Source organism: Sinohyriopsis cumingii, chromosome 17 (assembly GCF_028554795.1).
Source record: "Sinohyriopsis cumingii isolate HCF-2022 chromosome 17, ASM2855479v2, whole genome shotgun sequence".
Classification (NCBI taxonomy): domain Eukaryota; kingdom Metazoa; phylum Mollusca; class Bivalvia; order Unionida; family Unionidae; genus Sinohyriopsis; species Sinohyriopsis cumingii.
The window spans coordinates 120,310,260-120,431,259 of record NC_142977.1 but is presented as its reverse complement, the minus strand read 5'-3'; the positions used below and the strand labels follow the sequence as shown (position 1 = coordinate 120,431,259).

The window sequence follows — 121,000 nt, the reverse complement described above, 5'->3', positions numbered from 1 at the left end:
ACAGTAAATATGACACATTCACATTGCCCTTGCTGTTGGAGTAAACCGACACTTCACCTGTGATGTTTGCAGATATTTTACAATAATGAAATGCTAATGTCTGAAAAAAGTAGAGCCAGCAGCGACATCGATACCGACATATTTCACATTGCAGTAACAGCAGGTGTATAACGTCTAATTGAAACAAGAGGAGAGCGAGCACTTGGTAAAGCAATTGGAAAATAAAGGAAGTGTTTGAAGTTTACTGCAGACACACACACACACACACACACACACACACACACACACACATATATATATATATATATATATATATATATATATATATATATATATATATATATATATATATATATATATATATATATATATATATATATATATATATATATACACACATCCATTCAGTTAAACCTGTATTTAGAAGTTGGTCATGGGATGACTTGCTGTGTCCGTTTTATAAAGGTGTTCATTATATTTAAAATTAAATGGTAAATCATATTAACAAACGGAACTATAAAACTTGTCTGTGGTGAATCGTCTTCCATCACAGACGGGTCAGTTACTACAAATTTTACTGTACAGATGTGAGTTCCACTGGAGGGGAGGTAGACCAGGACACAGACAGAACTCTAACCCCAGTCCGGGCGTGTGTGTAGTCTATACGTTTTTATCATTAAGTGTGTCATAAACAAGCATTCCATTCCAGGAAACGGGTATGCATAAATTAGGACTGTACTCGGACTAGTTAAGAGTTCATAATACATACAAGTACGTTTCCTAGGATAATACATTTCAAAGCTTACTTCCACCAACTCTAATAAGATAAAAAGATCTTTTTCAACCCAGTTGTTCTGTAAGATACATTCTTTCTCAACGTTTTCCCTGCAAGCGTATGGAAGCTTAATGATACGTACAAATAAAGACTAATTAGTTTACCAAAGGATTTAATGATGATAGTATCAGTCTCAAATTAAGGGATGCTAATTATGGGATGCCATGAGTATCAAAGCTGTCCAATCTCGTCGATTTTGTAAGAGATAGAGTGATGGAAGAAGAAAAGATTCAAAAAATGGTGTGGGAATGTTGGTGGGGGGGGGGGTAAAATATTTTCTGCATAATGTCTGTAACGTGTCTAGGAAATGCTGCACGTTTCACAGGATAAATTGGAAGTTTGCCATAGGTGTAATATGTTCCGTACGACCAAAAAGAAAGCACATAGACAAGCAGATTAATATGAAGAGTCACAGATTGCAAATTAATTGCTTTGTGGAGGAAACAACGTTTTGCATGCACCATACTTAATTTAATACTCGCAGGAAAAGTGTATCTGCAAACGACGTGCAGCACATCGAATGATTATGAACACGTCAGTAACAGAGAAGAGAATTAATGCATCTTTATTTATTGCACTAGAAATAACACGATGATACAGTCATCATTGTCAGATGATTACTAGTTTGTTCTACTATAATTATTACATGATATTGATTCATTATTTAAAATTCTCCGTATTCATCGTGTTGAAAAATCTAATATACAGTGCAGATATGAGAGAAAGACACACTATATAAGAGAATAAACACTGGGCATGTGTGAAACCTTTTGAATCCTTTTTACTAATGAAGACCTCAAAAGTTGGAGAGAGAGAGAGAGAGAGAGAGAGAGAGCTTGTGATACGTTTTAATTACGTTATTTGCTCACATTCCATGATGAAAGCATTCTCTTTCTGGCGTAAACAATGCAGTTGTTTATCACATAGTGCTGGAGAAAGAAATATGTTAATCAAATTAATATTGTCATTAAATTACATCCTCGTTATTTTCATTTCATACTCCTGTAAGAACAGGTAAATCAAGAAGTAATTTGGTGAAGTGTGTTTATGCGCAGTTAGCTGCCAACGCTGCATCCTGATGATTGCAGATTAGACTGTAGACTGGTTACTTTACTTGCATATCCAAGGTGATATACATTAATTAGAAACTCAAAGAAGTGCAACTAAGCACCGAGGAGATGAAATGAGTAAGATAATCATCAATGTCAGCCTTCGATGGCGATGAATTCACGATATAAAGAAGAAAAATATATAATATAATGGAACAAATGTATCAGCATCTTAATGATTGTCATTGTCATCGGCATAGTGATCGTCTTTTTTATCGTCATCAATAAAAACATTCTTTCATCAAAATTCTTATCGTCATTATTATCATAGATTGTAGTATCATGGTGATAGTAGTATCATGGTCATCGTGATCATCATTATTGTTACAGTTGTTTCGTTTATTGCTCTTAACATCTATGTTTTCTACATTGTCTTCACAATGCCACTTCCATCACCATCAGCAACAAAATAGTTTGTGATTTATTTTCGAGACTTATCGTTGATATATGTGAGTACAAAAAACATCAATGTTGATAATGTTGCTGCTGGTGATGATAGTGGTAGTATTGATTTCATTACGACGGTGAGAAATATTATTATTTTAAAGTAAATAAAATTTTCAGCCTCTTTGATGCTGCTGTCATGTAATACTATGTTGGCACAAACTTCATATTGGTGATGCCATTTCCTTCACAACATAGCGAAATGAAGACAGACGCACATTTAATTCTGTCTGTCTGTCTGTCTGTCTCTCTCTCTCTCTCTCTTACTAAACTATCTCTTCTCTTTCTCTCTTACTAAACTTTATTGTTACATAGCGCATTCAAATTGCCAGGTTTACCTCCAGTGGAGGAATGTCTTAGTTTTAGACGGTGACAAACCAAATATTAATAAATTTCCTGTTTTACTTCATAATTGCTATTCTTGCGTCATTTACTTTTGTCTAATCCGCAAACAGTGGATCTTTTCCTCTAATTCAGTTCAGTATTTACTGTTCTAAGTCTTTATTTAACGTACTGAAACAATTATTCGCAAAAAAGGCGTATTTCAAGAAATAATTATTTCCAGGTTTTCACATTGTTTAACAGTATCTTACACGTTCAGTAACCTTAAACTGAATTTGCCCTATGAACCACGATGCCTTTCTGTGTAGATAAATAATATGCCTGACATTTGCTATCAGAGGAAAGGCTATAAGCACAAGACGTGCCATTTCGCTGCTGTTTAACACTGGTCCAGGCAAGATACGCGGGTTATTTCTGGACAAGGAACTTTTATTTCATATCAGTCAGTTCATCTGGATAACCCTGTTCAATAATGAGACCCAATTAACGCAGCACATTTTTACTATACTGCATTTAACAATTGAAATTTAATTCGAAATTAACGGCTGTGTGCGTTTGAACCAATGAATAACATCGTGAGATGGATAGTATTGTCAATGGGATAACTTGGAGAGAAGAGCCCGGATGGAGGTGATTGTAACTTGCGAACGAGGTGTGCATTTACAGAGTGGTTACGGTAAAAGGATAGGCGGAATGGTTTATGCCAAATTATATTCCTATCTTTTGTAAGCATCCATTCAGTAAAATAAACAAGGCATCTTGTAACTAAAGGTCATGTAAATGCCTTTAGCAAGCATTGTTCGTCCATTTCAATGTCATGGAATGTCAGCAATATATATATATATATATATATATATATATATATATATATATATATATATATATATATATATATATATATATATATATATATATATATATATTAGTGATTGCTGATACAGATGGAAATTCTTTTTTTAAACTGAAGAACAACTTTATCATTTCGTTAAACATACATGTTTAATATTACGTCGTTACGACTTTAAGTATAAATATATCCCACTGTGGAACGCAAGAACATGTTATTAACCCTACAACGTTTCTGCAAAGATCTCAAGCAAATTGCAATCTTTAATTAAGAGAGAGAGAGAGAGAGAGAGAGAGAGAGAGAGAGAGAAGTTATAAAAATTTCGAACACCAATAAATTAGACCCTTCTTATGAATGTTGCGTAAGTTCAAACACCTATGAAATTAAGTCTTTCTTGCGAGTGTGACACAATATCAAACACCATTAAATTAGGCCTTTCTTATAAATGTTTCATACGTTGAAGTTCAAACACCAAAACATTAGTCTACGACGGCAATAAAGACTAGAAGTACTAGCGCTCGCCTCTGTATTCATTTGTGTGTCATCTATAATTATATTATCTGCAATATACAAGGATAAGGAATAAATATTGAGCGAAAAAACAAACACATACCGAACAGCACATGCTGAATAGAAGATGTGATTCATATTATCACATGCACAATATGCAATTATCAGTATGTCACATAAACTGAATATTCTTTAAACTAATTAATCTCGACAGAGCTGGAAAGGAGTTACATGGAAGAACACTTCACATTATCTGGTCATACCTTCAGCAGCATCATTTTAACTGGACTAGTCAACGACCTCAAATGGAGCACATACAGTATGAAGGAAAATAAACATATTAGCAGTTACAGAAGACATTTGCGATTCATATGGACATCCCGTTTTAAAAATGGTCAAAAATGTATAGGATCCCGGGGGAGATTCACATGGAGGAAATGTATACATTGTAAGAGGTCGCTGACCTACATTGGGCACATGTTTATTGGTCCAAACGGGAAATTAACACTGGGAGGATTTATTAGTCCAAACGGGTCATTTAATGTGAGGTCCGTTTATACACAAATAGGAATTTAAGTTGTTCTTACTCTGGACATCTTGACAATGACGGTAATTTGGTGTTTTTTCCTTCTCTTATGGTTTGTGACTGCGGTTATTGTTCTGGATAGAAGCCATCAGCTTGACTTACTTCCATACATTCCAGCTCTTTTTCTTGCAATAATCTAGGATCACTTTTCTGAATTCTGTTCATTTCCATAGTATGATCAGCTCCTACATCTGTATCCACTCGCTTTATGTTTAAATTTGTAAGCTACTTAAACACCTAAATTTATTTACCTGATTTTAAATAATTCCTCAGTAAATTAGAAAAGTAGCATTTTAAAACTTTTGCATTCTATTTCAAAATTATATTTCATCGCTATATGTTGTCATTGCGCAGGATAGACTGAAGCATTCATTTCATTGTTTGTTTCATTTTTTTTTTAACTCTTGCTTGTTTCAACCAGAGTTTTGTCTATTGTTTTGTGGTGAGTGTTACTCATAAAATGTTCATTTTCTATTGATTGTACTGTTCGAATATTTGTTACAGTTCTCAAATTATACAGTATATGACATGCATGTAATGTATTGTTCACAGCCTCCTTCACCGACATCTGCGACCCAAGGGCACATGTTATAAAGTCGAATAACAATGTAATTAAACCATTTATCTATGGACATGAAGCTGAATGCTTTTTCGATCTTTGCAAAGTCACAAACGTAAACGTGATAATGATAAGGCTTTCAAACTCTATGTTACTTCCAAATCATACTGTAATTGGCCGTGTTTTTACCAAATTTCAGTGCAAACCTAGTCTTCCGCACCATACTAAAATCCTTAGAGCAGGTTTATATGGTTGCTTCTTTTTGTTGATTCAGCTTTTTTATTTTATTTTGGGACACTTAGTAATTTAATTAACACCTATCATGTATGTTAAAACGCCATTCTTTTGGTGCCAAAGCTTTAAGGTAGAGGGCAAAGGGGATGAAATAAATAGGCCAACGCAAAGGGATATTATTATAGGGATAGACCTACAGTTAGCCTGGAGTGTGTGTGTGTATTATTTGGAATTTTAAAGTAGCTTCAACAATTTTCCAGTCATATTACTAACATGTCTGCAGTTTATAGTGATGTCTAGCACTGGGACATAATGCTGCAGACATGTATCATCATTTACCGCCAAGTAACATTATCCTAGCACCAGGCCGATCAGTCCAAACACTAACCTCTTAATGCTGAGCGCCAAACAAGGCAGCTGCTACTACCATTTTTGTACGTCTTTGGTTTCATTCGGCTGGGGTTCGAACCCGCGACATTCCGCATCCGAGATGGACGCTTTAACCAATTAGGCCAAGGAGCGGTCGTTAGCAGTGGGAAGAGTAGATGTGAAGAAAGCAATGGAGACCATTCAAAGCTGCACTACTCCAGAATATTTTCAATTTGATTGATACAACATGTCCAAAACTCGATTATTACACTGACTTTATTATTATTATTATTACTGAGTGTATCTTACACCAAGCTAACAACCCACCGCTCCATCCCTAAAAACTAACAAAAACAAACATCACATAAACAATAATAAGCAAGTAGAAAAGAAGGTCAAAGAGAAAAAGAACAATACAAAGATAAATGAATATTCCACATATGACTCTTTTCTTTTTAGGTGCAAACACGGGTTTAGGCAAGGCAACTGCCATGGAGTTGGCCAAAAGAGGGGCAAAGGTCATCCTAGCATGCAGGGATCGCAAGAAAGGAGACGTAGTGGCACGCCAGATACGAATTAAAACGAACAATGAAGAAGTCTATTCATATCACCTTGACCTGTCCAGCCTCGTAGCCATTAAGGAGTTTGTTGACGATTTCACTTCACGTGAACCTTTTCTCCACATTCTTATAAACAATGCAGGTTATATAAATTCATAAATTAATTTTCCCCTCTTTCCATCTGTCTTTATTTTCTTTTGCTTTTCTTATTTATGTATTCACATGTGCTGTTGATTTGTATAATATAGTTATTTATTGCATCGCACATTTTTTAATAACTATGACGCGTAATTTCTTTTGAAATTGTATTCATGCTGTCTTTCAAAAATAATTTTTTGTTACTGTGATATGTTCATCTTTGCCATCAAAGCGTTAAAATAAAGTGTTTTTAAATAAAGCATATACAGTTTAGACAAGGAAACAAAGCAAAGCTTGACCCAAAGCAAAGTTAAGAATAGAAAAAAATAAGGTCATCAAAACCAAAATGTTAAAATAAACAGAGATTATTTTCGTTCCGCTTGTTATAATTTGATGTGTATTACATATACCCTTAGTGTACAACTCATAATAAAAGATGTATCTCCGAGGCTGACCTGAAACAACGTAACTGATTCGTATCTAATACATATTTAGAATCGTCATTGTCAAGGTTGAAACCACCAAAATATGGTGGCATAAAGCCGTAGATGGATGGGATCAAAGTTAAAAATAATGACGGCTTGGCATGTTTATTGTTATTAAGAAGTAATTGTTGAGGGCAAATAATAAATACATCGTCCTTATAGTAACTTGGTGGGGATAGTTGTATCACGATCATGTCTCGATATATATATATATATATATATATATATATATATATATATATATATATATATATATATATATATATATATATATATATATATTCAATACAATAATCTCGAATACTTGAGTGGTAATATGACTTCTGTTGAACCACAAGATGAAATATATTAAAAGCTAACACGATGAAAGAAAAATAGCTTATTTGCTAGTTGCTATTTTGGTATTCGATCGAAATGATGAAAATCTCTCTCTCTCTCTCAATTGATTAGTTCACCTCACCTATTGGTGTGCAAAATTTGGGGAAAATAATATCAGCCATGTTTGGGGAACCGTAAGTTTAAAATGATGTAATTTGTTGCAATAAGCGACTGTTCTCAATATATTAGAAATAATTGACCGTATCCAGGTAAGGCAGATCAAACGAGAAGGTACCCAAGATCATCCCATTGCCAAAACTGAACCGCGAGACAAATATGTAGAGCAAAAACAACTGTTGCCAGTTAAATATCATTAGCAATAACAACTGACTTTCCTATAAGGGAACACAATAACAACTGACTTTCCTATAAGGGAACACAATAACAACTGACTTTCCTATAAGGGAACACAATAACGACTGACTTTCCTATAAGGGAACACAATAACGACTGACTTTCCTATAAGGGAACACAATAACAACTGACTTTCCTATAAGGGAACACAATAACAACTGACTTTCCTATAAGGGAACACAATAACAACTGACTTTCCTATAAGGGAACACAATAACGACTGACTTTCCTATAAGGGAACACAATAACGACTGACTTTCCTATAAGGGAACACAATAACAACTGACTTTCCTATAAGGGAACACAATAACGACTGACTTTCCTATAAGGGAACACAATAACAACTGACTTTCCTATAAGGGAACACAATAACAACTGACTTTCCTATAAGGGAACACAATAACAACTGACTTTCCTATAAGGGAACACAATAACGACTGACTTTCCTATAAGGGAACGCAATAAAAACTGGCTTGCATATAAGGGAACACAATAACAACCGACTTTCCTGTACGGAACGCGATTTCGATTTATTACTGTAAAGTACAAAACAGGATGAGGTACTTTATAATTTCATATGTGCAAATATAATAGTATAGATTTTAGCACACGCGAATGGATAAATATGACAAATATTCCATTATTAAATTTCTTTTTAAAACTGTTTTATAACGAAATCTTTTGTTTTGGATGTTCAATGTACAAAGAAACATTACATACATAGATCAGTTAATCTTGCCTGTAGGCAATATTTGTGACACCTCTCTGTTTACCTGCCTAACGTAAATATTAATACGATTTATTTCCGATTGATTATAACAACAAACATAGCGTTTGAATTAGGCAGACCCGATTTCAGAGAAATGATTATGCAACAATGATTACCACATTTTTCAAAACGAATACAAATTGAAATTGAAGGTGAAGGCTATCCAGGGAAAAACTTATTATGTGCATGCACATATTTAATATCAGTTGTTTCTTTCTGTTATATTGTCACAGAGGCGTGCAGTTAGCTACATCATAATAAAATCACTTGTGTGTGTGTGTGTGTGTGTGTGTGTGTGTGTGTGTGTGTGTGATAAATGGGTCGGGCTTGTATGCAGCAGGTTTTGAAGCCACGGGTCTCTTGGGTAGATCGGGGTTGTTTCATGATTTATTGCACAACAATAACAATGCAAAGGTCGTTAGTGACAAAGATATGTAAGTAAAGTTATCTACTGTGGGACACATCCCGGCAGTCGACCCGGCGTAATCAGATGGTACGATCTGAACCCACACCCTTTCCGTCGCCAGTCCGGCACACTACCCACCGAGTCACTGCGGTATACTTCTTTTCCAAACTGATTTGGCTGAGGTGCCTAATCTTTTTGCGAGTATTTTACATGCTAATGATGTTTCCCATAACTCAAATGAGCGAAAGTAATATAATTAAAATGTACTGCGCAACATGCTCTTGACTGCACTACAATATATACACCACTTCATCACACCATACTACATGTTACTACAGTATATCACTTTACATTTCATTACTATACAATATTACATTACGCAGCACATTAATATAGGACATCGTGTTATGATGCACTGTATTACAGCAAACCACACCATACTGCAATATATCACATCAAACTACACTGCAGTGAACAGTACCACACTGTACACTACATTTAAGCATGCCTCGAAGAAAAGCAATTCACCGCACTACATTTTTTATATGAACGAGATACCAAGTCCTCTCTGGTACGCATTACGTATTCTAGAAATACGTACCGTTAGAATATTTAAGGGCGTAATACAATGACATGTTGGAAAATCTTTTCTTCCTTCCGTCCATGCATATTTATATTCATTGCACAGTTGCAAATGAAATATGAGATTGAGTAAGATAGCAAATATAAATCAAGAAACTAACCATGTCTGAACAACTGGATGACTCCTGCTGAATCACTGACTATATCTGGCATGTCCATTTACAGCTTACATGGGTCCCAAGGCGACAACCGAGGACGGCTATGAACGAACGTTTGGCGTTAACTACCTGGGCCACTTCTACCTGACGTATCTCCTTCAGGACCGACTGAAAAGATGTGCTTCCAGTCGTGTCATCAACGTCATCTCAGACTCCTACACGAAAGCCACTTTGGATTTTGAAGACCTGGCCATGACAAAATACGATATCTATAAAGCCTACGCCAGATCTAAGCTCGCAATGATTTTATTTACAGGAGAGGCCGCCAGGCGATGGATGTCATCACATGTTTTGCTATATGGTGTACATCCTGGTAAGTTAACCTGACATTGTTAGTCCGATTTTGACATGGTAACCATCTTACATTCTAGAAATGGAAGTGACGGGGTCATATTGAACATATGGATTCTTAGTTAAGCTTCCGAAAAGAAAACCTTGATAAAAAATTTTTTTTTTTAAGACTCAGTATCTAGACTGGCAGGCAGGATTGCAAGTCTCATAAAGATCTGACAATTATTACAGCCTTTCTAATTCTGATTCGGTATGATTCGAGATCTTCTTAGAATAACTACCTGAAGACAATTTTTTGTCAAGAACAAATTGTAAGCAACCCGTGCAATGAAGTCACGGTTGTTGTGTTGTAGATCATACGACGTCAGCCTTATGTTAAACGACTAAGCCAACACAAAAAAAAAAAAAAAAATCTGAGTGAAGTCACGCTCCTCAAATCTGAGTTCAGGGTTTTTGTATAATTCTGTAACGAATTGTATTCCTTATGTGAAGTATTCAAGAATGTTTCCTGTGTAGTTGAAAGTTCATCGCATATTTAAATAAAGCAAAAGGCAATATTGTTGTGTACAGCTTTACGATTGTCTCTCTATCTCTTTGATATACATGCATAGCATCTATAAATATTCTAGTCTGCGGACCTTCAAGGACGGCCTTGGAAATGTAACACCACAAGATGTAGGCATACGACAGCATTACGATACCAATCTGTCCTTACACATGCTAGTTTTGACAACATAGTTTCATTAGATATTATTCTATTCAAGTAATTTAATAATGCGCGGCTTCACCTTCATTAGTTTTCATGCGGGTAAAACCGGCAGTATCCCCCCCCCCCCATTCATAAGTTGCCGGAACGATGATCACTGATTCTAACCTTTTTTTTTTACTTGCTTCTCTAAGTACATCAGAATAGTCCTCGTTGGGCAATTTCTGGTATTTTGGTTGCGGGGTTCACGATCTGTTTTATGGCACCTGCAAATTACATGTATCGTTCGTCCTTTCTAAAGAACGATGCATTCTATTGTTTTCTGTTTTTTACTGTTACCATATATTTTAGGTTGTTTTCTATTGACAAAACTCTTACAAAGTTTGTCTGCATTTTAGATCATCATATAATGGCGATATTACTCCTAGTTTCCGTACATACCTTAGTTTTTGTTTTACAAATTTACTATACATTCTGGTCCTGACTGCCAAAAATTAAAGTGTAGGGTCTTTTCCCGATGATATCAATCGATAGCATCTAGTTTCTGAACAAAACGCCTTGTGGGAAATTGAGAGCCTTTTCTGAGGTTGGTGCATTCGTTTGTATCGCTAGTTAGACTTGATAGCATTTTAAGCTTTATAGCTTTTGTGGATATTCTGATCTACCAAGTTTATGACAAATTTCTTTGGTCGATAATTTGTGTAAAACTGAAACTTTTATCGCAACTGGCAAAATATATAAGATGAGAATAATGAGCTTTAAAAAGGCAGAAATCCCGTCAATTTATAAATTATATTTAAAACTTTAATTTTATCTAGGTTTTCGGGCAAGAAAGAAACAAAACTAAATATCGGAACTCGGATGTTTAGCTATATATTTGTTCAGGAAATCAGGAATGTTTTGCACAACCTGTGCATGAGAGGTCACGTCTCCAGCTGTTCTTATTGGTCTGTCCTGTATGTATGTATGCCTTGGTATGCCTGAATGAAACATCAACGTATTAACCGATAACTGGACCGTTAAATGGAATGATGGATTCGTGGATAAATTGTGTTGAGAATAAACAATGCGAAATATTTATTGTGTCTTTCAGGGATGGTTTGTACCGACTTACTTCGAAACTGGCCTGGATTAACGGGTAATATCCTACGAACAACTGGTAGGATTTTATTTAAATCGCCGGAAGATGGATGCCAAACGATTGTGTACTGCGCGGTCGCTAATGAAATAAAAGCACAGACCGGAAAATATCTGGAAAATTGCCAACTTATTAAAGTTAAAAAGACCGCACTTGACAAAGATGTGGCACAGAAGCTTTGGGAGTTGAGCCTGCATCTTTGTAAACTCCCACCAGAGCCGAAAACTGACAGCGAGGTCAGAAGTACTGGTAAACATGAGGTCGAAGCTGATGGTAAAGAAGAGGATAGGAAATTAAAGTAGATTGCCTCCCTTTTTGTATGGCAATCTGTGAGCAGACAAAGGAATATATGGAGCAGTGGTTTTGTTGTTACGCTTAATTTAAATATATGTTTAATACATGACTAATGAAGAACTGTAATATATATTTACTCCGAGAATGATATACATAAGTTCCGCTATATCTAACTGAAAACTGTTTTATGTGTTAGGCAGATACATGTTTTCAGCAACATTAGTATATGTGTGGTATGCAAGATTGCATTGGAACTAGCATGGTTTGTTGCGATTCTTTATAATATAATTAGTGTTTTATGCCAGGATTTTAAAATACGTGTGTGTGTTGGTTTATGCGTGTGTGGTGTGAAACCTTAAAGTCAAACTATTCATTCGATTTTCTGGAAGTAGCTCAGCTTTATCTGCGGTCAAGAACATGTATGTGACCTGGGCTACTGCTTCATCCTGCAGCGAATTGTCAAAAATCCCTTATATTATTTGTTCTGCTTTAGCTTTGCATTTGGACAAACGTGAGGAATCTTAGCATAGATGCAAATGCAATTCGTCTGTTGACCCAATGGATTCGAGCCACATACTCAACGAGGTAAGGAATCTTAGCATAGAGGCAAGTGCAATCCGTCTGTTGACCCAGTGGATTCGAGCCACAGACTCAACGAGGTAAGGAATATTAACATAGAGGCAAATGCAATTCGTCTGTTGACCCAGTGGATTCGAGCCATAGACTCAGCGAGGTAAGGAATCTTAGCATAGAGGCAAATGCAATTCGTCTGTTGACCCAATGGATTCGAGCAATAGACTCAACGAGGTTCTTGTTTTGTTTTACTTACATTATAAGCTTTAAGAAAACTGATAATATTTAGGATTCATTTTTACCGCCCTGTCGTGACCGCAGGCGAGCGCACAAAGTGTTTTTATTGACACTCTCGTTTGCTAGAATATTGTTTAAGTAGCAGTGTCGAATTCTACCCACATAACACGAGACGTTTAGTCAGTAACTTATCCTGTTCACAGGTGTACTTGTATAACAAGTTTAGGCTTCTTGTTGATATTGAACAAAATATTTGTTTGAAGCTGCTTTTGTCTATTACGTTTGAACGGTTGTAATGTTTAAGAAATTAACTTTGTTGTAGTTTGTCATAGTATAATTTTTCAATAAAAAATTAAAATAATTGATGTTCATATAATCAATTGTTGCTTGAAGTAGCTTAATTGGAGGATGACTTTCCACGAAAAAATTGGTGATATGTTCAGTGTTATCATATCTTTAATAGTACTTTCTACGCAATTTCGTATGAGTGGAGATCGTGTCAACAGAGGCAAATGTACTGGATATAGCATTTTCCTCTACCTTACAATGGTGGGGCCTTACCTCTACAAGACGCCATAGCTCCACAGTAGACTATAGTCGCTTTCCTCTATATAGCTGAGATGGTCTTTGTTTTGTTCCTTTTCATTTCTATTGAAGGATTCTACAAGAAAAACAACACACAAAACAACATAAAAGAAAAACATAGAACGAAAGAACCCCCCCCAAAAAAAAAAACACAAGAGAAAAACAAAACGAAAACAAAAACGTCATGTCCGAAAGAGCCGCGATAAGAGATATTTACATACCCATTGTTCAATAATTGTTTCTTTCCTTATGAATGCTAAACGTGCAGAAAGGCGTAGTCGATCATAAACTTTGAAAATCGCACTCTTTGAAAAACTTTGTACATTAATAGCAATATGTTGCTTTGTCATGTGTCATTTTAGCTGTGTCAGTGAAGCTATGTCTATGTTCTTGGCCACTTCACTCGATTTACATAATACCTCAGTCCTTTTTCATGTATTTTAGTGAAGACCATTTTCACAGAAGCTGGAAGCTCTAGACTCCACGAAGTCTATTTTACCTACTGTTCACATGTATCATTAATGTTTGCTATTCCCATCTCTATTAATGTTATTTGTCCTATTATACAAGAATGGGTTGTGCCTCTTTCGTTGGAGTTGTCCAGTCTCCAAAGTTGTATCATTACTGCACGTGTACTTTCCGCAATATTCCGTGGTTTTGCCTTTGAACTTTGTTCCAGTATTTGACACTTTTCTTTTCTTGCTGCAGCTGTTGAATCAATATGAATTTGGTCATTATTTTTTATGGCAGAACTCGTCATGTAAATTCCTCTTGTAAATTCCTCTGAATAGAATTGTTTTGATAACACTGTTTAGGTTCGGTTGCTTTCCCTTTCAACCAGATGATAAATGTGAAAAATCACTCCTGCCATTTCCGTATCCATTTGAAGCAAAATCCTAACTACTTTTAAGCAATAATTTAAAAATGTGCGTTTTGTTTACATATGTGTCTTGTATGTATAGTAAAGAAACGTCCTTTAATTTGACGCATCAATAATATAAGTAATATTTACAGTATCATACATTCTAATTTCATTATCTACTCTATGAATGTAATCATGACTTTCATTTAAACACTATTAAAATTCTTTAACTTCAAAACATCTATAAGCATCAACTATTTGTTTTGGCAAGGAGTGTGCATAAAAAACTGTTCTTTAGCTCACCGTTGGCATCGATCATGGACACAATTGCAACGTCCGAATGAAACAAAACATGACAAGACTGTGTCAACATGTTATCCAACACAAGATACTTTGTAAAAGTCAGGACATATATAGCATATATGCCACACGCAGACGAGATTCAAACAAAACATACATCACATTAAACTGCTCTTACAGTTTCTTGCAACAGTACAAGAAATGCTGTTTAAGATGCCGTTAGGTTCTTCATCAAACATAAACATCGAAGAGATTGCAAAGTTAATAATTCCACTTCCACTTAGTTACTTGAACACATATTAGTAGATGGCGTTTTATCGGACAGAATCCTTAAATTGTACAGGCAATGGTAAAATCAAATGTATATCACTAAATGTTTTAATTTGTGTTTAAAAAAGAGAAAGAAACTATTAAATAGCATTGATTTTACAAGTGTGAACCTAAAAGGAAATGTCATTCACACCATTTGCCTACATTATGGTATACTAATATTTATAACTAACCCCTTAATTATGCATTCATGTGGAAGAAACTGTTACGAAAACCAGTCCATAAAGTTCTTTCACACATTTCTAGACCAGATGATAGTTACACTTGTGCACTAAAAGTTAAACAAAGAAATCGTTAACATTTCATTATGCGGAATACAAATTAGCCATAGGAATACAGACACGAAACATCCGATGCAAACATACACTTGGCTTCTCAACTAACACAGCTGACATAATGTGCATTCTTGGCTTTTATTTCACTGGTCGACATACTGAAAGGAAAACACATGAAGGGTATATTTCCATGCAACTACTCAACAATTCGCTGAACGACAAATGTATGTGTTTGTTCACGGGGGCTACTAAAGCATCGGCACCTGTACTGGCGTTTGCTACTTTGAAAACGTTGACTTTCAAGTACAGATGACTGGTTTGTTTTAGATCAATATAATATTATTTATATCCTTAGGTTTCAAGTTCCATTGGGACTGAGGTAGCAACAATAAAGGCTGTAGGGTGAAATTCTACCAGTTGAGATTCTCGTATAGTCATAATCGCGTATGTCCTGCAAAACCTATCGAATTATGACTTGGAACATTGACAAGAATCTTAGTGCATTAGTTTCATTTTTTCAATTAGAAAACAGACACGTTATATTCTCTAACAGCTCTGCTTTTTCTTTTTAAAATAATATTTCTAAACTTGTTCATGAGATCTTAGTTTCAACGTGTCTTTCTGCCTTGTTCTTGTTGAGGAGTAGAAGGAGAATTCATGCCTTAGCCATACTTGTGAAGTAAATATTTGTCTTTTCCAGTTTGAAGCTAAATATTTTTTCTTGTTTTGAGGAAATTCTTGTCACTGCGGCCAAGCGGCATTTTTAATTCAGAAAATTGTCGTCACCATCGGTTTTAAAAAAATTCTACGAATAGATTATTTTAACATATCTCCTAAACCACATCCTCCTCGTTGAGAATACACTATATGGTCCAGTAGTAAAATTGGCACCGTCAAAATGAGATTAATTGAGAGGAAATTAATTATGATAAGCAAATTCAGGGTGCAAGTGCTGTTGAGGCTTGAAGATTTGTTGCAGTGAATGGCCTTGGTCGCAAGGCTGCCGTCGTCGTTGTTACTGGCGGTAATAAATTGCAAAAACCAGTTTTAAAACTCGCACTAACTTTAAACTTGTTCCAGAAATCAAGTAACTGCACAACTTTTTCGGTAGACAGAAGAAGAAAAATACTTTAAAGTGTCGAATTTTCAATAGTATTGAACCTTAAAGTTGAATGCATTGAGCATTACAATCGTATCACATTTAAGCCAGAAAAGTCTTTGTGAAAGACAATTTCGACCTATCTTCTTTTCTCTCCCCTATGTCAGTGTTAAGCTTGAAAGACCAACATCTACGACTCATTGAGTTTTGGCCAGGGCATTGTAACGCTGTCCTGAGAAAGTAAACATTTGAGCTACCAAACACAAACGCTTGATAGGAACCCATGTCAGATAATCATTTTCAAAGGGAAGTTGATTTCACTGTAGTTCAAAGAGTCTAAGTTGTCCAAAATCTGCCGAAAGAAATGATTATCTTGGGTAAATGTTAGAGTGCGCTGCGTACGATTGGTCAGATTAAATTAAGGCGTATACTTTGAAAGTAATGTGAATTTAAAGTGACGACCTGGGTCAAAGTTCTTTAGTCCGAAATTTCCAGAGAGAGAAGAAGTTTGGTACTGAGGACGCCTAAAAAGAATAGCGCTTTCCTCGTTAAACAAGAAAAGGGAACCAGGTGGCTTTCTTGTAAGAAAAGTCAGGCTTTAGTGCTAGGGCGCACACTTTTTGGAAGACAATAGTATTAAGGTATGCAATTTTAATTTTTCACGTATTTTTGTATTTGTGATTGTTTATTTTTTTGTGTTGCAATTGTGTTGATGTGATTAGATCATACTATGTATCGTTTATTCAATTTCGTGTAAATCTGTTGATGCTAGAGCTGTTATGCAATTTGTCTCTTTAATTTTACAGTTACTAGGTCATTGATAGAATTGACGGATCGCATGCGATCCAAATTTTCATATGTGTAGGATTTCATAGGGTTAAATTAAATAATTTTCTTTGTCTGTTAGGACGATACTGATTATCGTGAGTTAACGATAATCGTATGTTATATCCGATTTTGTAATGTTTGAATAATCTTGTAGGTTAGGGATTGTTGTGAGCTAGAATTTTGAATTTTATGCAAAAGTAATCGAGATTATGGCAGTGTAGGTAAGGAGATACAGCAATCTTTGGTAGGGTGTAAGGGTGCACATTTCTGTCGATCTATAAAGAGCACATTAATTTGGGCCAGAGAACAATTAATTATATCTAAGAATTCATGCATTACTTTAGTTGATAAGAGCTACGAGAATTCGCGTGAGTTCCTTGATCTTAGATAATTTCGCGTATGATAAAGACTTGAATTATGTATTCACTGAAATAACTTAGTTAAGTCATGTAATGAATTTCATTCAATCATTTGTGTAATTGAGACGAGAACGGACCTGTTATGTCTCGTTTGGTGTTAATATGAGTCTGGATGAAATACTCATTAGGACATTCATTAATCTTATGAAACTAGGTTTGTTTATGGTCTGCTATGTTTAGCTTGACCAGATAGCCTTTGGTATATGTTTAATTCCGACAGAACGCTATCTGACATAACGAAAGGGGAGTAATGATCTATTCCCAGTAGGAAAACTGACATAAGATTAGGTTGCTTCTCTGTTTGTTTTTTAAAGGGAAAATAGCCCCACTAACGTATCCACTGAAGTATCCACTGACGTATCCACGAACCTACTGATCCAAGTATCTACGTATCTACGTACTTACGTATCCACCTACCAACAGAAAGTTTGAGGGCCGAAAGAGGCGAGGCAGTAGGGAGGGTGGAGAAGGAAAAAGCGAAAGGACCAAGAGGAACAAACACAGTTAAGTTGGAATGGACTGGAAATAAACAGGTTATGAAGTTGTACAAGGCAATGACTTCGATTGTTCACTCAATTCTATGATGAACAATTTCTATCATTTAAAGTAATCTCTCGTAACAAAGTGTTTCAAAAATATTTTTAACAAACGCCAACGGACTTGTTCATATTTTTCGACTGATGCCAAGCAGTGGATGATGATAACTTTTTGAAAGAAAAAAGTACAGCATGCTGTTACACTTTTATTCTTCAGACACTCTTTAAAGATGATGTGTAAATAATAGGTCTTGGAGAAAAAATCTCAAATAATCAAATTTTCGTTAATCACTTTGAATCAAATTTTCGTTAATCACTTTGAATCAAATTTTTGTTAATCACTTTGAATCAAATTTTCGCTAATCACTTTGAATCAAATTTTCGCTAATCACTTTGAGAACAGACAAGGAGAAGGATGCAGCCATAACCACAACCTTGGGGTTGAGATTCGGGAATGGTATGACACGAAACATTTGATATATTTTATACACGTTTAATGTTTTTCAAAAGGTATAACAACAAAAATATTTACATTTCAAGAATCAAAACACGAAAACACATAAGGTATACACGACTCCGTACATCAGTAACAATTTAAAATGTCCAACGCTGCAGATAAGCAAGTAAGTTTACAATGTTCTCGATAAATTTGTGTCCCTTGAAATGCATGTACACGATCTTATTTATGTTCTTCTAGTCTGTGAAGTTCATTGTCTCTAATTTCTCGGGATATCTTCCTTATTTTTGTTCTATTACTACTATTCTAATGCTCTGGTAATATTTCTTCTTCTGTTTCAGGTCCTTTCGCTGTGTCTGTAATTTTTCTAATTTCATTTTCACATCTTGCATTGGTTTTACGTTAGCTGCTTCCAGGATTAGTAACGAACAATATCCTTGCCATAATGAACCACCTCTTGTAACCAAGCACGGAAGAAAATACTTTTCTGGTCGCGTACATCTTTTCAGTCGTAAATTTATTGATGTAACTGTTTAAGGTACTAAACTAAGTAACAGAACATAGTAAAACCAACAGGTTTAGTTAAATCAACAAACACATTTCTCTTAGTTACAATGGGAAAATGTAAGAAGCATTTACTATATTGTGAATTGACTCACAAGTAATATTAAATGTTCTATCACAAGTCAAAAAGTATAGACTGTTCCAAACGAATTCCAATAGTTTGGAATGTCATGGTGTATCGCAATGATCTAATTCTAAAAAGTCAATGAGAACTTTGTAATTTCAGTGAATAATTTAAATAAATAGTTCCTTTCAAATGATGTCTGAACACAACTATATGAGACTGATTCCACATACTGACCTTAAAACAGTAATGAATAATGTCTATATCAACCCACACACATTCAAATTTTATTTGACTTTATGTAGCAGTAGTGTGTTCTGAAAATACACAAAGACGGTTCAATGACCAATTTACATCGAACAAGGTCACCAGTGTTACACTAGCAAATTAGAATTTAGGCCAGCCTAGCATTCAGAAAAAACCCACGATGTATATTCACATCACGTGATGTTTATCTAAATTTAACCTTAGAACCTATGGATGGATCTACGCAGTATCCTTCTAAAAATGGCTTCTTCTAAAAGTGCAAACGTACGATCAATAAGAAAATTAGCAAAAGAAAAGATTGAGAATCAACAAGCTTTGTGAAGTTCCCCCGAAAATTGTTTCCTTACAATACTAAGTGAAAATGTAAAAAGAACTTAAGGTTTTGAAAATCGAATCCCAAAGAGTCTTAGAATTACTAACGCAAGTCCTAATGAATAAAGTTTTGAATAAAACTTTAGTCGTATTGCAAATAAATTCCAACGCTGAAGATGTTGATTTGCCTACAGTGGCAGGTAGTCTCTAATGTAAGAATGTACCAATGACCTTAATTGTAATTATGTGCGAACATTCTTTTGTTAGCTATATAATAATTGATAATATAACTCAAGGTTTCCTTATTTAAATTCACTATAAATCCCAATTAATGTCTCTTTCCAAGACTATTACATAACACTTTGTATTTCCAGAGAATAATAAATAATTTTACCCAAATCAAAATCTGAATACAACAATATAAACGATTTCTGCACATACGTTATTGCAGGAATACTATAATTTTTTAGTAAACAAGATTATATAAAACATTAAGACGCAAAATAATAACCCGGATAAATGCGAAAAGTTCATTTTGTGAAAATTCTTAGTTATAATTAGAAGCTCTTTTACTGAAATTGCAATAAAGAACATGTTAAATACGATGTCCTTGACTCAGACCAAAATAAATAGTTGTACTTCTATTGATAATGATCCTAATATCAAACCCTCGCTCATAGAGAAAATATTGACAGATTTAAAAAAAAAATCAATGATTAGAGTCAGGTGGACAATGAACTTGATTTTGGACAATGTCAACTACGAAATGCAATTTTACATAACCCACATTATATAACAAATAAAAAACTAACAAACAATGCAAATTAAATATATGTAACAATTTAATATTTCGATACACAAGCCAGGATTGGTTGGCAGGCATTACCTATATTTATCCGTTCCTAGGTGCCTAATACAGATAATCGCATTTAAAACTTAATATAAATTTGCATCGTAATAAGTGAGCATAGCATTGGAAATTGCACGCTATAAATCCAACATCACGATTACTTTAAGTATGATTTTGCTTGAATGTAACGATGAAAGAAAAAAAAGAACAGTATAAAAAGGTATCGATACTTAAGTCGTACTGAGTGGTTAGAGCGTCCGCTTCAGATGCGGGAGGTCGCGGGTTTGAACCTCGGCCTACTCAAACGAACGACTTGGAGCTCAACTTTAAGAGGTTAGTGGTTGGACTGATCGGACTGGTGCCAGGATAATGTGACTGGGTGGGACATCAGTGCTAGACATCACTATAAACTGCCACACTGCAGACATCGTAGCGGTATTACTGGATTATGATTAAAGCTACGTTAAAAACCTAAATTTCACTCACACACACACACACACACACACACACATGCGCGCGCACGCACACACACAAGTCGTACTGAGTCTTAAGTTAGTCTGGAATACCTGTTTGTTAGCCTTGTATAGCCATGTTGAGAAAGTGTACAGTTACTTTTTCAGTTTTGGATAAGGGTGGAAGTGAGTACACTGAGTGTATAATGATCGTACACTAATCGTACACTGACATACTACACTAATCGTACACTGACATGCTACACTAATCGTACAGTGACATGCTACACTAATCGTACAGTGGCATGCTACACTAATCGTACAGTGACATGCTACACTAATCGTACAGTGGCATGCTACACTAATCGTACAGTGACATGCTACACTAATCGTACAGTGGCATGCTACACTAATCGTACAGTGACATGCTACACTAATCGCACAGTGGCATGCTACACTAATCGTACAGTGACATGCTACACTAATCGCACAGTGACATCCTACACTAATCGCACAGTGACATGCTACACTAATCGTACAGTGACATGCTACACTAATCGCACAGTGACATGCTACACTAATCGTACAGTGAGATGCTACACTAATCGCACAGTGACATGCTACACTAATCGCACAGTGACATCCTACACTAATCGCACAGTGACATGCTACACTAATCGCACAGTGACATCCTACACTAATCGCACAGTGACATCCTACACTAATCGCACAGTGACATGCTACACTAATCGCACAGTGACATCCTACACTAATCGCACAGTGACATCCTACACTAATCGCACAGTGACATGCTACACTAATCGCACAGTAACATACTACACTAATCGCACAGTGACATGCTACACTAATCGCACAGTGACATGCTACACTAATCGTACATGACATACTACACTAATCGTACACTGACATACTACACTAATCGTACACTGACATACTACACTAATCGTACACTGACATACTACACTAATCGTACACTGACATACTACACTAATCGTACACTGACATACTACACCAGAACATGACCCTTAGCGGTCGCTGTCAGATATTCACGTACGACAGAGGAGATCTGATTTTAATCAGACTGTTTTAATCCCTAGATTCTACTATTATTAGCAGCACACGCAGGTGCAAAGAAGTGTCCGTAATGAATGAATGGTTGTGTGTGTGTGTGTGGGGGGGTACAAGAAGATATATTCATTAAAGTAAAATATAGTGTTTATATGTGCTGAGACAAAATTAGTATTCGACTGTGATGAAGCGACTGCTTTCAGATTACGAAATAATGTTAATAGCGATTCGTCTGGTCAAATCGCTCATCTTCCTTTGCGATGCTATTTGAGACTACGTAGCCTGTTCATCACCGTTAATATGTGATCTAATGAAACCTTTAGGGATAACTAGGGCATTGTACTCATGCCTTCAGTACCATAAGATTGGGTTTTTTTTGTGCAGAAGAATCAATCTGATTAAAATCAGATTTCCACCTGTAGATCTGACACACACCGAGAAAAGTTCATGTTTTGGTGACATTTGATTTTTCCAGTCCATATATTGTTAGTATCCTATCAGATAAAGTACTGCGAATTGTTTTAGGGAGAGTTATGGATAACAATGATATGTTCCGAATGACTCGCGTCACTTTCAGAAATTTTTGAAAGATGTGATTTGATTGGTGAACCACAAGATCAACAGAACCTGACTTTTATTGGTACCCATCAGATTTACACACTGGAATGTGAAGATCTATTTTACTCAGATTGCAGAAGATTCAACATTTTACAGTCAACCAGTCTTGTCAGGTAGATTTTACAGGCAGTTAATATGTATAGGAATTTAAAAATTGATACAGTATATGATTGAATATGAGTTTAAATATTAATTGAAAAATAAATAGAATTTAAAACTGATTTTGTACATGAATGGGTATTGGGGTGGGGGTGGGGGGCTTGGTAGCCCATTTCTTATAAGTACCCCTGATCCCCTTTCCTCATCTATCCTGTGGCAGGACTGAATACATGGCGATACGATATGTAATTAAGGATGTAATACGTAATTTAATATTTAATAAAGGATATAATTCCCACTTTCGACATATAATAAGTAATTAAGAATAATTTGTTCTGTCATCATATAAACTTTATTTCCAGTATTTCTTTTTTAAACGTTTATGCTCCTGTGGAAAAATAGATAGTTTTACCACTTACTAGAGAAGGAGTCACAATCTAAAACGTTGCTTTAAACTACCTGAAAAGTCTGTGAAGATTTCCAGAAAAGGGCGACTTGATGCAAGGTTGACATATATTATTAAACATATATTTTGTAGAATGTACTCTATATAAAAAGATCACTTTCTGCAAAACACCTCCTTGAAACATAGTGGTACATTGAATTTCCATAACAACAGAAGAATGCCGACCCAACAGAGGACTGATTGCTTGCTTTCTTACATAGTTCAAGGTCGGAAAACATGGTGCAAAAATAAGACGTTTTATCTTAGACTTGATGACCCTGACATTAATTATCCATTATCACATTGCTACAGTCAAATATATATTTATGGTTGTTACAGCTGACGCCATCTGCTTTCTCACTTCAGCAATCGGTTTCGCTTGAAACCCGACTGGTTCCACGTTCTTGGATGTATATCATATTTTTATGTGAAGTGAAACTCCAGCCAGTATCAACTAGGCGATTAACCTGTAAAGACTATTTTTAGATGTACCTACTGCTTTGATTTGGCGTTAATTTTCAATGTCTTCCATGGAGCTTTTGAGTACATACACCCTGAACAAATGAAAGTCCGATTGTATTCTCATCTTTCAAGGAACTGGCCAACACACAATTGTATTCTTATTATGCGCTCTTTTATATATATTTTCTTATTAATTTGATAAATTTCCTATCTTGTAACCCCCCCCCACACACACACCATGTGTGTGTGTGTGTGTGTGTGTGAAATGGGTACAGTTACGTAAACCAATCATAAATGTAACCAGATCTCAATAAGAACAATATTAATAAATAATGAGTTAAAAACAGATAATTGAAACGCATACATACATACATACATAGAGACAGACAGACATGCATACATACATACATTACAAGAACATGTCGAGTAGACAAATACGATAAGAGGACGGAGCGTCAACAAATAATATTTTGTCATTGTAGATTATTTATGCTCATATAAAAATATCTTGAATGATGGATATAGATAGGAATTTTAGACTACAAATTCCGTGGTTCACCGTTCAGGCACCTTCTTAGTCATTTTCGCCATTACCTTATACAGCCCCACGTGTATTATGTTTATTAGAACCTATCTCTCCTTGTTTCAGAGTGCCTGCACGCGCTTCTGCCTCGTTTTCGTTCCAATGCGTATTGCTGGTTGGGTATGTACTTGAACTAGTTGAGGTAATTCGTAGCCGACCAGTTTCCCGTCTATTTTTCAATACTTCATATTCATCGCCAAGCGGAGTTTTGAATCTACATACGGTCACATAAGCAAGAATTTAGAAACAAAGCTGACGGTTTCAAGAACAGGTTCAAAAATGGACAAAGGCAGGGAGAAAACGAAAATTTGGCAGGCTGACCAGGATGTGGATATCGAGGATTTGACCTTCATCATTCCAATTATCATTTCTGTGGTACTGCTTTCTGTCTTCCTTTTGCGAAAGTACATCCGGTGGACAGTGCAGTGCCCTAGTAATAACCGGTTAGATGGGAAAACTGTGATCATCACAGGTAAGACCCTTTTCAATGTTACTGGCGAACGACATCGATAGCATATCAATGACTTATGTTCTTTTCACATAAATAAATCAACCAATAAGAATGGTCACAGGTTAGTGACTTCTATTTGATATGTGTCATACGATATTATCAACAAATTACGAGCACACTCCCAGAATTTAAAAAAAAAAAACAAATATAAACGAAAACAGTTAAATCTCAAAGCACGTCATCGATTGTTTGTAGCTGATTGCAGTTAAAATATTGACTTATTTTATTTTCAATTTGTGCACAAAGATTTTGACATAGAACACACATCATAGCTATATTCTCTCTGAAAATATGGATCCTTTGCAATACAGCCACTAGTGGGTGATTTTAAATCCAGGGACATCCAAATTGAGCGGGCAAGCTTGTGACCCCTGTGGGGAAGAGCATGCTGGCAACTGGTCCTATATAAATCAAACTTTGCTATGCTTTAGCACCATGTTAACACAAAAGATCAGGATTTTTAAAAATTATTTTGCAATGTCAGAAGGACAGTTTTCTGTTCTTTCTATTCCTGCACGTTTTGTACGGGAGCTCTGAAAGGACAAACTTTATCTTCTTTTCTTTTTCTAATCGGAGATCTCTGTTTATTTGAAATCTAAACTAGTCCACTGAGACTTAGGATTAGTAAATAAAGATCTCCAATTAGTAAACTTGCATTTCTTTTGTACAAATTATTTAGTGGTTTTGTTTATCAGATTAGCAAGATATAGGCAGACATATAATTATCAAAGGATCACGCTATGTTGAATTAAACCTGGTACTCCTTACCGATTCAGATTAAGCTCCAGCATAACTTGGTGATACACGCCATTTTATGTGTCTGCATTCCTCAGGTTGCATAGTGTTTCGTATCAACAAAATCGCTACAAGCTTTTATTTATTAAAACATGTACACATTGCAACCAACGGGCTTCAGTATTAAAATCGTTTCGCCTTAGCAGATAATTAATATAAAATAATATAAAATACGAAGTCAACGCTACAAGTTGATGTGCTAAATATATTCGGATAGTATTCTGTGGCGTGTTTCCGTGTAAATTTTATTTTTATTATCGTGAGCAAGCTTACGGGATATCATGTTCATGTGATTTGTTAGGTTCTGCTTATTCGCCTTTTAAAACGAGTGGTGGACTTTATTTATTAATGTTTAAAAATTATCGTCAGTCTTTGGAATTATATTAGAAGTAATTGTGGAGAAACAATTACCATTCTTTACCCATCTGATACCAGCGAAGATCGCTTAACTAATAAATTAAATCTGCTATGCAGCATGTTCCTTTATCCCCCCCCCCACCTCTCTCTCTCTCTCTCACACACACACACACACACACACGCACATTAGGCTGAGTTCAATACTACGAACATAGTAATAACCGGATGTATCTGATTTATGTCACAACCACAACCCAGTTTTTAAAACAATGGCGAACCTTCTACGTCGGTAATACTGACAAAGGAAAAAGAATAATATAGCCGGTTTCTTCTTAACTGGTGGACTGGTGTAGAGATGTAAGCCGGAGTAAGTCGAACATGTAATTAAAAGCGTAATTAAAACTCTACAACTATAATACCTAAAATGAACTTCATCGATTTATGACATATAGAGCATCAGCTCAGATTTTAAGAGAGAGAGAGAGAGAGAATTGTTTTGTTAAGTGCGTTGAAATTTGTTTATATAAACTGTATGCTCAGCAGGTGACTTATGTTTATTGTTTTATCTTTAGATCTATTAGCTATAAAAGTTTTTGTCAGTGTGCCAGCCGGTCCGTACATTACACACTCTGGGGATCACTGATCTCTTATAGGCCATATGAGCCCTATTGCATGTCGCAAGGGGAAATTAATAGAGCCAGGACAAACGGTGGATAAGTGATTAGTGTGTTGGACTCACAACCCAAAATGGGTGCGGGTTCAAATCCTACTATTTGACAGTAGCGTCACTGGGGGGTGAGGGTGGGGGTGCGAACTGCACTGAGTGACACCATCCGAGGGGATGACAACAAAATCATTGTCGATAAAAATTTTGCATTTTTGTACAGGTAGGAGGTCCATGGGGGTGACACCAAAATGACTGTCTATACAATTTTTGAATTTTTGTACAGGAAGGATGTCCATGGGGGTGACAGCATGAGTCACCGCACTGGGCGACACCAACCCTAGTAAAGCCACTGCTATTTGATCAACCCAGGCCGGTTATCACGTGTTGTGACTTTTCAGCAAGGCATTTTACTTAAATTACTTTGGAACTAAATAACAGGCCTGCAGTGCTGTCCCGTAAAACTTCAAACGAACTCAAAGGCAAACTTTCACATTTGTTCAGTTTCACTTAGTAAGCATCAGTCATCAGTTACTTTGGAGCTTTATTTGCAGAAGTAGCTCGAGCATGTAGAGATGTTAGCAGGGGTAGGTCGAGCATGTAAAGATGTTAAAAGGGGTAGGTCGAGCATGTAGAGATGTTAGCATAGGTAGGTCGAGCATGTAAAGATGTTAACAGGGGTAGTCGAGCATGTAGAGATGTTAGCAGGGGTAGGTCGAGCATGTAGATATGTTAGCAGGGGTAGGTCGAGCATGTAGAGATGTTAGCAGGGGTAGGTCGAGCATGTAGAGATGTTAGCAGGGGTAGGTCGAGCATGTAGAGATGTAAGCCGGAGTAGGTCGAGCATGTAGAGATGTTAGAAGGGGTAGGTAGAAAATAAAGAGATCTGCTAGGTAATAGACTTGCTTGCTTAATTTACCCCTTCGATAAACCTCGATAAACATGAGCGTCCGCAGAAATTGTTCCAAGGAGGTGGAAGGGGAGTGGGTAAATCAAAATCTACAAATTCCACTATATATTCTTGCAAAATCTGGCTGGGTGGACTGCCTACCCTTCAATTAATAGATAAGCAATGTTTACAAGACGATTTCATGAAAAGTCTTTAAAATGTTATTTGCACACAGCCTTCCAATTTCTAAATGATTTTTTGGGTGTTAGTATAATGCATGATGGGTAGAATACCCATCACTGATGCAATGACATTCAGGTGTGGAAACATTGTTAAACATACACTGAATGCAAATTCAATTTTGTAACAATACTCATTTTGATCTAATGGCTTTAAAAACTCCCATGTTCAGTTGGGATCATGGTTAATTTATCCTTGTAATGCCATGTTTACCTAGAATGAAGATCCACTTATCTGGTTTATGCGATTTCATTTCTTAAACAAATATAAATATATCAATTCAAGCATCATAAAAAGAAACTACAGTGGCGTCGCAAGAACCATCTTGAGGATGAGTGGCGGCAATTTTTCAACATGTACACACACACACACACACACACATAATGAACCGTTTTATCGATGTGTTAAAGATTGATATCGCCATAAAGGCAATAAAATTGGTATTAACAAACTGATGTTAACACCTCTGGAACTCTGAAACTACATTCATTTCCCATTTAGGAAATGCACCAGTCCAATACTCGGATATTATCTCCGTATTGTTCATCCCTCTGCCCCCCGTTCTCTCCACAGTATAAAGACAAAATAAATACAATTCCTATATTCATGCAGGTACAGTAAAGCAACGATAAATGTCGGTCAACGATACGTCCACTCAAGCTTCAAAGGTCAACAGGCGAATTTCAAGTATTAACTTCATTAAAAATGAATTGTGCTGTTTGTAATTAACGGACCTTCCTATGATACTTCTATATTCAATATTCAGTGTCACATATTGTCAGAATGGTACACTCACCCTACTAAAAATGAAAAAGTTTAACGGACAAAACATCTCTGTTAAATATAATAATACAAATTTGAACATTTAAATATTTAAATCTAATCACACTCATGTATGTATATAATGGAAACATCGAGAATGAATACACTTTGATTGTAAACAGAAACAAATACATGTATTAGTTTCTTAAACAGCCTGTGTTTTAGCTGAAAAATAAGAAAAGATATGTTGTTGTTGTTGTGATTTGGATTTTTAACGTAGCAATGTGGCAGTTTATAGTGATGTCTAGCACTGGGGCATCATGCCGCAGACATGTAGCATGATGTCCCACCCAGTCACATTATCCTGACACCAGCTCGACCACTAACCTCTTGATGCTGAGCGCCAAGCGAGGCAGCTGTTAGTACCATTTTTGTAAGTGTTTGGTATGACTCGGCCGGGGATCGAACCCACAACCTCCCGCATCCGAGGCGGACGCTCTAACCACTAGGCCACTGGAGCGGTCAGAAAAGATATGAGTTGTTGATCGTAACAAATGGATATGAGTAGTAATAACTGGAGTGATAATAAAGCTGGTTTGTTGACAGTCTGATTACTTTTTAAAGCTAAGTTCTAAAAGATGTTTTCGGGACGGCTTCATTTTGCATTATGAAACCTATATTTAATGAAACCGATTTTTTGATGGAGCGCAGTGAAATTAACGGGAATATATTTGGTTTTAATTTTAATGAAACATTTTAAGAATACGTTACATATTTACTTAGAACAAAGCATATACATTCATAAACAAATTGGGAGCAGTGCCGTGTGTCACGTACATACTCAAACGTTATGCAATATCAATCTGGACTAGTTCTATGGGATTCAGCTATTTCTATGACAACCATCCTTGCATCACGTGCGGTAAATAATTGGTAAACTTAGTAAAACTCAAAACACGAGAGGTATTTGAAAAGCTATCTTCTGATAACCTTAATGTTTCTTTGAACCTGTAAACAAAATTTGATGTGCGAAATGGTAGACAAAATAACGTTCTGTATATTATCTGGAGCTACTCGTGCAGTACGCTGTAAAACTGCGGAGATATAACATGAAGTTGGAAATACAGTTTTCTAGTGTTTGTACGGCATACAGGATGTTTTGAAGAAGAAAAAAAATAAAACATGACATTGAATAATTGGATAATCGGGGAAGTGTATGGAGATGCATGTCGGTACTTTGAGTAGACGTACCATTCACTACTGAAGAACCTTGCTTAAAGCGCACCAATATTTCAGAACTTCTGAATGCCGTTAGCAGGCCTGTTAGTAAGTGGATATACCATAACATTCCGCTGGTGTAGCTGCTTGACATAAGATTGTCTTAGAGAATGAAAATAGTGCTTGTAAATCCTTCCAAGTCTGGCCCAACACATCTGGGACAAGATTAAAAATCGGCATTGATAACAGTGAGCTTAAAGATGGAAAATAATCGGCCGATGTTCAGACGGAAACACACCAGAATCGACAGTTTGCGAGCAAAAAGTGACATAAAGCTTTCTCACCAACCGGCAGTCCTTGACTGCACTGCTGGAGAAACATGCCGATTTATCCTTGTGTTAATTATGATTATCTAAAGGCTGGTTTGCAATCGCTGTGTCTTTATATTATCCTGCTTGATTGATGATCGTAAATACCTTCTTCCTGGAATAAGGGGAATTCAGTGACTATGGAAATTTGGATGACACCTCTCACCGAAAAAGACTGCAAGCTTATTAAGGCCACGCAATACACATTTGAAAGCAAAAATAACAAGATAAATATGAAAACCACTTACATATAAACTTAAAGACATTAACACCTTTACGTAAATAATGCTATGCATAGTAGGCTGTTGGAATAGACTGTGTTCTGATGGTATCCACTCCCCCAACAATGTTGGCGATATCAATGTAACAATTGGCATCATTTTAATCTTATAAAACGGCCATTAATTGGACAAATGACACTAATTAATCAATCAGTTCTAGGAGAAAACTGTTAATTTAATGTTCGAAATTAATGTTAATATTAAAAAACCTTTCATCGATTACTCCACCAGATTGATAGCCGTAGATATATTTGTCCATATGGACAGCCTTTCATTAGATGGAGGGCCATTATGTACAGAAACTGGAAAAGGCTATCAAATGTTGTCTTTTAAGCGTAATTGACCTTTCTAAGGAGATATCCGATTAGACTGGTTTAGCTATAGTATTTGTTTAGGGCAAGAAACGGTTCTCTTTTGGAAATTGCAATTACCACCATTCAGCACCAAGAGCTATCCAAATCAGATAAAGTTGTACATTCTCCAGCCAGAAGTACGGTGATAAGATGCATCATACATGAATTTAAGACGCAGATACGTTAGTGTTAATGTATACTTGTAGACAAGCCAAGCATCCAAATACCTGGAACATTAATTTACGCTAAATATACAGTTTTGTTGTTTTATTTCTTCACAGCAACACATGTATACGTGACAGTTAACATACATTTTTGTTTGTGTTATCTTCGATACAAACTTAAAGCAATTTGGCACAGCGCGAAGTCTGCGTCATTTCATGAACGAGAAACATACAAAAACCAGTAACAAAAAGCGTAGCAGATTAATTATCGTCCTAACTTCTCTTTAAAGGACACTCACAGGACAAATATCCTTTACAAAAAAAATATATACAAGCAGACGTAAGTGAATTATTTAAGAGACAATGTATGTTTACTAACATATGTACTATATGGAGAGTAAGATATGGTTAGACATAGCAAAAGTAAGTCAGGCACACAGTGTACAATGAATAGAGGTTTTGTTTTTATTTATACAGGCGTCTACTACTGACATTTTAATTCTAAACCTTTTTCTTATGCTTCAAGCAATTCTTGTAGGATTGCATTTCATAAAATGTTACGCTGCTTGGCCCTTAGGGTAATTAAGTAGAAAACAATTCCTAGAATCAATTCCTATTGTTAATTGATTGGTTAATTGATTAAATAAATTTTTTTCTTTTTCTTTTTAAAGCACATTCGCTTACCGCTTGCAATTCTGTTTTACCGAATCCAAATTTTGTTATCTGCTATTTCTTTCTCTTTATTTGTCAGTCTTGCCTACAATTAATTCATGGATGATTATTATTATTATTATTATTATTATTATTATTATTATTATCATCCTTTGGGAATTAATTCTACATTAGTAAGCATGTTAATTTTTTTCTCTGATAAGCATCATTATATATAGTTGGATCGGACCTTGTAACTTTTTATTATTATCGTGCGATTGTTTTCCAATATTTGCAGGATGCTAGTTAATGTGTTTTTGGTGCCGGCTGTAGAGCAGGATTTCCCCAACCAATCTCGAATTGAATTTATTTATTTGCTCATTTTTAGGGAAATTCTTTGTGATACCTGTCATCAAAGATAGCGCAAATAGTTTTTATTCAGTGTCCAATTTGTAGAGAAGAACCAGATATTTTCGCGACTTTTGTATTTATGTCTAAAAAATTGATGACTTGGCACAAATCTCATGCTGGATCTAACAAAGTATTTTAGCAAACTAAAAGAATACATCCAAATTTCTTTCATGCATGCTTCACTGTTTGCAATTTATCATGGGTATTTTTTGGGGTGGGGGATCCATGAAAACAGTATCAAGTTCGAGTAAAAATAAAACTGCACTTGTAATGTTAAATATTGTCACAAATATAACAGTAGCTGGAACCCTTTTGAGAGAGAGAGAGAGAGAGAGAGAGAGAGAGAGAGAGAGAGATAACACCATTGACAAGGTCATTTGTAAAGAAAGTCATCTGTGCCAGCGTTTCCTAAAATATGAATAATAATCATATGGTATAAATAAGATATTGACAAACCGAAACTTGATGTTACAGAATTTTTACTAAGTCATAGGCCTACACTTATACCGCATATGAGCAGAAGCGAATCCAGATGCTATAACCTGTACAGTATCTGAAAATAAACACACGTGGATTATGTATATTTATTCTGTTGGCTTCATTTATGTGAGTGATCAAAGGGAGTGGAATTGATGACTTCCTGATTTTTTTTTTCTTCTCATGATTATAAGAAGTAAACAAGATGTTTAATTGAATCTGAGTTCAAGACCTAACCTTGTTTTTGAGTTAGTGTGTTTTGTCCCCGCAGAAAATAGCATTACGTCGCAGGTCAAGTGAAATATATAATTTGCAGACTGTAAACATGTATGCATTCCTGTTTTACGAAAGGTCTGTGGAATCACTTATAGCTGTGTTCAGATATAATTTGAGAAGAATTATTTATTTAAAATACTCATTGTAATTACAAAGTGTTAGTTGACCTTTTGACTGAAACATTGCATTGGAAATATAGAGGGCTCATTCAAAGACATTCTGGATTATATCATTGCGATTCATCAGGACCTTTTGGAATTCACTAGGAATATTCTATACTTTGGACTTGTGATATAAGATTTAGGATTATTTGGTTATAGTTCAATATACTGTAAACGTCTTTTGAATTTTCACCTTGTATTCAGGGGACATAAATTGCTTGTTGAATTTTTCTCATATTGATAGTTTCACATCTTTTTGTTGCAGAGTTTAAGACCTCGAGTTCTAACATGTGACATTGACCAGCATCCTTGACCTTTAAGAGACTACGCGATTTCGTGGTATTTGCATGAATAAAAAGACAATTACTGGAAATAAATTAATTTTAAAATAAACGATAACCATAGTTAGCCATGTTTTTAAGATTGCTTTAAACAAATAAGCTAGCGACATCGAACGCACAGTACGATATATGAAAATATGACAATTTTCTGTATAAAAGTAATGACTTTATGTTGTGGGAAGGAGTTGGAAAGAAAGATACTTTTAAGACAAATTAATGCTCGATTATTAAATATTTTCGTTATAAATCTGAAGACCTATAGAATGACGGGATTTAAAAGCACCGTTGATCTAATTTGGGTATGAAAATGACCTTGGAACATGGCTGGGGAAAAAAAGAAGAACACATGGGTTTCTCAAATAAAATCCCCCGTGGAGTACCTCCTTTCAGTGCGATAATATCAGTGTAAGAACCGCTGTTTTGTTTTCTTTTTCTGTTGATGATGAGTAAAACAGACTCCTTAACAAATTTTTGAGCTGCAGGAATTATCAGTAGTGACAAGAAGTCTGCAAGAATATCTATGTACACGAAAAATCATCCTGCTTTAGGATTCCCGTCATGCCTCGTAATGTTTAATTGACTGTGGCATCTGTCTGTAATTCTTAATCAAGGATTTTGTTTTAATAAGCAGGCAAATCATTTCAAAACTTGCCCTTAACTTGAGAATTAATTTACACTGTGTAGTTAGCATCATAACTTTGACTGACTTTAAGTCTATAGACTTAAACGTCACTATAGACATCACTATAGACTTTATTTAGACATCACTATAGACTTTATTTAGATTCTTGGCATATTAGTTATTTTATCTAATTATGTCTATTTATGTCTAATTATGTCTAATTATATGCATAAGTACATGATATTTTTAGAATTTTGAGACATGTAGTTATTTTTTTCAGTTATTTTCGCAAATTACTGAACTCAATTTCTTCATTTTCTTTTATGTGTTCTACAGAAACTGCTTAGGCCTGTTGTCGTGCATAAATATGTATCATTATAAGTACGTATCATTGTTAGAGTTTTGTTCCACTGAAAACAATTTTGAAAGTATTATTATTTGTTTTTGTTTTCCTTCTCATTTTTGGGAATGGGTAGATATTTAGACTTGGAAGATTTTGTAAGAATATGAATTTTATTTTCATAACTGGCGATTGACTGAATTATATTTTTGTTTTAGACTGACATCGTCCAGTCCTAGAGGCACTCAAAGGAAATCTTAGAAAGTTTTAATGTAGTTATTATATCACACCAAATTGAAAATCGTTCCCTTAATGCTGTATTGAATTATCTCAGAGCTTTCTTTTAAAGGATCGCTGAGATTTTATTATACATTTCATTTGTCCGTATATAACACGTCTAATGCCCTTCAAATCCTCTTATATTTTTCAAACTCGACACGTGCAATTTGGATGAGTGAGAGTCCTACGAGTGAACATTATGCCACCATTTTGGGAATTTTGGTTTTTCTTTCGGAGGAGAGGGTGGGTGGGTATAGGAACAGGATGCCTTTACGTACATTTAAAATATCTCTAGAGTTGTTTTTCTCACGTGTCTGAGAATTTGCATGTGTGAGATCAAAACCCAAATGTCAGCATGTTATACTGAGACTCACGATATTTTTTCCCTACCTCGCTTGGCCGGAACATGGGCCCTAGATAGTAGCATAGCCCCCCCCCCCCCCGAAAAAAAACTCTACAAAAAAAAAAACCCAAAAATAAATAACACAGCAAAAACGTATCGAGATTCCAACCCTATAATCACACATATACTCTTACTGGGAACGAGGCACATATTTATGCATACAGCTAACATTTACCCAGTCTACCTGTAATCCCGAAACTTTAGGTTATGAGTTGTACACTGGGGAATCACTGCCGAAAACCATGCGTATATTTACTGATTTACTGGCCATAAAGAAAAAGATGTGTATAAAAATGATCTTTATTATCAGTTTTTAGTTTTGCTTCTGATTCTCATTTTCATATTATTATTATTATTATTATTATTTATCCAATTTATGATGAATTAAATGTGTAAAATGAGAATGCTTCTTGCCGCGATATTGTCAGTGTTTTTCCTGTTCATCTACTTAATTTAACCCCAGTGGGATACTATTTTCGAACCCTTTGCAGAATTTATGACGCAGATACCAAATATACAATGGTGTTACCACTAAGCGGGGAGGATTTTTGAGAGCGTTTACACGGACTAAAAATGTTGAATACCAATTTTACCAGTTTCTTTGGGAGAAATGCAATAATTTTATTTGATTTTTCCCTAAACTTCTGTCAGCACTTACCTTAATAAAGTAATAACCAGATTTTAGGCACTTGGTAAAACTTAACAGCTGACCACTGCATGTTTGCTACCTCTCCACCCCCTTACCCGGAAAAAAGTTCTTTGGGTGCCCCGGCTAAAATTCACCATTAAGGGTGCAATGGACCGTTTGATGCACAAATCTGATGTTGCATACACCTGCCAAATATAAAAATACATAAAATAAATAAAATACGCGAGTGAACCAAAGAGGTCCATAATTTTGGATAGGTATAATAAAGAAAGACATAAGAATATCATTCACTTAACCTGACAAGTCAGTGGAAATTCACAGAATAAAATGTCGATCACCCTATCCCCGAATTTATACATGCATTTTTCATGTCCGAAGGCCATTTTTTTAGTGTGCAAACACAAGCCATTTCACTAGGCGATACTTTTTAAAACATTGTGTACTTAACAGCTGGATGTATTTCAAAATGGTTGTCATCCAGGCAGTTTTTGAGATATTCTGCTTGCCTTATGACCAAATTCACAAATATATCAGCGACCGCTCTGGTGGCCTAGTGGTTAGAGCGGGGGTTCGTGGGTTCGATCCTCGACCGTGTCATACCAAAGGCTTACAAAAATGGTACTAACAGCTGCCTCGCTTGGCGCTCAGCATTAAGATGTTAGTGTTAGGACTGGTCGGCCTGGTGTCAGGATAATGTGACTGGGTGGGACATCATGCTACATGTCTGAAACATGATGCCTCAGTGCTAGACATCACTATAAACTGTCACACATAGTAGCGATATGATTGAAAACTTGTTAAAGCTACGTTAAAACACACACACACACACACACACACACACACACACACACACCCATGTCTATAATTATTACACAACAGTAGCTCAAAAAGTCACACCATAGCCTTAAGTTACGAAATTTGACTGGGGCCAGTTTGTGAAACTGTCCCATCCTTGAGTGATACGACTAAATTATGGTACCATAGTTTATCACCAAACAGTCACAGCATGCAACGCCTAAACTGAATTTGTTTGCAAGCATGATTTTGCGACAACGTATTTCTATTGAATGACTGTCTTGTCTGACACGCCTGACATCATACGGGCCCGTGTGACTGTCTTGTCTGACACGCCTGACATCATACGGGCCCGTGTGACTGTCTTGTCTGACACGCCTGACATCTTGCGGGCCCGTGTGGTTCCCATCCTATCAGTGCATTATATGCTTGCTTCGACAACATGAGCTCCACCCCCTGTGTATGAAGCGCGTCATCTTCCTCACGTTCTGAATACAGTAGCATCTCTCCTGTCATCAGTCTTCTTTCTCGGGATTGAGTCCATCTTGTTTCGCTAATGCCCAGTAAGGATAGGTTGTAGTTGCTCATCTCTTCTGCTACCTGTGCTGTTTTTCCTGCCTCGTACATTGTCCTCACATTCCATGTTGCGATAATAATTCTCTTGTTTGATAGAATGCTGGTCTGCTTTATGGCTTCCGCGGGCTCGCGGCTTTCACATCATAAGTCTTCCAGAAGAAGACTCTTCCTCCCTCAGGCTTTCAGTTTCTGGATTTTATTCTGTTGGCGTTTTTGTAGCAAGTTGGGTTTTACAGCATCGGGGTGCTAGCCCCACGCCCAACCCTCCTCATTTTACATCAGGACTTGGGACCGGCAATGGCGGAGTTAAAAGTGAGATAGGGAAACTAATATTTTCTTAAATAGAATTCAGTAGTTGGAAAATTCTTTAAATAATGTACTAATACAAGTCAAGATTATTAAGAATATTTGTAACGTCCTCGGTAGGGTAGGTCGCGCTTAACTAGAAAACAAACTTTAATCAGATTCGATTTTGACGTTTTAGTTTGCTATGCGAGTGTTACGTAGATTCGGAATATTAGTCTCTAAGTCTTTTCTTTAACCGTATTATCTTACAGAAGTGTGGATTGGATTTCTTTCTTTCTAAGTTTAAACTTTTCTCGCAAAAGTGTACATAACTTCTATATTTTTGTCCAGTGTTTTAAACACTCATTTTGCATTATTTTGGAAATGCAAATACATTGACACGGTTTTAGCTGTATGTATATTACGTTTAATTAGGGGTGTGGACGTTGGGTTGTATGTAAGAATACAGGTATGTAAGGTTTGCTAAATACAAACTTTCGCATATATGTCTTTTATACCTTACAGTAGAAAGTCTGCGTGTGATGTACTGTGAAAATACACAAACGTCATGGAGAACAATTTACATGTTGACCTTAATGGTACTTTCAACACATTTTTGGCTGTATCATGCCGACGACTGGAGCTAAGCACCTTTCCCATGATCACAATGAGACAGCCAACCCAGGATGGTCTGAGTGGGTATAGAACCGGCAACTTTAGGATTAAGAGCCGGACGCTATGCGACTGAGCTACCATTGTTGGATAAGAGTTACCCAGCCCGAAGTGGTTGATTAAACATAGATGTTTAAGTATGGTTTTACTACAGTGAGACGTTTCTTGTTGAAATACACAGTGCTTACACTGACAGTATATGTACAACATGAATACGAAACGAAAATTTAACAAAATTTACTGCGAAAGACGCTTTTTTCATGTAAATGTACTTCTACGAAATTGAATTAACATAAACAAGCATTCCATTACAAGCAAATGATTGATGTTCGTTCATTAAGGTTGTGCTCTATCTTATTTAGAATTGATGACTGATAGAAGCAAGTGTACAAACTTAAAATAATTCCTTAAGTTAGTTTGCACTCCTGTTAGATAAAACGAGTCTAGCGAAACCCTATATATAATTGATCAGTCAGAAGCATGTCTAGCTACACCCTATAGATAATTGCTCAGTCTAAAGCAAGTCTAGCTAAACCTTGTAGGTAATTGCTAAGTCGGAGGATTATTATTATCAACGATTCCCCGACAGAATTATGTAAGGCTTAAAACTTGATGAATGGAGAGATAACGAAAGAACTAAGGACTTTATCAAAGGCTTTTAGTGATAGCAGTATCAGCAACAAATTTGTGGTATGATAATCACAGAATAAATCAGGACATTAATTGGAATAAGTATTATGGGATTCTTGTAGAATATTAAGGATGTTTAATCTCATCGACTTTGTATGTTATGTGAAAGACCAGAGAGTTTGTGGGAAATAGGGGTGAGTGGTAGAAAAAAGAAAAAATTATCTGGAGGGGGATATAACATTTTCTGCTGACATAGAATTCTTTGGAAACTTATCAAAAAAGTACTGCTACATTTCCTAGATAACCTGGCAGGTACAGGTGAAAATCAGCCACACTACAACTTGGAGGAAAAGATACAGACAACTAGACTAATTTGAGGAACCAAAGCTTGTAAACTGCTTTGTGTAGGAAACTACCTTTTAACCAGCAATGTTTATAATTGGAGGCGCAGGAAAAGAAAAATCATATTTGTCAATATGCAAGCAGTATGTAACAATGTGTATGTCTTAAACATATCACTGATACGAAATATATTTAGTGCGTTCATAACAATTATCTTCATTTACTATTATTATTATTATTATTATTATTATTATTATTAGTAGTAGTAGTAGTAGTAGTAGTAGTAGTGGTAGTAGTAGTAGCATTAGTAGTAGTACTAGTAGTAGTAGTAGTTGTAGTAGTAGTAGTAGTGGTAAATTAATGGTAATTTTTGTTCGAACCAATAAAAATATCTCGACATTTAGCATGCGAAAACAGCAGGATGGAAATAACTGGAACAGAGTTTGGAGAATTATACTCAGTAGAATGGTTACAGTTAGAAGAGAAGCATATACGGCTATGCGCCAAATGATGCCCCTTATCTTTCACAAGCCTCCAGCTGGCAAAATAAATGAGGTTCTATTTAATTACCCAAGGTTCATGAAGTTGTACGTCTTTAGCAAACATTATCCATTCTTCTCAATGACATAGATTCCAGGAATTATTGTGGTTCGTATATTCTATTTCATTTAAATTCAGCTGCGATCTCTTCTTGTTAATTGTCAGTTACATCAGATATCTCCCACCATTCTGTGAAAATCTTGCAAATTGCAATTATTTATCATAAAATAAAGACGGTCTCAAACAACAGTAAATTAACTTGTTTTTAAAATGGGTATTTCAAGCATGACCTTATTATTGTATAACATATAGTATAGTAGTAGTTTTGTTTTTCATGTGTTTGTTTTAGCTTTAAGTTGCGTAATAATGAAAGCAAATGAAAATAGTTTGGAACTATTATTAATGTCAGATCTTAAATGGGTGATCAGTCATGTGAATGATAATTATGCGTGCTAAAATCAAAAGAGAAAAGCATGAAAGTTTACCTTTAATTTAGACACAAAGAGGGATAAACAGGGAGGCACAATGTTTATGTCATCAGGTGAAAAAGCTGTAGCTGGTGATATTCTAGGCGAAGAGTTTCAAAGTGTTCCAAAGAATCTACAACCCCGATAAACATGCGATCGTCATATGAACGTTCATCACTGTGTTCAGATAATTAGGGCCATAATGTGCGTTTTGCCCCCTTTTCCCCCTTTGGATGCTGACTAGTCACCACATCCTCTCTCCCTCATGACTGGGCAAGCAAGCGACATACAATGCACAACTCGTGGATGATTAATCAACTAAAGTAGTCAGAACACATACACGTTCTTGAGGCTGAACACGGTATCATTCTGCATCATTGGTAAACAGCCAGTACGATCAATACTTTCCAGGGTATGTAAGCAAGCTGTATGATTATATCATCCGTTACTGACGCAGATTTTATCAAAACGGCGTTGTTACGTGTGTTTAATTCAGGTAGAGATAATCTATTTTGATTTAATCTACATAGAGTTAGAACAGCTCTGCTAATATCGAAACGTAACTGAATATTTCTAGTGAAAGAGCTGGAAATATCACTGGTCAACAGTGAAATCATTACTGACTTGAAAAGGCCCTAATCTGTAGTATTTTGGTGTGCCGAACACGAATATAACCGTGAAAAATTTGTATTGGCTCTCGTTTTGAAGATATTCATATACCTCATTTTCTATGTTTCACTGTGTAAATTTCTCCAGTAGGACTGCAGCAACATCCGGAATAATGATGTAACATTGCATAATACCATCATGCTCACATCATCCACAGTTGATTGCATCATTTTCTGATGCAATGCAATACTAATGCCATGAGGCTGCTGAAGTAAGTTGGCGTCAGCAGTGTACTATACATGTGTAGGCCTATTATACTAATGCCAGGCGGCTGCTGAAGCTGACGTAAGCAGTGTACTATATAAAGCCCAATCAGATAGGTTCAGCATTTAAAATATTTTAGACGTTGTGCGAGACAGTTCAAGCTACTGTTACATAAAACTTATTATTTTATCCATTTACGTACAATAAAGAACAGTAATGCCTCGAAAGTGTGTTAATACCGCGGACAATTTTTGCTATATTTGTGGGGAAGTGACATTTGCCAACCAGAAGAAAAGTATCAATTCTCAAGTGAAGAAGGCATATCATCTTTACTTCGGATGCAAGGTTGGTGACCAAGACAAGCCTTGGGCTCCGCATATATGCTGTGCTACATGTACAACACAGCTTTCACAGTGGTTGAATTGCAAAAGGTCATCAATGCCGTTTGCAGTCCCAATGGTGTGGAGAGAGCCAAGCAACCACCTAAATGACTGTTACTTCTGCTTGGTTCCTCCTCTTTCCGGCGGAATAACGAAGCGAAAGAAGTCGAGAATAGTCTACCCAAACATTCCGTCTGCATTGAGACCAGTTCCACATGGTGAGGGACTTCCTATTCCAGAACCTCCAGCAGAATATTCTCTTGATTCATCTGACGAAGACAAAGGTGAGTCGACCTGTTCTTCTCCTGGTCCATCAGCATGCAGTGATCCAGATTTTCACTGTGGTGCATCATCAACCCCACACAGAATAACACAGGAAGAACTAAATGACCTGATTCGTGATTTGGACTTATCAAAGAACAAGGCAGAATTGCTAGGATCAAGACTCCAACAATGGAATCTTCTAGAAGAAGATGTCACAATTACTGCATATCGAAAGCGCCACCAGCAATTGGAGCCTTTCTTCAGAAAGGAAAGTAATCTGATATTCTGTTCCGATATTGAGGGCCTCATGAATGCTTTAAAAATCACTCATGACCCACAAGAATGGAGACTATTTGTGGACTCTTCGAAACTGAGTCTCAAGGCTGTGCTTTTGCACAATGGAAACATTCTTCCATCTATTCCAGTAGCGTATGCTGTCCACATGAAAGAGACATACGATAACTTAAGGCAGCTACTGAATTCCATTGAGTATAACAAGTACAGCTGGCACCTCTGTGGTGATTTGAAGGTAGTTGCCCTTTTAATGGGACTGCAGCAAGGATATACAAAATACATGTGTTTCTTATGCGAGTGGGATAGGCGAGCAAGGAAAATGCACTACATGAGGAAGGAATGGACTCACAGGCAGAATGTAGCCATTGGAGAGAAGAATATCCAACACCCAGCTCTGGTTGAGGCTCAGAAAATCTTGCTACCACCCCTTCACATCAAACTAGGTTTGATGAAGAACTTCGTGAAAGCCATTGACCGGACTTTGCCAGCATTCCGATACCTGCATGAAAAATTCCCTCGACTCAGCGAAGCAAAGATTAAAGAGGGAGTTTTTGTGGGTCCTCAGATTCGAGAGCTTTTCAAAGATGACCGGTTCAACAACTTGCTGGAAGGTGACGCGAAACAAGCATGGAATGCTTTTCGCCTAGTTTCTACAAACTTCCTCGGAAATGTTAGGGCAGAAAACTATAAGGAACTAGTAGAAGACATGTTGATGAAGTATAAGAAACTTGGCTGCAATATGTCTCTAAAGATTCACTTCCTTCATTCCCATTTGGATTTCTTTCCTAGCAACTGTGGTATTGTTAGTGATGAACACGGCGAACGTTTTCATCAAGATATCGCAACAATGGAACAAAGATACCAGGGAAAATGGTCCACTACAATGCTGGCTGACTACTGCTGGACACTCCTCAGAGATGCTCCCGAACAGCTGTACAAGAGACAGGCGAAGAAATCTAAGATGTAGTCAATGACTTGATTTTTTATAGGTAGGCTATTACAGTTGACCTTTTACTATTGGAATGCATTTCGTTATGTAAACATTAATTTCTTGCAGATTACAAAAAAAACTAGAGCCAATTTTGCAATTTGACTGTCATATTCGTGTTCAGCACATAAAAATTGATAAGAATTGACTAATTTTATTTCAGTAACATGACTTTTGTAAAAATTTGTTGTCCAGTGTATTCGGTCGACCTACATTTACTATATATGCTTACCATTACAAGAGGTATAAATAGTTACGGCGTAATTTTCGATATTAGCTCATAAAGGGAGGGGACCATAACGTGTTTTTCAAGCGAATCTAAACTCTTAATAGGTCGTTTTCATGTACACTATTAACACAAGCCATAGAGTTGAATAACTAACGCGCCGTATTGTCATATACAAGATCGCCGGTACGATATCAAGTTTTGGACGAGAATCTACTTATTAAGTAGGGAGAGAACCAAGTCTAGCTGGTAAATGTGAAGAAGAGAAAGTCAGATTTGATGATTCTAAGGTCGATTTCACTATAGAATACTTGGTACTCATAATCTCTGAATTTTATCTGAAATTGATTCGGACTGCGCACATTAGTTCACTGTAACGCCTCACATGTTTACAATTAGTCGCCCCCAAGATTTCAAAGAACTAATTCAAAAGAATCACTGTGATATATAGTGACAACAAGTCACATTTATGCTAAAAATATTTTTAGGGAGTGTATGGAGGTCTCTAGAAATGATATTAAACTACCAAGTGACTGGAAGATGTCAGCGGCTGATCACCAACTATATGATGGTCATAAATACGTATCGCGTGCTGATGCATCAGCTTGTTGAAGATATGAATCATGTATATGTGACAGGTTGTTGTAAATCAACCCAGAGATTATCTTAATGACTACAATCTCATCAGGGAAACCAGAATTCAGGTTGTCCTTTTCTGCACTTTTACCGCTGGTGCATCATGCGCACTTGAGATCGCATATGGCCTAATATCCGATCATAACTGTTTGTAGTCTGTCCGCGAATAACTCGCTTATGTTTTCAGAGGACACTTTTGCCAACTGGAAAGGTATTGGATTTTCTGCAGGCACCTACGACGTAAAATCAACCAATGAAGATTGTTGTTGTTGTTGTTGTTGTGGGGTTTAACGCCATTTTTCAGCACGATAGGCTATACATGGCGGCCAGTATTAATGGTGGAAGAAGAACCCGGAAAACCCCGGAAAGAACCACCGACCCACAACCAATGAAGAAACTGAACGAAGAATCACATTAACAATCGGGAAAGACCCTAAAATTTCCATACATGTCAGTTTTGTTAAATAACTGGATTCTAAAACGTACGCGGTTGAGAATGCACGGCCGTCAATATGATAAATGTCAGGATGGGCAGACAACATTTCAGATGTCAACGATTTTTATGTGTGGGATATCACATCGTTCCGGACATTTTAAAATTATCTCAACAACGCTGGTCAATTTAATTTGTGACGAACGACATCGGTGGTAATTACAAAAGCGGGCCTGAATACATAGTTGGTCAGGGTTGTATTCTCTTTGGGGTTTCCATAGGCGAGTTGATATCAATTACACCCCCATCCCCGTTGTCTATTCCTTGTCATAATAACCAGTTGACACATATATCTTTTATCAAGACGGACACGTTGTTGTCTGCGCGGTGAAACAATTGATAATATAACTAGACATTAGACATTGACCTGACATATAATTACACTTTCCGACTAGACCCTGTGATTGGAGGGTGCTGGTGGTCGAATGAGGGTCGTCAATATACCTGTAGAAAATACATAAAATTCATAATTGAAAACGTTACCTATTTTTTTAATATCCTATCACTAAGTGAAGGTGGACCTAAGTGAAAATCTGTTTGGGAAAATAAAAAACGCAATAAAAAACAATTGTGGGCTCACATTAAAACTTTCTTCAACAAAAATGACCGAATATTTTCCCATGTGGTTGACCCAAACACATATCTCTCAGCTTAATGCGGCCAAACAAAACAATACCTCAGTAACGTTAAAATTGTCCAAAATTAGAGGTAAACAGGTGCAAAAGACCGCTGGAATAAGTTCATTCATCGCAGCGATTCCAGCATTGTTGGCAGGAGCGGCTACAGCGGATGCAAAAACTTCAGCGTTAGGAGCTGTCGGAACACCATCGCGGATAGCGTTGCAAAATAGCAGTCGGTAGTGGAGCCTCAAGTCGCCGAAAACCATGGGTCAATTGTGATTTGCTCGCGATGGTAAATTCAAACATTTTCTTGATGTCATTGCGCGATATTAACTTGAATCAACCGTGCCACAAGCACGTGGACCATAATATTCAACGCGTAGTAACTGTTTGGAGCAAAATTACTGGATTATTAATCGAATAAGAGAACGACAATTTTACAGGCCACCCTCAGCAAATGGATGACTTGTTTTAGGTTTTTGTTGATGATAAGGTTGTCTCAATCGAAACGAATAAATCTCTACTGTTATTCAACAATGATGAACTTGTCAGTTTAACAGTTAGTGGTCAAAGACGAACGTCATATGCAAAAGTTATTGGCGTAATCGGTGTATTTTTATATGAAAGGGGTGCCAGACCACCAGAATGCACAATCGTCGGAGATTTAAATGTCCTCAATAAGAAGTTTCCCATAATATAATGACAACTATGTCAGTGTAAAAGGGTACATAGAAGTGCTTGTGACTAGAATCACAACTAATGCAGCTATCGTAGGTGCACCAATCAGAATTATTGTCCGAGCTACATCCATAGTAACCGGCATCTCTGGAAGTGCTAGGAAATTAATTTCAGTACGAATTGAATTCACGATTACGTGTCTATGATAAACTGCTTGCATAGAGCAGTCCCAACATAATCAGTAAACTATTCGGTAGCCATCGAGGATAAAACAAAATGCTCACTGATGTTTTGGACTCAAACACTACTCTGGGACTTTTGTGATTATGTCATTGTGATATATCAAAATATTTGGTACATCAACACACTAAAGTCTATTATAATTAATTTGGGACATCTATACTTTTCGGACTTGTCATAGAAACTTTATGAACAAAGACGGTACGCGTAGTGCCGAATTGTACTCGGTAAGGGAACCATCGTCGGTGGAACGCAGTACAGCGCGTACGTTCTTCGTGATGTTTCTGTCTCAACCGAATTCGAAAATTGCACACTTTGTATTTACCACGCGGTTCTATGTTCTAACACTGGAGTAGCTTAGATGACTCGTATTTGAAAATCCTGAGCTTGTTCTTACTCATTGCTTAAGTATTATCAATGTAATGGCCCCATCCAACCTAGCCCTCCTGTGGCCTAGTGGTTAGAGCGTCCGCCTCGGAAGCGGGAGGTCGTGGGTTTGAACCCCGGCTGAGTCATACCAAAGACTTACAAAAATGGTACTAACAGCTGCCTCGCTAGGCGCTCAGCATTAAGACGTTAGTGTTAGGACTGGTCGGCCTGCAGGATAATGTGACTGGGTGGGACATCATGCTATATGCCCAAGTGCAAGACATCACTATAAACTGCCACACTGCAGACATCGTAGCGATATGACTGAAAAATTGTTAGCTACGTTGAAAATCCTAATCACACACACACACACACACACACACGCCAATCTAGCCCCTACACTACGCACCCCCCCCCACCACCACCACGATGCTGACCTAAGGGGTCGTAAACTAAATTTCTTTACATTTATCATGACTATTCTTGTTACTTCTGCCCTTTAAAAAATATGTCAAAAATATTTGTAAATGTCAGCATAGTTGAATGTTTTGTACATTTGATTTTTGAACTCCTCACAAGGATCCCAGAGGAGACGGCAATTGAATTTATCCTCTGATATAGATTTATCACATGAAAAAACTAATTACCAAGTCCGATTATTTTTCCACCCAGTGATTTAGGAGGAGATAAAGTCACAGATGAATGGACGGAATGATTAGCTTACAGAGGAAATCAGAATACTACCTCACCCCACCCCAAAAATAAAGAACCGTAAGGAGACTGAAACGGAAGTTAGCTCACCTATAAGGTCAGAGGCATTCTGGTTGGAATCCCATGACGAAAGTGTATTTGCAATATCATCCCAAATTTGAATCTACCTTTCTTTCCCGTTTCATGTATGTAATCATGATGCTTGAGCATCAGAGTACTACGGATTTCTGAACTCGTCTATGTCATACAATTAAATTGAGACCAAAACCAGCATGATTTTTTTACCTCCGTAAGCAAAAAGTATCTTTTTGTGTGTGGAGAAGCCTGAATAACAGTAAGTCTCTAGTCCGCAACAAATAACAAGCAAACAAACAAACGAAATAAAAAAAACAACAAAGAAAAGTAATTGATTTGTAAAAAATACAAAAGTAGTTTCCATTCTGAAAATAGAGTTCTCAATCAGCTGTATATCTAAATTCTTAAACATATTAAAAGTACATTTTACAATTGAAAGGCCGTTTTGTTGAACATATTTATTCCATCTTGTATTGTTTTTATGAGATAAAACAAACTTATTACAAAACATATATTTAATTATCGATATTAAACAATTTAAAACATCAACAACACATTGCAATAACACACGTATTTAACACATTGTAATAACACACGTATTTCCAGAATATATAATGTACAGAATATGTTCCATTTACAGTTTCTTAACTTACATTGCGTATATGAGATTTACTGTCCCTTTTCATTAACATTACAAAGCTGGATGGTAGGGACCCGAGTGGCCTATTAGTCTAAAGAGTTCACCGTTCCGGATCACTGCCATCTCACCTCTGTTTGGTTGGGTTCGAGTCTCAGGCTCGGCTAACGTTGGTATGTGAGAAAGTCTGCCAGTAGCTTCTCGTGTGTCAGTGATTCTTCCCAGAGTTTGCCAGGGTTCTTCCTCCACCAGTTATACTGGCCGCCATGTATATCTCTATTGTGCTGAAAATTAACGTTAAACCCAACAACAATAACAACAGCAACAAAGCTGGATTGATTGCCAGTCAAACTGTTCATACTTTTATCCATTAGTTATTGTGATGATGATGATTATTATTATTCTGTCTGCTACTCTCAGCTTAGAAAATCAACAACAACAACAACAACAACAACAACAACAACAACAAAAATAGAGCAACAAAAGTAAAAACAAAGAAAAGGCCATAAAAAATCAAACAACCAACAATAATGATCAAATAATGATAGACGAAAGGAATGAGGAAAGAACAATTTTTGAGACGAACAATATACATTGAACTTTTTTTAATTTCAGGAGCAAACACTGGGATTGGCAAAGCAACTGCCACTGAGTTGGCTAAGAGAGGGGCAAAGGTCATTCTAGCATGCCGGGATCGCAAAAAGGGAGACGCTGTGGCCCGCTTGATCAAAATAAAAACAAAGAACGATGAAGTCTATTCGTATCATCTCGATCTTTCCAGCCTCGTTACCATTAAAGAGTTTGTTGACGATTTTATTGCACGGGAACCTTTTCTGCACATTCTTATCAACAATGCAGGTCAGAAAAATTGCATTAATTAATTAATGCAGTCATGCATGGTGTGAAATGTTCACAAGAACAGTACGTTTATCACAGTATTTTCACGTAACCTAAACGTATAATTCCGATCTAAATTGCATTCATCCATCCATCCTCTTTTGTAAAAATGATCACTTGTTTTGTTCGTATGGCATTTGGTTTTGCCGCTCAAAGATTGCAATAAAAATAATGTCATGAGAACCATTTACATTTAAGAGAAGGATATACACAAAAAAGCAAAATAGTTAGTTGGTACCAGGATAGGAAATCATGCCACATGTAAGGATAGTTTATATATTAAGAAAGCTAGGCCAAATTGAAATCTGAAATAGTGCAATGTTATTTCCTAGATACATTATTAATGAGCATTGAGGAATTTCCAGGAATTCAGCTTCCAGCTATTTCAATATATAAGCTGTTCTTCAAATAACTGGTCAAATCATATTTAAGAGAAAAAATGAACAAATAAAAACCAAAGAACAAAAAGAAAATATGAACCGTTTAGACCGAAGACTTAATCTACGACAATTTTCGAATACAAGATAATACATAGTATTTGAACGTCACCATACACATCGATAATGAGGTAAGGGAGGTAAATAAATAAATACTTTTGATATACTTTTACAAGTTACTTCCCATATTAGCAGTATAGGTAATGCCAAACGAATCCGAAAATATAACATGTTGAAATCCGGTTGCAGTAAAATACTTAACTGTGCTTCATTTGATTAAAATAATCTCAAAACGGCATGCTTGCTTTTTAAGATATTTGACAGCAGCGAAATTCCGGGAATTAATATCGCCCTTTTACTTTCTTTCTTCTTTTGTTAGATGTTGTAGGGTGTAACTTTCTAAAGAAAAGGGCTGGTGAGAATGGTGTTAAACGAATGAGTTAGGGCACATTTGCAAAGGAAAACACCTTTGATGACGCAGAATATTGAAGTCTGGCCGATATAAATCTGCATGCGAAATATGCGTGTACCATTAAGCGGCAATGACTCCATTAAGCCATGATAGAAGAAGATGATAATCAGATTTTGTGGAAGTTATATCAAAATAGCTGTTGGTGCAAACATTTTATGGATATTAAATAATAATAATAATAATAATAAAAATAATAATAATAATACTGATAATAATAATAATAATGGGAATCAATACGTGGGAGTAAAAGTGAGGGTCAAGCAATCAGGAACACGATGTTGCTGACGAGTCTGACGACGCGTGTTCTTGACAACGCTAAAGGAGGATGTCGCATACTAAAACTGTACATAAGCAACAGTGACAATCACCCTCAGCAGATATTTCATTAACATCAAGCTGACTACTAAATTTACATTGAATTCTAATAAGAAAGTCATTCATGTGCAGAAATATCAAGATGGCGAATCAGACAAACAAGGGCCACTTACAATAAAATCAGGAAAAAGCGTCATGCACATCAAGATGCAGACTAAACTAGGTTTAAATGCTACAATAATAACAAGAGTTGCTCACAAGAAAGGAAATTGGGCCGGTCTCACAATCAGGGGCTATAACGCGATAATAAAGGTCTCGGCTGAGCTAAGCAGCACGCCAAGTGTGGCTGAATTCCTATCATTAACATGGGATTTATTTATTAACAAGGGAAATGCATTAGGTTGGCCTAAATTATTAGGGGCTAAAACAGTCGGTTGACGATTGAGCTGGTCAAAAATCTCATTAATATCCAGCAGCAGACCAAATTTGGGTGAAATCATAAAATAATCAAGGGACCTGTTACAAAGAAATATAAGAAGTTTGATCTGATAATTGAGGGATACAAGTCTTCTAAACGATGACGTAGACCATTAACAGTTAACTCGGCCAAGGTCTCGTCGATATTTAACTGCATACGCAATTTGAAATCAAATAAGTAAGAGGAATGTTTTGTGAAAACGGAGGTGACACGCGACACGAACAGACATACATGCAACATTCGTTTGTGAGTGTGTGCTTGCATGCATGCGTGTATGCGTGATTTAGATTTTTTATCGTAGCTTTAACAATTTTGGTAATATTGCTACTATGTCTGGAATGTGGCAGTTGATAGTGATGTCTAGCAGTGGTTCATTATTCCGAAGATATGTAGCATCATGTACCACCCAGTCACATTATCTTGACACCAGGTCAACCAATCCTAACATTAACATCTTGATGCTGAGCGCCAAGCAAGGCAACTGCTAGTACCATTTTTATACGTCTATGGTATAACTCGACTAGGGTTTGAAAGTGCGACCTCCCGCATCCGAGGCGGATGCTAGAACCAATTAGGCCACCAGAGCAGTCACAGGCCAAATTTAATATCCACCGTTTTATGCAAGAATTGAAATAAAAATAAACACGTATTTAAATGTGCCATATACCAGTGGAAGAGATGGTGACAAAAACACATAAGAAAATGGTAATAACCGATAACAACTGTATTTCTTTTCCTTGATTCATTAAATCAAATATGACAATGTCTTTATCAATGATATAAAGTTGCAAACCACGTCGACATTATACAGCAAATTCCTCGGTTACGCGGTGCACAAACTGTGATGTATTTAATGTTTTGTTTTTGTTGTTGTTTCTTAAACATACTATAATGTTCTAAAAATAGATTATTATTAACTAAATATGAAAATGTCCAAAGCCCCCCCCCCCCTCTCTCTCTACCATTGTAGCAAGATACGGGCTAAAGTCTATAAATTCACGAACGTATGGAATTTTAGTTTGATTAATACCACGATATCTCTGGACTTATGAATGATGGTACAAGTTAAGTCGAACCGAACAAAGGATGAGAGAGAGAGAGAGAGAGAGAGAGAGAGAGAGTCAAACCTAGAAGTTTACGGCAGGTGGTGCTGTTAGTAAAACAGAATAATGACTTAGATCAACTTGTAAATACATTCAAATATATTTATTACCTGGTTCGTCATTTCGCTTAGTTTCTATTCCTTCTATTCAACATTAATTTCCAAGAGCCGGTAGGTGAACTGATTAGCGTTCATGTGAATGGCCTAGCTAACCAGGTATTTGTAATGCTCTACTTTTATTATTAAAACCATCTTTCATGTTTAAATCATAAGTTGTGTATCATATTGATTTAATCAATGTGAAGAAAAACAGAAACTAAAAAAGAAAACAATCAACTTATCAAAATGCAAAAGTGATTCTGAACGACCGCAAAAGGCATCTAACTACATCTTGTAGCCGACACACTCGGGGATATAAGGAGTTCAGTCACTAGGTCCATGCCTGTAATAAATCTTAACTCCGTTCAGAAGGCAAATATAAGTAGTTGTATGTGATATAAATTAAATATATGTACATTGTGTATGTTGTATTAATAATACACCACACGTTGTACAATTTTTTCATTCAAAGGAAACTCTGCATGCGTCGTTTCCTTTTAATGAAAAATTATTACATCTCGTGGTACATCATTGATAGAGTGTAAATTATATATATATATATATATATATATATATATATATATATATATATATATATATATATATATATATATATATATATATTTATTTATTTTTGACTTTTTCATATTCCAGTGGGTGTGAACAAAATTGTTTCAAACCTTATCTTCATGCAGAGATATGCTGATCGTTTCTATCACACAGAGTATCAAATTGTTGTCGACCATATTATTTGGTAGTTTTACTCCATATTTCAAAGGACACGAGGAAAACGTGAGAGAAACGTCACAAAGAATGTATATTTCGATATATTAAAGATTCATATAAAACACAAATAATAAACTTGTCCAGATGTATTATTATTTCCTTACAGTAGGACAATCACTACAATATAAATCATATAGAAAGAAAATAACCTTTTCGGGCTTGGAGAAGGTGTATATATACATGTTGTTTTCATAAATTTGTATATAGGTTAACTCACATTTACTTTATTTTATATTTTTTTATACGAAAGCATGCATTATTATTTGAAGAATTTTCAGATGAATCATAACATATGTGAATCCTATTGCAGTCGTTAATTATTTAGGATGCAATGGTCGACTGTGTTATGTATTAACTACTTTGAATGTTCTTTCATTACGTAAACCTTTCTGAGAAATTGTACTTTGTTAAGGTTTCATGCTTTTCTCAAATATCCGTCATGCATACTACCCATGACATAATGCTTGATATCTATCTATCTATTTATCTATCTATCTATCTATCTATTTATATATATATATATATATATATATATATATATATATATATATATATATATATATATATATATATATATATATATATATATATATCCATGATTCAATCATTTTTGTTTCGACACGTTCGATGTTTGCCTTCCAATTCATTATATATCTAGTTTTAAACTGTATCCAAGAACGAGAGGATGCAAATTCAGTAAATCATATGTACGTTGAGTGGACAATATGAGAAAGTATTAATGAGACAGGTACGAAAAACACACAAACACTCTGATTATATCTGATCACATGGGCACTCGTTTGAAATAACTGAAGGCATTTCGATTATCCACTTACAGCTTGCATGGGTCCCAAGGCGACAACTGAGGACGGATACGAACGTACGTTTGGTGTCAACTACCTGGGCCACTTCTACTTGACATATCTCCTTCAGGACCGACTAAAGAGGTGCGCACCTAGCCGTGTCATCAACGTCATTTCGGATTCGTACGAGAAAGCCACGCTGAATTTTGAAGACATGGCCATGATGAAATATGACATTTACAAAGCATACACGAGATCCAAGCTAGCTATGGCTCTGTTTACCGTAGAGTCCGCAAGGAGATGGATGTCATCACAAGTTTTGTTTTATGGCGTACACCCTGGTAAGTTTCTCTGACGTTTCTCATTAGTCTTTGGCAGGATAAGCATGTCACATTCCTAGAGTGGTTGTGACGGTGGCGTCTAATATGAATGTTTGAGCTCTTTGTTAATGTTCTGAGAGGACAAGCTTTATCTAAAGAAGGAACGTCACTCAAATCTGACAGTTGAGCTGTGTTACGAGCCTTACATCTGATTAAAAGAGTCGAAAGGCGGCATAAGTTATTTGAACTATTTTGTAATTCTAATTTAGCTCATTTTCGAGATTACTTTCGTGGACTTCTGAATTAAACTTTGGGTCAAGAGAACAAATTTACAAAGATATGGTAAAGTGTGATTGCTTTTGTTGTACATGGTTCGACAGTGGTCTTATGATAAATTACTAAGTGTGCAGAAAATGAAAAGTTTTTGACCATTCACATCCCGTCAATATGATACGACGAGAGTTTTTAATACTTTATTTAAGTAATGGTATTCCTCATGTGATTTATTCAGGAAATGTTCTAGTGTAGATGAACATTGTTCATTTTAACTATAAATATACTATGTGCACTCGCTTTATAAGTCGTCATTTCTATCTCCGCTTTCCTTTTGCTTCAGTATGCACGCGTAGCATATGGATCAGTTTGTTTACTTTCTAGGCTTCCATTTTACCAGCCCCCTCGACGATATGGATACAGTACTTCAGAATTTCCATCTGATTTGGTATTCTTCCTCGGAAACGAGAGTGAAAACTTTTATTTGGCAGCATCGCTAAACCTGCTAATCCACTCTCGTTTCCGCTCAGTTACACTCTTGATTGATTGTTTTCAAATTTGAAACGACCTTGTTTAATAAAAGTCACATTGTCTATATCTTACGTCATCACCTGACCGTATTGTGATCCCTGATTGTCTTACTTATCCAAAATTTATTTCGCAAAGTTACAATATAATTTGTCTCCGCCAGTCAGAATAGATGGAACATGTTATTTAGTCAAGATATCCATGGTTAACCGCTCTAGATTCTCAGTGAAACACGTTATGGGAACTTGCATCTTTCTCTAAATGACCTCATTTGTCATGGTCTCTATTTAGATTTTGATTGGATCTTAAAATTTATTGTTGATAGGTATAATGTTAAATATCGGATATACTGATCGGCGGAGTTTGCAAATAAATATTTGACTGATCCATGATAGGTGTGAAAACCCAACTTTTACACAGATTTTGATATTAATTGGCTAAATCTAGTGTAGAATTGTATACCCAATTAATATGCTGACAAAATACAAATTACATTCCATTCAACTTATACGCCTCCAAATTAAAGTAAACGTATGCATATAGACGATCACCAGAGTGAAATATTTTCATGTCATTTAGGGATGGTTTGTACCGACCTGCTTCGAAACTGGCCTGGAGTAACCGGTAATATCCTACAGGCTATTAGTAGGATTCTATTTAAGTCGCCCGAGGACGGATGCCAAACAATTGTGTACTGTGCAGTCGCTAACGAAATTAGAGCCCAGGCAGGAAAATTTTTGGAAAATTGCCAACTTATGAAAGTCAAAAAGATTGCTAGAGACAAAGATATGGCAAACAAGTTATGGGAGGTGAGTCTTCATCTGTGCAAACTTCCGCCGGAAACGGAAACTGAGAGTGAGGTCATAATCAATGGTAAACCTGAAGCTGAAACCATTGGCCAAGAAGACGACAAGAAAGAAAAATAATAAGTAGTTCCTTTTGATGGCAATTTTCATTAAAGTAAGGATCACTAGTATCCGTAGTTTTGGTATTATGACTAAGTGTAATATAGTGAAATTATTTTATATGTTTTGCAGATATATGTTTATAGCAGTATTATTTCGCGTGTAGCACGCGAATTTACGATTGAACTAGCAAGGTTTGTTGAACTATCGGTTTGTTTGAATGGAAACAAATTGTATGTTCAATACATTTTGACAGTATTGTATAGTGTGTGGCCAATTCATTGAATGTGCATAAAACTGGAAATTTAAGACGTAATTGTACATTTCAATGACAATATTGCAGGTTAATTTACATGTGGCCAAGCATGTCAGCGAGAAATCGTTTTTCTCGACTTCCTGCTGCGACTGCAATTATTTCGGTTTTAAGTCGATCATAATTTACACAGCTTTAAGCTGTACACTTCTACAGATATAATAAGCATAGTTTAACGGCAAGGGTGTTAGTCCGTTGACATCGGCATATCTCTGTTAAAACCACAGTATATGAAGGTGCAGATCATGCTAGTGAATATATCTTTTTCTCTGTCGATCAACGTTTAATTTATTTAGAGGTCCAAAGTAACGTTATAGTAAAACATTCATAACTTTTCAATACACCATGTACAGATATTATTTTACTTCGAATTGTAAAATTTGATTACTGATGTATGTTGATGAATACTACCATCTTATCGGATTACACGTCACAATGACCTATATTTCTCGCGTAACTGTCGTGGGTTTATTACGTGTTTTAAAATTATTTATTATTTCTCAAGCTCCGTACATGCTATATTTATTAAACTAGATTGATGCTTGCATTTCTATTAGAAGCACAGCCTTACATAAAAAAGAAAGCCATTGTAATTCACATTTTTCTGGCATAGGTGAAGGATTTAAATCTGGCTCTTGATCACATCCTACACTGTGATCCATATTTCATTGTTCACATCCATGAGTTCAAATTCTTATTTTAAATTTATTTCTTAATCACCTTTTATAGAAAAATCACTAAGCTGATGTATGGTCTGCATCATTGTTAGTACCACGCAATTACACCAAAAGAAGGTGAGCATTACCTTCTCTTCGCGTTTTACATTCTTGCATGCAGCTCATGGATGCATTCGGAATTATACATGCCTTTGTTCATAGAAGCTCGCATCTTAGAAATAATGAGTACTACAACATCACTCTAAATGGCTTAAATTTTGTTTCAACTGTTGATTGTATTATCCCCATTAATGCCACACATTTTACGCTTCCTTGATTTGGGTTATATTTTGTTTTTGATGTTCTTATCTCAGGCGAGAATCGTATTTGTTTCTTATGATATCCTTCTTTTGTTGTACCACATCATTGCAACTAAAGATGTTCACGAAGACCTATATTGCATCTTTTATTATCCATGGTTAAACTGTTGCTTATGATGTTTTGGTACGATCTATGCGTACTATGTTTTTCAGAATCACGAAAATTAGTGAGAAGATGAGTGTGTGTGTATGATTTTGATTTTTAACGTAGCTTTTAAATTTTTTCAGTCACATCGCTACGACGTCTGCAGTGTGGCAGTTTATAGTTATGTCTATAGTGGGGCATCATGCCGCAGACATGAAGCATGATGTCCCACCCAGTCACATTATCCTGACACCAGGCCGACCAGTCCTAACACTAACCTGAAGATGCAGATACCTTATTACAGACTCGGATGCGGGAGGTCGTGGGTTCGATCCCCGGCCGAGTCATACCAAAGATTTATAAATATGATATTCACATCTGCCTGGCTGGGCGCTCAGCATTAAGAGGTTAGTGTTAGGACTGGTAGGCCTGGTAGGCCTGGTATCAGGATAATGTGACTGGGTGGGACATCATGCTACATGTCTGTGGCATGATGCCCCAGTGCTCGACGACACTATAAACTGCCACACTGCAGACATCGTATTGATATAACTTAAACATTGTTAAAGGTACGTTAAAAATCCAAATAACACACACACACACACACACACACTATTATTTTTAGTATGAAGTTATTTTCGGGATGATAATTGATTTTACGTTTGCTGCTTGAAACAGCTAAAAACATCGCAGGGGCAAGTTATGCGATTAGCGATCAAATGTGTGCTTTCAGAGGTCATCAAAAAGATATATAAATACATGTCAATGCGAGTCTATGGCATAGATGCCTGCACTATTTCCACCCATATACCTTTCTAGAGGTAGATGTGACAAAAAAGGCCGGTAACACAATTCGAAACATCAGCTGTGTGTTTGTGTTTCTTTGTGCAAGTTTGTATAATAAATTTTGTATAATAAATGCGTTTACTTTCATTGAGTGTTTTTTTTTTGTACGACATTTTGTATTTGTCTGGTGTGGTTTTGATTTTATAACGAAAATAGTTTGTGTAGTTTTGAAAAAAAACAAGACAAAATCTGTTTTACTTTCAAAAAGTGAGGTATCACTTTAGCGATTGCAATTACTATATTTTCTAATAAACAGCTGGAATTGTGGTCGCCAAACGAGAGGTAAATACTCTACATCAGCAATATAAAACCTATTCATTTAAGAAACAACTTCATGGGGGAGGGGGAATCGAATATTTATTTGTTAAGTATAACTATGCCTTCATCAACATGGAAAAACAAAATTAGAGACATAATTTAAACCTTCAAGAGAAAAAATACCTTTGTAAGAAAATAGAAAACAACAATAACCAGCAGAAGAGAACTACAGTACTCTTGGCAACTGTCCGTGGACTTGGAGTAACTGTTTAGTAATTCACGAGCTGGTTGGTTTAAGCTAATGAGTGACCATTTACTTAACAAATGCCAGCCATCTTGTTCCTTACATACAGGATACAGCTCTCACTTTTCACCCTCTATCTGTGCATATATGAGAAGTACTTGGCCAGAGACTTTTCTATAACGTTCTCAGGATACGATTGGGTAGCTAATGGTATACATAACAGTGGTTCCTTACAAACAGACAGAAATTCCTGGCAATTACATCTGAAAAATTATTTCAACCGCAGAGAAATTCTGCCTAACGAAAGCAAACTTACGTAAAAAAAATCTTTAATTATAAACAAACACATTGATATGTGACAAATCAAATAGCACTGAATTATAAATCATGTACAGGCAGAACGAGAAGATCAAATTTAAGATAGACTAAAATGACAGAAATAGTAACTGGCTTCAATAACGGAAAACATTTGATTTCTACATCAATTTTTGATTGACCGAGATTCACGTTGGCTAAAATAATTTCCGTATTAAAATATGGTATAACCTCTATACGAAAAAACAAACAAAACAGCAATCCGTTTCAAAACAAACACTGTTGACACTTTAGTACTAAATTAAAAAGAAAGGAGGAGCTGCTTTTGCACACGTTACATGCATTAGTAGCATCCTGACACAATGATAAATAAGCGAACGGACCAATGAATGAGCAACCACGTGTAAGAATGAAGTTTCCCTGATCTGCCAGAATGGCCCTGGGAAGAAGTTGGTCTTATGTATATATTGCATAGAGGGCAGCGTGAAATTATCAATACTAGAAGTCCGAATTCAGGACGTATTAATATAGTGCAGGATAAAAGTCCTCAATGGGTGGCAAGTGGTTTCTTTCATATGTGCTAACCACAGGAGAATGGCTTTTCCTGCTGATATGGGCTTCTGTTAAATATATGACAATACCTTACATTTCCCATATATTGGAAGTTTTATCAGTAGTACAATGTATTGAAATATTGCTACATAATCAGACAAGTCGAACATAGCTGACAGTATGAATAAACAAACATAAACATGATCATCACTTAAAGTTTCTTACATATAATATTATGAGAAATGTAAACGAGTTTAGAATGTATGATGTACCATTCAAAATTTGCATTTATTTTTGAATGACATCAATATTGAACAACGCATGTGGAAGTTATAATTCTGAAAATTTGTAATTTTGAATTTTGTAAGTGTTCAGGTTGATTTAATTTTAGAGCGTATAAATAGATCAACGTACGATGTAAAACATGTGAATCCAGAGCATTTTACAAAGGAACAAGCCTACGAACGTAATGTAGATGGTGAAATGGTTGATGTACTTGAATGTATCTTGCCATTTACATACCTCATTTGGCCAGGTAAAACAAAAAAGTAGAATACGGATGTTTAATAGGTTTGAATATTTCAGATAGCATTTAATCAAATAAAGGGACCCCTTTATATGAGTCTGAATGGATGCAAACAAAGGCATGCATTAACGTCAAACATACGACCGACAGATGTTTTCTCTGTACATTTGATTATGTACTACATACACCGAGTGCTCATGTATTTAGACCATTAAAGTATAATTGATTAGAGTCGATGGTTTGCCCCATTACAGTGTGTAAAAGGTAAGGGTGAATATGACACTTCGGTAAATTAATATCAAGACAAACACATTAAGACAGAAATATGCATGCTGAAATGTTGGTTATATTTGATGGAATGGAGAAAATAATGTCATCATATTGGCATCACCGTTTGTCAAAATTAGTATTATCATGAGCAAGCAAACATCATTGAAAACCATGTCAAATGCTCCATTGTGTAATGCATGATGAATATTATCAGATCACAAATCGATCTGCTACCGTAAAGACAATCGAATATATATCATTAATGAGAAAGGTCTAAAATTAAAACTCATCTCATCAACTGAAATCATAAATGTTGAATATTGCAATTTTAAAATGAAACACGATCACGTGGACGATGTGTACTAGCTGGTCACATAATTGCAATGATTCTACAAGTCAAACTAATTACATAATAGACAATATCAACAGATACGCTTACCCCATCAGCTGTCTGTGTGTACGTTAAGGTAATTCACAAATTTTACAGACCGAGCGTGTACAGAGATAATGACTGCACGAAGCTGTTTCATAACGTTTTGGAAAGATTAGAAAGACTAGTCTATAAACAATCAACACGGCAAAACTAATGGGTATTCACAAGGGTGAAGATAAGAAGAAGAACAACAAAAGTAACACCCAAGAAATAAACAAAAAACCTATGCTACATTTGTGATAGCAGACTATTAAAAGTAAAGGTTACAGGCAACGATCAATCACAAAATGCTTGTTACATTGGTCCAGATGATGACAATCTTTGTTGTCTCAAAATGCTTGTTACACTGGTCCAGATGATGAGAATTTTTGTTGTCACAAAATGCTTGTTACATTGGTCCAGATGATGACACTCATCTGTTGTAAAATAGCGCTTGTTAAAATGGTCAAGACGAGGACAATCTTTTGCTGTAAAAAAGCGTTGTTAAACTTCAAGATGAGGACAAGCATTTGTTGTAAAAAAAGCGCTTGTTAAAACGGTCAAGATGAGAACAATCATTTGTTGCATATATATATATATATATATATATATATATATATATATATATATATATATATATATATATAACGCTTGTTAAAACGGTCAAGATGAGAACACTCATTTGTTGCATATATATATATATATATATATATATATATATATATATATATATATATATATATATATATAACGCTTGTTAAAGTGGTCAAGATGAGGACAATCATTTATTGTAAAAAAACGCTTGTTAAAATGGTCAAGATGAGTACAATATTTTGCTGTAAGAAAGCGTTCTTAAAATTCAAGATGAGGACAAACATTTGTTGTAAAAAACCGCTTGTTAAAATGGTCAAGATATTGACAAACATTTGTTGTAAAAAAGCACTTGTTAAAATGGTAAAGATATTGACAAACATTTGTTGTAAAAAAGCGCTTGTTAAAATGGTAAAGTTATTGACAAACATTTGTTGTAAAAAAACCGCTTGTTAAAACGGTCAAGATGAGAACAATCGCTTGTTGTTAAGAAAAAACTCTTGTTAAAAAAGTCAAGATGGGGACAATCATTTTGTCGGCCCAAAACGCTTGTTAGCATGGTCCAGATAATGGATTAATACCAATAACCCATTAATGAAGGAAACACCAATTCATTCATTTAGGATTCCAAAGTCGACAGCAAAATAACGAAAAATCATTAACTTATATTACTACACAGCGAACCTTCCAGACATCTGTACCTTATGAAAACGTTGTCCGGTCTTCGTGATTCTAACATATAAAAGGAAAATGACTAGTTATTACAATATATGATGTCACACTTCAAACTTAACACTCTAGTTAAATTTCACGACTACGACGCGAAAAAAGATACCTTGCTGTTTTGGGCTTTTTTCGAGAAGTTAGAAATGTATATATAGCAAACTTCAATCTTGACCGAACGCACGATTCTAGTGTACCAGGTTTAGCTCATATATGCATGCTTAAAACATTAAGTATATAACTTGAACGTTTTGACAGATTATAATGGATTTGACGACTAAAAGTGGTAATAAGGTGAATTCGCATAGAAACGCAAAATCGACTGATGAAGTACTATGTTCTTTTATACCCCTCCCCACCAAACATACGATTGTGACTACGAAAGGTCAAGGTCAGGGTCATAACATAACACAAGAATGTGTATGTCTGAGAAATGTGTCAGTAAATGCAGGCTGAAAACGTTATGAGCGAGCGAAAAAGACATTATATAGATATAAAAAGTAAACTACTCCCCCCCCCTCAAAAAAAGTGTTAACTTCACGGATGATGGTTATACAAGCTGAATTTTAAATGTAAGTTTGGAAATACCAACATATTTACATGACCACTGCAAGGAAAACCCCACTCCTCCAGATCAACTTGTACGAGATGACAATGAATTATCTGTTTTATAAAAGAAGGTGATCAATGACTGCGAGGGTACTAGACCAACTGTACCAAACTATTATATACATTACAAAAGAGAAAGGAATATGTCCCATAAATAAATATTTATGCAAGTTTGCGGTACCAAAAGCTTAGAGAAAGACTGTGTTCGGAAAGCAATTGGAAAAATCTCGAAAACAAGACCTGTGGCGTTCTATGACGTTCTGCTATGAGTTGGGGTGGGGTGCTTCCAATATTTTATTTAAATTACTATGGAACTCCCACCCTGGCTCGTTTTTGTAGGAAGTGAAATTAGTGACAGAGAGAGGTAATGCTCCGAACCCACAGTCAGCAATGCCGGCAGTTAAATTATTAAGAGCACAAAGGTGAAATTCAAAAGAATAACAATAAAATACAATTTAAACGATATTAATTTCTCAACCAATCCCATTCCTCTCAACCATGTAACAACCTATTTCATCTTGTGATTATAGTGTGAGATGGCTTTCCCCTGTACTCGGTTTCTACTTTCCCTATTCGTTTCCTACTTCCGGCGTTCTTCGTACTACTTTTTTTCCTATACTCATCCCCTACTTGTCTCCTTTTCTCCTCCTCCTCCTTCTCTCTCACTTTCTCTAGCGACTAGGCTTGTTCTCTGCCTACTGCCTTGTTCTATCATGTCTTCCATCTCTGAGACTCGGGACTTAACTACCCGGTAGTCCTGACCCCAAACGCTTCCTGCGAAAAACACAAGAACGTTAGCATGTTTCTTAGCATGTTTCGTTAGCCATCTCGCCTCACACTAAATCAACAATCAATCATCAGATAAAGGCTATCTACATCTTTGGTCACGCATTCGTGCACATCGAAAAACCCATACGTTCTTATAGAAAACAACGTTGCAGTAAAGAGCGATATTCTATTTAGCATACAGGCATCACTAATTGCTACACATCAATATATATATATATATATATATATATATATATATATATATATATATATATATATATATATGTATGTATATATATATATTTTTTTCTTCTTCTTAATCTCATTATTCTGAACAATATCCCAACAATCAGACGCATTTCTGTACATTACACTCCCACAAGTGTACACAAATATTCAAATATCCATATTATTTAATTTTACACACTGCAACCATTTCCAAAGTTATAATTCAATTCAGCAGTTGCAAAATCTAGAATATCACATGAATAAATAAACAAGTTTACTACGAAGTAACCAAATAACGAATTACAATATTAATTCCGACTATGACCTAGCAATCTACATAATCTAAGCTCTTTTATCAAGTACGCATGTAAATTAAACAATACAAAGGTAATTCTACGTACTAACAATTCTATTAAGTAAATATACATACTGCACATAATTACAATTACAATCCCGTAACATTCTGCAACAATCGAGCAAATAACTCACTGACCTTTACGAAGCTTTTTGTTCTTAGAATGTACTAAGGGGTTTCCCGCCAGTTCACGACTGGCTTCATCGGAGTAGATTGCTGCTTGACCAGTACGAAGGCTTACAATCACTAATTAGTTCCCAGCCCAAATGACTTAAATTCTGCTTCGAATTGATGGTCCCACCCGTCCCCTATTCCGATTGGATATAAATTCTACCCCAGTCGGTGCAGTTTAACAGAGAGCATCAGGCCATCTGTCAACGTGGGGAGATTTACAACAGCTACAAGTGTCCTTTGTTCTAGAACAGAGCTTCCAACGTCTACATGTGAGTTTTGACACCCAAAGAAGCGAGGCTCTTGTACAAACACGAATCGCTACGATACCGCAGGGTCTACATATACACATGGCTGCCTACCCATTCCTTTGTTCCTGACTTACGTAATCGCTGGCAAACGTAACAAGACACACGCATGGTTTCTTTATTTAATTTTGGTAGTGTCTAAATAAAATATTTTATTTTTAAATTTTAATTTGAACGAGAGCAATGTCTATCTGTAACATTTGCGAACATAAACTAAAAGTTCATTAAGATAGTCTTTCAGTAGAACTAGGTGGATGTTTTCTATTGTCCTATGCTCTAATTTCACATTTCATGACTATATATGGCCATTTTTTACATCTCACTGCGTCACCACTTCATGGCATTGTGTTTTCTTTTGATTTAATGATATTTTCCACGTCACCTGGATTTATTTGCAGATCTCTTGCTTCCACTTTTGTTTCGTCTTCAAATAGTTGATATAATAATGTAATTGTTTTAGACTCATCTCGAATAATATGTTGAAAACGTTAACATTTGGGATGCAGTCGTAGACAAATGAGTTTTTTTTTTACGCGCGCATGTTATAAGCATATGAGGAAACGGTGAATAATTTTACTTAACTCTAGTCACTACTGCTGGCTATTGACCGATATCAACAATGTTAAACTAATGGGATTACTTATGAAGTATATAATAAAGTTTGATACTGCCTTCAGCTCTTCACTGTAGCTTTTGCTATATCTCCAGTCTTTATTTTGAATCCCATGGGTTAATTATTGTTCTCAGGTAGGAAATATGTATGTATTTATTTAAAAATATAAAGGCTATCTACCAGATGATTTAGCTCTAATGAGAGATGCTGCAAATTTAACTCTATAAGCAAATATGAAAACACGACTTTCTCTTCAAAACACATGTGATACTCAATGATCACGTTGAAAGAACGTTTATATAATGCTGGTGTTTTAATTTTATTTACTCACTTAAGTCTTAGTATTTGCTTTTGTGCGTAAAGTTTACTCAGGTATACATTAAGGACCATTTGTTAAATCCATAAATACCAGCTAATGTCTGATGTTACGTGTTTAGGCTCGAATAAACATTAACTCAAGAAGGAGCCAAAACAACAAGCTTTAAAATTGTAACAAATAATTCATTTCCAGGGAAAATACTGTAAAAATGAAAACAAATATGAACTTACGGTTTTAAGAATCAAATCTAGAAATAATCCAAGAATAATCCACGAATACACAAGATGGAAGGCGATGACGTATGCTGTGTCCTGTTCAATGTTGATGTCTACAGTTCCTTGTAGAAACACAAGAAATAATCCTGTGCTTGAATTGATTAAATTTCTATGTTCAAGAATTCTGTATGAGCACTCAAAATATTTCCAGAGAAAATAATTAATCCTTTTTAGAATCCAAATATTTTGAATAAACATTAAATTGTAATTCCCAAAATGACACAACAAAAAAAAAAAACACCTTTACGTCTCAGCCCGACTGAGATTATTTCTCTAAACAATGGTTTAAAACTTGAAAATCGCGCAAAACAGATGCCCGGATAAAGAGCACGTGATGATGTTTACATCACATACTCTTAGCATGGCCCTGACAAGAACCAATAATTTTACTCAAAGAATAAAAAGTTTTTTAGTTCAATAAAACTATTTACAAGCCTAGGGTCACGTATTCAATACAGCCTCGATCTCAGTCTTATTATTTCCACAATTAAAATATATTAAAAAATCTTGTTGACGTGACTGTTACTAATATTGAATTATGGTCGGGAACTAGGGCAGCCTTATGTGTTTCCAAAAATCAACAGTCAAGGTCAAACTATTTTCTGGAAAAAGTATCGAGGTCCTAGTAAACAGAACTACATTATTTTGACCTATAATGGAATTAAAAACTAAAATGATTTTAAAACTTACTAACAATTATATCAGATATAAATTAAATCAAATATACGTAACACTAAGTTGTAGTTTCAGGCGTATAGCATTTTAACAACTATTTCAAAAGTTTTCCAAAGTAAATCAGTTCACTAATAATTGTACCGTTTTGATCTAAAACGTAGTTTAGTACCATCACGATGGACAGAGTTATGTTTCTATACAGCACAAAATTAGTAGATTAGTAATATCCTGGTATAATTTTTGTCATTGAACTGATTTCTTTTTGGGATCTATCTCTTCATCCAATTGATCTATTTTAGCTCCTGATGCAATAATTTATAGGACAGTTTAAGTCTTCGATTTGATCTCATTAGCTGCGTGAATTTATGTGGTGCAACTTAACGCGAGTGTCTTTCACAATCATCATGTCAATGTCCAATGTATCAGTAGAAACACTTATCGAAAGTGAATGATCTATTTCTGTTTTTAATGCATCTGTAGTTATTTTTTAACTTTTGCCACAAATGAGTTAAATCTGTTCTCATTCATTTGATAACCTGCTCTTATTTGCCAATACTACTCTATACCAATATTATTGACCATTTTTTGATAGACATTCTCTTTTATATCTATTTTCTATTGTTCAATCCTAGATAATTTACTGTAATATTGGGCGAATGAGACGTCTTTTAGCATTTAAATCTTGAGCGTACGGGTGTAATTTTAGTACAAAGTATTAGAATGATATTAAACAAGTTATTGATTATTTATCTAGTTTTGAGTCAGCAAATTGCAATAATATCTAATAAAGATGAAATAATGAATAAAAAAAACAACATTTCGTTTAGAGTGATAGAATGATCTTGTAGCACATTGATTTAAAATAAAAATCGTCGTTCTATTGTTGTTGGTGTAAGGGTCACCCCGTAAAGAATCTTGCAAACTGTCTAAACTATGGAAAATTAAATTTTGGTAACATCAGCCAAAATATTTGAGAAAGGACATATATCCATAAGACCACATCGATGACCTTTTAACGGTTAAAGAAATTTAATTACCATTTATTGAATTTGCCTTTATTCCAAATTCCGAAAATCATGGGTAACAAGTGAAGATTTCTGCACGTACATGATGTCATATACAATTTTATGACAAATATGTATAATGCATGAAGAACGATACTGTAAGAGTGTGTGTTATTTTGAAGAGTTAAAAGTTGATGAATGAATAATTACAAACTTACAATATTATTACTTTTGGGCCTTTAAACATTCTGATGATGAAACAATATAAAAATTAAAATTGTATTATTTTTTTTTTATCATTCAAGGTTATAATTATCCCTGATGAGCAATTTAGAAAGTAGAGGAATAATTAGCAAGATATATGTACTAATTTTTTTCGTGAAGTATGGTGCAAAATAAAAAATAGGTATATGATGAGACAAAATGCTAACTGACATTGGAAATATTTGTGTTGAAGCTGATGAATAATGGTGTATTTGGTACTCAGATGGAGCATTTGAGGAATATTTAATGTAAAAATATATACCATTGCAAATAAACATTCTCACCTTTACAGTACAAATCGTTTACGAGGAGAACAGTCATAGAAATATGTAGTATTACATGAATAAAGACACAAATCAAATTAGTCAAACAAATGTACGTTGGATTTAAACTGCTCGAAGAAAATAAGGTACTTATGTATGACTTCTATGGCATGTTCAAAAACTAACATCGCGATACAAACAAAAGTTAAATGACATGCAGATTTGTTGTGTCTAATTGTATGAATGTAGAGACAGATAAAGTTTACATTGATTGCAAGCAGAATATTTAGTTTCTACGTCACAGTGGGTTAAAACAATACATTTTCTACGCCACAGTGGGTTAAAACAATACATTTGGTAAACTAACATCGCGATAAAACTACATGTTAAATGACAGACACGAATTTGCTGTGTTTAAATGTACTAATGTAGAAAGAATTTTCTGTGTGTTTTAGTCATATCTCTTGCATTGAAAAATACTGTGAGGCAGACTAGGGTTTTCTGTGTGTTTTAATCGTATCTCTTGCATTGAAAAGTACTGGGACGCAGATTGGGGTTTTCTGTGTTTTGTGGTCAGAAATCTTTCAGTAATGCAGGTGTTGCCATTTATTTCAGAAATAACTATTGAATTTTCTGTTCAAGTAATAAAATGTGACAACGCTGTAATTTCATTGTGTTAGATAATTGACTATTGGTTATATTGATGCTGATCTCTTCTTCAAGAATGTTGGACAAAACAATGTTAGTTTTGATAGTTAATCGATTATCATTTGTGGTGACTGGTTTGTTCTTCAGGACATGGAATTCAAATAGATAAGAGTATTGATGATAAAAATAACTTGACTCGAATAGCAGTCCAGGATATTAGAACTAAAAAAATTACTTCTATCAGTGTTGTCAATCAGATTCTAGAGTATGTACATGGAAACAGCCTAGTCTATAACAAAACAAAGAGATTAGACTTATGTCATGATTTCGGAAGACACGTTTTCATATTTCATATTGTTACATAGTATGAAAAAGACCTCATTGCTTCAAATCTAACCTTATCATTATGTTCCCTTCCGATTGGTCATAGTTATTGGAAATATGATGCAAGAGTTCTAAGACAAAAGAGCCCACTAACAGAGTTAAAATCATAATGTAAATACTACTGAAGAATATCATTGTTAAAATGATTTGCTACAAGTAAAGCTAATATGAAAAAATCAGTTATTTTCTAGAATTCTGAAATAGAAAATTAGAGCTGACAGGATTGAATATTCACAGTCAAAGGCAAATAATAAAAATCACACACTAAAGGAATTGAAGCTGACGTTTAATTTCATACAAATCACCTAATCATACAAAAGAAATACAGATATTATAGTACAAATCAATAACAAACAAAACCAAATTAGAAACATAAGGAAAAACATATAGAAGGAGTAATTTTAAGATTAAAAGTAAGATGGTATCAAGTTGAGGAAAAGGATTCAAAATACTTTCTTAAACGTGAAAAGAGAACCTACGTTAGCAGAATGTTGGATGAATTAATTCAAGATGATGTGAAGAAGTTAACAGATCAAAGTGAAATATTGAATCAACAAAGACATTTGTGACATACTTTATAAATAAAAACCGAGTAATACTCTTACAACTAACGAAAACTCTTGGATGAAAGTTAAACATCTTACGGCTGAATAAATAAACTCTTATGATAGAAAGCGACCTATCATGAGTGCAGTTTAGCATTACATAATCATAAAAAATGAAACCATTACTGAGTCTTATAGATTTACAGCCGAAATGTATTAAAATGGTTAGGAAAAAACTTGGATGTATTTCTATATAGATCTCTGAATTTTGGATATAAAAGTTCACTCCTAGGGAACTTCCACATGCATTACAAAAGCGTATAAAGATAGATCTGTAACTTTTTGCAGACATATTTCATTGCTTAACGTGGACTATAAAATAGTAGCGGCTTCAGTAGATCATAAGTGCAAGAAAGTACCCATTTTAAACGATTTTATGAACTACCTTTATGAAACAGGTCAGAATGGCCATTTTTGTATAAAATGATTTCGAAATATTTAGAGTGTGTCGAATGAGACCTTTTGGAAAATGCTCTGAAATCTTTTTAAATTTGGCGATTATATTTGTCAGTGGTTCAAATTATTTTGCAACAAGTCCAAATGCAGTGTCATTAACAGTTATTTTGTTTAGAGAGAGGGTGCGGTCAGTGATGTAATTTCATTGTTTTTTAAACTGATTCCTGGAAATGGAGTTGAAACTGGGTCAGTATGCAGATGATTCTCTTTTACTGTAGGAAGGCTCTCCACAGTCATTTAAGGAGTTTCCATTAGTCTCTAGTTTACATTTAAATGTATGAAAATCAAATTCCATTTGGAAGGGAAGTATCAAATTCTCAGAAGAAAAATAATATGCCCATATATTGAATCTTCCTTTCTTCTTTTAGAAACATAATTCTCCTTAAACCATGGCAATTTGCTAGAGTTACATTATGCAAAGAAACAAAAAAGTTAAAAACATCTGTTAGGTTAATAGATGAGGAGAAATCTGTCCATTATCAGGAAAATAACTGATGAAATCAATGAATTTGGCTAATTGCATTCAGTTATTCTTGGCTAGCCCAATTCGCATAAAATATAATGAACTGCATACAATATTTTTACAATTTATTTTGAGTGGTAAAACGGTTATTACCCCAGCAAGAAACAGTTGCTTAGGTAAGATTCATGTTTTATCTTAAATTCAATATATAAAGATCACTTGGATTAAACTTCTTGTTGCAAATGAAGAAGGGCTCTATGGTTACAGAACAAGTTCTCTAAAAATTTGGAAAAATCTTATAGAAAATAGGAGAGACAGCATAGACATAGTTTAGTGAATGCATTAGTAGTAGTTGGGCAATTGTTATCATTGCTATATCAAGATACAAAAGGAGCCCTCGTCTTTGAAAGAATAGTTTGTGGAGAATATACTAATTTTTTAAAGATATTAATACTGACCATGTATATAATCGAAATAGCTATCAAAAGGATTAACGTGTCAGAATCTTTTTGATACTCAATGACCATTATTAAATTAAGAAGCATTTAGTCAAAATAATTTCATTGAATATTTCCTAATTATATAAATAAAATAACTGCCGCTTGAAAATACAAAAATAATTACATGAACAAGGGGAACACGCTTATAAATGTAATTCCAGAACGAAAAGTTTGTTCTTCACAAATAATATACAATCTGTGTATAAAGATTTGGTAAAGAGTATACAAATATACCTTATGAAACAGCGAGGCGTGCCCAAGACAATTAAGGTGTCAAGTAGGTGACCATCACTGGAAAGAAATCTAATGTTAGTAAAGTAGTTGGCCAAAAATTAAAACTAAATTGACTTTCAGTTTAAATTCATACATAGATATAATGTTTTAAGGAAACAAGAACTATTTTGTTATTGAAAACACAAAATTTCATTGATGACAATACATAACTGTTTCTAAACAAAATACTGAAAATATTGAACACATATTTTATGATTGTCTATTGATTGAACAGTGTCGGAAATCCCTTGCTGTGGATTACGAATTATATACCAATTATTATGATTTCAAATAGAGCTGTTTTATTTTGGAAATGACAAGCGCAATTTGTTTATTTCGATTGGAAAATAATTAATTTTTATGTCCCGCTGTACTTGAAGAAAAGCAAAGTTTAAACAATTACGTACGTCCAGATTTAAGATTTAAAATGGATTTGTAGCTGTGACGGATACAAAAGCGTACACGTTGAGAAGAAGTGGAACTTTTGTGATTTTCAACAGCTTGAAGAGTACTACAGCCGAATATTGTATTTAATATGAACCACTGTATTTTCACGTACTGTTTGCAAGTGTGCTTAACATCATATTTTTTAATGAGCGTAATGTATGTTTAATTGTGCGTCTGACAGTTTGTGTTTATATATATATATATATATATATATATATATATATATATATATATATATATATATATATATATATATAATACATAGACTGTGTAAACGAAGACTTTCAAAAATTATGTATAATAACCAGAATCGCTGTGCTAGGTGCTAAAGAAAATCTAAAATTCTGTCATTTGAAATGTTTAAATCTCAATAAATATTCAATTATGTTAAGAGTAGATGAAAGTGTCAGATCGTATGTAATGTATGTTTTAGATGGCCAGATACACATCCAATCTATCTATTATACAGTATGTATTGCCAGTAGTTACCCATTGGTTGGTGTTTCTTACCGGGATTTTTCAGGGTTCTTGTTCTGCTAATTTTCCTGGTTGCCATGTATAACCTATTTTGCGCTGAGAAAAGTGGCGATAAACTCCAGAACGAAGACAACAATAAAAGCAGTATGTTTCAAGTATACAAGAGAGTGTAATGTTGAAAAGGATATGACTTAAGTGTAAAAGACAGTGTAATGTTGAAAAGGATATGACTTAAGTGTAAAAGAAAGTAATGTTGAAAAGTATATAACTTAAGTGAAATATTTAAGTCAGACTTTATGATGTTTCACAGAATTGAATGTTAAACTAAATTATATTCTGGTAGTAACGTCATATATTTATTGCTTGCTATTTTCACCTACGATGCTCCGTATGAAAATAAGGAGTATATTACGTCAAAATAGCAAGTTATAAAAGTCATAAAATACAAACTAAACAACAGCGATTATTTATGATAATGGTTTCAGGTCCAGTTGTATATTAGTTTCCAAAGCATAATATCAAAATTGCAATTTTGGATTTGTTTTGCTTCGTAGGAGTCGTGTAGAAATTCCTTTTGTTGCTACATCTGCGCCTTCGATCAAAACTGCAAAAAAACTTTCTAATGTTACAACAAGCCGGATAATATGATCAGGTAATATACAATCAACACGTTCACCAGATTGAAAGAAAATAGCTTATTACACATCCAGGCATGCAAATTATTGGCAATATATTTAAGTCTTTGTTTAACTTTCTCTTACACTTATGCTTCCTATATCACCATGAACAGTACTGGTGTATCTGCCTGCTCCTGTCAAAACGTTTGAAAACTTTGCTACGTTTACACCAAGAGTTTCTACTGCAATATCCATAGCTATGAAATCCTACGACTCTTTAAGCAGTTAAGTTGGCTAATCAACTAATGATAACCTTTCTCTTACATTGAGAGTTATTTAGATGATTTTTCTCTGTAGATATTTCTCTAAACCTGTTCAATTTCGAAATATTTCTTTCACTTCAGTATGATATAACAGTTCTTGCAATTTATTTTGTTTATTTGCATCTGTTGTTTTTTTTTCTTCTTGAATTTTATTGTATATTTTCTATCTGTTTGTCATATGGTTCAATGTCGGATTTCATAGATATTATTTTGATCCAGTTACTTTCGCTGCATCTGCATAACTTCAAAATTATCTTTCTCCTTTGAGCCTATATAATGTAGAAAGCTGTCCACTGCCAGTTTTTTCGTGGTATTCATCTATTATTATCTAATCTTTGTTACCTGTTGCTCATAAGCTTTATTTGCATTAATTGAATTGGCTGCCTATGCTGAATAATAGACCCAAAAGATTGTTATAAAGGCTCCATAAATCATTCAGACATATAACTTAAAAAATACAAAACAAAACCAAAGAAAACAAAACACAAAACACAAAACAAAACAAAAACGTAACGCAGCTATAAATTATAGAGAGACCGAAATAACTTCGTGAAAACAAAGACATTGCAAATGATTCTTAATAAATATCCACTGGATGTTTTTAATATATGCATTAGTTCAGTTTAAAGTTAATAAAATAATTGTCGCAACAACTATTATATGTATTAATCATATACATATCATGTAAGAATGGAGGAGATTAAATATTTATTGATGAAATAGATAATATTCATAGACGTCCCCTTGTATCTGCATCCATGATTATGTCAACATACTTTCGATTCACTCTGAATGATGTGATTCATTCACTGGAATACTTGTATAGATTAAAATAAATTAGTTCTTATCCATCAGAAAAACTAAAACAGGCAGCAATGCATATACTTATTACAGACTTCTAGATGTTACTGTCAGATAACGTTAGGCCAGCCAATATATTGAAAGCTCATTCGTCTCAAAAGGGTAATGACTATATTGGATTCACTCAACACTAAAAGTAATTCAAACACAGCACAAAAACAATAAAATGAAAAGAACGCCAAAGCAAAATCTTGAGTAGCTGACATAGGAAACTTAATACATTCACTAGAATAGAACACTATTCAAATACTTCATAACCGTACCCAAATTATAATGAAAACTATATCTATACAAAGCAGTGATGTTTGATTATATCTGACTGAGCTAAGTACTGTGCAGAACGGTAGCTATTTAATTCTATCTGTGGTGACTTAAACTTTCGTCGAACACAATCAACGAGAAAAGAATACACATTATTCTTCATGACCGCTGTTTTATTCATATTCTTCTGCTGGCGTGTTATTGATTTTGGTCGCCTTTTTTAACGTCTTTGATCCAATCGTTGATTACGTTTTCCAGTACTCCCCAGGGCATGCTGCCATTGCTAAGAATGATGTAATGGAATTCACGCAGATCGAAAAGTGAACCTGAAGTACAAAATTTAAATTCTATAGGGAATGGGGAAAAATGAAATTAACGAGGTTTTGCTTTATAATTTGAGAGTGGTGACTTGAACGAGATAATAGTGCTATCTAAAACAAGGAATGCTTTTTGAGAAACATGAAAACAAATAATAGCGATCAACAAACCAGAAACCATAGGGTTTATTGAAGTGCGAAGACATTATTCAGCAGCGAGTTCATTCATGAACATAACTTGTTATTACGGGGTCAAAAAATTGCAAAATAATAGCATTCTTAAATCTTACCACAAGTTGTGGAGCCAGACGTCTGCCCATTACACCTTCACATGACAAATTTGTCTTTTCACATTGAAAAACTACAGAATAAAGACAAAGTCATGGTTCATGAACGATACAACTCCTGCTATTTACAATGATGACAGAACACAGATTCAATTTCCAAGGGCCAGATTTTAATTAGAAAAAGATACATCTATAACTTGTTTGTAACATTACCATATGTGATCGCTTAAAGTATTTAAACTGACATTACCATATACACTCGTACCTCTTGCTCTTGTTGGTTTGGGTTTAACACAATTTTTCAGCACACGATAGGCCATACATGTCGGCCAGTATAACTGTGGAGGAAACACCCGGGAAAATCTCAGAAAGAACCACCGACCCACACGAAGGAACTGACAGGCAGGTTTCTCACATACCCAAATTGGCCGAGCCCTATAAGCGAACTCACGTGGACGGAGGTGATACGACAATGATCGGTAAAAGCGAGAACGTTAGACCGCTCAGCCATTCAAGGCCCCCATGCCTCTCGTCTTAAATGTAATAAATATTTATGTAAAAACAAAAAGGGAAATTGTTAGGCATTAATATTGCGGCAACATTTGCAAACAAGTAATGGTGAATGTGTTCTAAGCAAAATGCTTTGAGCTCCTTCCGAAATTGCAGGCTTTCGAAATTGTCTATATAATTGCAATTTCGCCTGGTTAATTTATTGGCATTATAACTTTCAAATATTTTACATTTTCCCGGGAACTGACGGGTCTGTGAAATGTCGGATGTTCCTCTGCTGAACATATGGAAATTGAAAGTACTCGATGTCTCCATATAATGCTTAATAGGCAGACGCCGAAAGACAATCCTTTATGGAATCATAGTAGTTTTCTAATAGAGATTTTGCATTACTTGCTTATAGAACTAGGTCCCAACCTATGCTGCAACATGAGGTTGCTGTCTTTGACTAAGATATGTGACACTGAAGTACGTTCTTGTTGAATATCAGTCGGCATCTTTGTTTACTCAGTTCAGTTAATGCTGACTTAACAAATTCCTTCGGAAAAATAACCGGGATGGATTTATCTGTAGAAACGATCCCTGAGTGTTGTCACACCTTTTAACATATCGATATTTTAACTTCAAGTCAGCTTCGAGTTGGTGTTTGTATATCGGGGTAGTCCCAACTATCTGCAATTCGTCTTTAACGAGATTATATGTCAGTGTGTGCGCGGGTATGTTAATACAAATCTGACAGATGAAATTGTTATCGACGTATGTATCAATGAACAACGAATCAAACAACGGGTCTTCACATTCATCAACGTGGTCAGAATCAATTAGTTGCATTTGATGATAAATCTAATCTTAAACAGAAACGCAACAACGGTTAAATAACCCTCGAGATCGATGTGCAATGCTTCAAACTGAAATTCGTCTTTAGTGGTCAATGATACTGAGGTCTTATATTGAGGATTTCGGAAGACAGATGTAGGCTTATTAGGTAGTATTGATAGAGTAATCGGCTGCTTATTTACCAATGTTATTAATTGACTCCATCAACTATAATAACCAGATACAATAAATGAATAAGATTCTTACTAGCCCTTTCGTTCAAAATATGAGTTTTAGGTTTATCAAAACCATTTATGTCAGTAAAATAATTCGACCATTTGTTATTTTATATTCAGAAATCTCCTTTTCTTTACTGGTCAGCAGTTTTTGGCGTAATGTAAATGAAGTTACTACAGAGATAAGTTGTGAAAACACCTGAGTGACCTTTGTATTCACATAGTCTTTGATGCAGCAAATTATATACCAGAGTCTCTGATTGCCCCAATTTAGCTGATTCCGCCAGGTTATTTGTAACATCGCCTCCTAGCCTCAGTACATTATCTTCATTCCTCTAGTTAGACATTTTAAGTTTGCCATTTTGATCTTAAAAACTCACAAGCCTGCCTGTGTAAAAGCCAGCAAGAGGTCGGCTGGTAAACGCATTTAAATCCGCTTTTGTGACAAACCTACATGTTTCCTTCTCAACAGGTCGTTTTGCTCGGGTAAGCTTTGTCGGTAGACATACAGGTAAATATTTAATTATGGGCGCAGATGTTTCCTTTTCAGCAAGTGTGTAAAATTCAAATTTGTATGATGGGCCAGGTTCGTGTACGCACTGACGTGCTTCTTCAATGCCAATATCGTAATTACGAAATGCTTAAAGAATTTTAATATAACGATCAAACAGCAGACGAGAGGCTTGTTTAATCCCATTAATTTCCCTCTATACCTTTATACCATTAGGTCCATGCATCATTCATATTTGCTGGTGGCTTTTTTGCTCAAGTACTCGTTCCATTCAGTGAGTACTATGAAAGCGACATTTAAACAATTTTCAAAGTTCGCTTCATTACAGTTTTGCGGAAATCTTACTATCATTGACCGATACACTGGTGGTGGTGGCCATGGAAGATTTGCAAATGATGCTATGATATTTTTGTCATGTCCTTGGTGCCGTGATGAAATGTCTGCGCCGGTAAAGGCACATTGGCTTAGGCTGGTAACGGGACCCACCGTCTCCGTGGCGGTTTTCGCAACTTCTTTACCTGTTAATCTCGACTGTAACATCTCTTTTACACTTTGCGGCTGGCTATATCATTAGAAGTTTGTTCATGTTGTTTGCAGGGAGCTTTACGACGTAGCTTTCCATACTCTGATATGGTATCGCTGGTGGAAAGTGGAGGTTTCTTCGATTTTGACACTTTCAATGGTTGTCGTTGCTGATAAATTGTTTTTTTTCCGGAAGTTCTGGTTAACTCCATGGTCAGGAAATATACTGCTCCTGTATAGCCACCGCAAATAATTTTCGAAACTCATCCAACGAAACGTCTGCCACGCAAGGAGTCCAATGAATGTTTGATAGACCATTTTTATCAATACGATGAAATATCATCACAAGTGTCTCGGATTACTTTAGACACGTATGCGCTTCATTGAATCGCTTATACCACGTCTGTGGTTTTATGTCTGCCGCTTGGTGTTCAACCTTCAGATTGTCGTACCTAATAAGGTTATCCTTATTTGAATCAAGCTCGTCAATGATAGGAGTTTCATCGACTGTGGAAACGAAATCATCGGTGGGCAATTTACGTCCCAAAGAAGACTGAAGAGCTGACATAAAATGTTTCAGGACATCAAAACATGATAGGTCGTCAGTCGACGTCGCAATTATGCAAAAGCAATCATACATTAACCATCTCAAAATAATATGAAAACTCGTAATGAAAGCCAGCTCGGATTCAAACAAGTTATCAAGTTGCGATCACTCGACCTTGTGTTCGATGTTGATCGAAGAATTTCAGGTTTGTCTGACCTTCTATGTACGCCAGTGCAGGAATGTGTCTCGCGCGCAGATTCCGTATCTAAACAAGAGTCGGCTGTGATGCTGCTGCTGTGTCAGCGAAGCTTCTGACGTAAAAATATTAAGCAGGTGTCGCAGGCCGTTAACATTACCACGGCTACTGAAAGTCGATCCAGGTAAAAAAAATCTTGGAGCTGTTAACAAAACAAAAAGCGCGTTCCATTGCACATGCTAAAATACGTCTTGACCAAGTTATTTTGGAAGATTTAATACTTGGGGTAGGATTAGTTGGACAACATTACAAGCAAGAACTGTTTGTGACATCTCGCGAAGTGCTTGCACTCCAGAGCGATATCTTGTCTGGGTGAACAAAGTTTTGTTCATTTATACAAGTGTTTGGTGATGAATCACACTCGCGATTGGATTGAAATCTGCCGAGATGACTCCTCAAAAAACTGCCATCGTTAATTATAAAACTATTTCATAACCACTTCTAAAAAAACTGAAGAACTATCTAAACATTTAATTTACCGAGGCTACGACAAAGACCTGATTACGGAGGCAACCCAAAAGGCTAAACAAACAACCCGCGATGACCTACTAAAATATGGAAAGAAGAAAAAGTCTGATAGGATACCATTTATCCTGATCTACCACCCAGCCAAACCCAAAGTAGATAAAATCATCGGGAAACACTTGCCTATCGTGGAATCGTCAGAATCACTAAAGTTTATTGTACTTGCTTTTAAAAAAAAACTCATTAAAGAGCCGAAAGTGCTCGGCTAGTGAGACACTAGCTTCGCACTTTTCGTTGTCAGTGCATATATATATATATATATATATATATATATATATATATATATATATATATATATATATATATATGAAGAAGTTCTTCATTTATTGTAATCTTAAATACTGTACGGTGGTTGTTTAAATATTAGTATCAAATAAATCCATAAACGTATGCCGCACTAACCTGTTTTTCGCAGATCGACGCATGAAATCCAACGATTCTACACGTTTAGGAACGCTTGTGTTTTTTAAATATAAATATTTTGCTTTCTCGAATTGGAAAGGATTTGGCACAATTTCTTCCATCGGTTTGTGAGTGCCATTGCTATATTTATGCTAAAAGTAACTCTTAAATTGATTTATTGTTGGTTATTTTCACCACTTTTACTATATTTGTTTGTTGTTTCAAAGCAATCAGTAAAGTATTCATTCGCGTTATTATTTGCACTAGTTTGTGTAGTAAATGTCAGCCATTTTAACATTTCTTGCATATTTTCATATAATGACATTACAGTGTATACATGTATTGTTCTCCAAGCCGTTGTTGTTATGATTCTAAGTCGAGTTCTAACTTCATGCTTTTGTTTAGGTCCCTTTGCCAAATCTGCACGATGCATTCAAACGCAACAGCGATATAATCTTTTCTGTACTCCATTGTTATTCATACTACATTGGTCTCTTCTAAAAATGCCACAATTGGATATAGCCATGAATCCTTTCAAAAGCTATGCGTATCAACCTAAGTACTTTGTGCCATTATTGTTTAATCCAAAAATAAATATCTCCGTTCGGATTGTGCTTGGATTTAGTATCATTGAGGTTATACTCACGCTACCAATTTTAAACTATTACACGTGATGTTCTTACGTTCAAGCTAATATGCGTCGACCATGTTAATTACAGCGATTTGAAAACAACCTCAGATGAGTCCTAACATATCAAACAACTAATACATTTCATTCAAGAGCTAACCTGACTGACAAAATTATATCAGATACAATATTCATATGCATCGGTTTTATCTGTATAGACTATACACATAGATTTGACCTGTAGAGAATATACACATATGCATAGGTTGGATATGTAGAGACTATATTCATATGCATAGGTTGGATATGTAGAGACTATATTCATATGCATAGGTTGGATATGTAGAGACTATATTCATATGCATAGGTTGGATATGTAGAGACTATATTCATATGCATAGGTTGGATATGTAGAGACTATATTCATATGCATTGGTTGGATCTGCAGAGATTATACTCATATGTTGAATCAGTAATACACTCACGAACAAATGCTAGGTCCGTAATATATTTTCAATAATACCAACGAACGTTGATATAAATCGCGATCGCAACCAACAAACGTGTATGTTGTATAGTTTTGTCAGTTACTGATCTAGGTCAAAGCCTTTTATACCACATGACTGTTTCTTGCATGAGCTGATATGATGACAATGTCACGGAGGGTGGGCGGAAGGTAAAAGGCGGCGATACAGATCAGTAAAAAAAGATACAAAACCGCTATTGTAACACTACTTCAAATGATAAAACTTTGTTCAAAATAGAACACAAAATTAATGATGGATAAAGGACTTTGAGCATTTTTGTTGCAACTCCTAACCCTTCTAATAATTTGTAGCTACGAGGCGAGGTTAATGTAGCTCCAAATACGGATGATTCCATTTACTCATCTGTGCATTTATAATCCCTCCCTTATCGTCAGTGATGAGATTAGGAAAAGATGCTAGAATGTTTTTACAGAAAAGGGTTATTATTAAGATTATAATTGTTTTTCTTTTACTTCTGTCTTTCTTAGTGTTATGTAAATCGTAAACGAAGGTTTAAATGAAAATTCTCCCTCATACTTTAGACGTGGAAATATTACAATACAAGGCTAACATTGCCATTTTGCTTGAGAGAAGTGTAAAAAAAACTCCAATAACCACAGCGAGGGTAATATTGACATAAGCTCCACTTCTACGTTCGCATTTAAACCTCGAAAGAGAATATACGGATGTCCTTGACAGTAATTAGCAATTATAGGAACATACTGTTGTTTTGAAGAAAAGAAGTTTTCTCAACGTTTTTGTCGGGAAAGATTCACACTTCAATGATGACATAACAGTCCTATTTACTTTCATGTCTAATTTCACCACTAAGGTATGGACAACAAATAGATAACCATACCCAATTCTTCCACTGCTTTCTGCCTCAATTCTTTTATCTTCATTTCCCCCATTTTATATGCACATGCCTGCCCTGGCGAGGTTATATAGCGGTCGATCTCTATCACAGCAGCTTCCCTCGTCCAACCGGTGATGTCGAGAAAGTATTCTAATGCTCGGTCTCGGTCCCAGCTTTAAGAAAAAAATGCTGCGATAAGAACACTTGTGTAAGGGTATATTTCCTAATCGCATATATACACACTGCATAAATACAATGAATAACAGCCAATGTCGCTGCAAAATGCCTATCTATCTATCTATATCTATCTATCTATATATATATATATATATATATATATATATATATATATATATATAACTTCCACCACGGACTCCATCTTTCATATAAACATCATATATTATTGAAAGTAAACGCGTGATTCCTTGAGAAAAATACGCGTGGTTTCAAACGGGTAATTTAACATATGACCAGCATTTGCAACATACCAAAGGTAGTGTAAACCTGTATCAACAACAAGTCTGCATGCTCGCACAATTTCACAGCTGTATCGCCCCATTCTGAAACATGGAATTATAAACATATATAACATGATTCATACATTGACGGATACTCTGATTTAACTAGTACTTTAATTATTATTATCTTCTCTGACAGATATTCTTAAACGCGCCACGAAATATGGCAAATGTAAATATTTATCATAGAAAATAATTCATTCAGTTTTAAACAGGTAATTCCAAACGAAATCTCTCTCTCTCTCTCTCTCTCTCTCTCTCTCTCTCTCTCTCTATATATATATATATATATATATATACCATGCACATATCACCAAAACCTGATGGTACAAAGTCGCTGGTATAGGCTTTGGTACGTAGGAGACATGCCCGCATATCAACCGAAAGATAAATCAAAGCAGGTAGAGGATATTATAGAGAAATACAAATATACCCCCAAGCAGACCGGAACGTTATGTCCCTCTACCCTACAGTTTATTGCTTGAAAGCATTACAAAACAAGAGAAAACAATAATATAATACAGGTTAGAGAGAGCAATTAAAGATTAAACATATATAAATACCAAACGCAACAATTAAACACGGCCACGCTTATTAAAGAAAACCTCAAGCGACATAAGGACAGACAAATGATATCGATTGTAAATATATCTTCAAAACGAAATGATATGAGGAAGCAAACTAATAAAGCAGATAATTAATTTTAGATCCTAAAGTAAGGCAGCTGACTGAAATTTGCATTATTATTACACAGAATGTCCAATTTGCATTATTATTACACAGAATTTCAAATGTGCATTATTATTACACAGAATATCCTATTTGCATTATTATTACACAGAATGTCCAATTTGTATTATTATTACACAAAATTTTCAATTAGCATTATTATTACACAGAATTTCAAATGTGCATTATTATTACACAGAATATCCTATTTGCATTATTATTACACAGAATGTCCAATTTGTATTATTATTACACAAAATTTTCAATTAGCATTATTATTACACAGAATATCCAATTTGCCTTATTATTACACAGAATGTCAAATTTGCATTATTATTACACAGAATGTCCAATTTGTATTATTATTACACAAAATGTTCAATTTGCGTTATTATTACACAGAATGTCCAAGCAAGAAGAAGCGGCTCTAAATGCAGCTCATTTATTGTATCTTTTTTTGAAAGCAAACGGTAACCTATAAACTAATTTTCACTGGTGTTGTACTGCGGTTTCTTTACGAATTCTATTGATCAGGTACAGTTCGTAGAATTCTAACGACAGTGATACATGCAGATTTGATGCTTGTGATGGAATACAATCCACCAATAACGTTTGATGAAACACAGCACCAGAATGTTTTGATAGCTTACAATTCATAGTCATCCTTGTACATGCCCATCTCTTCTCCTAGATATTCGGCGTACAAACCCCAACCCTGCAAATAAAACAAATATTATGAAATTTACATTTCAAAAGACTTTTTGGGGGAATATAATAATAATATTGTAATCAACCTAGGTAGTGGTGTAACTCTTGCAAAACGGGCCCTACAATACACTTTCTGTAACGCACCACCTTACTGTCACTTTATGCCCCAAGACGGCCGAGTCCCACAACAATGATATACCTGCTATATCGAACCCACGACCTCCCACATCCGAGGCGGACGCTCTAACCAGAGAGAGAGAGAGAGAGAGAGAGGTGTATACCTAGATGCACATCGATAGCTCACGCACAATGCTGTTCTTAGATAAGGCGGGAAAAATTAATGTGTTCACACTGATTGTAGCTTTGGTGTTAACAACCTTCGTTGAATTACAAGAATGACTATCTTTCGTCCTACACAAATATTCGTGTACTTGATTTAAGTTTGAATGCATAATTAAAGAATGAATTTTTCCACTTCAAAATTGAACTACGTATATCTATCGAAATGAAAGTAAAAATGAAGTATATAGACTATAAACGCATAAAATGCTGGGGAAAAATACATCAACGTGGTTGCATTTACTAAATCGTCAAGATAGACATTTTAAAGGTCACTACGCTTTTGTTGATAGCATATTAGATGATTGAATTAAAATCAATGCCAATCGTACTAATACAAAACAGTCATTGCACGTCCCAGTATACAACATCTGAATTATAAAAAGTAATTGAAAATAGGAACCGAAAAGACAGACCAATCCAAAATCCTTACGCTGAATTAGAACTTGCAAGTTCTTTTCGAATGTCTTACTGCACATTTTGAAGAAACATCCACGGGTTAACCAAAGGCATAAACTCAGGATTTGTCTGCGATATGTGATTTTACCAAGAAATATTTCTGATCGACACCTTACTGTTACCGCTATGTCGACACATTATCAATTCGTGATATGGCAGTATACAACTAATTGTTATTAGTTTTTGTAATCGTGGCAAAGAACCATTGAGTTTCTTAATGTCTGTCAAAATAAACGCTTATGGGCATCGACACGATAATCAGCTGAGTCTTCAGAACAGGTGCAGGCATGGCACTGTATGTTTTCTTCAAAGACAAAATTAAAACACGAATTTCATTTAACGAACCACTTTAAATGGCATTCACTTCATACGATGTTGTTTCCCGTGAGCAATAACAAATATTTTTATTGATCGATATTTCATTGAATATTATATTATTTATAGAGAACTTGTTTTACTTAAAGAAAAGTTTTGCTAAAATAGAGTAAATATTGGAATAAAATACGCTGTGCCTGAAGAAGCATACAGTGAATCTTAAACTAGTCCCCCAGATACACTGGCGTTTGAGCTATTTCATAATTGTGGCATCTCTTAAAGTACATATTATAAAATAATATGATTATTGGGATCTCTGGTAGTTCCTAGTGTGCATTGTTTGATGTAGATTTGCTATTTTATGTAGGTGATATTATGTAATAATACATTTTTATTTACCTCCACACACGAATTATAAAATGGAAAGTAAAATGGAGCACGGACATCGTCCTCTTTCATGTCCTTCCTAAATGGTGGCAAATCAGATACCATGCTGTAGCCGTCCTGTTCGCAAATAGAAAAATAGGATCTATCAATTGTCCAATAAAATCATCAAACAGTATAATATATTTACAATTTTTCCGATTAGCTTTAAAATTCGAATGTATGAACGCAATGTTAGATTATTTCTGGGAGACTGCTTTATCATTCTGCAAAGTTTATGAATAATACCATATCAGCTGTTTTCTTGGATCTAAAGACATATTAAATAAGTTTAGTAACTTAACTTTCCTTAAAAAGATTCCTTTTTTGTAATACTATAGTCCTCTCATAAACTTATAAAAAGGGATGTTAATATAATGCAAAACCTCAATTAAGATAAATATAGAGCTAAGGATTGTTTTCATTCAGTGACAACCTATATTAATAATCTTGCTTTTGTATAATAGTAAAGAAACACAGCGCAAATATTTAAGAATTAAGTGAAATAAAAACTCTAGTCTTGTAACTTATTATTCGTGGATCATTGAATCCCTGGCCCATAAAGTAAACAGAAATGAAGATTAAATTTCATGTAAACTTCGTGTTCTGGCCCATAAACTAAACATAAATGAATATTAAATTTCCTGTAAACTTCGTGTTGTATAATAGTAAAGAAACACGGCGCAAATATTTATCAAATTTAGCAAAATAGTAACTTAATCATTTTGGATCCTTGAAAGAGAAATGAAGATCAAATTACCTGTACACTTTGTGTTCACAGCATTGTGATAATCAAATCAGATATACCGACTCCAGATAGGTAACACGATGCTGTTTTCAGAAAAATGACGACTAATTCGTGATGTATACAAGACCATACCATTCAGAAGAATGACGATTGATTTGTGATGGATACTAGGTCATACCATTAGCTCATAATGGCAAACTAAACTTAAAATACATTGACCACATACCTAGTGACTGATCAGATATTAACCACAAATCAGAAAATCATACTTATTCCACCCAGCTGAGAGAAATGCATCACATTTCAAAATCAATAACTTTTGTACCATAATACCTGTGCAAAATGTATATTATATACAACGTACAATTTAACGTTTCCAATATCGTCCATAAATATTTCACCTAGACAACAAAGCATTAATAAGGAATCCATTTATCTGTTATGTTACAATGTATTTTGGTGTGATGAGTCAACCATTAAGATATTGATTGCAAATATTGATTGCAAATAAAATTGCTATCATTATCGTTAGCAGCAGCAGCATTACGACCAGCTGTACTTCAAAGAATATTATTCAAAGCGCGATTTAGGACATAAGAGCAGTTGTATGAGACTTCCTCGTTCTAATATCATAATAGTTATCGTCGTAGTAGTTATAATAGTCAAAGTAGTGCTACTACTTGTCTTTTAGAACAGCAACATTAACAACAAGTACGAAGAAACAAGAGCAACAAAATACAACAATAGCAGCAACAACAAAAAATACCCCAACAAAAACAAATACTACTACTTTCTAAAGTAGATGCTTTAATTAAACATTAGCTTAATCCTACCCAATAAGCATGATTAAGTTGGTTTTAACGGCCGAGATGGATCTACTAGATACAGGTCTGTTCAGAAAGAAAACGGTGTATTATTGGTAGTATAGGAAATTCCCTATATAAATTCTGCTTACAAATGTTTTTGTTACCTACTGATGCTTTTACACTTATCGAACAATAGTGTTACCAGTTATCAAGCATTGTGAACCAAACATTTACAAGTGGCATAGAGCATTGCGGTATAAAACGTTATAATTGACCCAGGGACTTTGAGGGCCTTTACAAATTATCTTTGATTGTTGAATGGCTGTAAGCACGATAATGGCTTTAACCACAATAATGGTTATAACCATTATCAAAGGTTGATGCCGTACCATCTAATGAAGAGAGAAAAGTTTCATATTGTCGTATGTTGCGATACTTTAGTGATGCATTCACGGTACTTGTGTTACACTTAACGGACCAGGATCCGTATATGCGACAAGTTAAAGGTAGTTAAAGCTATGGAAATACATACCGCCAAATGGTGGCCAGGAACAGTTTCATGTAATGTCAGGGAAACCATCATGTACGTCGGACTTCAATTAAAAAGTGCACATTAAGTCCACAATACACAGTATATAGGAAACTTACTACTTCTTTCAAATTTCGCGATGGTTGATTCGAGTTTAAAACCTGGTAATTAAACCTTGAATAACTTAAAGAAGCTAAGCAATTTATGTCACAAATTGAAAAAAAATATGTCTCATAATTGTAAATTTTCAAATATTTAATACGGCGTAAATTTAGCAAAGATAATAAGAGTACTGTGACTGACACATTATATGCTCTCCCTAAATCTTATAGTTCTCTTTGCATGCACTAGAATAGTATGATTAATTCTGGAGATCGCTGACCAACGGTTTTCAATGACAACGACCTTTTTGGCCAGGATGTGCGATCTTGAAGTAAAGTTAACACGTAGGAAACCTTATTGTTTTATTAGTCTTACCATGTCCATGATCTGTGACGTTTATATTATCGAATCTACAGTTTTCTATATTATTCCAACTATAGGCCATCTGTGTATGTGTGTGATTAGGATTTTTAACGTAGCTTTAACAATTGGTCAGTCATGTCGCTACGATGTCTGCAGTGTGGCAGTTTATAGTGATGTCTAGCACTTGGGCATCATGCCGCAGACATGTAGCATGATGTCCCACCCAGTCATATTATCATGAAACCAGGTCGACTAGTCCTAACACTAACCTCTTAATGCTGAGCGACTAGCGAGGCATCTGTTTGTACCATTTTTGTAAGTCTTTGGTATGACTCGGCCGGGGTTCAAACCCACTATCTCCAGTTCCGAGGCGGACGCTCTAACCACTAGGCCACCGGAACGATATAAGCCATCTGTAACGTCTGGTCCAATAACTTGCCATATAACTAAAGTTATTTTGCAAATCTCATTCCATTTTTTAGCTATGATGACCTTAATCTTTAGCCTTCCCACCCTAAAAGCAACATGCCTCTTCCATATTGTACGTGCAAGCCGTCCACAAGTTAGGGTCAAGATAGATGGAGTATTAGTAAAGATAATATGCAAAATTCTGTTGTTTTCTTTGAGTCATAGCAGCATTGACTTTTGTCATTTTCACTCCTAAATTAATACTCGTCTTTCTTAGCTGCTAGATTAGTCATCCACTAACTTTGCTGAAGGGACATGGTTGATAACTGACATTTCTTGTTTCTATTTTCTGGAGTCTCAGTGCCCTTTCAACTTTGGATCGTAATTCAATAGGCTTTTTGCAAACCCAAGTCAAAAATGCTTGCTTAGATCTAGATCTTGTGCTATTGTACGGAAAGCATTTGTGTTCTTTCAGCCATAATGAATTTAATCTTGAACATTTTAACTCTGAAATCGATCCCCTTCTTCCATAGTGCAGCCCAAAGGGAAAGTTTGCTAAATGTGGAAACCATTTTTATTCTTTCAGTTACAGTGACCTTGAATTTTGCCGCCCCTCCCCCCATCGGCAGCCATCTTTATTAAACCTTGTGTAAGCCATGGACACACTTTAGTGTATGTCTGAAGTGTAGAACTAATGTTATTGTGCAGAAACCATATTTCTTCTTTTAGTCAAAGTGATATAGATTGTTGATCCATGAGCAAGAAATCTGCTAAGTTTGCTATAATTATTAGCTTTCGAACGGAGGTTATTTTATTGAATCGGAAGCGTTAACGGACACACATAGTTATGCCATTGATTCGCATTGCTTAAAACATGTCTGATTTTTAGATATTTTGGGAACGTTAGCAATCTGTATTCACTGTATTCATCAATATGTGTTTATAACAAAGTAAACCTTTCCTAACGTGATATGCATGGTTTCCACAATGAACCAATAAAGAGACTTGCTCCAATAAGAATAAATGCAAAGTAATATTTTTGTAACCCGTTGTATACGCTGCATGGAACTGCTTAGCAATCAATCTTCTGACTAAACCAGCTAAAATAATAAATAATGTACGGCGCATGCATTATTGAAACAGGTCTTGCCAATGAAAGTACAGAAATGATCCATATCTTAAATATTTACGAAAATAAAAATATACAATGCTCCTTTTTGGATCAAAGTGGCTACCAAATATCCACTAAAACTGGAAAAGCAATATATATGTGATTTAATCTATTGCTGATCAGAATAAGACCTTTATCAAGTTCATATTTCAAGTTCATCTCAGTGATATTAATGCTGCAGCGATGAGTCTTCACTATTTTATGAGAAACAATAGAAATGGGCGGTCAAAGTCAATACACAGACTGTGCCACTTTACAAATAGAACATAACTGTCATGTGAAAATAAACGAATTGCATTGCAATCACACTAATATTTTATATATAATGTTTATTTATAAAAATAAAGCAAATATATAGATATTAATTTGAACTACCCATTTTTAGAAACATTTGACATCATGATGACAATGAGAAATAATACTTCCCTTAGTATTTAGTGTAATATACATGGTTTGAGTCTATTAAGTATTCTCAAAGCTTATGAGAGGATCATATGCATTAATGAGACTGCGATTACATGGTTTTATTAAGTAAATGAACAGTGAGCAATGAATAAAAAATGTTTGATGCGAAAGTGTTGTGCAAAATTTAGTAACCACAAAAATGTTAGGCAAACATTTCTTTGCCTAAAGATTATTATTTAAAGATAGAAAATACAACTTACACGTCTTCTAGCCTTCTAACATTGACATAGAAAATCCCTGGTCTTGTTCCATCTTTAGATCCCTTTATGTATGCACCAATTATATCGTCCTGCGGTGAATTCTCGACACTTCAATCAGATATTTTAATGTCACTTTATACAAAGTTCATTTGTACCCGAATGACTATAGATATTTTCTGGCCTTATATAGTTTATCTCGTTTAGCCCACAAAAGTAGATTAGTTGATAAATTGGGTAAAGAAGTATAAATTTTAAACATATTCCTTGCCGTTACTTCTGAAAGCGCTAATGAAAAAGGTAACAGGTTCATAAAATTAACAAAATGCATACTAAGTGATTAATTCATCTTGTGGAGGTGTAAAATCGTAATAATCCCCTACATTGCAATATGTATCATATTATTACTAGTGCATAAGGTCAATATCCCGTGATAGCAAAGTAAATACAAAGAGAGAAATGAACTGTATATGGTTGTCTGAAATATAGGATTCTTATTGCTAATACTTATTGGCTGTGACGGAATACTTTACACTCCTAGCACCCACTCTAAACTGTGAAAAAACAATAACGATTGAAAAGATATATAAATTTAAAGCTGATTATACGAGCACAAAATAAGACAGGTTATAATACGAAATTACTGCTGAAAACTTAAGCTGAATCTCTACGATAACAGAACAATGCATTCAATTCTTTGCAAGAGACTTTTACCAATAGAAAGTATATTGAAGCAGAAACTCGTGCTGCATAAAAGTCACTAACAGCAAATTACAGGAAGAAGTAACACTTGAATACCTCACAAAACATTAAATAGCTAAATAAACAACAAGTATATAATTTTAAAAAATTCTTGATCAAATAACGCAGACATTATTTTCTAGTAATACTTACACTATTGGAAAGTTTGGAAGATTTTTGAAGTATTTTGGAAGTTCTGGCATAATGCGTTTAAATATGATGTCCCGATATCTTTGGAGGGCAGCTTCCTGAAATTTATTTATATTCTCCGATAAATGCATCATGTCGGAAAGATAACATCAATAGTAAGAGTAACTGTTGCAGATGTGCATTATTATCCCTGTGTATGTATAGGTAGATCAATTTTATGTATATACATATATTTTGGAAAATTATTACTATTATCAATTCACTATATCTAACGATGGAAGAACCATCAATGAATAAGAAAACTGTAACAAACTGCACAACATGTGTCTATCTCTCTCTCTACACATACACACACACGCGCGCGCGCGCGCACGCGTACTTCTTTTGGTTGGTTTGACTTCACTTTTACCATCATTCATAGGTTTAGAGGCATCGTCGTATGACACAAGGCGAAAATCCTGAAGTTTCGCTAATATTTTGCTGCGACTGTCAATCAAGAGAGAGAGAGAGAGCGAGAGGCGGCCTCTAGACATTTACATATTTATTTAACAATAATCTAATTTCGTTTTTAGAGCATACTTATAGGTTTAAGAAACAACAAACACAACATCAACAACAACACCAACAGCAAAGCATTAAATTACAGTGTATGTACCATGGAATAATTTTTTTTTATTATAGTGTGTCCAGGTTCATGCAACTTTGTATCATTAATTTATAAATTTTTGTAAACATACCGTTACGACAAACTCTATTCTTACGGTTACTTGGTGTAAGTTTGTTCCTAATGCATGAGAGGGGAGGCGGCAATGGAAAGCCGAAAGGATTGTGATGAAATTGTGTACCATATTAAATTCATTTAGAAAACGGGGATTATTAATTCTTTTTATCCTTTTTTCATACCTTGCTAGTAATTAATGAGTGGAAATTCATCATTGATCTTTTGGCCTAGATTCCACAGCACACGGTTGCAAGAATATTTATATATGCGTTTCATGGTGCCATTTGATATTCCAATAGTATATATATATATATATATATATATATACAATTATTCCATGGAATTCTTCATGTGAGAACGGAAGTTTAATGTTCCATTAGATTTGAAGTGTTACATACCGAATCACTCATCAAAAATCTTTGGTCTTTCTTAAGAGCAGTGAAGAAATCCCGTATACTCCCCTGGAATCGAAGTCTACTCATAACCTTGAATAATACATAATTATTTAGAGTGAGCCAAAGCTAGCCCATATAATCAAAGGTTTGGTCAATGACTAATTGATAAACATAAAGGTAAAAGCTTGTGATATCTAGAAACAGAGGAATATGAAAGTTCCAAACGATCAGATTTATTGATTTATTTATGTTATCTATTATATATCATGCTTAAAAAACAGTTGATATCATAACAGCAATTAATTCAAGGAAATGAAGCACTTATTTTCCAAAGGTCATACTGATCAACGCAAACACGCCAGAATATGAATCAATGAGCAGCTTTACAAGTTTTAAAATAGCGCCATATTCTCCAAGTAATGTCTTTGAGATACTTAATGAAATAAAACAATGCTACGTTTGCTTATTGTTTCAAAACAACCATATACAATATTATTCACTCAAAATATATTGAAGAAATTCTTTTATGCATACTAAAAAATGTCTACAATATTGATATCTACCTTTAACATTTCTTGGTTGATGCGATCAACTTCCTCCAAACCTTTAAAGTGAACGTCTTCTGGCGTGATATTAAGAGACGTATGCCATCGAAGTGTATCTTTGTAATTTTCCTTCCCATCACTCCATCCATGTATTCCCCAGACCTTCCGTGACTTAGGCATATATTCCTTAAAATGGAAACTGAAATTTCTAAATATATGATTGTTTTATGAAATTTCTCCAGGTCTTATTGTTCTACTGCATTTGATTAAAGAAAATACTAATTAGTATAGAAATTTCAGTAAATGCTTCTAAATAACAAGAGCTGAAGTAAGGCATGTTCAGTTCGTGTTGATTTCGTGAAGGTGACGCTTTACTTATTTCTGACGGATTCCAATAATCAGCAAATCTCATAGCTGTGCAAAATACTGAGTAATATTCTGCTTGGCAGCCATACTTAAGACATTTGTAAAACCCCGTTGATGAAAATGACGGCCTCTGTTTTGGATGAATTAAAACTCACAAGTAAATGAATTGCCAATACAATACGTTTTTAAAGATCATCGTTTAATACGCTTTGAATGGAACGTGGAGTAGGTGATATGTATCCTCTGCAAATAATCTAATCAGAGATTTTAAACTTTCACATATGTCATTACTGTATAAAGGAATAAGGACCCTAATACTCATCCTTTAAGTACCCCTGCGAGGAGTTGTCCAAGATTTTAGAAAGCATTTCCAATAATGTCGAACTGAGTAATGTTAACTAAGTAATTGTCCATCATGTCAAATGATTTCTATTAATTACATAGTGTTTTTGTTTATTTATTAATCGCTCTGCTACACTCTATATTACGCGTTGAATAGGTCACATTTCCGGATTTAAAGTCTTTTCGATCAATTGCATTGCAGATGTTATGATAGATATCCACAAGCTAATATGTGCTTGAATGATCGGGTATCAAACTAGACTGATATTGTAAAAGCAAGCACTTTTCATACAAAAAATTAGCAACCATTTTCTCCTTTTGCAGAAATGGGTTATGGGTCGGAAATTTCACGAAATCGATTTGTCATCTCTTTTTAATATTGATACCACATTGGGCATATTTCACTGAGATGGAATTTGGCACAAATTTAATTACTTATTAAAAGGTAGTAATAGCATGGTAGTAATAATGACTTATAAATTGAAAAAATTCCTTTTCATACGTAAGAAGCTGCCAATATAATTAGGACCAGATGCTTTGCTCTTTTTGTGTTGTCTCACTTATGTCGTCATTTACCTGAATCTAATTCATTGTGTTTCAGCTTTTTTTTTGTCTTCAAGAAAGGCAAGTCACTTTAGTAATAGACAGTAGAGGAGATCAAGCAAAAATAATTAAGTATTTTTTCTTTGTGAAACTTTACCCGATTAGTTCTGAATCATCAAAATCTAGTGATCGATTGTCGACGATTCAATACATTAGTGCGTAATAAATTTAATTCCGACAATATTTTGGAAAAGCTTTATTGTTTACGGATAGACGGACGTCCAAAGGTTGAAAAAGAATTTACTTGCTTCTTTTTCAAGTTGGTTACTTAATATCGTTAAATTTCATATATATTTTATAATGTTATATGATGGTGGCTTTTAATTGTAATGCGTTTTCCCTCAGTTATCTTATCCTGATTTCTCATCCTAAATTTGAATTAAACCATGTACTGACCCCCAGTATACTAATGTAACCAACTGAGCGATAATGGACTGCTGTGAAAACAGATTTTTAACATTGTTAAATAATTGGTACATTTGTTCCACAATAGATTAAGAATTAATCTATTGAATAGTTCATGCCTGCCGTTTTATAGAGTCTTGTGGTTTAGAATCAATTACGTTTGTGATAATCTTGTTTTATGTCGACAAGTGTGGCCTTGTGATGACTGATATGTTTTTCTACATGTCGTAGTCTATCGATAAATAGCAAATTACCTGATTTGGATAAATTCAGCATACACTTTACGTTATAAACAAAACTTAGAAGTGCTGCGAGTGTTCATGTGTTGTCTTCTACGTTTATTATTGAACAGAAAAAGATATAAATCTACTCGAATTATTTATTTTCACTCTGTCATTCCGGAAGTCGTAGACACAAGTTTGGTGGGTATCTGTAAGTGTATTTCGTGAAGCCAAGTGTGATCCTAAATACAATGTAGCCACAACGTCCTTCAATGGCAATACATATAGGTTATCACATTTTCATTGTACTTAGCAAACAAAACAATAATGTTGCTAAAAATTACTTACATTGGCTAGATCTATTTTAATAGCGGAAAATGCAAACCATAAAAGCCTATATAAAATTCAGATCAAACGAAGTTTTAAACAGATCGTTTCAAATTTGACATCATACTTTAGGATTATATTTCTCTACCTCGGATTATTAAGACTAATGCCATTAAAAAACTAGGCACTTTACCATATCTCGATACTTACATATTGTATGAAGGACTTCACCTCTTTCAATTTCAGAACCAAGTTCTTAATCGCTGTCTTCATGCGGTCTGTCATATTTGGCCTAAAATGAAGGTAATGGTTCATTCAAGCTGAATGGTAAATAGTATCCAATTTTTTCGGAAGAATTTCACTATTTAAATTTTCTTTTCTTTAAATTCATATTGAAACAATGCCATGATAATGAAAAATGAAAGTTATCACAAACGTCCAACAATAATTTCACTGCTGCCCGGACATAATTATGTCATTACAATTATGTCACTAAGTAATATCCATAATGGTGAAACTTGATGGCTTTGAAAGGAATAATGGTACTAGATTTATCATAACCAAAGTTTCTTACAGAGCGTCGCCCAGCACAATAGCTGCGTTGTCCTGCAAAAATGGTTCCATAAAAGGAAATGAAGATTCGTTTGCCGTGAGTGCATCTATTATATCTGGAATCCGATTCTGAAATTAATAAATGTTATTTATGTATTATTCCTAAGATAATAATTATCAATTTATAGCACGATACGTGTGGTATAAATACGCATCATTGAAATGTAACATGTTCACATAAAGAAGAGTATTTTTCTTAACAAAGCACCATGTGTGTGACAAGAAATGCTTTCATTTACCACAGTACTATCAAAAGTCTGCTTTGATGTATCGTAACAAAGGGCAAATTGATCTACCACCGCCTAAATAAATTCAGCATACACATTTTGATGTCAGCACTCCTAATGAAGTTCATCAAGCAGATATTTTAGTTTTACCACACGATACTATTAAACATGGTGGACGTCAATCAAGTACATACATGTGCGCGTTAACCGTCGTTGACGTTTCAAGGAGGTATAAAGAATCAGAACCACTATCAACTAAAACAGCAGCTGAAGTTTCATCTGCGTTTGAATGAATTTATCAACGAGGATGCGGACCAAAAGGTGGTCTACGATGGCCACAGTTGGTACAGGTTGATCCTGACATGAAATGTCTTGGTGCTGTATCATCTCTAATGGAAAAGCATAACGTCAAAATCAGACGAGGACATCATCAGTTCATCGTGATCAGGCAATTGTTGAAAAATTTAACAGAACACTTGCTGAGCGGTTATTAGGATATTAGTATGCGAAGGAAATAATTCAGAAAAATATGAAATCTCATGAATGGGTTGCAAGACTACCAACTGTGATAGCTGCGTTAAATAATGAAATTACTCGTGCAATTTCCACGAAACCCATAAATGGAATTACAGTAAAAACATACACCAATACAACGACATGACTCCTTTTCAAAACAACCAGTTCTAGGTAATGTGACTGTAAGATATTTATATGAACCTGGTGAACAAGATGGTAAATAAAGATCGACTGATTCTATTTGGAGTATTACGACACATAAACTTTCCAGCGTGGTAAGATCCACAGGTACTACGACGCATACAATTTCCAGCGCGGTTAGATCCACAGGTACTACGACGCATACAATTTCCAGCGTGGTAAGATCCACAGGTAGACCTGTAATCTACAAATTAGATTCATCTACTACTCATCGTGGATTCGTACGCGAGCAATTACAAGTAATTCCTGAAGACACACAATTATCACCGGGTTCCTTTTTGTAAACTAGCGCTTCGACGTCGATTACATTCAAGACAGGTCAGCATCATATTTTTGCTTTTGTGATCAAAATTACTATTAATTATGTCTACGGTATATTGTCTTGGATTATTATTTGAATACTGACACAACATTACTGTGTTACAGCTTGCACAATGATTATTTTGTTGTTGTTTCAATGTCATAATATATTCAACATTGAGATTAAAGTCACGTTATTGTTTTGTCACATTGTTTATAACCAACTAATTTTGTCTTGCTACATCATTATCAATAACATTATCGCTATTGCCATCAGTTTTTTTTAAAAAGTCTATAATAACTCTCCACATCTGAGATATTATTCTGACTATGCGAGATACGGTCATAAACAATCCAAATGATAATATCGAAAATAGTTAATCCTTGAGTTGAATGAATCATTATAGCATATCCATGAGTCAACGGAGTTTAGTCCATCGTTAACGCGCTCTCAACAACACTGACATGAACTAAAACAATATCATTTAACAAAAGATTATGTTTCTATGATGATGCTGGTATATCAACTTCAATATTTTGTCGTCGCGTATCTGCTGTTAAATAACACATTGGTACAGGTAGATTTGAACATTTTTCTTTATGTAACATAATTAATTGTTGAAGTGTATCACAAACTACCTTTCTACTTGCAGCTAGCAAATCAGCGGGTATCCATAAATTCCAAACATTGTTAATAGGAGTTTCTGAAATTATTTCACGCATTTTTTTCACACTGAATTTTATTTGGTTGTAGACTGATCAATTTCTTAAACTCTCTTAATTCTGGATCAAGTGCTTTATGATAATCGTTTATTTCCTAATAAAATTCTCCAAAATTCCTCCGCCATTTATGTGGAGACAATACAACAAAAGGTGGCGTTGACCATGATCGCCGTACATTATTACAAGAGTACTTTATGTCAACAACCAATCACGAAATATTTTTAAAGTTTCTAATGAAACGATACATATTTCATCCCAGATAATAATGTTTGAAATATATTTTTCACCCATTCGTTCAGGAGTCCATTTATCACTTTCCACCGAAAGAAGATGTGATAAGAATGAGATTTAACTCCTCTTTCGTTCATTTCTATGGCGAGTCTATGTGTTGGTGATAAAACAACTATATCGACAGAGTTTGAAGAACTCTAACGAAATGACTCAATCACACGTGTTGTATTATCAGAACCGTTCGGTCGATTAAAATAAACAGTCGTATGTCTGGCTACAAGACCATATACCAATGATGCTGATGATAATTTTGGTATCTTATTATTTTTGTAATATATGTATTTGATTTCAATGTCAGCAGATTCAGAATAGCTATGTATCTTTTCGTGTTTTATTCTCCACTCGCCCCATGATGCAGAAGCGCCTATATGTAATTGTTCTAACAATCCTACATGATTTTACTGACATAAAATGAATTTGTAGCTGCTCTAACCGCGGTATCAGAAAATCTGTTTTTCATCGATAATAAATCTGTCGAAACATACGCAAGCACTGAAGATCTCAAATGAGTAACGTGCTGTGACTCACCATCAATATAACTCACAATTTTACCTAATCTAGTTCCATTTGGCAAGAAAACTGATTATCGACCTATAAACATATTTCTGTTCATTTTATCAGCAATTATAAAATCTAGTTCAGCTTCATCTATAATTAATCTTGTACAATGTCGTTTATGACCATATGATCCTCCTTGGGTAAATTTACCAATTATTTTTCTGCCTAGATCTTCTGCGATTTTTTTTCTCAAAATCGGTTATATCAAGATTTTTATCATCAGAAGATTTTTTCTTCTGTTTTAACTAAACTTGTTTTTGCGGACTATATGATATGAATGCTTCACATAGTATTGACACTAATATTATTTTTACATTGAGCAAATACCGTAATAATACTGTTGGTGCCCACATTTTTTCTGAAAAGCGTTTGCCAAATCAGACATAATAAATTGGATGAAGATTTTCAGCAAACTTAAATGACTCGGTACAAAACAATCCAGTCAGATCAAAGTCTGATAATGGTCCGTTTATCGATACTCTAGTCATCTCGTGTGTTGGATGTCCGAATCGCTCAAAATATTAAAAACACTCTCCTATTCCAAGAAAACTTCCGGGATAACATGCAACGATATCAATCGAGATACCATCTTTATTATCTTATCTGGCATTCCATAATCCACCGTGTCCGTATTCGACACAACTCGATATTATATCATCGAGAAAATCAAACCTCGTAGGCTTCCGCGAATTTTTCTCTCTAGCAAAATGAGCCGCGATTGACGGAATCGTAAAACAATTACTGAGCAACTTTTCATGATCGTTGGTATATTTTAGCGCATGATTTTTCATTTCTTCGTGGAGAGATTCTGTTCGATAAATCTCACCATTAGGTCTTACAAACTGATCAAACGTATTTTCTCCGATATAGATACTTCCATCAGGTTTTATTAATTTGTCGTGATTTTCTTCAGAACTCTGATATAACCATACTGATACAGGATCACTTTTGCTTATTTCTTTAATAAAATTAAATATATTTCCTTGGTAAAATTTAACAGTTCGATCTCATGGAAATATTGTTACTGCAGATGTCCACGCATGCTCATTATGATCAATAATATTTATCGGAGGTCCTTTCGATTTATATTTCGATTCGTACAAACTCTCTCCTGTTAATTTTTTTATGTTATTGGGAATTTTAATTTCTTTCCTAATTCAGCAGCATCATTTATTGTGGCTCTTTACCCTTGACTGATTCAGTCCATTTGTTTATTTGTTTACGTCTTGGATCCACTAAACCGTTCCACCTATCGCGTTTGTAAAATGTTCCATTATTTGTTCGGTTATACAATTTATTTTCCAACATTTCATTGCTTTGGGATCATGAAGGCTGTGTTTATCATTCAGCGGATATATTGCATAAATAACTGCGCTCACAGTCAATATTTCTGGTTTGGAATTTTTATTCAACGTAACCATTTGTCCAGTGTGAAGACGGACAGGGTCATGTTTGACACGGATAACCCAAGTATCGTCTAATCCCACAATAAAATTTACTCTGAAAAAATATCTTTGATTATCGTTGGTCGTTCATTGTAGCATCAATATCACCTTTTATTGTCAATGATTCTAAATGTTGACGTGCTATTTTCACTAAATTCTTTCTTGGCGTCATGAATACTTTAATCAGAGTTTCCGTCGGATCAACCAGACCTCGTCTTCGTGGTTCAGGGGTTTTTCTATCAAGATCGAATCTAGATTTAGAAGGTCCATTTACAGATAATCTCTCAAATTCTTCCATATTATAATTAAGGCAAATATATATTCAAATTAAAATATAATTATATATACATAATGACTCAAACAAAGAATAAATGCAAATGGCTTATAATAGGTTCTACAACTCTTTGTTACAAAGCTTGCGTAAATGAATTCTTTGGACTTTCCTTGGAAAGAATACAAAGAGGGAGTTATGGAACAAAACCGTGTTTGAAATGTGGTGTTGCGGTTTAAGATGAAACACATTTGTGTGAGCAATATGGTGGTAAAAAATATAGAGAGCTGAAAAGATATTATGATATAGAATAACGCTGACAATAATGTCAAGATCATAAATAATGCTAAAGATTATCTCGCTAGATTTTTAAAATAACTATTTAGGCAAATAAAATTGTTATACAAAATGGAGCAAAATGAATCTGTAAAACATCCTATCATGAAGAATTACGAGGCATCTCGTGATGGTATCATCAGGAACTGTCGACTAAAATGACCAGTATGTGCTGTTAATAATACTGGTTATCTCAAATTGGGATTGATCATATTCATTCAAATCTAAAAAAAGTAATTCTTTGTGTAATTTACGAGTGGTAAAACATATAATTGAAAATTTGGAATACTGGAAATGATAATAAATTTCCTAGTGTCGTTAAATTGGTAAATACAGAATCTAGTGAAGAAATAATATTTTGATCAATGAACGCATCTGGCAAATATGTTGATGTTTACCCGTGTTCGTTACAACACGTCGCAGATGAAATATGCAATTCATCTTTTTCGAAGAAATATAAACAAAAATAACATTTCAGTATTGTGAAGGGAGATAACTGTTAAGCTAAGATCTATCCGGTAGAGTAATTACGTTATTACTTCGTTTGTTCCTGCGTAGTATTTATATGATTAATTAAGATTAATTTGTTTTGTCATTGTAACTATTATATACATTGATTTAAATATATATGTGGCAGAATACCTCCTTGCGTAATACAATTATTTTTAGATGTCTCTGTTATACAGGCCTACATGTATTTCAACCGACAAAGTCATAGGCAGAAATATACGTGCCGATTATTTTAATACAGTATGTTCTGGAAAATGAAAATAAGTCCACGCTGTAGCTTATTTACTCTGTATAATAATAATCATTTGTAGGAAATCCAGCATAGGTAACATCATAAAAATTTCTGTAACTTATATCATATCAGCAAGGTTGGTACGTAGCGCAGTGGTAACGTAGCTGATTCTCATAATCGAGATTTGTCGCTGACTGGCAAGCTGTCGACCCAGGCGATATTTAGCACTTTTCATTAAAACAAAGTGTGGGCTCCGAGCCCCAAGGATTTCATGTACACCGCCTCACTACCTTGAACAACGTATTGAGTGCGTTTTGCACTCTCCAGGGGGTGGTATGGGGGTGCATGCATGAAAATGAAAATCCTAGACAACCCTCTGAATCTCTAAAGTTTCATTTCGTTTAGGGATTCGCTGGGGTGGGGGGTGTCTATACATGAAATTGTGGAGCCTCCAAAAATAAATCGTAGCTTGATGTGAGGCCTCAATCTCAATGAAAGGTACCCCCACACATAAACATTCAGAAAGAATGTCAACTAAAAAGAAAATCCTCGTGAGGTGCCAAAAACACCATCAAAGGACCTAATAAAAGACACAAAGGCAAATATGAATTGCGCATGAAAATATTCTACGATCATATTTCAGCATTAATCAACGTGCTGCGAATCCTAACTTGAATTCTGGATTAACGTTAATAATCATATTTTCCATATCAGCGTCAGCAGCGCCGGCGATGTTTCTTGGTCGTCCTATATTATATTATCTTTCGTCAGGTTGATCAGAATTATCATCGACAGACATCATTGACGGACAGCTGATCTTGAATAATCATCTGAATATCTTGCTAAACCCAATATTTGCGTGGCAACGTCGACGCCGTTCAGACATTTTTCAATAATTCTTCCGTCAATCAGGCATAACGTCAGTTCTGGATAAGTTTAATGGCTGAGGTTTTCGCCGTATTAATCAAGCTAGTCTGTCCATGATTGCCGAGAATGTTTTACTGTCAACATCACCAACAGCACTAATACCTTTATCACGAACAACGTTAAGACTTTTTATTAATAATTGTTTTGCAATCGCTATTGCTTTTTGGGGCTATCCTTCTAAACAGACCCTTAAGAACATCACCGAGTCCATCTCCGTAGGGAACTTCGTATATTGGTAATCGCGAATTTATCACCCTGACATTACAGGTCTATGGTGAGCATTATGTATAATCATCTGATTTTCTTTTCACTGATCTAATTGTATACCCTAAATCGCTGTGATAATCATTAACAATTTTATTAATAAGAGACCGATAAACATTAATATCCATGATACGGCCTGTAAATAATCTTTGACAAATATCAGCTGCTTCAATAATGATTTCTGTGGAATTATTACCGGATCGTTTTCCGCCAATCAGAATTTCTAGTCGTTCAGCATCTGCAAGGACAATATTGGGACATGGAGTAATAAGATCACTTCCTTGCGTAACTAGACCACTTCCGGTTGTTTCTTCTGCTTCTTTCTTACTTGGTGAAGAACATAATTTCTTCCGACGTTTAATTGTTTCAAATTCCAAATCTTCATCTTTTTGCTTTTTTTTTGTTGATTTACTCGTTCAATATGCTCATGTACTTTCAGGTTTAAGATGCCACAATTATAAATATCTTCCTTAGATCGGATTTGCGGTTTATTAGCAGCGATGCGACATACATCCTTAATCCAATCAGCAGCTTTTAAAGTTTTAACATATTCGGGTTTTACATATTTATCTATATCATGATATCCAAACGCAGTAATATCAATTATTTGGTCTGGGTCTTTGATAGCGTCAATACCTGCGGGCGTGAACTTATCTGTAATGTTAGTTTTAGCTCTTGGTAGAGGTTGTGCTTGAACTTCATGTTGTTGTTGAGGAGGTGTTGGTTGAACTGGTTGAAGACGGCCATCAATATCAACAGGTAATGTCTCAAGAGCTTTTTGAGCCGCCCCAGTAGCTATAACAATTTGATTGGTTGGTTCGACAATTGGTTTAATAACTGTTCTGAACCCACCGCAAATTCCACCTGAGACTCCTGACGCGCTTGTAATTTGTGTCTGACATAATCGAGGACGGGGATATATTTCTTAATCGTCTCTAATCGTTCTCGAGCTAATCTAGCTGTGCAAGATTAATAATGATTTAATTACTCACACATTAAAAGCAGCACGGAGGGTACGAACAAAAATGAGTGTCCGACTGGTAAACAAAACACGCATACAAATTTAGAGAAACATGAACGACAAAGATGGAGTAACAAAATGAGCTAAACCAATTAGAGAAACTCTCAGTTTTAGTTAGAGGTTTCGGTTTTGTGTTATTGACTTCATTATTTTCATTTTTTCCTTCACAAATGGACTTTCAAGCAATTGGTCTGTTCACCCTTCCTGCTACTGAACACAAATGCAAACTCTGATGACAAATGGAAACCAGGGGACATACCTAAATCAGGAATGCTGGATAATGCTTTTACACAATATTTTACCACTGAAACTTGCTTCAGAATACAAGTCTTTTCGAGGGCATATTCTAAAGGTTCTGCAACTGACCTTATGCTTGGGCCACAAATATGTTTATCAAAGCAAGATAATCAATTAGAACACGCTTCAGTAATTCTGCCATTGACTGAACAAGCGCCTCATAAATACATGTGTACCAGCCGTTGCATATACATGTATGTTCTTTACCAAATCGGGTCATGTGCACGTCACCAAACATCGTAATGTTCATTGCAACGACTTTGACTGAGATAAGGTATTATTGTCTAAACTATTTCAGGCTATCTGTTTAAAAGAAAGAGCCTACTAGGGAACATTCTTTGAGTGAACTTGTACTTATAATACCTAAATTGTAGTTTAAAATTCTTGATGGGGTTATATATTGACTAATTATCTTCATCGTGTTACTAAGTTATTCGCCACATTCATGTGGTTGTTACCTTTTTACCTCCGGCCACTCTCTCAAATTCATTCGGAAGTGATTTGATAAGATGCGTCTACGAAGCAGTACCACACTTTTGTGCATGTGAAGTTGGATAAATCTCAATGCAAAGCAAAATTAATTTTGCTAGACCGAAATACATGGATTCCGTTTAATGGCCAATTTATATTCTTATACCTTGTCCATTTTATCCTACACCTAGCAGAGTTTATTCAAAGATTAAGACCGAAAAAACAAGGTTTTTATCAGCAAAATGAGGTCATGATGTGTGTAGTGGTCTTGGGTAGGGTGTGAGAATATGAATAAATCGGGCACTCTTCTTTGAAAAACGAGAATAACCAAATAATTAACAACTTCGTTAAAAAGTTTCATACAACAAAAGTCTTTTGAGATCATAAATGTACAGGATAGTAGTAAGAAGCAAATGCTGTATTTTACTAGGTAGAAGTTTGCCCTCGAGCAATTTTAAATTAACTTATTTTCCTTTTCCCGTTCCTATGAATATTTGATCTATTTCAAAGAATCCTGCATTTACAAGATGAAAAATAATTTTACAACGTTTTCATTTAAAACGCTATACTCAGTGAGAAAGATACATATATAATAAATCCGTAACAAATACATACCACAGATGCAACGTTGAGGGTATGGTTATACTGTATGGCCAGTCTTGCATCTTCCATCATTTCATTGTACTGTATATATATATATATATATATATATATATATATATATATATATATATATATATATATATATATATATATATATATATATATATAGTACAGTACCAAATATTAAGTTTATTAAGCTTTTCTTTATAAATGATTCCATAATGTATTGTTATTATTATCATTATTATTGTATTATTATCATCATTATTATTATTATTTTCATTCTCTTTATTATTGATGTGCAAGCTTTGACAAAATAATGTTTAATTATGCCTGCTGCATTAGGAAATAAAACAAGTGCTTAAATTGTAATATTTGCGCTTTTTCTCGTTGTTCTTTTACTGTTTATGTATTGGGTTTTTGTACAGTATTCATAAACTCCTAGTTTCATTTGAAATGAGGCGGTATATATTGATCTAACCTTTTACCAAAATACCAACTTTGATGAAGTTGGAAATGTACATAAATCAAACTGTTCCTTAATTTTGTATGAAAAAGATTGATCATACCTGATGTGGCATTTTCTCAATGCGAACGATGAAATTCAGAAAATCCCCCATGGTGTCAAACGGCGTTTCACGAACGAAAGTTTTTGGATCAGTATAAACTCCTTGAAGGAAGTTGAAAGGATTCAATGGCTGGAAACTTAGCAAAACAGGAACAATACATTATAATGTAATAATTGTAAGCATCTTTACTTTCAACACACTGAAAATTCACTGAAGATACAAATGCCATTTTTAAGATGGTAATACTTCGTTACAACATAATGATACATATTGCTAACAGTATTGCGGAAATCCCCCTAGAAAGTGTTACCTTGAAAATTTGCCGTAAAGCTCGGAAACAAATACATTCTATGATTTATAAATACAACTTTCAGAAACATAGCATATGACATGCATGTTTTTAAAAATTAATTCGCTTTTGTTTTAATTATTTTTCTGCTTTCTTCCCCTGATATATTCATTGGACAATATTACTTCCTTTCACGTGATATTTGGTTCCATCTCCCATATAATTTCTTATAGACACTGAATTTGTAGGGGCACCAGGGGCCATGAGATTAACCAGTCTCACCACTATCCGCATGGGTTCGAGTCTCGGCTCGGGCAAACGGTGATATGCGAGAGAGCTTGCCAGTAGCTTCCTGTGGGTCTGTGGTTTTTACCGTGGTGTTCCCAGATTTTTCCTTCACTAAATATACTGGCTGCCATATATAGCCTGTTATAGCCTGTTATGTGTGAGAAATGACATTAAACCCATAAAAGAGAAAAAAAATTAATTTGTAAATTGAAATCATGTGGGATTGTGTTTGTAGAAAAGTTGTAAAATTCACGCTTGTTTAGAGAGTAACCCTTATTGTTCTGTTCTTTTGGATATGATGCATTATAGGCACTACATGGCGATTAGTATAGTTGGTAAGATCGCCAGTAAGGACCACCGAGCCACGAGAAGCTACCATCAAGCTTTCTCACATGCCCACATTGGCCGAGACTGAGATCCACACGGATGGAGGTGAGACGAAATATATCGGTAAAGGCGAGCAACGTAGACCACTCAGACAAACGGGCCCCAGCTTAATAACCTCTTCTGCACTTTGTGTTATTTCCTTGAACCTTTTTCATCATTTTGTGCAGATGAGTGCATAACAGTGTGGGTTATGGCAAGTGTGCTCTGCGCAAGTTCGAGTCCTGCTTAAAAGGGAAACATAACTCTGATAGGTTTGGTCATATTCGCGCCCTTCTGTATAATTTGTTTACTATGATCATGTATCCTTATATAACGTACAGGGTTATGACTAATAGATGTCTAATCGTATTATATGTTTATCTTCTCCACGACGTCCATTTGTCCCACTGAACTAAGGACTCTGTTTTCTTCTACTGTTACTCCAAATTTTGTAAACCATTGTTCCCACTGTTTTAAAATAGAACTGAACTGTGCCACCTGAGACAGTTAATTATGCTTCTTATCTTATATACAATTCGCAATAAAGAAAACAAGGCCATTGCACGTGTCCCGTACAGCCTGGTCACAATTACAGTGCTGACATTGGTAAATGAGTAACTAAATCTAAACTGTTGGTTACACATTTAATCCTATCTTATATTTGCAAATGATTCGTAGAAATGATGTTATATTCCCAGTCAGACAATATAATGCTATCACCTTTTAAAACGATCACTGCCAGCCTTTTGTTGAAATTTTATGTGTACTGAATGAATCTCAGAACTCAAAACACATTTTGGCTAATATTTAGCTCTACAGCTAAATTTAGACACCAATTCACACACTAACTTCGTGGTAGACCTGAAAGGGTCAATACCTCGGTCTCATTAAGTCGTCATAAGACTGGTACTATAGAGACTATCGAATACCATAATACCATGAAAGACAGACTGACCAATCAACCAATATTTTAGGCAAGAAGTAGAACTTGACTGTTCAGGACTATTTAGGTCAAAGTGAGAAAAGTTGATGTTTACTGAAACTTATGATGCATACATTATACAGATCTTGTAACACTGAACCGTAACTATCGTATTCATAATAATGATGTATGTAACAAAAAAAATCTATACACATATACTGATACAGATGCAATCGCTCACCGGAATGTCCTGTTTATTGAAACTTCAAATAAATAACCCTAGATACATACAACGGTTTGACGCATTTATATCTAGGACATAAATTTCATTATCTGGGGTAGGGGCATAACACATTTTTTAAACTTTTCATCTGTCAATAGCTGGAAAAATATTTTACTTTGATTAATAGCAAAATAACACAGTACTATTTGTATTATAGTATCTTAAAAAAACAACAACATGATTATCTTGAAATAATAGGAAAAATATATCCGATCAGCTCAAAAGAAACTCAAAGTAACTCCATTAAATGGACATAGGTTCCTTATAGAGATGAATTTGCTACGTGTGTGTTAGTTGTTGTACAAGTTGAAGTCTGAAAACTGTAACTAACGTAGGGTGTTTAATTTTACACAATACACTCTGCTGATTTGATAGCTTGTTGATAAAAATAAGAAGTGTTGACACTATTGATATAATAGGCAAGGAAACATTGATTGGAATAGTAAAGTATATACCATAGAGAGTGCCAGTAAACAGCAAATACATGTAATTAACAAACGAGAAAATATTTAGCAACCTTGAGAAATTGTTTACAGTGTAAACAAAAACATATTTGCTCTGATGAAAATCATAGGAAAATTCCCTGTCTTAGAAAGGATTACACGTATTTAAGACATTAGCATACGCTAGCAAATAACTAAACGTGTGACATTTATATTTAATCACAAATTTATTGAAAAGAGTCAGGATAATGTGAATGATTGTGACATTATGCTACATGTCTGCGGCATGATGCCCTAGTGCTAGACATCACTATAAACTGCCACACTGCAAATGTAGTAGCGATATGACTGAAATTGTAAAGCTGCGAATATATTTCATTATATCCCAAATGACCACTATGATGGAACAAGTGACGCATGCTTTGATTAAAGAATCATCATTATAATATAATTTGTAATATTCGAATTAATTATGTCAAATACATCACTTTTGAAAAGAATTAATATTAACTTTTTTAATTATTTATCATGAAAAATGAAAACATGATGTTAATATCATTAAATTCGCGGCAACATTGCTCTGGAATTTTTATCCAGTTCCTTGCTAACAGAAGCTAACGAAGTACCGGTACGGTAAACAATCCCGAAGTAGGTACCACCGAAAGAAATACCACGGTAAACCGGTATATAGGTATATAGGTATATAGGTAATGTCAAAACAGCATAGAGACGAATACATTTATTAACGCAAGGAAGAGTATCAAATTAAGCATACAGAATCCAAACATAGCATGCCAAACAAAGAATGTAATTTGTCACTCAACATGTAAGATTTTGGGGCGTTCAATATATTGTAGAAACCAAAGATCTGCACAAAAGGACCGGTTTTTACAGGTCTAATAGATGATTTAGCAGCAGACCGGCGACAGAACTATTCTCTTAGCTGGCCATACTTGCAACGATATTTTATTGTACTAAAATGGAATTTTGAAAACAGGAAATAGGAAAGCAATTTTGCCAAATCAGCCACATAAGATTACTGAAACCAGATGGCCTACACCAAAAAGAATCCAAACAGACACATACAATAAATAGTTGTACATAGTCTTCTACATCTAATATCTTCAAAGAATACTTAAATAGACACACATCCATGTACATTTTTGCAGATTTAACACACTTTTTTTGTGTTTTTCTAAAATCAGTCTTTTCACTGTTAAGAAGGTGTGATGAAATGATCAATGAATGTATTGTGATAGCGAAGACTTGTTTTGCACTGTTGACGGCTCTTTCTGTCCTTCTTGCGTTGATTTGAATATATATATATATATATATATATATATATATATATATATATATATATATATATATATATATATATATATATATATATATATGAGAATATGTGTATCAGTACGCATGTGGTAATAGTATATCTTTTAAACACGTTATTCATTCATGTGCATTATAATTAGAGGGAGAAGGTATGAAAAACTCACTTCCTCCATTTATATCCGTGTATGTAAGTTGTTAGAATGTCCTCCAGAATGTCATAGCTGACCATATGTGTCTTGTCTAGATCAGACCTCTGAATTGATGTCAAACGTTCCAAAAATGTCTTAGCCTTGTTCTGCATATTTGACATGAAAGCATAAAATAATGTTGGTTTCAAGAAATAAATGGCAACACTTATTAATCACCTATTTGTTGTTACAACAATTTAATCCATCTTAAAAAACAAATCGAAAATATACATAAACACACAATAACGGTATATGTTGTGCTGTTTTTGTCCACTTTCGCTCAGTTCATTTATAAAACTAAGGTTCTCATCTCCGTATTGTTCTTTTGGGATTAATTCCTCGGCAACAAGAAGACAAGAAAAGTATCCTCTATACATTGGAAAACGTTTGCGTCCAGGAACACTCTTTAACCAGTAGGACAATTTTGACCTCTAGGCCTTGTGTAAAGCTGCCTTAAAGTGAATAAGAAATTCATGCTTCTGCATTTTCATTAAACGATAATCGCTATGCTTTCAGAACATCATATTTTACATTATTCAGGGTCAAAACGCATATAAACTGATAAGTTGGTGTACATTTTATCGTAATAACATCAAGAAAATGTATGATCTAAAATAGGGATTAATGTACTAAACTATACCCTGTCATCGTAAATAGTTTTAATACGCTTACTAGGTGTTTGAATTTGTAATATTTTCCCTCATTTTCCTCATACCTGAATCAAGGTACATATACCCATGTCTTTGTTTTAAGACTGAAACTGTATATATTCATTATAATGAGGGTGGAGTCGCTTTATTGCAAGATGAAAGAATATAAACAAGTCTGTCTCATTTTTAATTGTGTCATTAGTTACTGTCTGATTTTTTTATTTCGCAAAATTGTCTGCAATTAGATATTTCTTTGTCACGATTTATGAGATCAATGATGAAATTAACTCATAATAATGTTCATTCACCATTAATTACTAAAGCGGAGTTTCGATAATGTAATGAGTGACATAATTGCTAGTCATCTATAAACGGATTCTTTGAGCAGGAAACTTGAAACTGTCACCGGGAGTCATTTTTAATTTAACTTTATGACAGGTAAGCTTACTGAGATTGCAGTCATTTAAATGAGAATAATACGATTATTAGCTGTGTTTTTTATGTAATACGCAAGATACAACAAAAGTTACTTTGAAAATTACATTAGAGATTTTATTATGAAGAAACGTATCTAATTAAATAATGTACCTTATAACTCTCGAAAACTCTGTGGTCCCAGGAGTCTAGTTTATCGTTATGTTTGTAGACACCAAGCGATGTAGACCATTCCGGGTCAGTTTCTAATCTCCAGTTGAAATAATCGTTGCTAAGCTTATCTAGCTGCCTGTTTGCACCTAAAATACTCGACCGAAAAATATCTATATACATAAGCTAACACATAATTTGACCTTAAATGTTGACATGCAGACGCTAACCAGTAAAGTTGAGTTTAAATATCGATATACACATGTTAACACATAAGTTGTTATATTTAGGGTGAAATATTATACATGTTATGATCCGCTACATTTAATACCTTTCAAATACCAATGTTGTTCATAAAATTTCAAATATATCTGATATGTCACTCGTTCTAAAACAGTTCCGTTCTGTTTTTGGATAAAGCACAAACGGCATATACCATTAACAACTTACAAGACGATGAAAAAATATCACAAGGAACATCATCTTATTTTGGTTAATTCTTTAGTTTCATCTGAGAGATATAGAGTTCTGTCCACTGCAGTTATTTTAACAAATGCCACTGTTCTCAATTTTTGAACATCTTTAATTTACATTCTCAAAACTTGTAATTTCATATTTTATATTCAAAATATTTTTATTATGCACGTGTCAAGTGAGAGGAGACGTGTACCTTTTTGAACTTCTTCGTTCACTTCAAAACCTTTTTCTGTAACGTCCATTAAATTCATGGCTCAGTTAGTGGATAAAACACCTCGGAAATCCAGAATATGAAACTTCCCTGGAGAAAAAGTAATACATCAATAAACCGATTTGAATACTTCAGCTATTGCAATACCTACTTGTTAAATGTATTTATGAGATATTTCATTGTAGGAAATTGATTTTATAGCCACAGAGGAAATATCACTTTTGGAACTACTTTATCTCTATTTCGGGAAACACGTCTGCCTTTCTGTATGTTATTCAAATCTGTATTTCTATATTTAGACCTATTTCCGTTTTCCCTCTTCTTATATTCCTTCTCTGTCTCTATCTCTCTATCTGTGTTTGTCTGTCTCTCTCCACATCATGATGTACAGATCTTAAAATGTACAGTCTATTAAACCTCTAGTGTACATTTATATAGTTCATGAAGTGCCATCCAAAAAAAAAAAAGATTGGCTTAACGCCATTGAGACTGAACCGCTAAGACGTTGACAAAATAGCGCAGTTCCCTGCGCTTGTTCCTAGGTTCCTGCATCAGAGTTGGTAGCGCAGGCAAATAAAGGTTTGAGGTCCACTTGCCGTACACGTGTTTAGAACGCTGAAGAAGGCGACCCATGAATAATCGGAGACCATAATACCATGCTAGGGCACATAATGCGAAGCCTCATTGTAAGAAATTACATCAGGGACATGCACACGTTCGCCATTTCCCCCTTGGTAGCTTCCTAGCAATGCAATGTTGCGTCCATACTTTAAACGGTTAGGCTATCCATGTTAATGAATGGACCAGGTGGCAGTCAATGGGCCTTTTCCTTAGGACGGACAGCTGAGAGCAAACAGTGTAGAGTCCAGGACGATAGTCAGAAACGTGGCTGCAGCTTTGGTTGTGGCGTGCCAAAGGTTAAAAGATCCGGAATCCAACTGACAGTGCCGCCTACAGTCCCAATACCACCTACCCGATGGTGACGGACCACCGTTCTTACCTCAAAGGCGGAGCAGACTCTAGTTAAAATCGTGGACTTCCGCAACCTCCAAGCTCCTGTCCCTACCCAGAACAACCTATTCGGGAGTAAAAGATAAATACATGGGACGTCCACAGGCAAAAGTTTCACAGCCTTCTCCGCATGAACGATTAAAAAGGGAGTCCCAGAATGCACGGAGCAGTAACCTGTCCCGTGTATCATCATTCGGGAAGATAACTACACAGTCCATTGTTTATTCTATAGACTGTTATCTGCTAAGTGGAACCATGCGGCCTGCAAGTTGTTTGCTATGGTGAGCAGAGCCAACACAGATCATCTTCTGTACAACCCTCACGGATAGCTGGCGGAAGAACATCCATTTTCCATTCCATGGATAGAGAAGCTTGCTCTAAACGACATAAAAGTCCCAGATTCCAATCCTGTTATGAAAGCCCCAGACTGGGCTTTCTACACTGTGCACAAGTAACAGGAACTTAACGTCGAAAGCCTGCGAAAGGTATGGATTATTGACAACCATTTCCATTGTGTGGCCTTGTCCCTTTTGGAATATCTATCTCAACTCGAGCCCGAGGGGGCCAACATTAGGTATCCGCCGATCTAGCAGAAGTTTCCAGGTTAATCAAAATCAATTTATTTCGTATATAATCAGCAGGGAAAGGCTAGTATCTACTTTGCCACCCGTGCAGACCTGCTCAATATGGATAACGTATCCACCGGAAGCAATAGCAAAATAACCACTGTGCCGGCTACAACACTGAGATGCTTTTGGTAAAAAGGAGTCAAAAGACACGTAGCATTTCAGTGTTCATGTGCTGGATATTGTCCAGATGCATTAGAAAGACAATGTAGGATGGACCAGTACGCTCTAATGTGTAGTCCGCTGTCGTCTTTCAACTCTCCTGACGCATATATTTACTGCTGCAAGGTGTTTTGAGGGCAATGTTTGTGTGGCTGAGATCTCTGTATCCTTGTAACTACTGGCAACTGGCGACATTTACCATTGTAAGAAAATTCTTGTATGTGTATTATTTAGCCTTATCATGATCTTTGAGCCATTCAGGGTCATCTTGTGAAAATTATGGCGGCTTCTGTCAGTTTCTTTCTTTTGTCTTCGTAATAGATACTAATCCGGTTGTCTGCAAAAAGTGTGTAATCTCTTGTCAGGTTATACATATATCTATAGGTCATGAGGACAGCGGGGAGAAAGAGGGAGGTTCCCATGAACTAACAATCAGCTTGAACTTTTGCAGATAAAAGAAGGGTATGTATAAGCTAAACGATTGGGTCCATCGTCTTCCTTTTCACCATCCAGAAGATAGAACACGCGTCCTGCTAAGTCTCATCGGCTAGGTGATCATTTAGATAATCGCTCGTAGCTTTTATATTGGTATTGAGCGTGCGCAGATTGGAATTTTTCCTGAATATTAGAGTGAGGGACGCACTCTTCTTTGGTCTATTTACATCTTAAATTATGGAACAGATGCATTCAATCAGTGAATGCAAGGGTCAATTTAATTAACATATCCTGCATCAAAGGGTGTTGTGCTGCAAGCGGCATTTGTTGTGTCTTCAATGTCTAGGCCACCCAAGTCTGTCGGTTTCAGTTTTGACAAACGTTTGGCAATGATCGTGTATCCATCCTCAAGGTCGTTGAGTTTTGTATCATAAATTGGAAGGTTTCCGAGCTCTTTTTCGTACGGTGGTATATACATCATTGCGCCTGCGTTTCGCATATTACTATCTCATGTGTCTAATAGCAACTGTTGGCGCCTTTCGCATTTGCATTGCTGGCGCGCCCGGTCCTTTTTGCTACTGTTCTTGGGACTGCTGAGAGATAAGCCTACACGAGGCAAGGGGTTGAATTTTGGTTGGTCCTGGGAACATAAGATGGCATCTCATGCTCTCATATGTGTGCAGCTGGTACTGCATAGACATGAGTGTCAGATTGTTTCCTGGCTTGGCGTTGTTTAATCACCACAGCAAGTATTGTATCGAAGCATCCCTACCTCGGCGTCTCCAGTAGCGCTGATGGTTCTGCTGTTATGTATGATATTATGCAGTCTGTACCTGATTCTCGTACGGTGCTGTACCTGTAATGGCTTCTGATTCTGATACTTTTCAAACTGTTCAGGATAAGCTGGTCATTTTTAAATCTCTCGGAAGAGCAGGAAATAGCTCGCAACTGTTGTGTATAAACAAGCCAGAGACTACCCATCGGAGATGTCATCCTGGTAGCTCCTCATTATCAAAGTCACTTAATGATTCTACAATGCCTCTTATGAAATTCTGGGTAGAGTTCATCGACCTTCAGATGTTTTTGTACGTAGCGGTGGAGATAAACTCATAGGGATGGGTTACCACAACGATCTTGCAAGCACCGACACGTATATTGGCAGTTTTGATGTTTGTCTACCTCTCGTAGACAGCGTTAGTCCGCTTGTTCAAATCAGCTAGAGATCTTTGTAGGCACCCAATATATCGGCATCGACAATCGTTTTCATTGAGCTTATATTGACTTTTCAAATATTTTGCGGCCTATGCTTTTTTGCAATCGTATTGTTGGTATCATTATGTGCTGTTGTTCCGCTTGTCAAAACAATTGTGAAAGTAAGTATCGAGTATTGTGGTACATCGTTGATACGGTGTTTGGTAAATGTGACAATAAACAGGTTGTCTCGGTCTATGGTATTTGTGTTATTAAGCACGACTATGTGCCTGTCTCCCTTTACATCAAGAGGGCAAACGGATCGTAATGGATCGAATACTGGGACATACTAGTGGTGATATTGGAGTCCACGTGCCCTCTCTTCAACAAGCGAGCATAGCCACATCACCTGCTACATGTTTGAAGGCAACGAGGAGAATGAGATAAATATAACTGATGTATCAAACTTATTCGGGCTAGATAATCCACCCGAAAGGGAAAAACTTCATTCATCGGGATGAAGTAGAAGATCTTTGGTCAAACGATGCTTCAATAGGGGCTTTGAGAAGCGAAGTGATGTAAGGGTGGTCGCAGGAAGATATATCACACAAACGTGTGCTAAACTGGTGTTTGAATGAGTTTGAAGCCTACTTTGGATGGACTAGTGCAGAGGCTGAAAACCAACGCAGACAATGCTGAGACGACGCATCTCAACATTATTACAGTATCGTTTTTCCTGAAATATTCTGGGAATGACATTGGCTCCCTGGAAAGTAATCTGGTGGTTGGCTCCATGTCTGATGGGATCATGTAAAGGCCTCTCTGTGCAAAATATTTGTATTTGAATTGTGGGGTACTTTATCTCTCTTGGTGGGGTCGAACTTTGATTATCCGCTGCTCTCCTTTTGGCTCCACGTCCACGCTAATGACACTATAAGAAGCACAGACCGTTAATATGGCTGTTTTCTGGGAACATTAAACTTGTTGCACATTTCATCGCAGACCTACAAGTCAATCCTCTGATCATACAAGATCTTTTGCTGCTGCCTGATAAGATTCTCATCGGATACTAAACTTGAAACCAATAAAAACTATGCGCCGTTTCCGGTATCCGCAATGAAAACAATAGGTAGACGCAAACGCTAACACCAACACTAATAGTTGCACACTAGACGGTGGCAACGTCTACCTGATTTTTCTTGAATCCCATTCCAGAGTTCACTGTTCCGAAATTCTATTTTTACAATCTCTTCAGAAGTAACGTATAATGGCACTTACGTGTCAAACGTTTCAGTAAAACTGATCAACTAAAACTGAACTCTCTTTCACATATACAAGTCGAGGCTAGCTAATATCCTCTCTCTCTCTCTGTCTCTGTCTCTCTCTCTCTGTCTGTCTGTCTCTCTCTCTCTCTCTCTCTTCGTCACCATAGTTAAACACATTATATTTCATGTCTCTATTAAACTGGTTCAGGATTTTACATCGGATCTTGTATCGACCAACCCTCCAGCTGGGCCTGTTTCTCTGGAGCAGGTGATATGCACCTACCATAGTATCTGTATAGCGCTCCTGGTGTTTTCGTACAGACCAGCATGATACATATTTTGGTAGCGTTTGGTAAGGATATTTTATATGCGCATTCTTTCCCATTCGGGACGCTTAAAACCATTACCATTGCGGGTGTGTCTTTTATAACATAATCTCGAAAATGTACTGCAGGCTGTCATTCCAGGAATGCCAGTAAACCGCAATTCAGGCTGGTCAGCATAAAACCCTCCTCAAACCCCATCGCTGTAACTCCTCTCCGTCTCCTCTTGCCTTTCGTGCATCTTTAGGTTTGACGATGACCGAGCTCTATTGGTATGGAGCACCCACGTAGCACCTAATGACCAGGCATTCATCAACGTCCTCGGATCAATGTCCACATTGCTCACATACACATTACGGTAATAACTTTTGATATTAATAAAGCTAAAGGTATTCCATTGGTGGTGCGTACCTTAACCTATGGAAAATCACCTTGGCGCTGTAACGTGAGATGGCTTCATTAGTGCGAGCACGAGTGCATACAGGAAGCACATTATGAGTGGCCCTGAATATGTTTGGTTTCGGTACACAGGGCCAGGCACATAGAGTGCATTTGGGCTTGTCTCCTCAGCGCAAATGCTTTACCGCAAGGCTGCCAGTGTTGACACGTCCAGAACAGGCACTGGTGCTTAAAGTTTATGCACCTAACTGTTAAAATAATCACTTCGGTTATTGAGATTGTGTTAATAAATGCTTCGAAACCTTTAGTATTACAGGCAGAAACGACAATGACATACCGCTGTCCTTGGCGACGAATTTTACTTCATATTCCACTGGAGTCTCGGCGACGAAAAATGGGTATCATTTTCAATCCATATAATTAGGGTTTAACAGGAACAAACACGCACACACAACAGCCTAACAACTAACTTTGCTTATATGTTTACCGTCAGAGACAACAATAGGTGCAAAGGTCTCAAACGAACAGTTGTCAGGATTTTAAGCCACTCTAACCATCTGTGAAGGGATTGTAATTTTGTAAACAAACAATGCTGACCCCATTGTAATTATTCATAAGATCACTGTTTGTAGCTGCGGTCTGATTTCCCGCGCTGAAACAACCTCTACAACAAGTCGCAATGACCTTGACTATTATCGTTTGGCCTGAGAAGCAATAGCTTCCTCCATACCGGAGGTGCAAGTTTTCATCAGTCTTTTGATATTAGAGTTTCTTTGTTAAATCAGTTTCTTTTTCTCAAGGTGACCTAAATCTTTGACCTGTAAACCCCTACATCAAAAGGCTACTTTCTTACTTACATATTAATCCACAAACATTAGTGATAACTGAAATTTGTGTGCAGCAACAATTTTCTTTTTTCAGACACAGTGACCTTGACTTTGGCCCACAAATCGTTAAGGTTCTTTGATACCCCAAATGCAGGCAACCGCCAAAGCTTGACTCTGGTCTGTAATGCAGCACTATTGTTCGCTCAGACTTGATCTTATTCTTATTTCAGCCACCGTAACCTTGACATTTGGGTCATGTCAAGTATGATACTAACCGTCTAACGGCTTTAGGAATTATACGCTAATAACAAACTAAGTTAAACCATAGTGAATTTTAACGACCGGACAATACACTGTTGTGTCCAGCCTTTCAAGCACGATAGTTCTAAAATCTAGGTATAGGGTTAAATGTACATAAGAAAAGTACAGGCAATACAGTGTTGACCTATAGCTGTTCTAAAAATGAGAACATTAATAAATGCCAAACATTTAGGAAGATAAACCCCTCCACAAATGTAAACGTTTTGTCATTAAAGACAAAATATGAATAATGAATATAATAATAACTAAGGGGAATCATTATTAAAATAGATTATGTTGTTTTGGGAACATTTATAGTCACTGCTTTTAGACAAGGTCGATTATGAATGTCTAATGGCAGTTTTGTACATGCTTTTTGTGCTTAACATTTTTGGACTATGGAAAACGTATTGGTATGGTTGGTCAGACGGACTTTATATTTGGTTGGGGGGGGGGGGGGCTTGCGATGAAGCGATAGTTAATTTGCCTTAACATAGTCTTTATAAAGGGACCATTACACTTTCCATATAAAGAACAGACCCTCTTGTGGCGGATCGAGCATCTGCAGATACGATTTGTTTGCTGATCTGCACACAGCTGAACCCTAATCCAGCTTAGTTTTTTATAACTGGATCGATGTCTCCCATCATCAGCAACCCGGTCTGTGTTTGTCATGATTTGTATTAACCTCAGGACGTTTTGAAACTGTGCTTGAATCGTGTAATATGTGTAAAGAAAGTTGCTGTAAGACTTTGAATAAATATAATTATATTTCTTCCGAAGCAATGATGATGACATCGCCAGGATACAGTTTGGCTTCATCATGAATATTACATAATTAACATAAGTGATCATAGTTTAAGATTTTGACAATTTTAGCCCGTTTTCTTCTCACGATTCCTCACATTATTCTGCATATTCGTTACTGACTTGAATAACATTATTTCTTATAGATCTATAGCACGAGTATTTTTAACAAATAATATCCTTTCACTCAATAAAGCGGGAGCACACAGTGAAAGTAATAATTACCTTTGTCTTTCCTCAAACTGGTTCCTATTTAAAGAGAAAATACAAATGTCCAACAGGGCTCCAGTGATATTAAACTATATTCCCAGTTGCTTGCTACAAAATATTCTACCATCTGCCGAGTTTCAGTTATTTTCTTTCTTTCACATTAGAACACATTTTACATTCAACTGCACCTGGCACATCTATGTAAGAATGTTAGAATTTTATAGTCGAACACTAAAGAAAGCTTTCACGTTACCTCAAGTACAGGTACGAATCAAGGAATGATGATGTTTAATGGGGCTATTCGTATGCATACAACAGGAAACTCGAAACCGGGGTACGTAATAGATCTAAGATAAAGGTGACAGTACTTATTGTGCTTATGTATATGCTGTGTAACCATCCACAAACCTTTGTTTGCCGGGATTATGTGGGGGATAGATATGCAATGATTATTGATAGTGTCCATAGATTCGCAAGGGCTTCACTATTGTGTTTTATGTAATCATTGTTGAAATATTATTGTATATGCTGGCCGGTATCTCTGCTCGTCTACGCTTGCTTGATGGTGTAGCCTTAATATATGTAAAACGTACAACGAATACTAACTGATATCTCGCAGTTAAATGCGTTATGGTAAACTAATAAAATGCAGTTATTTTTATACGTCGTATTTAACAGCTGTTATAGCTGCTAATGAGCTGTTAATTGACGTCCCCATTTTATTCTGAAATGAAGCCCTATACTGTCAACAGCTTAAATCAATCAACTGTATTTGTACAGCCATCAATAAAGTGTGATTGTTATATACATTTGGTGAACAGCAAAGATGCTTCATGACACAATTTATTAACCATATGCTATGTCAAAAAGCGTGGAAGATTTGAGCCCAGTGTGTTTATCTAATTATTAACACCCCCGTCGGTGACTAGCTAAAACTGACATTGTTAATACAATCGCTGGTTACAATATAGTCACGCTACTTAGTTTTACTACACACATGATCACCTGATCAATTGATAACTTTAATATACCACTTGAATTTGACCAATCAGCGATTGATACATTGACAGACCTCCAAATTTGCGTAGGTGAATCTGTGTTATCAGACTGACAGTATTTTCACAAATAATGTTTCGAATTTTCTTATTTTCGGACAGATTATTTCCCTATTATCGATACAAGTTTTATAGTAATTTTACACTTTCGTCCCCGACTTTGATTTCTTGATTAACGGAGCAAATTAACGTTGAGGAATTCCGTACCCGTTGAATTATATCCGGATAGCGAGGTTTCCGGATAAACGGAGTGAGGATTATCGATGCTCCTCTGTAGTTACAAATTTTGAAAGTGTTTGAGTAAATGTTCACACATCCAGTCATTTCAGTGTAAACGATTCCTGTTTATAGCCTTAAATTAAATCTATGAATTTCATTCGCACATCAAAATTAGGGTTATGGCATATTACCGATATGGACACTTGACGATTAGGTTCATATATGTATCTGAATAGTGTCTGAGGTATATTAAATGGCTTTAGATTTCAAGGTCAAAGGGACAATATGTACTTTCCCTGCCCTTATAACCTTCGATGCAGGGAAAGCAGCAAAATCAAGTCTAACACAAAACGCTTTCCTTTTTACTGATAACTTTGGCTGAAACATTAATTAGCAGACTGCGGCGTTGTTAAAATGAATAATTCTACGTAACTCCGCAAAATACGCTAAAATGTTTAACAAAGCATTTGAATTACCTGTGGTCAATTGATTTTAATTAAAACATGGCTACATGTTGCACATGAACAAATGTCCGTCCCTTTTAATAGAAATTTCGAAATCAGAAGTTCACCCTTAGTCGATGATATTGGATCTAATTGTACCAATAGTTGATCCATCAAGTGCATGATTGACAATACCGACTTGAAATATATCAAAATGTTATTTCCAGCATGAATTAGCTTGTTTATGATAATATCTTCTAATTTGGTACTTTTACTGAGCGCGGCAATATAGCAAAGCTGATATCACATTCTAAAACATCATGTAGAAAGCATGATATTTACTTTTGTAATGTCGTAAAATTTACAGTCATGTATTATTATCATTCCTTAGGATATCTACCAACACGTGGAATTCACCCTTGGATCCTGTCCATCGTTTCCCTGCCATAGTTTCAAATGTCAGATGCTCAAAGCTTTTATTTACAAATACATTTTCAAATAATTGTCTGGCATACTTTATATCGATAGTTATAAATTGAGTGTTTGAGTGAGTACCATTGGCGAACGGTAGGTGTGTGTGTGTGTGTGTGTCTTTATGTCTGTGTGTGTGTGTGTGTGTGTGGAACATGCGATTTATTTGAAACATTTCGCTCAAAATTAATTTCTGAAGCGTAGAAAATAAAGGGTCGGGCACAATGTACATATACAATTGTACCTTCTTCGTAAATCTTATTGCACCACTCCACGGAAAGTATAGTTAATTATATTGCCAAAATAGGAAACACCTTTTATGCCTAACAAAATTATTTATTTGGAGTGTAGAATGCGGGAAAGCATGAATACATTCTACGTTATCTTGAATGTGACATGAAAATCCGAAAAAGTTCGATGTACATAATCAAATATCCATCATTGTTTAGAAGGTTTTGGATCCGAATTTCACATTTAATTAATGATATAGGATCTGTCTGTACCGATAGTTGATCACACATGTACATAATAGGCTTCACGAACCTGCAGTATCCCCAAAATGTCATCACGAATTAACTTACGCATGTGATATCTTTTAGTTAAGAACGCTGCCACTTAACCCCCTTCCATACTGTTATGTACTGATCGCTGAATAAAGGTCAAAAACTTCCACTCCACTCGCTGTCTTACAGTTAACGATAGTGCACCTTATTAGTTATTTAGCTTGCACATTGCTGAACATACTTTGATAAACATACTTCTGAAACTTCATTTATTTTGGGGATAAAATGTCACATGTTCATTTTTTCAGATTTCGGAATCTCACAATATCATGTTTAGTGGAGCTTTGTGTGCTTGGATACATAATGTCACTTTTGCATCTACCGTTTCACGTCATTCATATACATTTTACTGATCTATCAAATTAAATGGCAATATAACAAAAGAAGAAAAAAATGGCATAGTATTTCGATCCAGGCGGAATAGTTGGATTAGCTGGATGCTCTTCATCAATTAGGTGTTGATACCAAGGCCTGATAAGGACACGGAAAATGTAATTGGCAAAATTCACACCTGTGATACAGGATCCTTACATAATGAATCCTCTAAAGCAGGAACGTTTGAAAAAGAAATTCAGTATTTGCTTGGGATTGATTTCACAGAACCAAGTAAATTAACGTGAGTTTACCATGTAGTATTGCACCTAAACCATCTAATACGTTTGGAATAAGTAATGACTATAGAAAAGTCTAAATTGTCAACAAAACGGATTTATTCCCATAGCCACGAACGAATGTATGACTGCTTTGACATAATTGGAAATGCAAAATTAGTCAAAACGTTTGACCTTTCGAGAGGATTCTGGCCAATTAAATTCACATAAAGCGCAAAGAAATTCCAGCGTTTGCAACTCCAGATGGACTTTGTCAATATATTGTGAGGTCTTTGGATATGAAATTTTCTCCGTCAACATACCAGCGTTTATTGAACATGATAATATATGGTTAAGCTAATATTGATCCGTACATCGATGAAATCATCATCTACTACGACAGGGGCAAGGATTATTTGGAAACCATTCGGGAATTCCGT

The 121,000-nt window shown here is 35.3% G+C and overlaps 3 protein-coding genes across 5 annotated transcripts in view; 2 read left to right on the top strand and 1 right to left on the bottom strand.

Moving 5' to 3' along the window:
* The window catches only part of LOC149779765 (retinol dehydrogenase 12-like), an 18,757-nt gene extending 5,432 nt beyond the window's left edge, over nt 1-13,325 (top strand). The window contains exons 1-4 of one of the 2 annotated variants that reach the window (XM_089940623.1): nt 3,245-3,382; nt 6,295-6,537; nt 9,733-10,038; nt 11,816-13,325. In XM_089940623.1, the coding sequence (XP_089796749.1) occupies nt 3,355-3,382; nt 6,295-6,537; nt 9,733-10,038; nt 11,816-12,162 (924 nt within the window). In that variant the 5' untranslated portion in view covers nt 3,245-3,354 and the 3' untranslated portion in view covers nt 12,163-13,325. Of the gene's footprint in view, nt 1-3,244; nt 3,383-6,294; nt 6,538-9,732; nt 10,039-11,815 lie in introns of those variants that run through there. The other variant, XM_089940622.1, reaches the window with a different exon arrangement.
* Nucleotides 13,326-24,517: 11,192 nt separating this feature from the next.
* LOC149779764 (retinol dehydrogenase 12-like) lies at nt 24,518-57,245 on the top strand. Its single transcript, XM_089940621.1, has 4 exons — nt 24,518-24,932; nt 48,079-48,321; nt 52,888-53,193; nt 54,553-57,245. The coding sequence occupies exons 1-4, from the start codon at nt 24,740-24,742 to the stop codon at nt 54,897-54,899; spliced, it is 1,089 nt and encodes a 362-aa protein (XP_089796747.1). The 5' UTR covers nt 24,518-24,739; the 3' UTR covers nt 54,900-57,245.
* Nucleotides 57,246-72,789: 15,544 nt separating this feature from the next.
* LOC149779763 (uncharacterized) lies at nt 72,790-103,756 on the bottom strand. 2 transcript variants are annotated; one of them, XM_089940619.1, is made up of 14 exons: nt 103,627-103,756; nt 103,070-103,138; nt 93,827-93,933; nt 93,463-93,544; nt 91,007-91,174; nt 90,447-90,533; nt 89,331-89,425; nt 88,440-88,547; nt 85,734-85,794; nt 83,624-83,728; nt 82,054-82,118; nt 80,645-80,716; nt 80,160-80,329; nt 72,790-73,542 (listed from the first exon to the last, which is right to left on the bottom strand). In XM_089940619.1, the coding sequence occupies exons 1-14, from the start codon at nt 103,675-103,677 to the stop codon at nt 73,415-73,417; spliced, it is 1,368 nt and encodes a 455-aa protein (XP_089796745.1). In that variant the 5' UTR covers nt 103,678-103,756; the 3' UTR covers nt 72,790-73,414. The 2 variants fall into 2 exon arrangements, with proteins under 2 accessions (XP_089796745.1, XP_089796746.1); XM_089940620.1 differs by lacking the exon at nt 80,645-80,716.
* Between the last annotated feature and the right edge of the window lie 17,244 nt (nt 103,757-121,000).

What these genes read in the sequence shown, in the direction of transcription:
- LOC149779764 (XM_089940621.1), top strand. Translation starts at nt 24,740, where the DNA reads ATGGACAAAGGCAGGGAGAAAACGAAAATTTGGCAGGCTGACCAGGAT. An exon ending in GAAAACTGTGATCATCACAG is followed by an intron (nt 24,933 to 48,078) that starts GTAAGACCCTTT and finishes TTTTAATTTCAG; the next exon opens with GAGCAAACACTGGGATTGGC. An exon ending in CATTCTTATCAACAATGCAG is followed by an intron (nt 48,322 to 52,887) that starts GTCAGAAAAATT and finishes ATCCACTTACAG; the next exon opens with CTTGCATGGGTCCCAAGGCG.
- LOC149779763 (XM_089940619.1), bottom strand. Translation starts at nt 103,677, where the DNA reads ATGGGGGATTTTCTGAATTTCATCGTTCGCATTGAGAAAATGCCACAT. An exon ending in TTCCTGGCCACCATTTGGCG is followed by an intron (nt 83,729 to 85,733) that starts GTATGTATTTCC and finishes ATTTGCGAACAG; the next exon opens with GACGGCTACAGCATGGTATC. An exon ending in GAAAGCAGTGGAAGAATTGG is followed by an intron (nt 73,543 to 80,159) that starts GTATGGTTATCT and finishes TTTGTACTTCAG; the next exon opens with GTTCACTTTTCGATCTGCGT.